Source organism: Sinohyriopsis cumingii, chromosome 8, assembly GCF_028554795.1.
Source record: "Sinohyriopsis cumingii isolate HCF-2022 chromosome 8, ASM2855479v2, whole genome shotgun sequence".
Classification (NCBI taxonomy): domain Eukaryota; kingdom Metazoa; phylum Mollusca; class Bivalvia; order Unionida; family Unionidae; genus Sinohyriopsis; species Sinohyriopsis cumingii.
Window position 1 is genome coordinate 120728274 of NC_142968.1, and position 144179 is coordinate 120872452.

Sequence of the window (144179 nt, forward strand, 5' to 3'; positions counted from 1 at the left end):
TAGCTTATATGTTTAATTGTTTTTCTTGTTTTTAAACGTGGTGTGTGTGTGTGTGTGATTAGGATTTTAACGTAGCTTAACATTGTTTCAGTCATATCGCCACGATGTCTGCATTTGCCAGTTTATAGTTATGTCTAGCACTGAGGCATCATTCCGCAGACATATAACATCATGTCCCACCCAGGAACATTATCCTGACACCAGGATACAGCATTCTATGCTAATACATTTAGAAAACTCATGCAAATTATAACCAAACACCCATCATAGGTAAATTGTATGCATGGGATCATTTATCTATCACACAATTCCCTGATGAATACAAACTAAGCTAAGATCCTCTAAGTTCGATTCCCTAGCATTAGTTTAACGGAAAAGTTTCTCCGCCATCATTTGACCACAACTTTTGTATTCTAATATTTGCAACGTTCATTCATCGATTGTACGCAAGTCTGTGCTACTTTATCAGCTCCTCTGCCATAGTTTGAGATAATAGTAGCCATTTTGATTTCTGGCTCCTCTTCACTTCACTGTATGCCACATGTTGCGACTTGGGTATTTCTAGTAGCGATACATGTTCTTGATTTGCTGTATTTTCTTTCTCGTCTATTTTCTTTACACTTGTTTGCATTTTCTGCTACTTTTAAAAATATCACGACTCTTAAGTTTGTATGGTATATTATCCTTACGAAATTTCAAAAAGACACATCTCATTGAAATAATTGCTTCCATAGGAAAAAAAACCCACTATTGTAAAATATCACTAGAGTGAATTGGTGATATAGCCTCCTAAAATCATTCTGCAAAAACGTAATGGAAAGTTCTCACAGAATACTACATCCAATTATGCATGTGATGTATTTCGCAATAAAACTGAAATTTCCACGAGTCACCCATGTTACGATTGCTTGTGTATTAGTTTTAATGTTTGTAAAGTGACTAGTGGACAGGTAAAGAAAAATGCGTCGTAAAGGTCTCGTAGACCACCTTATGATGGGATGGGGTGGGGTGCTCCCAGTATTATCTTTAATTATTTCAGAAGACAAATTCATTTAAAATGTCAAATTCCAATTCAATAGCAGGAGGCAAATGACTTGCAACAAGCACATCACATACAAAAATACGAACTTATTTTACTATATAAGAAATTAATTCTAACAGTATGAAATATATTTTTTGTATCTAAACATAAAGAACATTTCCATACAATTATGAGATGCTTTATTTCCACAGATATCAAACTAGAAACTACATTTGTATATAGTACAGATAAGATGATTGAGTGTAAGGTACTTCACTGATAAAACATCAGTCTCCTTTGGTAGCAAATATAAAAATAAAATATATTGAATACAAATAATGTTTCTACCGCTACCAGTAACCAGCTCAATTTGTTTTTATTATTACTGCTACAATACATTACCAAACTTACCTGATACATTTGGATATGAAATGAATGTAGTAGTTAAAAAGATTAGTACAAATTTTTACATGTATCTTCTACAGATGTGATTGTTTTCTGTTAGAATAGTACCCCCCCCCCCCACATATTTTTTAAACACTTTAAAAGTTCTTAAGGCTGCTCACAGCTCAGGCTGTTGTAGCATCTATCGCCCCCCACCCCCTCCAACCCCCATATTTATTTTCATTTGTCTGTGATCTTATCGTTATTTTATCCTGTTTAAAATATAAGTTAATATTGTCATGACACAAAAAATATCAGCACAAAACAACTATGCAATAAAGCAAAATAAATAATTAAAAACTATATACAGTCCTGTGTTTAGCTTTTGAAAGGAAATATTGAAGAAAAATTAATATTTCATGGAAACCGGCTTTCATAAAAACAATATTGTTAGATGAATTAGTCTAAAACAACAATTACCATTCACGTAGGCATTTATAAGGAACAAACACCTGGATTGTCTAGTCTTGAAGTTAAACAAGTACCAGTGTGTTACTTTGTGGAGATCATTTGATGTACCTGCTGTTGATGAGTGGTCAGTAAGCAATGAAATTGTTGTTCCCAAGTCGTATAGACACGAAATTCATAGTCTAGCTGGTCAGGTTGGTGTCAGTGAGACTTATCACAAGATCCTCAATCATTTTTATTTGCCGAAAAAAAAAATTGATGTTTATAAGTACCATAGATCTTGTTACACTTGTCAAATGGTTGGAAATACCAATCAGAAGATATCTTTGGCACATCTGCAACCTATTCCTGCATTTGACCATTACACAAGCCATTTAGCATAAAAATTTACTGTCGGTTCCGTACCTAATACCAAATCAAGCAACCAATACTTGTTGACCATAATGTGTGCGTCCTCAAGATTTATATAGGCTATTCCTTTGGTAAATATTAAAGCAAAGACTGTTCTAATAGTTTAGGTAATGTTTTTTAACAGTTGTTTGTCTCCCCAAATCTGTACAGCAATTTTATGTTAGATCATTTCCAACAACTTATGTATGAATTAGACATCCAACAGTTTAATCTGTCTGCCTATCACCCTGAAAGTCATAGGGCTAACACAAGACTGCTAGCAAACACTCTCAAATACCCAGGATATATGTATACAATTATAATGAATCAAACCTTAAAAAGACTTGATCAGTAAATTCCTGCGTTGTGTAATCATGTTGGTAATTATCACCAAATGAAAGACCCCATGGTTACCCCAAAACAGCAAAAGACTGTCCCAAAACACCACTAACTACCCAGGATACATGTAGGCAATTAAACACAATCAAACCAAATAAAAAGACAGTGATCAATAAAATTCTATCCTGTATAATCATCAAGCAAGTACAGTAGAGTTTTTTCTCATGTTGATAACTTGCTGAAGGAAAGATCCTAAGAATGCCCCAAAACACGTTTTCCGACCCAGGATACATGTATACAATTACAATAACTTAATGAAATATGTAGTTTTGATGCTCTCTCTCTCTCTCTCTCTCATCAAAGATAATTCACTAAACTACTTTTATATTGCAAAGAGCACCACACTTAAAAAGTCGGCATCATGAGTCACCACATTCATATTTCAAAAATTCTTTTAAAGTTTATATTACAATGTGACAATGAGCAGCTGAATAATTAGAACCTTAGGGTGCTATGTTTATATCTTTTAATTCTTGAATCAATTTATTATTTTTAATTGGTTTGATAATGATAAGAATTACAATAAATAAAAGTAAAATCTCCTGTAACATAATGTCCTTTGTCTCTAATTATTTTCAGTTTTAGAGACACAAATTTTAAAGGATGCAAACCGGTTTTAAGGCTGTTGTTATATATAAATACATTCAAAGGTTAGAGGTGGAGGTTATGTACATTAAAAATGCAAATTAAGTATTGAAAAATAATTGTACACTAAATCTAGTACTTCTAATCGCAAGTAAACAGTGTTATCACGAAACAAACTTGATTTTCCACAATTTGATTATTTCGGCTTTTGTGACAAAATATCTTAAAAAATGAAGATTGTGATAAGAATAAGAAAACCTTTAAGAATTAAATTCTTTTAAATGTCATTTTACCTACAAACTTTTTTATGTGCTGTTGATGTTGCTATGAAGCATATTATTTTCGTCTGAGTTTATGTACAATAGTATTATAGGAAAGGATGAACGTCTGTGAGGTGCGTCAAAATGGGTGACGTACAATACAATAGGTACAACCAGGGTTCGTCTGATGAAAGCTCGTTAAGAAGTGTTAAGAGGGAATATATATTCGTCGTTTCTGATCCTTAATTTGCAAAAGTAACTGATGTTTCCAAATGTAATGATACATATCACTAAGAAGTAGATTTCTTAAACGGTGAAAGTAAATACTTAAGTGCGTCAAAACTGGGGCTGAAGAAGATGGACCACACTGCTGTAATTTTATGCGTCTTTCTTTTCGTAAGGTGCTGTAAATCACTTAGATCTCTGAGAAAGCAAGTGGTTTTAGAGAAGGATTAAAACTTCGTTGCTAACGTACACCTTAAAAAAGGAACTAAAAGAAGTACAATATTTATCGACATAAAATGAATGCTGTAAAGCTCCGTGGGGAGCAATAATTATTTCTGGTGAAGGAAACACTTTAGAAATTTAGAGCGCCGTCTTTTTTCATAATGTCATGCTAATCTTTAGTATGCCATCATGACACCAAATGGCGACACATGTTGGAAAATAAAGACGATACTGATAAAATTTAGTATTTACATTGTTTTAAGGCCACATCTGTATGGGAACAGCAGTTGGAATGATGCAGTTGTAATGTGGCAAGTTTCTAAACAGAATACAATGACGCAGAAGAAAAGTAGATCTAAGCACTTGCAAGCAGACATTTACAGCTAGCGTCAATGAAGAATAGCACATTCATGACTAGAATTATGAATGTAGCACTTGCAAGCAGCCATTGACAATAATGCAAAAGGAAAGTAACACTTGCAAACTGCCACGTTTAATGAAGATTAAATTGCTTGTAGGGCGAAATGGAACAATGACCGAGCTTATCCAAGACGGTGTATTTGACAGAACCTTCCCGCTACTTCCAGAAGATTCACGACAAAACCAAATACATGAAACGCGTGGACGTCCTTCGTGAGGACTTGATCCCGGTCAATTACGAAGAAGAATTGGACTTTGTAGAAGCCGACGAATTTGGAAATGTCATCATTGCGGCTTACGTGACAGCCCATGCTCGCTTAAAATTGTACGAAGCGTTACACCAATTAGGAGATCGTGTCCTTTATTTTGACACGGACAGTTGCATCTAAATCGATCGCTTGGGTCACCGACACCCTGAGGTCGAAGGAGACCGTTTAGGAGCCTAGACGGACGAGCACCCCAACGACAAGATTCTAAGTGTAAAGTGAAAGAATTGACTCTCAATTATCGCACCAGTCAGGTGGTGAACTTTGGGGTTTTGAAAGAAGTCTTGCAGTCTGGAAAGAATCAAGATTTCCAAGTGACCACCTACCAAGCTCACAAGATTGTACGTTGAGCCAAACACCAGATCATCAATCGACCTTAGTAAAAAGTGCATCAAGTCGTGTATTAGAAACGAGTGCGACTTCCCAACCACTTCACTTTACCGTACGGACACACTGGTATAAAACAATTTGGTTCCAAGACAATAGCCACCAACACTTAAGATGACTTCGAGTCAGCAAGAATTGAATGAGAGGCTCAAGTCCAATGAGAAACTCGAGTGCGATGCTGTGTGTAACGATCACATCACCAACGAATTACGACGTCTTAGTTGTTTATTTGCTAACGCCATGGAAAACTATGTGCAATCAGTGCAACTTCCAGACTACAAGACTTTACCTTATGGACACTTTGATATCAACCAGAATTAAAAGGTTCGACTTCCAGGAACGACACTTCATTGCGAGAGCAAGCGCCGAAAAAGATGAATCACTCTACGCAGATGAAAAAAGAGAAGGAACAAACATCGCTGGCTTCTTTCACCATCACCATATCGTCACAGCAAAGTGCGTCCAAGAACGGAAAGGATTCAGTAGCCCTAAAGGAGTATTTTAGCATCCAAATGACTCAGATAGCGATTTTGAGAAAATTTAGGACGACAACTTACTCCTACACAGTGCAATTTAAAGACGCCGCGTGTGACATTCCACCCGAGGAATCAGCAGGTTTCATTACGGACTTATTTGACTCACTGTTAGAGGAGCTCAAACGACAGTACCAAGTCAATGATCGTGGTTGTTTGAGCCTATCTATGTATCACGACAGTTTGAACTCTCCTGTATGTCTCAGGTTTAGTACACCTGCAGAATTAACTTCTTCCAAACTTTTGAGGGCAATTGAAGACGTGCAGACGATGAGAGGAAAATTTGACATCACCGATGGAAAAGTGACTATTCATATTGCATACGTTGTACCTACATGGGAAGAAGACAATGACTGCACTTGATCTGCTTACCGATAAATGTACCTAGCACGATGAACATAACAGAAGAATGACGAATGAAAGGGAGTTCGTGATGAAAAAAATCTACACTGGGACACAAGTGGTAGCTGGCCAGATTTTAAACAACGTGTGTGACGGATACAGAGAGAAACATGAACTTTGTCCTATCTGATAGTTTTTTCTTGCTTTAGCTATTTCTTAAAAATGGTGCGTGAAAGAAAATGTCATTTTTTATGAAATGTAAATACATTGTATATGAGGTGTTTTTTAAGGCATGAACTTTAATTTTAAAAAGTAGCTTACTAGATCCAAGAACTGAATAACTTCTAAATAGGTTTGTTTCATGTCCAAATGACTATATATTATATGGATAATCCTTAGACCATAGCACAGGTCAGAGAACCCATGTATATACTTAAATATTTTGTACCCAAACAATAGACTTTTCTTATTGGAGTCTCTATTCTATCTGTGAGTCTTTCTTTGGAACATCTCTCTCTTATTTTCTGTATGTTTCCGTCTTCTTTGTTTGCACGTGTACTTGTTTGTTTCTGTATGTCTATGTTTGTCCCTATGAACCTTTGTCCCTATAAATGCATTTCACCCTATAAACCCCATGACGTTATCCATGTTCAATTTCCATTGACCCCAAAGTGCAAACTTCCTATTTGAACTTTATTGTCCCATTGTCCGTAAGTGGCCATGTATGCCCATGTTAAAGTCCCACTGTTATCAATTTTTATATACCCATTTTTTTAACTTTAAGGTCCCATTGTCGCTAAAGTGGCCCTTTATTCCAATGTTAAAGTCCCATTGTCGCCAAAGTGCCGGCCCTGTATTCCCCATGTTAATGTCCCATTGTAGCCAATTTTGATATACCCATTTTAAACATTAAGGTCTCATTCTTTTACACTCCAGTAGGAAACATCATTTCATAATCTATTAACCACATTACATTCCTAACCAAATGCAGTGATCATTTAGATGAACCATTGATAGGATACATTTTTCAGCATTATAAGCATGTGATTCATGCAAAATGAATTAACTTTATATAAATATATGCAAAGCACGATAATTAAAAACGGTAATATTTCTAATGTTATATTTTTGTTCCTTCAAACACTTTAGAATATAGATTGGAGCAATGGGCACTAGTGAACTGTACATGTTTGCCAATATCGAGTTCAAAAGAAATTTAAAAAAGGGTAACAAACTTTATTACTGTGAGAAATAATTGATAATTGGTAAAAATTATTGATCTAGCATTCTCCCATGAATTCATTTTAGGCTGAATATTCTGCACAATGACTTTATAACTTTAATGACACTCTATTGAAGGGCTAGAACATTTATATTAATACCGCGCATTGCTTCAAATTTTCAAACCAAACAAAACTCTCAAATAGTAGGTATGTGTATCACTATAATTGACTATAATACAATATCAGTTCTTGTCCGTCTAAGTCTGTAATTCTACTCCCCAAAGTCGGATCTGAATGACGAGTGACGTATAGATTTACGTAGTACCTGCAAGGATCATAGGGTGTGGAGAAAATAAGAGAACTAGGGTATTGGAGTCTCGTAATTATTGTATTTCCAAACAAAGAAGTCCGCACGCTCCAGATAGCATGAACAGCGAGGATCTATTTAGAGCTACATACTATAGCCTACATGTTAAGGAGTTTTACATTGACCCCAATACATGCTAAATGTACTGGCACTGGAAAAGACATTGTGGCATATTCTCATATATTTATACAAGGCATGCACATCGTTCCCATTGCAACATAAACAGAAAAAGACGTGGACTCAAACCTGTTCGCTGAACCAGTTGTCACGTAGAGAAATAGCTAACAGTTACTTGGTTCCATTCTCAAAAGTGATAGGAAAGGACAATACAATAAGCTAGCCAGAATCGTAAAGCATGTTTGAAGAGTTAATATACAGTGTCAACGTAGCTTCAGCTTTTCTTTTCTTCTTGGTTTTTCTGTTGGTTTATTACATAACCAAATTACCAACTGGCATTCCGCCATTCCCAAAGCCCGTTTTCCCGATATTTGGTAATATTCTTTCGCTTGTTAACAAGGATGTTCTTGAATATTTTCAGAAACTTCGGATCGAACATGGAGATATATATAGTTTATATATGGGCAGGAAGCTGATTATCGTAATCAATGGATACAGTGCCATTAAGGAAGCTCTTGTTCAAAATGGTCGCTTTTTTCAGACAGACCAAGAAACTTCGTGTCAGAGATGCTGACCGAAAAGAGAGGAATAATAGTCACTTCTGGAGCATTGTGGAAGGAGCACCGACGTTTTGCTGTGAATGCGTTGCAGGAATTCGGATTTGGGCGCTCGTCATTCGAACAGAATATACTTGAGGAAGCTCAAGAATTGGTAAAACTTTTCGAAGAACAAAATGGCCATCCTTTCCAAACTAAAGGCATAGTAAATACATGCGTTGCCAATGTTATCTCCCAGATAGTATTTGGTAAAAGATTCAAGCATACAGACGCCATTTTCAGAGATTTTTTGGATAACGTGGATCAGGCAATGACACTTCTTGGCAATGCAAGTGTTCTCGTGAATTGTTTTCCTCTACTTGATTATTTGCCTGGAGATCCTTTAAAAATGAGGCGTCTAAAGGAGAATTCAAAGCAAACATACAGGTGGTTTGAAAGTATGATTCAAGAACATAAAACCATTTTCGAGGATGGGTCTGCGCGTGACTTCATTGACCTCTATATCTCCGAGGCTGGCAGAAGAGAACAAGAGGGCGAAGTTTCCACTTTTACTGACTTGCAGTTATGCATGTCGATTGGAGATTTATTCGCTGCCGGGAGCGAAACTACGGCGACGAGTATAAGATGGATATTACTACATTTTATTCATTTTCCAGAGATTCAGAAGAAGTGCTTCGAGGAGATAGATAAAGTGGTTGGTAGAGAAAGATTGCCCAGATTAAAAGATAAAGAATATCTCTCATACTTGGAGGCCACCATCTTGGAAACATTGAGGGTCTATCCCGTGGTTCCCCTTGCAGTACCCCACGCCGTATCGAAAGAAATCCTGTTTCGGGGATACCGTATTCCTGTAGGAACAACAATCCTCATAAATCTTCATTCAGTACTCCACGATTCTTCAACCTTTAAAGATCCAGACGTTTTCCGACCAGAAAGGTATTTAGATGCAGATGGTCACATATCAAAGCCAAAGGAGCATATTCCGTTCTCCATCGGAAGGCGTGTGTGCCTCGGTGAAGGTGTAGCTCGTATGGAGTTATTTCTCTTTCTTGCCACACTCACTCAAAGGTTCGAATTTCTTCCGGTAGAGGGCGAGCCGCTTCCAGAACGGAAGGGAATTCTGGGAATGACCTACTCTCCAGTGCCTTTCTTAATCAGAGTTGTGAGACGAAGCTAATAGCATGCGTCAACTTGAGGAGTAAACAATCGAGTAAAATGGTAAAAATATTCCATTCCTTTTCGTTTTCACATATTTCATCTGTATAGATGATACTACTACCATGAAGTCATCGAGTACATGTGACTCTTGTCTTTGAAATTATTTTTGATCAGTAAAATTTTCATTTCTTAGAGTGAGACCTTAAGTCCTGCTTATTTTATGCCATTCATAGCTGAAATGTTCAAAACATGTTTTGAGATACAGTATCGCTCATGCTTGTGTTTGACCATATAATTCAAACACATTTATTTATGATGGTTCGACACAGACTAATTTGACGGTTCGTATTTTGCTGTCATATCATTGGTTTGGGAAAGTTATTTTAGGATATTCGTTTTTTATAAAATAAAGGCAGTTCTGAGACTAATCTCAGGCAGTTTGAGTCTGGTAGATTACATGCAACAGCGAAACACAAAGGGGCGTTATGGAAACATCCGTTCTCCTCGCTCATCCAGGATTCATAAGTTTGAACTTGAAACGGTAGAATATTTACTTTTTAAAATTTTATTTTATTTTATTTTATTTTATTTTATTTTATTTATTTTTTATTATTATAATTCGATCTTTTTTGATGTGATGTAAGCGATCTATTGATGTTACAATACTGACTGAAGCTGCTTTAATTAAAAGTCTGTCCTTAACAAAATCCTATACAATGTATCGAAATGTGCAAGAAAACTTCATGACACGGTCATTTGGTGAATTTTGCAATCATGCTATAAAATGAAATATCAGTCGCAACTGTACGTGCATTTCTAAGACCGTACACTCATGGTATATTTTAGGTAATGGAAATGCTCGTGGATTTGGTATTTATATTTAATTTTCATTCTATAGGAAAGCATTACATGTACTTATGTACAGGTAAAACTAGATTTCATTTCGTTTTGTTGTACCGAAAACCTGGTGATTCTTGCATATATTTTAAGTCTAGGTACAAGCTTAACAAGAATTTTGCAGTCGGACTATTTTGATTGCATTTATTTATAACTAAAGAAATTCTTCGTTGTAAATCTGGTTAACAAGGATATAGCACAGCCATATACAAATGCCAATCAATTAGACTTTCCAAACATTCATTAAAGAGAAAACTTTGAATGTCCTTGATACTCGTAACAAGCAGTTTGCTGGAGCACGGTTTTAGTCGTCAGAATTCGATTTTATACCGGAAACACAGCCTGAATGTGAATATATTCTCTAAAGGATATATTGCTAATTATGAGGAACTTTATTATTATTATTATTATTACTATTATGCAGTGCTGAGTAACACGTACTTACTGTGAGAGATACACGAGCAACTGGACGTAGCCAACTAAGTGGGGAGGTTCGACCCAGAATTCCAGTACAAGAAAGATTTGCTTTAACTTATGTTAGGACTGCAGTTCTCTTTTGGTTTCGGTGCGAGAGGACTTATTGCGTCCACCTTAGTCACTTAATGTTCCTTCTTTTTCTTCTCATCAACCCCCGCATTTCTCCTCCCTCTGATTGCACTGTGTAGTTCACACAGTAGTCATTGTGGTGGATGAAGTTCATGCAATAGTCATATTAACTAAAATCACATCGGATTCTGAACATGGATGCAAAAATTATTTAGCCGTTAACAGTCGGAATTCTGTGGAAAAAAAAAGATATTTTGTCATTTATCCTTTTTATCGATTTATGAAAATTGAATTTGATAAACTCCATCTTTGCGATATCGTTACGATCAGAGTGAGGTTGTGACACCTGGATTATATATCAATCTGTTAGCAAATTATCAGAATAGAGATACAATGCTTTCCATGAAAATTGTACGGTGTTCACGTGGTTTTATCTTAGCAGTATCGTTTGTCTGTCAAATACATTACCTGGTCACATTAACATTAGTGATATCTCTCTCTTCTTCCTCCGAAACTAGCCCTCACTGAAAGACAACAAAACGTCCTTCTGTGTGTGTATATATACAATTACATGTCTACTCGCTAGGTGGCTACCGTTTTACCCGTATGTAACCAGCATTTAGTTTTGCTTAAGGCTTCAAACTTGGACCTTCATGAATCGAATTTGTTCTGTATTTAAATCAACCATCCACTTTTTATTTCAGTGGCAAATTTAGTCTAAACGATTTATATGTTGCATGCAACATTGTGTGAATTCAAGTGAATTCATTCGAATTGATGCAGTTATCGAACCGTGATTGCCACGTATGATTTCGGCCAGTAGCATACAATTTATTTGCATTTAAACGTCATTTCTATAAATTGATTGCATTTCTATAAGGGGTAGATTACCAGTTCCACAACTTACATTAAGCCCCAAGTGCAAGCCTTGCTAAGAGTTCAGGACATCAGCCGCAGAGATGGCGACGTTCCTGTAAGCAGCACTACAAAATATATTCCGTAGGTTTGGTTTTTGCTTCAGGACATGAACAACCTAACTTCCTTCATTATGTGACGTATAATCAATGCAGAGAAATTCGATTATTTCCTTCTCAATATTGTGTACATCTTGGGATGGAATGAGCGTTCCATATATATCATCTTGGCATTTTTTTCCCAAGAGAGAGTTTTTTCAGGCATTGGAGAAGGCATCAAACAAGAGGTTTATTTTCAAGCATGGGAGAAGGCATTAAACAAGACGTTTATGCTGGGCCTTTAATAAACGTTATGCTAATGGTATGTCCCGTTCAGGACGTACACTGCGGTGAAGGCGGCATTTCTGGACTACATGCTATACAAGCATGTTGTATAGCTTTGGTTTACGATATGAACAACCTTATTTCTCTCATTCTTCGTTCAGGATGGATAATCACTTTATATATGGAACTCTTAGCCCATATCAACTTGTAGCCTTCCACACAAACGCATTGCACGTATCAGATACAATTCATCCACACCCACACTGCTAAGTCTCGAAACGCGAAGATATAAGATGCAATTTGATTGGTTGATTAAATTAGCGATTATGGTAATAATATAGGTTACCACAACATGTCCCCAAAGCGGTTGCTGTCAGATCTTCGCTGGGCTCACATTGGGAGCTTCGCTCCACAGACCTCTCACAGACTTCTTTACATATCCCCCTCCCCACACAATATTTACAAAAGTTCACCCCTGTATTGTGATTTTTTTTACTGTATGTACTGAATGAGTTATATAAAGATTGCATAGCATTTCGACAACTGCAAGAAGTGCAAGTAAACATGTAAGCTTTACGCGGTGTTAAGTACAGAAGTACCTGTAACCACAATAGTCTGACGTTTTATTAATAAAGTACGGCGAAATCTCTGACGACATGAAATCATCTTATCGATTATATAAATGAACACTAGACGGTAGTAGCCCATTCTACCAGTTTCTACCCTGCAGTAAATATGCGTTAGGGTCTAATAATTGTAGCGAACACGGCGCAGAATATGTGTTATTTTTTATTCTAGGAAAATTAATATCAATAGATTAGTTGAATGATAATTATCAGTTTCTTAAAAGCTCACTGACCAACAGTTGTCTTGCAGTAGGTACTCTTGCAGCTGTCTGCATAGTAGCCTTACAAAATTTAATTTTATATTAATCAGATTTAATGCCTACTGACAAGTGAACTGGAAATACATGCCAACACTCATGCACAATCTCACACTGCAATCCAGTTTAATTTAGGGCGCTTTCTCTGTTCTCAGTCTTTTCAGCATTTGTTTTTATCATGAGTAGTTAATTGTCACAATAACTGAGTCACGTATCATGAGTAGTTAATTGTCACAATAACTGATTCACATATCATGAGTAGTTAATTGTCACCATAACTGAGTCACATATCATGAGAGGGAGCAAGAGAGTGGGCACAAGCATTGTCCATTTTAACTATACAATGGCAGAATGTTGTTTTTTTTCAAGGTAAATCTAGCGACTGGGACTGAGATTGTAATCTGATATTTTAGAATAGTATTGTTGTGTTTGTTTTATTCATCATGTTGCAGATTAATTTTGTGCATGGATTTTGAAGAATATTTTCTTTACTGGTGCATTGGTACTGAAACTTTTTATTTAACTACTGTATTTATCGTCTAGAAAAAGACATTTGTTTTTTTATACTGAAAATTCAATTCATCATGCTGAGTAGGGGTTATGCAATAAACGTGACATACTGACAATTTGATAAATTTAGGTCTATTATTGGAAATTCTGTTTTTGTACATACAGAAAAAAACTAAATTAAAATGTGACATACATAAAAATCTAAATAATTGTTTTTAATGTTTTCATGCAACTATTCACATCCACAAATGCCTGCATGGTATCCACTGTGATTAACTGTTTTACTACAGTATTCATTAAGCAATGATACAAGATCCACATTTAAATGGATGGCAATAATTTGAAAATATTCCATTAAATATTACTTACTGCAGAGTGAAGTACCCTTCAATGTTATCCATTGATGTTTTACTACTAAGCAGACTTCATTGATTTTCATGCATATGTGAATAACCCATAGTTTTATCATAGTTTGTGTTTTGTTGTATAAACATTTTCTTTATGCAATAAAAGTTTTATTTAACTTTGCCTTTTTCATAAGCCAGATCAAATTCTCAAATAATGTGTCCGAAGTTAAATCATTGTCTCTGATTTGTCTTATTTTTCATTACTTTCAGACATACTTAATTTGCAAAAGTGCATTTCGTAAAGAACGGTGTCGAGTTATTCCAAATTAAATTATAGGGTTCAGTAACAAACGATATTTCAATGGCCATGATGTTATATTATTCAAAGTATCTTTTCTATAGTGATACAAATAAAACTGTCTGAAACCACCTGTTTCTATTAACAACTTACAAAGAAGAAGTATGGACTGATATATGTAACTTTAAACACACGAACTTAAAATTGTACAATATATCACCAAACCTTACATGTTTGGGACTAGCTTTATTTTGGGTTGGGTTACATTAATTTAGTTATGTTTTGACTTGGGTACATATTGACTTGAGCAAGTTTTACTTCCCTTCCATATCTTTATGGGTTTTTTGGTACTATTTATAAATTCACAGACAGTATTATTCCATTTACTTGAGTTCTGATTTACGTTTGATTTAATGTAAAATCTAAACTAAACACTCTGCACTCATGTCAGTGAATAAAGATATACTAAATGTTTCTTTGAATTTAACCTTTTTAGTGGTGTGCAATCTTTATAGGCAATATCTGTAGTAACATAACCACCATTGTTATTTCTCTCAACTGTTAATGGTTTAGTTAGGGTTGTCTTGTACATTATTGACACAAAAAACAACTTAGAAGAGAATTCGTTGTCTTACAAGGCAGTGCATGCTCATATGATCATGGTATATGTTCACTGAGCAGTGCTGGTGTAGGTTGTGGAAAGTTCAGCATATGTGAACCTGACATGTTCTGTGTTCCTCTTTATTAAAGCTCTCTTTCATTATAACACTGTCCATACCAGCCATGGAATATACTGCCTTATCTTCTCATACTGAAGAATATGACACACATAAGTTTACTACAATATAATAAAATAGGGTACATGACAGTATGTGCCATATAACAGGAAATACATTATAATGGAGCTCTGTACTAAGCAGTGTTTCCCTTTACCTTCATTTATGCATCATAACCCCCAAAATGTTTAATCTGAGCCCCGGTTATGACACCATGGACACTTTTGACACTGTGGATGCTGATCCAGCCTGATTTGATGGTAGGATTTGAACCCATATATTTTAAGTCACAAGTCTGGCATGCTGACCAATGTGCATTTGTGGCTTCTACCTCTATTATCTGTCTTTTAGCTTTTATGACATTTAATTGAGTACATTGGCCTGTTCGTCATAGCTGAGCTTCAGAAAGAATAAGGGTTAGAAATTATACAAGTCAGATGGTGCATATTGTTATAATAACTGAAATTATCCATAATAAACTGGTACATTTCAATCTGCTTTATGTAATAAACTTCTTTGTTGTACAATTTCAGCTAAATTTTAATTAGGCTCCATTATATTTTTACAAATTACCAGATGAGTTCTTCATTACTCTATATGTGTTTGTAATGTAAATATTTTCCTATGTCACACTATGCAATAACAATAATATGAAATATTATAGCATCATAACATTTCCTTGAATTCATTAATATACTTTGTTCAGAACCTAACACTTGTGTACTTTGTTAGTTGGCAATTTGCATATACCATATTTTTAATCTTGTGAGCATTTTTGACTCACATTATGTGTAGGTCATAGGTAGTCATGTTCCTGTTGTACATTACCATCATCTGGGACATCCTTGTCTCGTTCCAATGTGAGTTGAATAACTTCGACTCTCAGAATGGTTTAAAAAAATTATATGTTGTACAATTAATGGAAATAGGGAACTAGACTGCTTACTATAAGTAAATTTTTCATTCGTCATCTGCCTTCGCTCTCTCTATCATCATCGGAAAATCATACATGAATCATTTTGTTCTCTCTTGCAATGTCATTCATTGTAATGTATCGTATTACGAATTGATTTTATCCGTCGCAATTGTCTATTTTCTCTCTCTTGTCTATTCTCTCTCTCTCTCTCTCTCTCACACACACACACACACACAGACACACACACATAATCATCATCATTGGTTAATCAGTGGTATAAAGTATCAGCTATTCTCCTTTCCTACTGTTGTTTTCATTCAATCATTATCATCATAATAACTAATATATCTCATACAAGTATCATGTTGTCTTGTCCACTATTATTTTCTTTTATGAAAACATATCAGTACAAACAACAAATAATCGTAGCAGGTGGCAACCTTTAGAAAATCGATGAACATTTCGTTCAATCTACCGGGTCCAGCATCCGTTTTTAATATTTGAATTGTGATGACGTCATCAACAATTATTTCTGCTATCCGAAATTTAACTACATATTTCTGTTCTGGAAATTTATATAAAATTATAAAATGATACAATCTGAAATAAAAAGCAAGCTAAACATTTTATCTTGTTAAATTACTTTCATAATGTTATTCAGCCCGCGGTAGAATGGGCTACTTCCGTCTAATGGATTTTATATGTGAGGGCTTTTGACTGCAGTGGGGAAAATAAAGGTTAATTCGCCAGACTGGATTAATGAAATGGTCGTCTGAGAGTTATGCATTGGTATGTCACTGTCTTTTGAATGTATATGTGTAGTTTTCCAGTCTCCTTGCGATTCTGAAGCGATAAAAGACACGTGAGAAAAGTCGAATGGAGCGGAGGGTTGTGATCGCCGTTCCACTCATTGTGTTCATTTATACAACCGATAAGGTGATTTCATATTGTCAGAGATTTAGCCGTACTTTATTGATAAAACGTCAGACTCCTGTGCTGCAACCACCTTATATAAATACCGCATATCATATCCACTGTTACAAACGTTCTAATAATTAAAGTTCTAAACAAACTTTTATCGAAATCCTAATTAAATCCAATGATCAAATTGTTGATCTGGCCGTGGTGGCCCGTATAATGCTGGTGTGGCAACAGTCTTTTGTTGGATCACAAAACTTCAGTCCAAACATTAAATCCTTATTTGAAACTTCAGTATACTTTCAAGTTTCTATTTCCAAGAATATTATTTTTGATGAGACTTTTGTATTTCTAGAGCAGAATCACTTTAAATTAATTAATTTGAAGAAAGAAAGAAAAAACAATCCAACAGAAATGTATTACTGTACACAACACAATACCTTAGATACTGCCAACATTTTAAAGAACGAATGTATAATTTTTCCAATCACAAGATTATTTAGTCTTCCACCTGACCTCAGGTCACAATTAACATTTCTAAAAATTCCTTAACTAATGGAAAAATAACCTTCTAGAACGTTTACAGGTAGACCCCGCAATTCATATGGAATTTCTAAAGTTCACGATTCAAATTAGATAAACATATTCACTGCAAACCCAAAATCAATAATACAGTCAGGTAAAAAACGAACTTGATTATTTTACAAGGTCAGGTCCAACATACAATGTCACATTATCCATAGCATGTAATGAAGTTTTAAAAATACTAACAAACTATGTAAATTAAATATACGTAACAATTCATACCATCCTTTCCTACACCAGTCACTAAAAGGGAATCAAATGTCGATGCGTTTTATTTTCCAGTAATGGTCACTGTAACAGTATTAGAAAGGTCAGAGGAAACAGGGATCCAAATCCAAAGATATGTTCTTCACGAAGCCGCAGGACTCTCAGTATATCCAAACGCGAACGAAGTTTCTTACTGGAATCTGTTCTTTGAAAATATGACAATATTGATTTCATCAGCATCGTATCGCAGTCTCCACTTAGCTGTAATGTCCCGATGAACAGTTTATCTGGTGAATTTTCATCCGACAGTGACCTATTGCAGAAAAATAAGAATAATTTTACACTGAAGATACAAATAAAACCAAACCAATGATTTTTGTAGAAAGCATGCATGTGAGATTTTGAATGAGGCAATCAGGTTAATTCCTTATACAACTGGTGGCTTTTATAGTGAACCAACACTGCCACAACCCCTCTTTTAGCTGCCTTGTTAAAGGAAAATATTCAAAATAGCTTTGTGCTGTAAAAAAAAATGAATGCAAACATTCATTTTTTTGCAGCACAAAGCTATTTTGAATATTTTCCTGTGACAAGGCAGCTAAAATAATCAGCATGTGCCTTATGCATGAATTAAGTTCACTAGTACTTAAATAAATTAGCATACTCGATTTTTAGATATTTACCTTTGTAGCAGACATACGTAAAAACGTAAGCCATGTCTGCTGTTCACTTGCAGCCCAAGCTACGCATTTAATCTCCAGTGCTAGTCTAACTATGACAGACAGTCACCAAACAAGCCAACTCATTTTCAAGCCTAACTCAAAGTAAATCTAAACCACATTACATGTTTAGCTTTTGTGTGAATTTATAAATCCTAGGTTTATGATAATTAAGTTCATGCCTTCTACCTTAAAAATTAGGGTGGATTCAAAATACGAAGCTATCCAGTGAGACCTAAAGTCGTACAGGTTTCGAAGCAGAATACGCATGTCATTAATTAATGAGGATAGCAGCGTCGTGTCATTAGCCAGTGGAACACATGGGATACTTAAGGTACCAACCTGTATTCAAGCTTGAATAAGAAACTGAACAAACTCTTAAGCACTTTGCCTGATATATTTTCTGTGAAGCCAAACGATGGTTTTAACATCTTGAAATAAAGCACCAATTAATCTCCACGCTTTTCATTTCATTCCAAGAAAGCAAAGTTTGAAGTTAAGCTGATCATGCTATATTGTAGTGTGTGTTTGTGTGTAATTTTGGGTTTATAAAGTAGCTTTAACAGTTTTTCAGTCATATTGCTACTATGTCTGCAATGTGGCAGTTTATATTAATGTCTAGCAGTGAGGAATCGTGCCTCAGACATGTAACATAACGTCCTACCCAATCGTATTATCCGGACACCAGGTCGAACAGTCCTAACACTAGCCTCTTAAGGCTGAACGCCTTGCTAGGCAGCTGTTAGTATCATTTTTATAAAAACAATTTGTATGGCTTGGCCGCGATTCGAACCGGCGACGTCGCGCATCCAGTCCGAACGCTCTATCCACCTGGGCCACATTAACAACTCAGTAACTTGGAAAAGCTGTGGAACTGGATGCAGGGAAGTTCTGTGGAACACTAAAACTAAATTAAGAAAGGCCAAAGATAAAATATCTGGACGGAGACATAAATCGGAAACCTCATCATTTTATTCGTGACGCGTGGCGTCAGCATTTTGAATTCCGTAGAAATGACAGACTTGGTAATCGTTTCATCTCATATTTTGCCGATAAAATTAGGAATACTGTGAAACCTATTTGAGATCAAGATATTGAAGACGAAACGGACAGCCGATTATGCGTTAACATTATGCAAAATGAAATGAAGAGGTTGTGAGAAAGTTGAAGAAAAATGAATCATACGACCATAATAAAATACACAGAACATGTCATCAATCGATTAGTTCCACTGAGTGCCACATATATAATGGCATCGTCTACTTGGAGACGTATCCTAACTAGCTTATATGTTTAATCGTTTTTCTTGTTTTTAAACGTGGTGTGTGTGTGTGATTTGGATTTTAACGTAGCTTAACAATGTTTCAGTCATATCGCCACGATGTCTGTATTTGCCAGTTTATAGTTATGTCTAGCATTGAGGCATCATTCCGCAGACATATAACATCATGTCCCACCCAGGCACATTATCCTGACACCAGGATACAGCATTCTATGCGAATACATTTAGAAAACTCATGCAAATTATAACCAAACACCCATCGTAGGTAAACTGTATGCATGGGATCATTTATCTATCACACAATTCCCTGATGAATACAAACTAAGCTAAGATCCTCTAAGTTCGATTCCCTGGCATTAGTTTAACGGAAAAGTTTCTCCACCATCATTTGACCACAGCTTTAGTATTCTAATATTTACAACGTTCATTCATCGATTGTACGCAAGTCTGTGCTACTTTATCAGCTCCTCTGCCATAGTTTGAGATAATAGTAGCCATTTTGATTTCTGACTCCTCTTCACTTCACTGTATGCCACATGTTGCGACTTGGGTATTTCTAGTAGCGATACATGTTCTTGATTTACTGTATTTTCTTTCTCGTATATTTTCTTTACACTTGTTTGCATTTTCTGCTACTTTTAAAAATATCACGACTCTTAAGTTTGTATGGTATATTATCCTTACGAAATTTCAAAAAGACACATGTCATTGAAATAATTGCTTCCATAGGAAAAAAAACCCACTATTGTAAAATATCACTAGAGTGAATTGGTGATATAGCCTCCTAAAATCATTCTGCAAAAACGTAATGGAAAGTTCTCACAGAATACTACATCCAATTATGCATGTGATGTATTTCGCAATAAAACTGAAATTTCCACGAGTCACCCATGTTACGATTGCTTGTGTATTAGTTTTAATGTTTGTAAAGTGACTAGTGGACAGGTAAAGAAAAATGCGTCGTAAAGGTCTCGTAGACCACCTTATGATGGGATGGGGTGGGGTGCTCCCAGTATTATCTTTAATTATTTCAGAAGACAAATTCATTTAAAATGTCAAATTCCAATTCAATAGCAGGAGGCAAATGACTTGCAACAAGCACATCACATACAAAAATACGAACTTATTTTACTATATAAGAAATTAATTCTAACAGTATGAAATATATTTTTTGTATCTAAACATAAAGAACATTTCCATACAATTATGAGATGCTTTATTTCCACAGATATCAAACTAGAAACTACATTTGTATATAGTACAGATAAGATGATTGAGTGTAAGGTACTTCACTGATAAAACATCAGTCTCCTTTGGTAGCAAATATAAAAATAAAATATATTGAATACAAATAATGTTTCTACCGCTACCAGTAACCAGCTCAATTTGTTTTTATTATTACTGCTACAATACATTACCAAACTTCCCTGATACATTTGGATATGAAATGAATGTAGTAGTTAAAAAGATTAGTACAAATTTTTACATGTATCTTCTACAGATGTGATTGTTTTCTGTTAGAAGAGTACCCGCCCCACATATTTTTTTAAACACTTTAAAAGTTCTTAAGGCTGCTCACAGCTCAGGCTGTTGTAGCATCTATCGCCCCCCACCCCTCCGCTCCAACCCCCATATTTATCTTCATTTGTCTGTGATCTTATCGTTATTTTATTCTGTTTAAAATATAAGTTAATATTGTCATGACACAAAAAATATCAGCACAAAACAACTATGCAATAAAGCAAAATAAATAATTAAAAACTATATACAGTCCTGTGTTTAGCTTTTGAATGGAAATATTGAAGAAAAATTAATATTTCATGGAAACCGGCTTTCATAAAAACAATATTGTTAGATGAATTAGTCTAAAACAACAATTACCATTCACGTAGGCATTTATAAGGAACAAACACCTGGATTGTCTAGTCTTGAAGTTAAACAAGTACCAGTGTGTTACTTTGTGGAGATCATTTGATGTACCTGCTGTTGATGAGTGGTCAGTAAGCAATGAAATTGTTGTTCCCAAGTCGTATAGACACGAAATTCATAGTCTAGCTGGTCAGGTTGGTGTCAGTGAGACTTATCACACGATCCTCAATCATTTTTATTTGCCCAAAAAAAAAAATTGATGTTTATAAGTACCATAGATCTTGTTACACTTGTCAAATGGTTGGAAATACCAATCAGAAGATATCTTTGGCACATCTGCAACCTATTCCTGCATTTGACCATTACACAAGCCATTTAGCATAAAAATTTACTGTCGGTTCCGTACCTAATACCAAATCAAGCAACCAATACTTGTTGACCATAATGTGTGCGTCCTCAAGATTTATATAGGCTATTCCTTTGGTAAATATTAAAGCAAAGACTGTTCTAATAGTTTAGGTAATGTTTTTTAACAGTTGTTTGTCTCCCCAAATCTGTACAGCAATTTTATGTTAGATCATTTCCAACAACTTATGTATGAATTAGACATCCAACAGTTTAATCTGTCTGCCTATCACCCTGAAAGTCATAGGGCTAACACAAGACTGCTAGCAAACACTCTCAAATACCCAGGATATATGTATACAATTATAATGAATCAAACCTTAAAAAGACTTGATCAGTAAATTCCTGCGTTGTGTAATCATGTTGGTAATTATCACCAAATGAAAGACCCCATGGTTACCCCAAAACAGCAAAAGACTGTCCCAAAACACCACTAACTACCCAGGATACATGTAGGCAATTAAACACAATCAAACCAAATAAAAAGACAGTGATCAATAAAATTCTATCCTGTATAATCATCAAGCAAGTACAGTAGAGTTTTTTCTCATGTTGATAACTTGCTGAAGGAAAGATCCTAAGAATGCCCCAAAACACGTTTTCCGACCCAGGATACATGTATACAATTACAATAACTTAATGAAATATGTAGTTTTGATGCTCTCTCTCTCTCTCTCTCTCTCTCATCAAAGATAATTCACTAAACTACTTTTATATTGCAAAGAGCACCACACTTAAAAAGTCGGCATCATGAATCACCACATTCATATTTCAAAAATTCTTTTAAAGTTTATATTACAATGTGACAATGAGCAGCTGAATAATTAGAACCTTAGGGTGCTATGTTTATATCTTTTAATTCTTGAATCAATTTATTATTTTTAATTGGTTTGATAATGATAAGAATTACAATAAATAAAAGTAAAATCTCCTGTAACATAATGTCCTTTGTCTCTAATTATTTTCAGTTTTAGAGACACAAATTTTAAAGGATGCAAACCGGTTTTAAGGCTGTTGTTATATATAAATACATTCAAAGGTTAGAGGTGGAGGTTATGTACATTAAAAATGCAAATTAAGTATTGAAAAATAATTGTACACTAAATCTAGTACTTCTAATCGCAAGTAAACAGTGTTATCACGAAACAAACTTGATTTTCCACAATTTGATTATTTCGGCTTTTGTGACAAAATATCTTAAAAAATGAAGATTGTGATAAGAATAAGAAAACCTTTAAGAATTAAATTCTTTTAAATGTCATTTTACCTACAAACTTTTTTATGTGCTGTTGATGTTGCTATGAAGCATATTATTTTCGTCTGAGTTTATGTACAATAGTATTATAGGAAAGGATGAACGTCTGTGAGGTGCGTCAAAATGGGTGACGTACAATACAATAGGTACAACCAGGGTTCGTCTGATGAAAGCTCGTTAAGAAGTGTTAAGAGGGAATATATATTCGTCGTTTCTGATCCTTAATTTGCAAAAGTAACTGATGTTTCCAAATGTAATGATACATATCACTAAGAAGTAGATTTCTTAAACGGTGAAAGTAAATACTTAAGTGCGTCAAAACTGGGGCTGAAGAAGATGGACCACACTGCTGTAATTTTATGCGTCTTTCTTTTCGTAAGGTGCTGTAAATCACTTAGATCTCTGAGAAAGCAAGTGGTTTTAGAGAAGGATTAAAACTTCGTTGCTAACGTACACCTTAAAAAAGGAACTAAAAGAAGTACAATATTTATCGACATAAAATGAATGCTGTAAAGCTCCGTGGGGAGCAATAATTATTTCTGGTGAAGGAAACACTTTAGAAATTTAGAGCGCCGTCTTTTTTCATAATGTCATGCTAATCTTTAGTATGCCATCATGACACCAAATGGCGACACATGTTGGAAAATAAAGACGATACTGATAAAATTTAGTATTTACATTGTTTTAAGGCCACATCTGTATGGGAACAGCAGTTGGAATGATGCAGTTGTAATGTGGCAAGTTTCTAAACAGAATACAATGACGCAGAAGAAAAGTAGATCTAAGCACTTGCAAGCAGACATTTACAGCTAGCGTCAATGAAGAATAGCACATTCATGACTAGAATTATGAATGTAGCACTTGCAAGCAGCCATTGACAATAATGCAAAAGGAAAGTAACACTTGCAAACTGCCACGTTTAATGAAGATTAAATTGCTTGTAGGGCGAAATGGAACAATGACCGAGCTTATCCAAGACGGTGTATTTGACAGAACCTTCCCGCTACTTCCAGAAGATTCACGACAAAACCAAATACATGAAACGCGTGGACGTCCTTCGTGAGGACTTGATCCCGGTCAATTACGAAGAAGAATTGGACTTTGTAGAAGCCGACGAATTTGGAAATGTCATCATTGCGGCTTACGTGACAGCCCATGCTCGCTTAAAATTGTACGAAGCGTTACACCAATTAGGAGATCGTGTCCTTTATTTTGACACGGACAGTTGCATCTAAATCGATCGCTTGGGTCACCGACACCCTGAGGTCGAAGGAGACCGTTTAGGAGCCTAGACGGACGAGCACCCCAACGACAAGATTCTAAGTGTAAAGTGAAAGAATTGACTCTCAATTATCGCACCAGCCAGGTGGTGAACTTTGGGGTTTTGAAAGAAGTCTTGCAGTCTGGAAAGAATCAAGATTTCCAAGTGACCACCTACCAAGCTCACAAGATTGTACGTTGAGCCAAACACCAGATCATCAATCGACCTTAGTAAAAAGTGCATCAAGTCGTGTATTAGAAACGAGTGCGACTTCCCAACCACTTCACTTTACCGTACGGACACACTGGTATAAAACAATTTGGTTCCAAGACAATAGCCACCAACACTTAAGATGACTTCGAGTCAGCAAGAATTGAATGAGAGGCTCAAGTCCAATGAGAAACTCGAGTGCGATGCTGTGTGTAACGATCACATCACCAACGAATTACGACGTCTTAGTTGTTTATTTGCTAACGCCATGGAAAACTATGTGCAATCAGTGCAACTTCCAGACTACAAGACTTTACCTTATGGACACTTTGATATCAACCAGAATTAAAAGGTTCGACTTCCAGGAACGACACTTCATTGCGAGAGCAAGCGCCGAAAAAGATGAATCACTCTACGCAGATGAAAAAAGAGAAGGAACAAACATCGCTGGCTTCTTTCACCATCACCATATCGTCACAGCAAAGTGCGTCCAAGAACGGAAAGGATTCAGTAGCCCTAAAGGAGTATTTTAGCATCCAAATGACTCAGATAGCGATTTTGAGAAAATTTAGGACGACAACTTACTCCTACACAGTGCAATTTAAAGACGCCGCGTGTGACATTCCACCCGAGGAATCAGCAGGTTTCATTACGGACTTATTTGACTCACTGTTAGAGGAGCTCAAACGACAGTACCAAGTCAATGATCGTGGTTGTTTGAGCCTATCTATGTATCACGACAGTTTGAACTCTCCTGTATGTCGCAGGTTTAGTACACCTGCAGAATTAACTTCTTCCAAACTTTTGAGGGCAATTGAAGACGTGCAGACGATGAGAGGAAAATTTGACATCACCGATGGAAAAGTGACTATTCATATTGCATACGTTGTACCTACATGGGAAGAAGACAATGACTGCACTTGATCTGCTTACCGATAAATGTACCTAGCACGATGAACATAACAGAAGAATGACGAATGAAAGGGAGTTCGTGATGAAAAAAATCTACACTGGGACACAAGTGGTAGCTGGCCAGATTTTAAACAACGTGTGTGACGGATACAGAGAGAAACATGAACTTTGTCCTATCTGATAGTTTTTTCTTGCTTTAGCTATTTCTTAAAAATGGTGCGTGAAAGAAAGTGTCATTTTTTATGAAATGTAAATACATTGTATATGAGGTGTTTTTTAAGGCATGAACTTTAATTTTAAAAAGTAGCTTACTAGATCCAAGAACTGAATAACTTCTAAATAGGTTTGTTTCATGTCCAAATGACTATATATTATATGGATAATCCTTAGACCATAGCACAGGTCAGAGAACCCATGTATATACTTAAATATTTTGTACCCAAACAATAGACTTTTCTTATTGGAGTCTCTATTCTATCTGTGAGTCTTTCTTTGGAACATCTCTCTCTTATTTTCTGTATGTTTCCGTCTTCTTTGTTTGCACGTGTACTTGTTTGTTTCTGTATGTCTATGTTTGTCCCTATGAACCTTTGTCCCTATAAATGCATTTCACCCTATAAACCCCATGACGTTATCCATGTTCAATTTCCATTGACCCCAAAGTGCAAACTTCCTATTTGAACTTTATTGTCCCATTGTCCGTAAGTGGCCATGTATGCCCATGTTAAAGTCCCACTGTTATCAATTTTTATATACCCATTTTTTTAACTTTAAGGTCCCATTGTCGCTAAAGTGGCCCTTTATTCCAATGTTAAAGTCCCATTGTCGCCAAAGTGCCGGCCCTGTATTCCCCATGTTAATGTCCCATTGTAGCCAATTTTGATATACCCATTTTAAACATTAAGGTCTCATTCTTTTACACTCCAGTAGGAAACATCATTTCATAATCTATTAACCACATTACATTCCTAACCAAATGCAGTGATCATTTAGATGAACCATTGATAGGATACATTTTTCAGCATTATAAGCATGTGATTCATGCAAAATGAATTAACTTTATATAAATATATGCAAAGCACGATAATTAAAAACGGTAATATTTCTAATGTTATATTTTTGTTCCTTCAAACACTTTAGAATATAGATTGGAGCAATGGGCACTAGTGAACTGTACATGTTTGCCAATATCGAGTTCAAAAGAAATTTAAAAAAGGGTAACAAACTTTATTACTGTGAGAAATAATTGATAATTGGTAAAAATTATTGATCTAGCATTCTCCCATGAATTCATTTTAGGCTGAATATTCTGCACAATGACTTTATAACTTTAATGACACTCTATTGAAGGGCTAGAACATTTATATTAATACCGCGCATTGCTTCAAATTTTCAAACCAAACAAAACTCTCAAATAGTAGGTATGTGTATCACTATAATTGACTATAATACAATATCAGTTCTTGTCCGTCTAAGTCTGTAATTCTACTCCCCAAAGTCGGATCTGAATGACGAGTGACGTATAGATTTACGTAGTACCTGCAAGGATCATAGGGTGTGGAGAAAATAAGAGAACTAGGGTATTGGAGTCTCGTAATTATTGTATTTCCAAACAAAGAAGTCCGCACGCTCAAGATAGCGTGAACAGCGAGGATCTATTTAGAGCTACATACTATAGCCTACATGTTAAGGAGTTTTACATTGACCCCAATACATACTAAATGTACTGCACTGGAAAAGACATTGTGGCATATTCTCATATATTTATACAAGGCATGCACATCGTTCCCAGTGCAACATAAACAGGAAAAGACGTGGATTCAAACCTGTTCGCTGAAGCCGTTGTTACGTAGAGAAATAGCTAACAGTTACTTGGTTCCATTCTCAAAAGTGATAGGAAAGGACAATACAATAAGCTAGCCAGAATCGTAAAGCATGTTTGAAGAGTTAATATACAGTGTCAACGTAGCTTCAGCTTTTCTTTTCTTCTTGGTTTTTCTGTTGGTTTATTACATAACCAAATTACCAACTGGCATTCCGCCATTCCCAAAGCCCATGTTCCCTATATTTGGTAATATTCTTTCGCTCGTTAACAAGGATGTTCTTGAGTATTTTCAGAAACTTCGGAACGAATATGGAGATATATATAGTTTCTATACGGGCAGGCAGCTGATTATCGTAATCAGTGGATACAGTGCCATTAAGGAAGCTCTTGTTCAAAATGGTCGCTTTTTTTCAGACAGACCAAGAAACTTCCTGTCAGAGATGCTGAACAAAAATAGTGGAATAATAGTCACTTCTGGAGCATTGTGGAAGGAGCACCGACGCTTTGCTGTGAATGCGTTGCAAGAGTTCGGATTTGGGCGCTCGTCATTCGAACAGAATATACTTGAGGAAGCTCAAGAATTGGTAAAACTTTTCGAAGAACAAAATGGCCATCCTTTCCAAACTAAAGGCATAGTAAATACATGCGTTGCCAATGTTATCTCCCAGATAATATTTGGAAAAAGATTCAAGCATACAGAAGCCACCTTCAGAAATTATTTGGATAAACTAAATCAAGCAGTGACACATCTTGGCAATGCTAGTGTTCTGGTGAATTGTTTTCCTCTACTTCAGTATTTGCCTGGAGATCCTTTAAAAATGAGGTATCTGAAAGAGAATTCAAAGCAAACAAACAGGTGGTTTGAAAGTATGATTCAAGAACATAAGAACACTTTCGAGGATGGGTCTGCGCGTGACTTCATTGACCTCTATATCTCCGAGGCTCGCAGAAGAGAACAAGGCGGCGAAGTTTCCACTTTTACTCACTTGCAGTTATGCATGTTGATTGGAGATTTATTCGGTGCGGGGAGCGAAACAACGGCGACGAGTATAAGATGGATATTACTACATTTTATCCATTTTCCAGCGATTCAGAAGAAGTGCTTCGAGGAGATAGATAAAGTGGTTGGTAGAGAAAGATTGCCCAGATTAAAAGATAATGAACATCTCTTATACTTAGAGGCTACCATCTTGGAAACATTGAGAGTCTATCCCGTGGCTCCCCTTGCAGTACCCCACGCCGTATCGAAAGAAATCCTTTTTCGGGGATATCGTATTCCTGTAGGGACAACAATCCTCATAAATCTTCATTCAGTACTCCACGATTCTTCAACCTTTACAGATCCAGACGTTTTCCGACCAGAAAGGTATCTAGATGCAGATGGTCACATAAGAAAGCCTGAGGAGCATATTCCGTTCTCCATCGGAAGGCGTGTGTGCCTCGGAGAAAGTGTGGCTCGTATGGAATTATTTCTCTTTCTTGCCACACTCATTCAAAGGTTCGAATTTCTTCCGGTAGAGGGCGAGCCGCTTCCAGAACGGAAGGGAATTCTGGGAATAACCTACTCTCCAGTGCCTTTCTTCATCAGAGCTATGCGACGAAGCTAATGACATGCGTAAACGTGAGGGGTAAACATTCGAGTAAAATGGTGAAATATTCCATTCCTTTTTCGTTTTCACATATTTCGTCTGTATAGACAATACTAACATGAAGTCATTGAATATATGTGACTCGTGTCTTTTAAATTATGTTTGATTATTGACCTTAAGTTCTGTTTATTTTATTTCATGTTTCAGTGGTTACATTTTCAAGATCTGTTTGGAGATTTAGTTTTGCTTATGTTTGTTTTTGTCAATATAATTCAAATATATTTTATTTATAATGGTTCGACACAGACTGATTAGATAGCTCATATTTTACTGTCTCATCTTTAAATTTTATTTTCATAGGTTTGGGAGAGTTCATTTGGTATATTCGTTCTTTTAAAAACAAACAAAGGCAGTTCTGAGACTACTCTCAGGTATTTTGAGTTTTCTGGTACATACATGCAACAGAGAAACACAAAGGGACATTATTAAAATATCGTTTCTCCTCGCTCGTCCAGGATTCATAAGTTGAAATTTGAAATAGTCGATTACTTACTTCGTTAAATTTATTTCATTTATTTATTTATTAACATAATTCGATTTTTTATGGGATGTAAGCGATCTATTTGATGTTACAATACTGGCTGAAATTGCTTTAACTAAAAGTGTGTCCGTTAAAAAATCTTGTAAAATGTATCGAAATACGCTAGAAAATTTCATGAGACGGACATTTGCCGAATTTTGCAATCATGCTGAAAAATGAAATATCAGTCGCAACAGCACGTGCATCTCCATGACCGTACGCTCATGGTATGTTTTAGGTAGTGGAAATGCGCGTGGAGTTGGGATTGATATTTCATTTTCATGCTATAGGAAAGCATTACAAGTATGTATGTACAGATAAACCTAGGTTTTATTTCGTTTTATTGTAGCGAAGATCTGGTGATTCTTGCATATATTTCAAGCCTAGGTACAAGCTTAACAACAATTTTGCAGTTTGACTATTTTGACTGCATTTATTGATAACTACAGAAATTCTTCGTTGTAAAACTGGTGAACAAGGATATAGCACAGCAATATAGAAGTGCCAATCAATTCGACTTTCAGATTCATGAAAGAGAAAACGTTGAAGGTCCAAGATACTCGAATGAAGCAGTTTCAGTTTGCTGGAGTACGGTTTTGTTGGTGGGAGTTCGATTTTATACCGGAAAAACAGACTGAATGTGAATATTTTTTTCTATAGGATATATTGCTTGTTATGAATGAATTTATTATTATTATTGTTATTATTATCATTATTATTATTATTATTATTATTAAGCACAAAAAATTGAGGACAATTGTTTGGTGTTTTCCCTCTAATTTTTCGAAGTTAACTTTCGGATATTCTGTTCTAGAAAATATTTCTACCATTCGTAAGTTTGTTCCTAAACATTATATTTTCTTTGCTTCTTAAATTCTTCATCCTACAGACATCGTAGCGATATGACTAAAATTTGAAACACACACACACACACACACATACACACACACACACACACACACACATTTCTTAAATTTATGCTCAGAACTTGAAATTGTGTAGATTGTATACATACGTCATAACAATGCAATGTTGCAGTTATGCAATTGTATTTTTATAATTAAAATTATTGTAGTTGTCAACCCATTTCGCATTTTATTGCATAGTGTTTCATCTACCATCCTCTTTTAAGTCAGTGTTCAGTAACATGTACTTACTGTGAGAGATATAGGAACAACTGGACGAAGCCAACTAAGTGGGGAGGCTCAACCCAGAATTCCAGTGCAAGAAAGATTCGCTTTAGCTTATGTTAGGACTGCAGTTCTTTTTTTGTTTCCTCTGGTGTGGGAGGACTTATTGCGTCCACCATATTTGCTTCATGTTCCTTCTTTTTCTTCTCATCAACATTCGCATCTCTCCTCCCTCTGATTGCACTGTGTAGTACACACAGTAGCCAGAGTGGTGGATGAAGTTCCTGCAGTAGTCATAGTAACTAAAATCACATCGGATTCTGAATCATTTCATACGGATGCAAAAGCTAATTAGCCTTTAGCAATCAGAATTCTGTGGGGAAAAAAAGATAATTTGTTATTCGTCCTTTTTATCGATTTACGAAAACTGTATTTGAAACACTCCACTTTTGCAATAGCTTTACGACCAGAGTGAGGTTGTGTTACCTGGATATATATATCAATCTGTTAGCAAATATTAAAAATTATCTAAACAGAGACACAATGCTTTCCATGAACATGGAATGGTGTTCATGTGATTTTATCGTAGCAGTATCGTTTGTCTCTGTCAAATACATTACCTGATCACATTAGCGTTAGTGATATATCTCTCTGCTTCCTCTAAAATTAGTCCTCACTTGAAGACAATAAAACGTTCTACATGTCAACTCCTTTTTCTACTCGCTAGGTGGCTACCGTTATTCCCGTACGTAACCAGCATTTAGTTTCGCTTAAGGCTTCAAATATGGATCTTCATGAATTGAATTTATTCTGTATTTAAATTTAACCATCCTCTTTTTTATTTCAGTGGTATTGTAAGTCAGAGCGTGTTATTTGTTGCATGCAACAATTTGTGGATTCAGGTGAATTGATTCGAATTGTTTCAGTTATCGAACCGTGATTGTTACGTATGACTTTGGCCAGTAAGATACAATTTTTTTGCATTTAAACGTCATTTCAATAAATTGATTGCATTTCTATAGGGGGTAGTTCACCATTTCCACAAGTTACATTAGGCCCCAAGTGCAAGCCTTGCTAAGAGTTCAGGACATCAGCCACAGATGTTCCTGTAAGCAACACTACAAAAATATTCTGTAAGTTTGGTTTTTGCCTCACGATATGAACAACCTAACTTCCATCATTATGTAGCGGATAATCAATGCAGATAAATCCGATTATTACTTCTCAATATTTTGTTCATCTTGGTATGGAACACTCCGTATATATTATCTTGGCATCTTCCTCCCAAACGAGAGCATTTTTAAGCATGGGAGAAGGCATCAAACAAGACATTTACGCTGGGCTTTTAATAAGACGTTATACTAATGTTATGTCCCGTTCATGACGTACACTGCGGTGAATTCATTTCTGGACGAAATGCTATAACAGCATGACGTATAGCTTTGGTTTACGACATGAACAACCTTATTTCTCTCATTCTTCGCTCAGGATGCATAATCACTTTGTATATGGAACTCTCAGCCCTTATCAACTTGTAGTCTTCCCCCCAAACGCATCGCAAGTATCAGATACAATGTTGATATGGGAAAGAAGTTTATTACATCTCCTCGGCCTACTCAATTCGGTGAAGGGCTTATTACAATGCCAGTTTATCTTGTTGGGATTCACTCTTACTAATGTACTTAGGACGGTTAATGACATGTAGATGATTCATAAGAAGGAAGTTCATATAAACCTCTTGGAAATGAAAGCCATTCATTTATACATTCCACGCTTACGTGTAAAATATCCTCGGAAACACGATTTTGATAATGTCGGATATATCGGTGGTTTTTGACGTACATTTGCAAAAGAATGCTAACAATGACCAGAACTTTGCCGCACGGTATATGAATATCTTCATGGGCAATCGCGATATCAGATAATATTCATGTCCGATACATTGATGCACGGTTCATTGTCCTGGCCTTCTCGTTATCAAGGAGAAGATATATGATTCATACAAAGTTGTTCTTCTATGAACTTTCTGTCGGGCTTGTGCCATATGGGCTGTCCAATACTTTTCTTTCGTTCACGTCTCCAGAAACATAGACCGTCTAATACTCTTTCAATCGGTTGGGACGTAGTTTGGGCATACATCTTCCCTCCAGTAATTTTAATTATGACGATAATTAATAAATGATGAGCAAGACTGGAAATAGTTTTAATTGCGCCTGTAAATTTAAACATCTTTGATCAACGATTTTTTCAATTTAGGGACAGACACATCCAGAACACTCAGGGACTAGGTACAAGTAAATAAAATTTCTGCTCACGAAAATACGAGCGTTTTGGTATGAGACTGGTTCGAGACATAAATGATAAGCCGAGTGAGCTGACTGGCACGCCATGTCTACCTTCTCAAGGTCTCATTTGCGTGACTTGGTCTCGCTAATGAAAGAACTCGATCTCACTGGGCTAGTGGTACCTGCGCTGACAGTAACCACGGTCCATCATCAAGAAGAACTGACTGGAAACGCTAAAAATATATTAACTTATCGCTAATCATTGCCTCATCAACAGATGCTTTGCAAGCTGCTTGGAACTATTCGTGGATTTTCGGAAACTCCTGCCTCCCTAATAATGCAATTAAGGGCAGGTTCGCCCCGCAATGATGCAATACATGGGCGTTTTCACATCCGAATAATTTGAAGTACTTATTCACTTGGCGAAGGTGAAAACTGTGTTATTGATTCTTCATCCAGTCATAAAGTTTATGACTTAATTTTGCAACCCCGGTCGTACGATGCACCTAAATAACCTTGTAAACGTATTTTTGAAATGCTTTTCTTCAATAAATTTACCTTTTCAAAGTATATTGCTTAAATAAAAGTAACTGAACTTGGATTTTACTATTAAAATCGTGGTGCGTGTCCTGGTAAATAAAAGAAGACAGTTACTGCATCATCTGATTATCAATAACGTATAAAACATTATTTAATTACTTGTTTACCAGTGTTGGAAACTTTGTACACATGCGACATCACAAGGGTGTACATTTTATGTATTGCAGTAATTATGGCGAGATATTTTATGTATACAGAAAAATTTAATACGTGTAGCCCGCGGTCTCTGCGCACTAGTCGTCAATGTGACATGCAGCCTCGACATTCAAGTTGTCAATGGGAGATGCAGACTCGACATTCAATTCGTCAATATGCCATGCAGACTCTGCGTTCTTGTCGTCCCAGAGTAACATCTAACGAGTTATAGGCCTCTTGATGGCAATCCCAATGTTCAAGGATATCCTAAGGCACCGACTTTTTAATTATACAATTGGGGTAGGGGCAAAATTTCCTGAAAAAGTATTATTTTCCTAGTTCAATAAAAAGAACTGATTATTTCCATTGCATTAGCTGGAAAATATATTATCTTAAGGTTAAAGAAAACATATATTATAGTTCGAAAGATCTATGGCACCCAACCAACAAATTGAGATTGGTCAGCCCACTTAATATACTCCGTCCTTACATGTCAAAAAGCATAATAAGGGACTGAACAGTTAAAGTTCCAGATCGGAGAAGTTGGGCTTGACTATTTGTTCCGAAATAATTCTCCGCCGAACTGAAGAAAATATTCTTGTTGTGGTTAATACTAATAATAATAATGTTCTGGTGACACATGAATTAGCCAATGGAAATGCAGCTTTCAAAAATCTGAGAGTGAATCAGATCGTTCGGTACACATTCATCCTCTTCATTCAAATGTCCTTGGACCCTGGTCTCCCATGATGTTTCGTGTGCGAAGCATCATGGGAGGCCAGGGTTCCAGGCTATTCATCCACACTGCTAAGTCTAATCAAGCTAGGTACACATGCATGTCTCCAAAAAGTGTCTATTTTTAGCGAGTTTATTATAAACATTATAACAAGTGTTACGCGTTTAGGCTCGAATAAACAGTCGCACAAGAAAGAGTGAAAACAACAAGCTTTGAAATAATTAACAAATTATTTATGTCCCTGGAAAAATACTGTAAAAATGAAGAGAAGAAAAAAGAGCTTACGGTTTTAAGAATCAAATCAAAAAATAATCCAAGAATAATCCACGAATAAAATTTCAGAAGTCCTAATATTGAAATATTCGAATGAATTCAAGTTCGAGTCCATAAGAAGAGTCCATGGTGGAAGGCGATGACGTATGGTGAATCCTGTACTGTGTTGAAGTCTAATGTTCTTTGTAGAAACACAAGAAATAATCAGGTTATTCAATTACTGAAATGTCTTTGTTCAAGAATTTGGTATGAAAATTCAAAATATTTCCACAGAAACAAATTAATGTTTAAGAATCCAAATAATTCGAATAAACATTAAAATTTAATTTCCAAAATGACACGACACAAGAAACACCTTTATGTCCCAATGTTTCGGAGCCAAATTGAGATATCCCCCATCTCTCTCTCTCTCTCTCTCTCTCTCTCTCTCTCTCTCACATATTTACCAACCCGCTTTAAAACAAAAGTTTTCATCCAAACAAACTTGTACACATTCATGGCTCCAATAAGTTCCTATTTTTTAGCGAGTTGATTATAAACATTATAAACAAGGAGGTCATACCAGAGAGAGAGAGAGAGAGAGAGAGAGAGAGAGAGAGAGAGAGAGAGAGAGAATAAAGGGAAAAAGCAGCAAATAAGAGAAGGATCTATATAATACTCTGATGTGAGATTCAATGCAAGTGTTATAGTGTGTGGATATGACCCTGTGGGCCTGGTAATCGATACGACACATTCATGCAGCTATGAATAAACCAAGACACATAGGATCAAGAACTGGTACTGATGGAAACCTGCATGCTAGTACCTACATGTACACCAGGTTTACACTCACCTGCTTCCTAACTGCGATATATTGCAAGCGAGAAAGCTGAGTGGGAGTTAAAAACCGGAAGGATGCTTTCGACTATTTTAACACTTTGATATATGTATTTATTACTCTGGAAACGCTTCAAATGCAGGGGATTCAGGGGATTTTGTTCGAAGGGCTCACATTGTAAGCTTCGCTCCACAGACCTCTCGCAAACTTCTTTACGGATCCCCCTCCCCACACACCATTTTAAAAAATTCGCCCCTATATTGTGACGTCTTTATTGTATGTACCGAGTTATATAAAGATTGCACAGCATTTCCACAACTGCAAAGGTTCAAGTAAACATGTAAGCTTGACGCGGTGTTAAGTACAGAAGTACCTATAACCAATTTCTATAAATACTCGATAGCGTATCCACTGTTACACAGGCAGGAAGAAGTGTATATCAAGCGGTAAGATGATTTTGTGTTAAGTACGGGATTACCTCTCATTTACTGGGTTCCATTTTCATGTGACGAGATCATTGCGCCTCAGAATGTGAACAAGGGATCATATGCGTATAAAGGACATAACTGTTTAACCATAATCGTCCATCATGTTTTAGAAGATCTATCAAAACGTGTCAATGTAACCACGGTGCTCGAATGTTTCCAGAAACTTCGGAACCAGTATGGTATTACGATATGTGGTCTTACAATAAGTAATAGAAAAGAGTGAGAAGCAACAGGCTTGGAAAATTAAAAAATAATTTATTTCCCTAGAATGCAAAGTGAAAATGTAGAAAAAAGGAACTTACGGTATTGTGAACTAAATCTTAGATAATCCTAGAATTACAGACACAATTCCTAATAGTTAAAGTTCTAAATAAACTTTAGTCGAAATCCAAATTAAATCCAACGATGAAGGCGTTCATATCCCCGTGGTGGCCTGTATACTTCTGGTTTGACAACATTCTTTTGTTGGATAAAAAATAATACAATCCAAGAATTAAATCTTATTTTTGAAGAGACCTTTGTATTTCCAGAGATGAATCACTTTGAATTCAATAATTTGAAGAAATAAATTCCAACCCAAATGTATTACTAGACACAACATAATATCTTTGATTCTACAAAGATTTTAAAGAACGAATGTATATTTGTTTCCAGTCACAAGATTATTTAGTCTTCCATCTGTCCTCAGGTCACAATTGAGATTTTCTAAAAAAATCCTAACCTAATGAAAAATAACTTTCTGGAAGATTATAATGTTTACCAGATAAAATCTTAATTATAATTAGAAGTCTGTTACTAAAATTATAATATAAAATGTATAATAAACAACAGGTTGACCTGGCAATTCATAGGGAATTTCAAAAGTTCGAGATCAGATTGAGATCAACATATTTACTCCAAACCCAAAATCGATAATACAGGTCAGATAAAAAGTAATTTTGATTTCTTTTCAAGGTCAAGTCCAACATACAATGTCACATTATCAATAGCATCCAATGAAAGACAAAAATAAATACAAACACTTACTAACAAACCTTGTAAATTAAATATGCATAACAATTCATAACATATTTTCCTATGCCAGGATTCCAAGTATCTCCGAACGCAAACGAAGTTTCTTGCTGGAATCTTTATTTCAAAATATAACAACATTGATTTTATCAGCATCGTATCGCAGTCTCCACTTAGCTGCAAAGTCGTACAGGTTTCGAAGCAGAATACCATGCCATCAAATGATGAGGATAGCAGCATCGTGTCGTTAGCTAGTAGAACCCATGGTATTCTTAGGGTACCAACAAGTTTTCCAAATGTTGTTGACTCCAATAAAGATATTATATCATTTATCATGACTAAGAATAACCACGCTGAAAGCATTCTTCGTTGACCTACCGCTTACTGAACATGGTTTCGAACTTTGCCCGTGAAGCTAAACGAGGGTCTTAACATCTCGAAATAAAGTACTAATCAATCTCCACACTTTTTATTTCATTCCGAACGAGGAAAGCTTGTAGTTAAGTTCTTCATGCCATATTGTGTGTGTGTCTGTGTGTGTGTGTGTGTGTGTGTGTTTGATGTAGATTTCAATGTAGCTTTAACAATGTTTCAGTCATATCGCTACTATGTCTGCAGTGTGCCAGTTGATAGTGATTTATAGCACTGAGGCATCATGCCGCGTAACATTATGTCCAACCCTATCATATTAACATGCACTTTTGTGCGCAAGCCTCAATAATGTAACTAACCAACCATTAACCTGACACCAGTCCGACCAAGTCACAGCACTGATCTCTTAATGCGGAGCGCCTTGCGAGGCAGCTGCTTGTGCTGTTTTAATGTATTTGGCATGACTAGTCTGAAGTTCGAACCCGCGACGTTCGCATCCCAGCGGACGCTCTAGCCACCTTGTACACTTGAGCGGTCAGATGTGGAAAGAGAGATAGGCTTGAACTTAATAGCTATATAAACATCTTGCTACTTTCTTATAATCATCTAACGAGGCATTCCTTGAAGGAACCACACACAGGACACGATTAATTTACAAGCGTGCATAATAGGTTCAACTGGAATAATTCTGTCGTTTCCGACGTTTTGCATGGGACAGACGGGCAGCGACTTTTGATAGAAAATTGCAACTCCACCAGTGACGGAATGATGTTTTCTTTCCTTCAGATGCATCTGAATTAATTTAAGTATCGCGCTATTACAGTAAATCCTCTATGTATACTCTCTAGTAAGTGAAATTGTTTTGGAGGTGGCCAATACTCATTGCATACAATATTCAAACCTTGGCGTAAGAAAAAAAAAGGATAGAGCAAGCGGCGACATAATGCCCTTCGCATTGTCTGTGAAATCATTTTGAAAACTCATGCAAATTATAACAAAACACTCTATCATAGATAAATTGCCTACACGGGATCATTTATGTATCACGGAATTCCCTAGTGAATACAAACTTGGCCAAAATCCCTGTCTCAATGTTCTGCCGAATAGCTATTCCCAAGCATTAGTTCCAACCTAAGACGTTTCTCTGCTATCATTTGACCACATTTGTTTATTCTAATATTCGCAACGATCGCTCTTCGATTGTACGCATGTCTTTATTACTTTATCACCTCCTCTGGACCATAATCCGCCTTAATTCGAGATAAAAGAAGCCATTTTGTTTTCGGGCTCCACCTCCTCACTACACTGTATGCCATAACGCCGATTTCCTACCCTGACAGGTTTGGATTCAGTTATTTGTAAGATTGATGTTGCATGTTATGATTTGGGTATTTCTATTAGTGATAAACGTTCTTGATTTGCTGTATTTTCTTTCTTGTGTGTCTTCTTTTAACTTGTTATGCCATTTCTGCTGCTCGTGTCACGCTTTTTGCTGATGTGCTTGGGGTCATTGCTGTCTGAAATTGTGATACTTTCTGAACTACCATTCTCAGCTGTGTGATGTCTGACGTTGGTTTGCCGGTATTTCTATAACCTATTGATCTGTCAAAATTCCGTTACGGGACTGTTGATTGTCGATTACATTTTTATTCGGTAGTCTATATGTGTGCACTTGGCGTATTATGATGAATGCAAGAAGAACTGGCCATATTTGCGTACGAGCAAGACAGCTGTATACAATTTTTAACTTGGAACTGAATTCAACGGGAGAGTATCATTTATAATTGCCTGTACTTTTGTAGCTTTTGCATATAGGTCTGCTTCCGACCACACTTCCGATGTTCTTGTTTTGTACATGCAAGAATCGAATCGTTTTATTTTCTCGCCCTTATTTTGTTTCATTTCGTTTAAATGACCGATATCTTTTTCTAGCTGTCGTCTTTTCTTCCATAATATGTTTGTGCAATCAACGTTTAGTTCATCCTTTTCAAATTGTTTTTGATCAATAACTTTGTTTTTCGTATGGCAGTGTTGCAATATTTTGTTTCAGTTATCTCATCGATTCAATGTCCTTAGAATGATCCCTATTACTTGGTTGTCCGATTTCTTGCAGATTCTTTATACGGCCCAGACTGTCTGATCAACTCTGCTTCTTTATTACCATACATTCAAAACCATCACCTTACGGGTGGTACCAGTTTCTTACAGATTCTTTAGATAGCTCAGACTGTCGGATATACCCTGATTTTTTTTTCGGGGTGGGTGGGTGGTTTTTTAAAATACCATATCTATACATTCAAATTCTCACTTTACTAGTTATTCTGTAATCTTTTAGAAAATGAAGTTATATATATATATATATATATATATATATATATATATATATATATATATATATATATATTTATATATCGTTTACTTGTTTTTCTTCACTGGAGACTATCAATCTTTGGAATAAAATAAAAGTGTAAACAGGCAAATTTTCAGGGCGGATATAATTCTATCTACTTAATGACATGGATTTTGGTATAACATGAAAATGTTCCTTCTGACAATTACCTTGTATCACTGTATAAAATACCATAAACTTAGTTTCGTAAGAAGTTGGATCAAAAACGCTTCAGGTATGACCAGTTAACATTTATCTGTTAAATGGAGACCCGTCACTTGGATTTCGGCTGCAATAAGTCTTCATTGTTGTAAGTAAACCATTGGATATATATCCTAAAATAGTCGATGTACTCTGTGAAAATCATGCCTTCAAGCCCGTTGATGTCGAGAATAAGACTTCAGAAATTCCAATTTCATATCAACAATAGTTTGTGGTTAATATTGTTATTGTTGTTGTTCGATTAAAACAATTTAGTGTTTACTGTACAAACTAATAACATGATTGAGCCATATGGTACAACAACATTAGGGTTTTCTCCGTACAAAAACTACACATAAAAAGCAACAACATTGATTCTATTACAAAAGCAAAAGTAATACTTCGTGCATCTATTCCAGTGATGAGACAACGACATAAAACAGAATGAACAATATTAGTAAAGTAGGTGTTAATCATTTATTGAATCGTTTTGTCTGCCATTAGAATGTCATATACTGAACAAGTTACAGGTTTATATTACAATTAATATCACATTTGGAACATTGCCTTTAACGAATATGATAGAAGTTCCACCATGCTTGGAAATTAGTTACGATTCCCACATTTCCCCTAGATGAGTTGCAACTACAATATCTTCTGGGTAAAAAGGTTGCCAGCAGGAGTAATCGACAAAGAAAAGGTACTGAAACTTGCAACGTATGCAGATGAGGAACACTTTATTGATTGGTATACTGTAAGAATTTGTATTCTAATATTCAATTTCTTTTTTACTTATTTATTGATTTTATTCAAATGATTTATTATTATATCATGCAATCTTCTATGGAAGGAAATAAAGATGATGATGCAAAATGAATTAACTAATATAACTATATGCATAGCAAGAAAAACGTCTATATTTCTGATTTTTTTTTGTTCCTTCAAACACTTTAGAATATAGATTGGAGCAATGGGCACTAGATAATTTTACATTTTGCCATATTCAAGTTCGAAAGAAATTATTAACAATGTTAACAAACTTTATTACTGTGAGAAATAATTTATAATTGGTAAAAATTAATGATATAGCAATCGCCCATGAATTCATTTTTAGGGTGAATATTCTACACAAAGACTTCATAATCTGAATGACACTCGTTTGAAAGGCAAGACCATTTATATTGATATTGCGCGTAGCTTTAAAGTTTTCAAACCAAAGAAAACTCACATAGTGTCTTTGTATATCACTATCATTGACTGTGATACATTTTAGCAGTATCAGCTCTTGTTCACCTATGTCTGTAATCCTAATACCCAAAGTCGGATCTGAATGACGAGTCACGTATCGATTTACGTAGTGCCTGAACCCTTTCAGACAGACCGATAAATTTCCTTTCAGAGACACTGGCCGAAGATAGCGGAATAAGGTGTGGAAAACGTGAAAACTAGAATATTGGAGTCTCGTAATTACTTTATCACCAAATAAAGAAGTAAGCACGATCCAGTTAACATGAACAGTGAGTATACTTACAGCTAAATACTATAGCCGCCTACTTGATTAGCAGTTTTACATTGGCCCAAATACATACTAAGTGTACTGTACTGGAAACGACTGCGGCATATCGATTTACACAAGGCGCACACTTCGTTCCCAGTGCAACATAAGCAGGAAAAGACGTGGAGTCAAACCTGTACGCTGAACTCATTGCTACGTACAGAAATACCTATATCTTGCAGGGTTTCATTCTTATGAGATAGGACCACTTGGAAAGGATAATACAATAAGCTAACCAGAATCGTACATCATGTTTGAAGAGTTAATATACAGTGTCAATGTAACTACAGCTTTTGTTTTATTCTTGGTCTTTCTGTTGGTTTATTACATAAACAAAGTACCAACTGGCATTCCACCATTCCCAAAGCCCGTTTTCCCGATATTTGGTAACATTCTGTCTCTTGCAAACAAGGATGTACTTGCATATTTTCGGAAACTTCGGAACGAATATGGAGACATATATAGTTTCTATATGGGCAGTCAACTGATGATCGTAATCAATGGATATAGCGCTATCAAGGAAGCTCTTGTTCAAAATGGTCGCTTTTTTTCAGACAGACCGATAAATTTCCTTTCAGAGACACTGGGCGAAGATAGCGGAATTATATTCACTTCTGGAGAAAAGTGGAAGGAGCACCGCCGATTTGCCATTAACGCTTTACAGGAGTTCGGATTTGGGCGCTCGTCATTCGAACAGAACATACTTGAGGAAGCTCAAGAATTGGTAAAAATCTTCGAAGAACAAAATGGCCATCCTTTCCAAACTAAAGGCATAATAAATACATGCGTTGCCAATGTTATCTCCCAGATCGTATTTGGAAAAAGATTCAAGCATACAGACGCCAACTTTAGAGATTTTCTGGATAAAATGGATCTAGCGGCGACACTTCTTGGCAATGCTAGTGTTTTGGTGAATTGTTTTCCTTTCCTTCAATATTTTCCTGGGGATCCTTTAAAAATGAGACTTATGAAAGAAAACTCAGAAATATGTAAGAGGTGGTATGAAAGTATGGTTCAAGAACATATGAACACTTACAAGAAAGGGACTGCGCGTGACTTCATCGACCTCTATATATCGGAGGCTAATGAAAGAGAAGAAACAGACGAACTTTCCACTTTCACAGACTTGCAACTATACATGTCGATAAGGGATTTATTCGGTGCTGGAAGTGAAACCACAGCGACGAGTATAAGATGGATTTTATTACAGTTTCTTTATTTACCAGAGATTCAAAATAAGTGTTTCAAGGAGATAGATCAAGTAGTTGGTAGAGAAAGATTGCCCCAATTAAAAGATAAAGAACATCTCTCATACTTGGAGGCCACAATCATGGAAATATTGAGAATCTATCCAGTGGCTCCACTTGCAGTGCCTCACGCCGTATCGAAGGAAATCCTCTTTCGTGGATACCGCATTCCCCAAGGAACAACAGTCCTTGTAAATCTTGATTCTGTACTACGCGACCCTTCAACTTTTAAAGATCCCGACGTTTTCCGACCAGAAAGGTATTTAGATGCAGATGGCCACATAACAAAGCCTGAGGAACATATTCCATTCTCCATCGGAAGGCGTGTGTGCCTCGGAGAAAGTGTAGCTCGCATGGAGTTATTTCTCTTTCTTGCCACACTAATTCAGAAGTTCGAATTTTTTCCGGTAGAGGGCGAGCCACTTCCGGAACGGAAGGGAATTCTGGGAATAACCTACTCCCCGGTACCCTTCCTGATCAGAGCTGTGCGACGATACGAACCGCGTGGGTCGACTTGAAGAGTTATCAGTAGAGTAGAATGTTAGTATATTCTTTTTCTTTTCTTGTTTTGTGTGTTTGCTTTATACATGATTCTCACGTGAAGACTTTGAGGAAATGTTTCTTTTCTTTACTGGGTGTGGCAACATTTAGCTATTCTTCGGTGTGGAGACTATACGAAGCAATGAAATGTTCGGAAAAGCAATGATGATTTTATGTCATTCATGAAGTGAGTTGGGCAGAATTGCAGCTGTTAATGCTGACTAAAACGGGACATTACCCAAATGAACACAATTAAACGTGTCTTCATTCACCATCTCTATGTCATTGTTCAGGTTTGTCATTTTCATGTCATTCATTTTCCGTGTGAGTAAGTTTTAAATCTAAAAATCTTAAATCTAAATGATCTAAATAATTCTACACCGCTTGCTGCCTATGTTGTTTTTCTCTCATGGACATTTACTTGTGGTCATACCATGAACATAACAATAATATCTCGGTTGTATCCGAACGGCGTCGGGTCGATTTTAATTAAAGAACAGTAATGTAGAATTTATTTTCTAAAAATATAAAACAACATATAGGGAGTCGAAACAAAACTGTAGGAACCGTCTAAAATAATGCGATTGGTATGTGAATCGGTGAATTTCCAACTGGTAGCACTGTTTATTCATTTTGATAGTGTATTAACAAAAATTAAAAAACTTCTTGGGACACGTCCCCTGTATAAATAAATGCATATGTCGCGAAATTAAAATGTCTTAAACATCGAATAAAACTTCCTGAAGTTAAAACTATTTGAATATTGATATGTCCAGTAGTTGCAAGTCACCTATGTGTCAGATATTCATGTCCCGATGTTCAATAATAGCAAGTCATCTGGGTGTCAGATAGTCGTGTCCGGATGTGTAGTAGGAAGTCACGCAGGTGTCGGTTATTCATGTCCGGATGTTCAATCGTGGCAAATCATCTTGGTGTTGTGGTAATATAGGGTTCTCATATTATGTTGCTTAATATGATCTGACAGTTACGGGTGACATAAGGTCAGCTCCAGGCTTCAAACTCAGTTGTAACTCTATGATAACATTAGCGCGAGAAACTAGTGTGCTTGTGTTTTCACTGTTTTGCTCAGTTGTAATCTAGCCATTAAAGTAGTTAGACCAAACTTTTCTTTTGAGTTATTTAGCAAACATAACATGGTGTCAGAAATGAAAATGTTGGAATAAGTTGGATTTATATTATTAAGAAATATATCTCCATAATGATACTGAAATTTGGAAACACACTTTTTGTGTTGATTATGACATCATGGAAAACCTCATTCAGCCACATGAAATGGACTTTAATTCCATCATCTAGCAGAAACTTGGAGGGGGTGGAAGCAGACTATGCAGTTTTACTTAGATGTTGCGCTTGCAGATAAGAAGACAAAGAAAAATTCAGTGCTTTTCTATACATTATTGGTCAGGATGGTAGAGACATTTACAACATATTTACATTTGAGGCAAATGAAGCTGAAAAAACTGATCCACTTATCAAGAAGTTAGAGGATTAATCCAATCTCATGCAGAACATTATGCTAGAAAGGCAAATATTCAATACAAGAATCCAACAAAAGAATGAAACCATTGACCAGTATATAACCTAACTTAAATTGATTGCCAAGAACGGGGAAAAAAATCTACAGGATGAAGTGATTAGAGATAGAATTGTCTATGGGACTAATTCACTGGCTGTCTGCAGAACAGACGAAGAATCCAAAACGCAGATTCAAAATATGCAAAACGAAGTAACTGCATCAGATAGTCATGGTGTGAAGATAAAGAAATAAAGAAAAGAAATTGGCACAAACAAAAGAAAGCGGAATAGATATACATGAAATCAGACTCCAGATTTTTCAACTGTGGTAAATGTGGCAAATTACATGCAAAATGTAGGCTTCTAGCCTAAGGAAAAACTTGCTTCAGGTGTAGAAAACATCATTTTCTCAAATGCTGCAAGATAAAACGGGTTCATGGTATGCAAGAATACTCAAGTGAAGAGGATGAAGCATCGTTTATAGGAACTGTGATAAAGGCAAATACTGACTCTTCATGGCACTGAAGTCAAATTTAAAATTGATACTGGTTCGCAAGTAAACATCATTCCAAATCAAATTTTTGTGGCACTGAATACTGACAATGTTGACGTAAATCCAAACAAGACCTGTCTCACAAGCTACTCTTTTGACAAGCTAATTGTCATAAGCAAATGCAAATTAAATTGCAGGAATCAAAAACTTGATTTTTATATTATAAAGACAAACCAACCGCATATTCTTGGGTTCAACGATTGCAATTAATGCAAGTTGTTTGCAATGTTCACATGAATAAGGACAACCATATCGAGAAAGAATTTCCCAGTGTGTTCAAAGGTCTAGGATGCTTGAAAATCAAAAATATCACATCGCAATTGACAAAACCTCAATCTGCCGCACCGTCTATACTTCAAGAATGCTTTTAAGACTGCAGAAGTTCACGTTTTGACGTAACTTATTGTCCAGGAAAAGAGTTAATTGTAGGAGATACAATGTCCAGAGCATGCTGAAGACAAACACGTCTGAGATGAACATAGATAGTGAAATTGAGTGCTATGTGCACATGGTCATGTCAAATATACAGATTGCAAACACACAATTAGAAGCAATAAAAAATGGAATTACATTTGATAATAAGATGACAAAATTTACGAGAAATGAATCAGAAGAGATGGTGAAATGATAAACATCTCCTACCCTTTGAAATCAGAAATTTCTGGCACTGCAGAGATGAACTTTCAGAAATGGGCGGATTAATTCGTAAAGGAGAGAAGATTGTAATACCAGATTCTCTTCAGGATGAAATACTAAACGAGTTGCACAAAAATCATATGGTCATCGATAAGAAAAAGCAAAGAGCAAGAGGCATTATTTATTGGCCAGGCATGAATACACAAATTGCAGACACAGCATCGAATTGTTCTAGGAATAAAGAAAGTCAAATTAAAAAGAACCATTGTTGTCTACACAACCTACTGCACGAAGAGAAATGGTTGGGACAGATTTATTTATGTGGAATAATTACAACTATGTCTTGATAATAGAAAATTGTTCCAGCTATTTTGAATTTGCCAATTTAAAAATGCACGAGCAAGCACTGTCATCACACACACACAAAGTCACTTTTTGCAAGACCAGGAATACTGCGAGAAGTAAGAGTGGGAGTGATAATCCAGTCCAGTCTTTCTTTGAAATGGGCAGTGCACTCTGTAGAATTCACTCTCAATCCAGTCCGTGTTTGAAATGAGCAGTGCACTATGTAGAATTCACTCTCAGTCCAGTCCATGTTTGAAATGGGCAGTGTACTCTATAGAATTTACACTCCGTCCAGTCTGTTTAAAATGGGCAGTGTACTCTGTAGAATTCACTCTCATTCCAGTCCGTGTTTGAAATGGGCAGTATACTCTGTAGAATTCACTCTCATTCCAGTCCATGTTTGAAATGGGCAGTGTACTCCGTAGAATTCACTCACATTCCAGTCCGTGTTTGAAATGGGCAGACTCTGTAGAATTCACTCTCAGTCCAGTCTGTCGTTGAAATGGGCAGTGTACTCTTCAGAATACACTCCCAGTCCAGTCTATCTTTGAAATGGTCAGTGTGCTCTATAGAATTTACTCTCAGTCCAGTCTTTCTTTGAATTGAACAGTGTACTCTATAGAATTCACTCTCAGTCCAGTCCGTGTTTGAAATGGGCAGTGTACTCTGACGAATTTACTCTCAGTCCAGACTATCTTTCAAATGGGTTGTGTACTCTGTAGAATTTACTCTCAGTCCAGATCTTTGAAATTGGAAGTGTACTCTGTAGAATTCACTCTCAGTCCAGTCTATCTTTGAAATGGGCAGTGTGCCAAGTAGAATTCACTCTCAGTTCAGTCTATTTTAAAAATGGGCAGTATACACGGTAGAATTTACTCTCAGCTCAGTCTTTCTTTGAAATGGGCAGTGTAATCTGTAGAATTCACTCTCAGTCCAGTCTTTCTTTGAAATGGGCAGTGTACTCTATAGAATTTACTCTCAGTCCAGTCCGTGTTTGAAATGGGCAGTGTACTCTGAAGAATTTGCTCTCAGTCCAGTCTTTCTTTGAAATGGGCAGTGTACTCTGTAGAATTCACCCTCAGTCCAGTCTTTCTTTGAAATGGGCAGTGTAATATGTAGAATTTACTCTTAGTCCAGTCGTACTTTGAAATGGGCAGTGTACTCTGTAGAATTCACACACAGTCCAGTCTTTCTTTGAAATGGGCAGTGTAATATGTAGAATTTACTCTCAGTCCAGTCTTTCGTTGTAATGGGCAGTGTACTCTATAGAATTCACTCCCAGTCCAGTCAGTGTTTGAAATGGGCAGTGTACTCTGAAGAATTTACTCTCAGTCCAGTCTTTCTTTGAAATTTGCAGTGTACTCTGTAGAATTCACCCTCAGTCCAGTCTTTCTTTGAAATGGGCAGCGTACCCTGTAGAATTTACTCTCAGTCCAGTCTACCCTTCAAATGGGCAGTGTACACTGTAGAATTTACTCTCAGTCCAGACTATCTTTGAAATTGGCAGTGTACTCCGTAGAATTCACTCTCAATCCAGTCTTTCTTTGAAATGGGCAGTGTACTCTGTAGAATTCACTCTCAGTCCAGTCTATCTTTAAAATGGGCAGTGTACTCTGTAGAATTCACTCTCAGTCCAGTTTATCTTTGAAATGGGCAGTGTATTCTAAAGAATTTACACTCGGCACAGTCTTTCTTTGAAATGAGCAGTGTACTCTGTAGAATTCACTATCAGTCAAGTATGTCTTTGAATGGGCACTGTACACTGTAGAATTCACTCTCAGTGCAGTCGATCTTTGAAATGGGCAGTGTACTCTGTAGAATTAACGCTCAGTCCAGTCTATCTTGGAAATTGGGAGTGTACTCTATATAATTCACGCTCAGTCCAGTATATCTTTGAAATGGACAGTGTGCTCCGTGAAACACATACTCAGTCCAGTTTATATCGAGAACTATTGGTGAAATACTTACTGTAAGAAAAGAGAGTATTATATCTTCATGCTTTCTCCGTTAACTTTACATTGTTAGAATCGTGTAGCATGGGTCCATATTGGTTTCATAATGTGCAACACGTGTGTCTAAAAATATAATAGTTTATTGGAAAACACTTTGTAAACAATGTACATGTTTACCTTTTGGTTTATTAGATTTGTTTCTGAATGAACTAAACAAGCTGTTTCGTCCATTTTGAAAGAAGAGATGATAAAGTTAACAACGTGGACGAGTTCACTCAGTCAGAAATGAAACTTTCAAATAAGCACACGAATGACCGTGATATTCGCAATGTCAACAACAAACGTGAGAGACGCAGTAATTGAAAATAGCGTTCTTATAACTTAAGCTGTATTTAGGAGAAATATACGTAACTTTTCTCAAACAGAATGGCTCAGACTATGACCGGTGTTCTCTAGGGTCTATAGAAATTGCACAGAAAAGCACGCTGATCACAAGGGCTATCGCATATCTATGAGAGATATACCATTTTACGAGTCAGTCAAAACACTAAATTCGAGACAAATTGCAGTTGAAAGTTTTTGGTAGCAACCTAAGAGCCTGTGAGGCAATAAGCCTAAACGACGAAATCGTATTATTTCCCTTGGCTAAATGGAGTGTCACACAACAGCTGCTTTGCAATTTTTTCCATATTACTATTTTGATACAATATCAGGCTGTCGAAAGATTACAGTGTATGAAACAGGTCATATATGGGGCACCTCCAACAGCAAGCATGCAAGTGACAGGGCATACACATATGTCTTCTTTAGCTGGTGATAAGAATGGTAAGAAATATACTTACATTGATGCATCCTGAATTTCCTCAAAATGTACTTTCTTAGTTCTGCGAATCCGAATGACATGACCCATATCATGGAAAACTTGATACACACTGAAACTGTAAAGTAATTTCGGCCACATTTGCAACTGAAATCACTTTCTACTTCCTTCACTGAATTGACCCCAAAAAATCCAGTCCATCACAACAAAAAGCAGAACTGAGTTGGATCAACAGAAAAACAATTCATCTATTCCAGACCAAATGGAAAAGTGAACATGTTAGAAAAAAAAACTACTTTAGGGACAAGGGGAATTGAACATGGGATTTTTTTATTTTTTTTAAAATTTTATAAAGGGTAGGCAATTGAAAAGTCATTCTCTTTTCGAGAAATATGGCTGGCATAGAAAATGGCCTTTGGGTTTATGTTAATATTAATATTAACATAGACGGCATCTGTCACATCTTCTTCTTCTTCTTAAACTCCTTCTAACTGCAGGTCCATACACAAGTACCCTCTTGAGGCATCCTTGTCTTTCTATGTAAACTCTTCTCATCCATAGACTAGTATCTGTCCTATCAACAACAGTCCACTTGGACCGGACATACATGAGCATGTCCGTCCTAAACATCATGGAAGACACAAGGGTGGATGATTCAATTGTGGTCCACATCGTGAGGCGACGAGAACAGGTGAATCAATGCAGTGAACTGCGCTTATTTATAGGTAGAGGAAGGATTGAAACGGATTGAGTTCATTCACCAATCCGAACACGCGTTACAAAATTCAGTCAGTCCGCATCCAATCCGAAGAGAGCAGTTTGTGACGTCATGTGGTCTATATAGATTCGCTAGCGCCTGTGTGCTGTGAATCTATGCAACAGTGATTCAACATGACGGAAACTCAGAAAACGATCCATTGGGGTGCACCAGCAGTGGAGACCGCCCAAGGGAACCCGGACTTACTTTCAGAAGAGGTACATTGGGATTTTGTTGATTTTCTTACCTCGCAAGAATTTGTTCCGGAACCTTCGTCTCATTCTTCATTACCGCAAGTGGAGAATTTTAGACAGAGACAGAAAGAAGAATTGGAGAAATTTATGCAACGACAAAAGGAAGCGGAACAAGCTTTTCTCCTACAGCAACAGCAACAGCAACAAGAAGAGGTAAGAAAAAAACAACAAGAAGAAGTAGCAGCAAAGAAACAAGAGGGTGAAAATCAAACGGCTACGGTACTGTTGGACATTTTAGCGGAGTTAAGAAGTCTGAAACAAATGTATCAGACTTCTTTATCACGACCGAAGAGAATACGACCTTCCCGAGCTAAACACGCCAACCCTGTGACTAAGCCTATCGTACCACCCTTAGTGATTTCAACCCAATCATCATCATCAGAAGTAGGCCTCGGCCGTGGCAAAGGTTTAAGGCAGTTAAAGTTGATTGCTTAAACTCACCCCTACACCAAAAAAAAGGCCCTTTTCAGGGGCAACCACTTCTCTCGAAAAGAGATAGCCTTTCAATTTGCCAATAACTCAAAAATCAACAAAAAAACCCCATTTTACTCTTATAGTACATGTCTGTGTATGATTGCGTGAGTGTAGCTTCTAATTTTAAAATCAAAACTCAAAGACACTTACCTTATATAATTAATGCATTCTTTTCTCCATAGTTACAATCCAATTCACAATTCACAACAGAACATTTTATAAATTACGTTCACTTCTTCTGTTTCTTTTTTTACTCTCTCTTTTTTTTAATTTCTTCACCGTCACAGTCTTTTCCTCCTCTTCCTCCTCACTTTCTTCCCTTCTTCTTTTCTTCTCCTGTTTCTTTTTCTTCACCTGGCTGCTTTCTTCCTCTGAAGAATCTCTCTCTTCTTCTGAAGAATCCCTCTTTTCTTCCGACTCCTCTTGTTTCTTTTTTGGGCAATCTGGAGACCAATGTCCTTTTTCTTGACAATAATAACAGGCATCTTGACTTTTGTCTTTTCTAGCCCCGGTTTTTGTTCTTTTTTGACGGTCTGGACACTCTGAAGACCAATGTCCTTTCTTCTGACAGATATAGCAAGTATCTTGACTTTTATCTCGAAAGGAAGGAGAGTAGTCCGTCGGCTGGTCTGAAGAGAATTTTCTAATGACCCCTCGCAAAGCTCTGATGAAACGTTCCATCTGGGTAGTCTCTTCCATCATTGTGCTCGGTTTGAGAGTGAAATGAATAGTGAAAGGACAAGACACACACCCTTTTTATATACGCTGGTTTGTCATGACTATAAATTAGTCTATGGTGTTTAAACTTGAGTCATTTGACGTTTTGCACTCAAGATGAAACGATCCTATTCATTCGAGAAGAAAGAAGAAGAAGAAAGTAAGAGGCAGAAACGTGATCTATCGCCTCGTACCAGAGCTGAAGTCTTGGCACAAATTCATGCCAGTGATTTTGAAGAGGACATGAGTGAACCAGAATCCGAACCCTCTAAACAAAGTTCACCACCCTTAGTTAACCCTGAAAAGTACTATTCCATTCGAGAGACGGAAAAGCGCTCCTCTAGAAAATTTAGAACCACGGCTTACACCTACACAGTGAAGTTTAAAGATTTCAAGTCCGACGTACCATTGGAGAAAGCAGTAGGGTTTATCACCGAGATGTGGGATTCTTTGCTCACCGCACTCAAGCGGCAATGTCAACCCAAAGAAGGCGATCGCTTGATGCTATCCATAGATCACGACAGCTTGAAATCCCCTGTTTGGATCGAGTTTAGCAGACCCGCAGAACTGACCTCTTCCAAAGTCATGGACAAGATTCAACACGTACAACAATCTAATGACCAGTTTGACATTACCGATGGTAAAGCCAAAATGAAAATGGCCCACGTCTGTCCTCCTCAAGGGACCGGACAACGCAATAAGGTGTTATTGGTGAACGACCTTCGCAGCACCAAAAAGAGTCTCGTCCAAATTAACAACCCTCAAGACCAGATGTGCTTAGCCCGAGCCATCGTGGTGGGACAAACCCATGCCAACAAGAACGACACGGCAGAATGGAAAAGAACCTGGAAAACTATTCAACAATCGGACCAAGCCAAACAACGAAACGAAGCAGAACTCCTGTTGAAACAAGCTGGCCTGTCCAAAGACACACCCTGTGGCATTCCTGAAATACAAAAATTGCAAGATGTCCAAGCTCCACGCTACACCTTGAAAGTGCACCCTCAAGAAGTGCGTGGGCCTCTGTTGTTTCGAGGGAAAGACTTTAAGGACGGAAAATACATTCATGTCTATTATCACGAAGACCATTTCGATACCATTACCACTATCACTGGATTCCTGGGATACAGTTATTACTGTGAGAAATGTGACTATGCCTATAACAATCGAGAGCAACACAAACATTGCGGATGGAAATGCCCAGGATCTTTGGCCTCTCCACCCTGTCTGAGCGAAGGACAAGAAAGAGTACATTGTCCTGCTTGTCTGCGCACGTTTGTCAGCCCTGCCTGTTACCAACAACATCTGAAGACGCAAGGTTCACAGCAGAAATGTGCTTGTCAACTGCTGAGACTGTGCCCTACGTGTCGACAAGGCCTACGTACCAATAATGCCAAGGCACACGTATGTTCAGGAAAGAAAAAATGTCACATTTGTCACCACATCGTGGACTTGAAACACGAATGCTACGTGCAAAAATACCAACCCCCACCAGAGAAAGAGGACGGTCACAAGAAGAAAGGCAATTTCATCTTTTTCGATTTCGAATGCATGCAAGAGACTGGCATTCACATTCCTAATTTCTGCGTGGCTCATCGAGCGTGCGAGAAGTGCATTCAAGAACCTATCTTTAGTCATTGCCCTCACTGCAGCAAGATTCCCGGAGGGCGTGAAAAAAATCTTTCGAGGACCGAACACGTTAGCCGATTTTGCCCAATGGGTCTTAGATCCCATCGACAAGACGTGGAGCCAAGAGGACATCGAACGTTACGGAGATTGTCATCGTCATGCCACAGTGATGGCTCACAATTTCTCCGGATACGATGGACAGTTTCTTCTCAGATACTATACGGAACAAGGCACCGAACGTCCTAAAGTCACTTTGAACGGAGCCAAAATCATTTTCATGCAAGTGGGACAAGTGCAGTTTAAAGATTCGATGACCTATTTGGCCATGCCTTTGAGTCGAATGCCTAAAACGTTTGGAATGACAGAAATGGCTAAAGGGTACTTTTCACACTTTTTCAATACGGAAGCCAATCAACACGCCGTTCTACCCCATTTACCTGAGGCTCACTATTACGACCCCGACAACATGCGTACCGAACAACGAGAAGCTTTCTACGCTTGGTACCAGACTCACGCCTCCGACCCTTTCGACTTTCAGGAAGAAATGCTAAAGTATTGTCGTTCCGACGTGGACATTTTACGGCGTTGCTGTGGAAAATTTCGAGAACTGTTCATGGAACACGGAGGGGTCGATCCTTTGAAAGAAGCTTGCACCATTGCCAAAGCGTGTTCCTTAGTGTATCGACAACGATTCATGCCTGAAAACACCATGGCTGTCATCAGTCCTCAAACGACCCACTATGTCAAACGTCAATACTCGGTCAAAGCCCTACGTTGGTTACATTACTTGTGCGACAAGGAAGACAAAAGGATTCAGCATGCCCGCAACGGAGGAGGCGAAAAGACCATCGGAACGTATTCGGTCGATGGCTGGGACTTAGAAAACCCCAAGATCGTGTACGAGTTTAACGGTTGCTTATTTCACGGATGTCCCGTCTGTTACCCTGATCGTAGCACTAAAAATCAGTTTTTACAACGAACCATGGAAGACTTGTACCAGGCCACTTGTCAGCGACGCCTAAAGTAAGAACAGCAAGGATACCAAGTGGTGGAAATGTGGGAACACGAGTACGATCACCGTATGAAAACCGATCCCGAGTTTAAACGTGGCGTGGAAAGTTACAAGCTGATGGACCCCCTAAACCCGAGGGATAGTTTGTACGGAGGAAACACCAATGCCACCTGTTTGCTGTACCAAGCCGACGAAGAGAAAGGAGAAGAAATCAAATACTTGGACGTGTGTTCGTTGTATCCTTACGTGTGCAAATATTGTCCCTTTCCTGCAGGGCACCCACAATTGTTCACGGGACACATCGACCTGAAAAACATTCGACAATACGAAGGCTTGATCAAGTGTAAAGTTTTGCCTCCCACGAACCTATACCATCCCGTCTTACCTCACCATTGTCAAGGCAAACTGATGTTTCCATTGTGCCGTACTTGTGCCGAAACGTGCAACCAAGACCAACCTTGTCAGCACACCCAGGAATTACGGGCCTTGACGGGAACCTGGGTCAGCGTAGAATTGTTCAAAGCTCTGGACATGGGATACCAACTGTTAGAAGTGTACGAAATTTGCCACTTTCCCAAGACACAACAATACCACAAGGGTGACCCCAGTCAGAAAGGCATTTACGCCGACTACGTGGATGCCTTTTTGAAACTGAAGCAAGAAGCCAGCGGCTATCCGTCCTGGTGCCACACTCCTGAAGACCAAATACAATTCAAAGAGAAATACTATGAACAAGAAGGCATCTCTTTAGACCACATCGAGAAAAACGAAGGCAGGCGGTCGTTTGCCAAAGTGATGTTAAATTGCTTGTGGGGTAAAATGGCACAACGACCGTGTTTACCCAAGACGGAATATTTGACAGAACCTTCCCGCTACGTCCAGATGATTCACGACAAAACCAAATACATGAAACACGTGGACGTCGTTCGAGAGGATTTGATCTTGGTCAATTACGAAGAAGATATGGACTTTGTACAAGACGACCCCTTTGGAAATGTCATCATTGCGGCTTACGTGACAGCTCATGCTCGCTTAAAATTGTACGAAGCTTTAGAACTGTTAGGGGAACGTGTCCTGTACTTTGACACGGACAGTTGCATTTACATCCATCACCCGAGTCAACAGCACCCTGACATCGAAGGAGACCGTTTAGGAGCCTGGACAGACGAACATCCCGACGACAAGATTCTAAGTTTCGTCAGTGGCGGTCCCAAAAATTACGGCTACGAATACCGGGACAAACAAGGAGAATTGCACACGACGTGTAAAGTGAAAGGATTGACTCTGAATTATCGTACCAGTCGTGTGGTGAACTTTGGGGTATTGAAAGAAGCCTTGCAATCGGGAGATGATGCAAACTTTAAAGTGACCACCTATCAACCGAACAAAATTGTACGTTTACCCACTCACCACATCGTCAGTCGACCCTTGGAAAAAGTCTATCAAATCGTGTACCAGAAGCGAGTGCGACTTCCCAATCATTTCACCTTACCGTATGGACACGTCGGTATTGGCCTGTATATAAAAAGGAACCCTAGGGAAGATCGATAGTTCATTGAGACTACCAAGACCGAGCGAACAAGATGAATACTTTCAGAGAGACACAAAACAAGTTTAGACAGGCACAATTCAAGTGTGGGGCTTCTGAAGTGGAATACGATTGTGAGCCTTGCGACTTTTCAACCTGTGTTAGTGACGGTGCCAGAAGAACCCGTCACCCAGGACGGGACTGTCGTGGACAGGCCTGAAAGACCCTTTCGGGAGGACACTTGTGTGACCTTACCCCTACTATAGAACTGGTTAGAACATTACCCAAAACATGTTGTACAGACACTTGTGTTTATTCCACGTTAATGGTTATCATGTTCCTTTTATCCTTATACTTAAGCCTTTGACTTTTATGTATTTTTGTCTTTCGTATTCATGTTTGAAACATTCAATAAACGTGTTCTGAAAAAAAGTATATAAACTCTTGTCTTGTTTGTTTTCGTGTCACAAGTGACATTTCTCACACTATGGCTACCTCTGCTGTCTCTGCTCCCTCTTCCTCCACTGTCAAAGTCATCGACGAACACTTAGATCGTGCCAGTTGGGAGGCTTTGTATCTTCGCCATCCCTTTAACATGCTCATTTCTGGACCTAGCGGTTCAGGCAAAACCGAATTCGTCAAACGATTGATCGAACATAAACATCATTTGATCGATCGACCACCTCAGCGGATCGTGTGGTGTTACAAAGAGTGGCAATCGGCGTACAGCCTCTTGCGAGAAAGTCAAGGCGATTCCATCGTGTTTGTGGAAGGCATTCCTAAAGAAGACGACGGCATCGTCTCTGACTCCCGTCAAACCCATTTGGTCATTTTCGACGACATGTTAGGAGAAGACGAAGAAGAAATTAAACTGTGGTTCACGCGCAAAGGGCATCACCGTAATGCCAGTGTCGTTTACATCACCCAAAATTTGTTTCAACAAAGTAAAGCCCATCGCACCATCAGTCTCAATGCGCATTACGTGGTCTTGTTTAAAAGCCCTCGAGATAAATCGCAAGTGCAAGTCTTAGCCAAACAGTTAGGAACGCCTTGGCTGACTCAGGCGTACGACGATGCCACTCAAACGCCACACGCCTATTTACTCGTCGATTTGAAACCTACGACCCCCGAGGATTTGCGATTTCGTACCCACTTGTTTCACCACTGGTGCCAAGACGGAGGGCCTGTCCTGTACACGTCTCCGTCCTCGACTTCATTTCACTCCACATCAAAGAATCTATAAAAACCTCAGACCCTTTTTCGTCTGTCTCACTCACAGTGCGAACATGACGTCCCTTCAGTCGCATCTTCCCGTCAAATTGATTCGTGCCTTGTATGGCATCAGTCGAGAAAAAAATCCACAAATACGAGCTCGTGTCTTAGAAGCTAGTCTCAAAGAAGTCTTACGATGGTTCACGGTGACGGCACGTCAAATACTCCAAGGAATCATTCAGATTCCTCATCAAACCAACCGCGTTTTCGATCGAAACAAAGTCGCTTTGGTCCAACTGGCAGATCCCCGCATCGACACTCAAACCAAAAAACAAATCATTTTGAAACCTGGAGGGAGTGGTACTCTAGGAGGGGTCATCATTCGCTCACTCTTAAGATGGGATCCTAATGCCCCCAAAGTTATCCCCAAGAAAAAAGTCCAACGAAGCCACAAGAAGAAAAAGAAAAACACCAGGTCCCCAAGAAGAACTTCTCCAGTGGCGGGACCCTCCTCTTACCAGACACCACCCCGGGAAAAGAAAAGAATACGAAAATGGAATGAAAAAATTGAAAAAGAAGAAGAAAATGAGAAGAGGAAGAAAGAAGAGGAGGAGGAAGAGAAGAAAGAAGAGGAGGAGAAAAAAAAAGAAGAAAAAGAGTGTAGGTGAGAAAATAAGAAGTTGGTGGAGAAAAAGAAGAAATTAGAAGCAGAAGAAGAAGAAGAAGAAACCAAAGGCCCTTTTCAGGTCCAGCCATATTTCTCGAAAAGAGAATGACTTTTCAATTGCCTACCCCTTTATAAAAAATTTTTTTAAAAAAAAAAATCCCATGTTCAATTCCCCTTGTCCCTAAAGTAGTTTTTTTTTCTAACATGTTCAATTCCCCTTTGTCCCTAGACAAACCCACACTTTATTCCCATGTTCAATTCCCCTTGTCCCTAGACAGACCCAAACTCTATTCCCCATGTTCAATTGCCTTTGTCCCTAGAATCGATATTTTTTTTTCCATTGTTCGAATGCCTTTGACGCTAATCTCAATATTTCCTTTTTTTTCCTTTCTCCAATGTTAAATTCCATTGACGCTAATCTTACCCAGGGTTTTTTGCCCATGTTAAATTTCCACTGACGCTAATCTCGCCCAGGGTGGTTAATGTTAAATTTCCATTGACGCTAATCTCGCCCAGGTGGTGTTTTTACTGCTAATTCCCATTGACGCTAATCTCACCCCTTTCACTACTAACCTGTATGCCCTGTGACTAATGAAGGCAAACTGTATGAATTGGGATTAATATAGGCAAACTGTCTGCATTGGGATTAACGAAGTAGTGAAGGCATCCTGTATGCCTTGGGACAAATGAAGGCAGCCTGTCTACCTTTGGATTCATGAATGCAACCTATCTGTCTTAAGGCTAATGGAGGCTACCTCTCTGCCTTGGGACTAATGAAGGCAACCTGCCTGCATTGGCACTAATGATGGAGGGAGTGGTGTTTCTTTATGTTTTGGAACGTGTCTCATGATGATGCTACGACTAGAAAGGTGCTGGACGTTTAAAAGAGCGTGGTTTATATTTTTTAAAAATGACTTATTTTTAGGGATAATTTTACCCTTTCTGTCTTTTATTTTTTCCATTTTTGGGGGATACCCAGATTTACTTCCACTGAATAGTCATAATTAGGTCATTGTGCCACTAAACCGCATACATGCATACACGAACGCACGCACACACACAAGCACGCACACACACACACGCATACATACATACATACATACATACATACATACATACATACATACATAATTAGCATTGCTTGTTAATTAGTAATTTTTATATTTTTTTTATTTCCTTAAATGTTATTGTATATATGTTGGGCTTAACCTTGTCCAAAATCAAGTTTATTTTTTACTTGACCCGAATTGTTGATTTTATTTTTAAATCTGGAAACCACTAATACATGGCTAAAATATTTTCTCTGTTGGTTTAATATTGGAAAAATTATTAGGAGTAAACTTGTTTATTTGGGTCTGTGTCGAGGTTATTGTGATTCTCCTGGCGTACCTGACATCTTTCAAGTTCTATATTACAATTTTATTAGCTGACCTTGTAATTATAACTAACATTATATCTTGTAAACATTTAGAACCTTCCATGTTTAAATTTTCTATTAAATAACAGTGTTTAATTAGAAAATGCTAATTGTGACCTGAGGTAAACTGGAGTAGTATACAATCGTGTTACTAGAAAAATTATTCATTTGTGCTTTAAGTTCGAGTAGAATCAATTCTACTATTATTGTGTCCAGTAGCTCGTTTGGACTGAAATTTATTTCTTCAAAATATTCAATTAAAACAAATTTCTATGGAAATTCTGAGTGCTCACAAAAATGAGATTCTTGAACAGAGACATTCACTAGGATTTATAGTGAATTCAAACCTGAAATTATATTACTGTGTTTCAGCAAAAGACTGTTGGTACAACACCACAGACACATCAACACTTTAAGCGTTGGATTAAATGGATTTCCATTAGAGTTTATGCAAACTTTTATTATTAATAATTGTGTCTGTAATTTTAGGCTTATTTTGGGACTTAATTCGCAATACCGCAAGTTGTCTTTCTTCATTTTCATTTTGTATTTTAGGGAAATAAATTATTTGTTGAACTGTACAAAGGTTGTTGCTTCTGACTCTTTTGTATTACTTATTTTACGACAATACATACGTACATACATGCATACATACATACATACATACATACATACATACATACATTAGTGCAATATCCTCTATGCCATGTGCATGTTGACCAAAACATGGATTATGGAGGGGAATTAGAATATTTTAGTGAACGGTTTATTACGTATGCGCAACAGTCTTTCGTCTAAATTGTTAGATATGATGATGAGCTGTGTTTTTCAACACTTTGATGGCAAGTACGTTCTTCGTTGGGTGTGATGCAACGAGTACGCAATCAGCCTTGATATTTCCGACGCGTACCGCCATGTTCCAATTCAGAAGACATCACGCAAACGTATTAGATTCACATACAGGTGGGTAGCGTACTATTTCCACAACTTCACTTTAGGCTCCAGTCTAACCTAAGAGTTCAGCACGTCAGCCTCAGAGATAGCTACGTTCCTGGACGACGCGCCACAATGGTGCTGAGATGAGTGTTCACGACATGAACAACCTTACTTCCTTCATTATTTGGTGGAAAATCAACTGAGCGAAGTCGGTCCAAATTCCTTCTCAATATGTTGTCCTTTTATGTATTGAACCCTCATTATATATCAGCATGGCTTCTTCCTCCCAAAGACATAAAGAATATCTTTCATGCATCGGAGAAGGTATCGACCAAGACCTTTACGTTGGGCCATTAGTAAGACCTAATATTAGATCATATCCTATTCAAGACGTCCACCGCGGAGAAGGCGGCATTCCTACGAACCATTAAGTTTGGTTTTGGTTTACGACATGAACAACCTTATTTCACTCATTCGTGGTTCAGGACAGATAATCAGTGTGGGCAAGCTGAACCTTATTCCTATTGAACATTATATCAATATAGATATACATGGAACTCGTAACACATATTAAATTGGAGTCTTCCTCCCAAACGCATCGAACGTATATCTTACAACATCAAACAAGTCTTTGCTTAGGTAAGGAATTTAATTGCAGCTCTTCGGCCTAGCTGATTGGAAAACATGCATGTAAATAATGTCTTGATACTGTCGGACAAGTCGGTAACGTTTTACATACCTTTGCAAAAAGAGGCGAACAAAACAAGAATTTTGCCTGGAAGTTCAATATCCATGCCTACTCATTATCAAGGAGAGGACATCTGATTCATCCAGAGTTGTTCCTCCATGAACTTTCTGTCGGGTATGGGCCCTATGGAGCTCTCCGATACATTACCATTTCTTCACTTCCCCAGGAGCATGGACCATCGATGCTCTTTAAATCAGCTGGGAAGTAATGTGTGCATACACATTCCCTAGATTAATTTTGATTATGAAGATAATTAAATAATGAGCTCTGACTGCTCCACTGAAATCAAAGTTCTTGGATCAACGATCTTTTCAATTTAACAACAGACACATCCAGACAAGTCAAAGCGAACTCCATTCCTCTTAAGCAGTTGAGATCGCAAGTATTCCATCAATGCCCCACAAAACTATATTATTCCTGGTTCCTTTCATTGATACCCTGATCGACAAGGAGTTTTGAGCTTCAATCCTGGAGAAGATCACCACAGCTTAAGGACACAGTTCTACGATCTCAGACACTTTCAGACTTCATGGAAGAGACGATATTGGGCGGAATAAGAAAATCTCCGACTTTGCTGTTTAATTTCGACATGGGCTTTGACATGGCCAAACTCGTCTAAGTTTGAACCACGGCAGCAGCTATCATACAAGACGTGCAACAAGATTGGCCTACTTACAATATTCTTGTATCTGAACTACATGAGGTTATGTTCAGATTGTTCAATTGTTTAACTGTACAGACACAACATAGTTTCCTTATTAAGAACTGGTACACATTAATAGTCAAATAACAAATAACTATTTGCTCCCTCTCCTTGATCGATCTGCCGAGAGACGCTGCAGGACGTGATTTCACATACTACCTGAGATGCAAGGACAACATCATCTGTAGAATATTATTCCTACCTCTGAGGGCAAGAAAGGCAAGAAATAACCCATTATGCGTTGGCCGCTTGGCTAAAGGGACTTATTAAGTCAGCGTATTCTGAACACTCACGGACTGGGTACAATTAATGAACATTTCTGCTCACGAAACAAGAGCGTTGTTCATGAGACTGGCGTTGAACCTAACGTCCCATTTTGAGACATAACCAAGACGCCCAGTCTACCTTCGTTATCTCTCATTTGCATGACACGGTCTCCCTAATTAAAGAACAAAATATCCCTGTGCTAGTGGTACCAGCACAGACGGTAACCACGGCCAATTCATACATTCTCAACCTTATACCCATCCAGGTTTCTTTCGTTTCATTCGCCTGCAAAACTGTTGATGGTGAGACAATATTTTTTATAGGTTTTGCTCATTTATTTTGCTAATTTAATTTCATTTTCGAAATTTAGTCTAATGCATAGCAACTATTTTTACCGATCATTAATAATAAATGTAATGTTTAATAATGGGAGATACTCATGTACACGAAGTTCAGTGCAATACAATTCTTTAATACATTCTAATACAAATACCAGTGGAGGAAATGACAGGAAATGCTAAAAAGATAATTAACTTAACACTAATCATTGCCCCTATCAACAGATTGCATTTTGAACTTTTCGTAGATTTTCGGAAACCACCGCCTCTGCAATGATACAGTATTGGGGAGGTTCGCCCCACCATCATGTAATACATGGGCGTTTTGACATCCGGGTAATTTGAAGCAATTTATCATTTGGCTGAGGTGAAAACTGGGTTTTTGATTCTTAATCCGGTCATAAAGTTTAGGACTTAATTTTGCAACCCCGGTCGTACGATACACCAACATAACGTTGTAAAGGTATTTTTGAAAGGTTTTGTTTAATAAATTTAAATCTTCAAGGGTGATTAATTAAGTAAAAGTAGCTGAACTTGGATTTTTCGTTTATAATTGTGGTGCATATTCTGGTAAAAATAACAAGCCATTTACTGCATCCTCGTAAGGGAGAAAACACACAATGGCTCTCAACGTCATTATAAACCCGCTATAAAACATTATTTGGTTACTTGTTTACCAGTGTTGGAAACTTTGTATACCAATGACATCAGAAGGGCGCACATTTTTTGTATTGTAAGAATTATGGAAAGATATGTTATCTATACAGAATAATTTAACACGTGTAGCTCGCAGACTCGGTGTTCTAGTCGTCTTTGTGCCATGCAGAATCGGCGTTCTAGTCGTCCCAGCGTCACATCTAACGAGTTATATGCTTCTTGATCAGCATCCCAATGCTCAAGGAAATCCTATGGTACCCACTTTTTAATTATACAATGGGGGTAGAGGGCACATGCTTGACAATTATTCTTTTCCGATTTCAAGAAAATTACTGATTATTTCGATTGTATTAGCTGAAAAATATATTATTTTGAGGTGAAAGAAAACAAATAATCTGGTTCGAAAGAAGATCCATGGAACCACAAAAACTTTAGATTGGTCAGCCCACTAAGTATGCTCCACCATTACAAGCTATAAGGCATTAAGGGACTGAACAGTTAATTTTCTAGATGGCGGAGGGGCTGGAATTTTTTGCGAAATAATTTTCCGCCTCTTAATAAACTGAAGAAAATATTCTTATTGTGGTTAATAATAATAATAATAATAATAATAATAATAATAAATATGTTATTATTATTATTATTATTATTATTTGAAAAACTAAATAATATTGAGGTAAAAGAACAAAAATGTTGGAAGAAAATCCTGTGCTTACCCCAACCCCAGTGGAAAATTAAACAAGAACGTGTATAAATAGTGTACTTTATTATGCATATGACTAACTCTTGAATCCTTGTCTCAAGTTACCTGAATATTTATCAACCCGCTTTAATACAAAAGTTTCCTTGTGGGCCTGGTAATCGATACGACACATTAATGCGGCTATGAATAAACAAAGCCACATATGATCAAGAACTGGTACTAATAGAAACCTACATGCTACTACCTACATGTACACCAGGTTTACATTCATCCGCTTCTAAACTACGAGAAGGCCATGTGAGATTTAAAAAAAAAAAAAAACCAGAAGGTTCCTTTCGACTTTTTTTTAGCTCTTAGATCGTTACACGTGTGTCCTGGAAACGCTTAAAATGCAGGGGATTTCATTCTCTGGACACACACTGTGGGCTTCGTCACACAGTCACCGATCTATCGCCAACGTCTTTACGAATCCCCCTCCACACAAAATATTTACAAAAATTCGCCCCTGTATTGTGACGTCTTTATTGTATGTACTCGCCGACTTAAAGAAAAAGATTGCATAGCATTTCTCACTACTGCAAAGGTGGGTAGAAATGTAAGTAAATATGTAAGCTTGACGCGGTGTTAAGTACATAAGTACCTGTAACCGACATCTATGAATAATGTATAGGGCATTCACTGTTACATAGGCAGCAAGAAGTGTACATAAAGCGGTAAGATGATTTTGTGTTCAGTAGGGAATTACCTATCATTTACCAGGTTCCATTTTCATGTGACAATACCATAGTGCCCCAAGCTATGAACGGGGGCATCATATGCGTATAAAGTACAATAATGTTATTCAGAATTTTCCATCGTGTTGGAAGATTTATTACAAAGTGACAACATAAACCACGGTGCAGGTATTCTTATGTTTGCTTCTGTTTTGTACACTACGTAACCAAATGGCCTACCGATATTCTACGATACCCAACACATGCGATTTTTTGGTAATCTTCTTTCCATTCTTAACGAGGATGTTCTCGAGTGTTTCCAGAAACTTTGGAACCAGTATGGTATTACGACTCTGTTGTCCTAAAATAAGTAATAGAAAAGAATGAGAAACGACTGGCTTGTTAAAATTCAACAAATAATTTATTTCCTTAGAATACAAAGTCAAAATGTAAAAAACAGAAACTTACGGTTTTGCGAGTTAAATCTCAAATAATCCTAGAATTATAGATACAAGTCCTAATAATTAAAGTTCTGAATAATCTTATGTGGAAATCCAAATTAAATCCAACGCTGAAGGTGTTAATGTGCCCTTGGTGGCCCGTATAATGCTGATGTGCCAACAGTCTTTTGTTGGATCACAACAATACAATCAAAGAATTAAATCCTTATTTGAAATTTCAGTGTAAATTCAAGTCTTTACAAAAACGTTATTTTAGAGCCCTTTCTATTTCCAGCGAAGAAGCACTTGAATTAAATAATTTGCAGAAATAAATTCCAGCCCAAATGTATTATTGAACACAACATAATACAATCAATTCTTCCAAGATTTTAGAGCATGAATGAATAATTTTCCAGTGAACAAGATGTTTAGTCTTCTACCTGACTTTACCTAATGGAAAATAACCTTCTCCAAGTTTCATAATGTTTACAAGATAAAATCTTAGTTAAAATTAGAAGTATGTTGCTAAAATTATAATATATAACCTGTATAGTAAACAAGAGATAGACCTTGCAATTCACCGGGAATTTCCAAAGTTCAAGAATCAGATTGAGATAAACAAAACCAAAATCAATAATTCAGGTCAGATAAAAAAATGAACTTGATTTTTTACAAGGTCAAGTACAACATACAATGTCACATTATCAGTAGCATATAATGAACTAAAAAATAAATAATAAACTTACTAACTAACAATGTAAACTAACTATACATAACAAGTCATACCATCCTTTCTTATGTCAGTCCCTGAAAGGGAATAAAATGCAGACCTGCCCTTATTCACCAGCAGTTGTCATCACAACAACATTAGAAAAGGTCCGAGGAAAGAGTAACCCAAGCATATGTCCTTGACGAAACCGTAGGATTCCGAGTATCTCCGAAGGCGAACGAAGCTTCTTGCTAGAATCTTTTCCTTGACAATACAACAACATTGATTTCATCAGCACTGTGTCACCGTCGCCACTTAGTTGCAAAGTCGTACAGGTTTCGAAGCAGAATACCCGTGTCATTAATTGATGAGGATAGCAGCGCCGTGTCATTAGCCAGTGGAACACTTACTTAAGGTACCAACCTGTATTACAAATTTTGTTGACTCCAATAAAGATATTACATTGTTTTCCATGACTAAGAAAAGCCAGGCTGAAAGCGTTCTTCCTTGACTTACCACAGGCTGAGCATGATTTCGAGCTTTGGCCGTTAAGCGAAACGAGGACCTTAACATCTCGATAGAAGAAAAAAAACCTACTAATCCATCCTCACTTTTCATTTCATTTCCAAAGACCAAAGCTTGTAGATAAGTCCATCATGCCATATTTAAATGAGTGTGTGTGTGTGTGTGTCTGTGTGTGTGTGTGTGTGTGAGTTTCCACTTTTAATGTAGCTTTAACAATGTTTCAGTCATATCACTACTACGTCTGCATTGTGGCAGTTCATAGTGATGTCTAGCACTGGGGCATATAGATGATAAAAACGTTTTTTTCGCTTTTTATTTTACCTCGAAAAACGCGCTTTTTTACGTTTTTTATTTTTTTTTGCGTTTTTTATATGACTTCATTCACACGAAAAAGCAAAACCGTATGCAGTGCAAGAGAGTGCGAGATGTAGTGTTTGTGCATGCAAATCTTCGCCTAAAGGAAAAGCTGGACAATATAAATTATATGGAGGAAACCAAAGAGTGGTCAGATCAGTCAGATGGTGATAACGACATTGAGTGAAAAAATTTTCAATGTTATCTGGACTACGGTTTAAAACTTTTGACATTTTTTCATATTTGTATCACTGAAACTTTAAAACTGGTATGTAGCGTGTAAATGAGTAAAATATTGATTTCTGTGTTGCCTAAAAACTACTGGAACGTTTTTTTTCGTTTTTTATTTATTGAGAAAAAAAATGCGTTTTTTTACGTTTTTTATTTTAATTTTAACGTTTATAACATCTATGCTGGGGCATTATGCCACACACATGTGGCATCATGTCTCATCCAGTCACAATTCCAGACACCAGGAAGATCAGTCATAACACCAATCTCATAATGCTAATTGCCTTGCGAGGCAGTTAGATGTACCATTTTTATTAGTCTTTTGAATGGCTCGACCGGGGTTCGAAACCTCGACCTTTCAAATCCAAGGCGGACGCTCTAACCACTTAGACCATCGGAGCGGTCATATTGTACTGAAGGCTTTCGCATTGTCCACGAATGCAGCAGAGAGTGTTTAGTGCCTTTCAAAATAGCTGGCTGTTTCATTTTTAATAATAATGTCCGCAGTAATGACACTACACTGCCGAAAGAAGTGGTTCAGAAAAGTAAAAACGATAAAGGTTATATGTTACATTCATTTCTTGAAACTAGGCATCTAATTTCCTCTAGTGGTAAACCCACCTCCAAAGTGCCAGAATGTACATTTTGCTTGTCTTTGATCGGGCACATTCTTATGACCTATTCAAAAATAGATTTAGTCAGTAGTGCCAATATTGAAGACAGTCATTGTCTAAATCCCAATACACAATGCATACAATTTTGCCTAACGGGTGGATATGTGTTGTATAGCCAAATATCACGTGAAGTACTAATGGGTTTAACGTTATATATTATTAACTTAGAAAAGCTGTCATTTTAATGTCCAGGACCAATCTTGTGGGGGAAACTGTATTTATAAAAGCTAAATTAGGCAACTGCGTATTGTATTTTACGCGCGATATATCACAGTATTACGATAGTTTGAAGCTATTGCATTGTAATTATCTTGTTGCACGAACAATAAGCAAGATGCAACGAGCGTTACATTTTTCAAATACTTTTGGCCTTACGTACAATGCACGTGGCAAACATCATGATGCCAGGTAATGGGACTGCAATACTGGTCTTCTTCCTGTCAACCCGGTCCTTGACCGATCGTCATATTACACACAAACATGTAACCGTATGGCTATCAAACTTTCGATATTGAAAGTACAGTTGTGGTTGGTATTGAAAATAGCAAAGAGAATTACAAAGCATTGCTGAAATAAATATTATGAAATGACTTATACTCTTGTTTACATTTTACTTTATTCATGTCAATTTTCACAGCATGTACATCGTTCAGTATTAATCCGCCAAAGGTTATATCTTCGGATATCATTAGTGTTTCGTTCTTAATACCCATTTACAGATAATGAAAAGTACTTGCCATTAGGTACTTATTATAAATAAACATTATATGCATGCATGCTTAGGGTTTATAATGAATTTAATTTCAAGTATGAGAACTATTTACTTTGTGGTACATGTTTCCAATAGTGTGCGAGAAGGCACTTCCCGCAGACCAAGAGTAAGAATGAAAAGCCAAATTTGAAGAAAACTACAAACTGATCAGGTAAGGCATATGAGCAGTTGCATACTTTACAAGATGGAATTCGTACAGTTCTAGTAGATGTAACCATTGTCACTAATCGCGAAGTATGACGCAATATGCATAATGACGATGAATATGACATGTGTATATCCATGAGCTTTCCACATTGGATTCTACGGTTTTTCGAAAATTCCGCGTATAGAGAAAGAATTGGCGCATGTGTGTAGAATTAGTTATGTACAATTTAGTTGTGATTTAGTTACATTTTCTGTATTCGTGATAACTAATTATTTATATTGTTTTGTGTATGATATCTGAACACTCGATAATTTAGTTTGTATCGTTGTACAGTGTAGTCATTTGCAAAGACATGGGCGATTTAGAAACCAAGATACAAGGAGGAAGTTAAATGTGGCTGGCAGTCTACAACACAGAAAATATTATACAAAAGTCTTAGATTTCGTACATTTTGTCTTCAACCCATTATTATGATACTAAGAAAGTGGTTAGAGATTTAAACTCAGGATTCAATAGTTAATAAAGTTTAGAGAACTCAATTACCAATTGTGGTACAACAGATCGTGCGGCATGTATAAAACGGCGCGAGTAGAGAATATGAACATTCCATATTCTTCATTTTGGGGAACATCGTAATGTTTGGGTTAGCTTTATGTCATTATTATTATTACCAGAATACATGCAGACTTTTGATATTGTCTTCGTCATAAAATGCTTCTTATGACTCGTACATTCCTTCGTAACAATTTTATTTATGAACAACCATCAAGGCTCCTCAGGACTAACTAGAATCCTTTCTATTTGCTATCACTATGTGCAGAAAAACAGATTATGTTCAATATCTCCAAGTTTTATTCAAAATCTTCCTCTCCTTGCCACGAAACGGATTATTGATAATTGTCAGCGACATTTCATTTTCACTAGATACATACTCCATATTGCTATACACTGCATCAAAATCTGTGGACATAAACGTATGGAATTCTTTTTATTTCTGTCAAAAGGTGCATTATACTTAACTGAATGAATCTGAACATAATTTGCAGCCATTTCTTCACAACCAGACTACCCACCTGTGCTGTATTGTGCCTTACCTTAAAGGTTTAAAACTAATGAAAACTCTCACAGTGCGTTAGTAGGCCTATATCGCTATTATTGGTTTTGAGACATTTTAACAAAATTAGCTCTTGTTGACCTAGGCATATAATCCTACCACCCACAAAGAGCGGATCTGAACGACGATTCACATATCGATTTACGTGGAGCTTGGAAGGGTACAAAATGTAGGAGGGATAAGAGAGGAAGAGTCCGGGAGCCACGTAAATACTGTATCTCCAAATAAAGAAGTATGCGTTCTCCAGATAGAATGAACATCGAGGATGTACTCACGGCTAAACGCTATAACCTACTTATTAAGCAAGTTTAAATACTTGACTGAACTACAGACTAAATGTACTGTACTGGAAACACGTGCGTTCAAAAATGTTTGCTGAACTCATTATTACGTCGACAAGTACCTAACAGTTACCGGCCACGTACCAAAGACTTATAAAAAAATTGTACTAAAAGCTGCCTCGCTAGGTACTAAGCATTAAGATGTTAGTGTTATGACTGATCGGCCTGGTGTCGGGATAATGTGATTGGGTGGGACATCATGCTACGTGTCTGCGGCATGATGCCCCAGTACAAGAGATCACAACAAACTGCCACATTGCAGACATCGTAGTATATGAATATAAGTATTTAAAAGCTACTCTAAAAATCTAGAGCACTCGCTCATTGACATGTATAGATAGTGTAATCAGATCGGTTTATTTTTTTATTATCACGCCATTACGATGATGAACCGAGCTCTATATGGCCAACGTGATTGCCTCGTAGCGGTCACATGAGTTTCATTTACCAATCATTGTTATAGCTTATAGCTGCGCACAATCAACTGAATTGTAATTAGCGTCGTTTACAACTGAACTGCAACGCAGAAGAAACAAAACTTTTAATTCTGGAAAAATGTATTGCAAAACTTAATTCCCGACTACACCCCCCCCCCAAACCTCCATAGGTAACAGAGTTCTGCTTGTGGATGTCACATTGCTACTAATGTTATTTATTTATTTATTTATTTAGTATTGGCTAGTATAGACCAATGTCGTATACACGAGCAGCTTCTATCTATCTATATGTGTGTGTGTGTGTTTCTGAATGAAATATATTCTAATATATAGTACAAGGATGAAATATTATATAATAATCCTGCACTATCTGTAACAATGGTGCCTACTTGTGTTGGGTATTTTCGGATATGTTGCTCCAGTACTGTCTTAAACCTTGCTTCCATATGCTGGATCGAATATATCTTGGGCCTTTGTCGCCCGTGTGTCAGACAAATACAGAATTCTTTCATAACGTTTGAATATATGTATATTACATAGTCCCAAGACCTAATTTTCAAGGCGATTCTTGAAGACGTTTCCACCCCTAAAGGACACAGTGAGAACGACGTATAGCTACAGTGTACGTGGCTATACGGGTAAGTTTTACGCTTGTGTAATGTTACCTGAAAATTCATGAAACCCAACGTAGTGCCATATTTTCCATCGTGGGTTCGATCACCGGCTGAGTCATACCAAAGACTTACAAAAATGGTACTAACAGTTGCCTCGCTTGGCGCTCAGCATTAAGAGGTTAGTGTTAGGACTGGTCGGCCTGGTGTCATGATAATGTGACTGGGTGGAACATCATGCTACATGTCTGCGGCATGATGACCCAGTGCTAGACATCACTATAAACTGTCACACTGCAGACATCGTAGCGATATGACTAAAAAATTGTTAAAGCTACGTTAAAAATCCAAATCACATCACATCCATCTTATGCACATTCTTTACCTCTACGAATATGCTGTCTTTGTTCTCTCACAAGTGTTTTGAATTCGTGTACTCGAACAACGCCACCAGTGCAAGGTAAAAGTAAGAATTAGGGCTGTCATGGATGCCAAGGCGATCCCGCAGTGGGGTTCTGGTGATATGGGAACCGTGGAGGGCAGTGATTAAATAAGCTAAATAATTAGGAAGAATTAGTAAATTTTCACACATCTTTTATCTTGATGTCAAAACTAAGACTGTTTTAGCATTATTTTAACCAGTCACATGATCCGTAGTTTTCACTGATTTGTGAAACATTTAAGCAACTTATACTCTTCTCTACATTAAGTCTCTGTAATCCCAATCCATAAGGTAAACACGAAGAATGAAACAATACAAACGAGTTTTATGAGTCGCTAACACGGCTCTTAGTAACAGAAGAATTGGTTTGTGCTAATTAATCGATACGTCACTCTTTTGTAACTAGTTATGTCAATATTCATGCCCACATGGAATGAATAGAGAAGATACGACTAAGGTTAAATGCCAACAATACTGACCCAAATGCATAGCAACTACACTGTTACGCACAAGACTTCATGCCATATATGCACCTACTTCGGTAAGGACTGTACGTCGTCTTCAGCGCTACATAAGCAGGAAAAGAAGTGCAAACAAACTTAGTGTATCAATCACTGTACTTATGAGTTACTGTGTTTCATTTTTATATGAGAGTACCACGTGGCCTTAAAAGTGACAGGAACGGATACTAGCACAAGCTAGCCAGAATCGTACATCATGTCTGAGGATTTTTTATACAGTGTCAACGTAACTACAGCGTTTCTTTTCTTCTTGGTTTTTCTGTCGGTATATTACATAACCAAATTACCAACTGATATTCCACCATTCCCAAAACCCGTGCTCCCGATATTTGGTAACCTTCTTTCTCTTGTTAACAAGGATGTTCTCGAGTGTCTACGGAAACTTCGGAACGAATATGGAGACATATATAGTTTCTATATGGGCAGTCAACTGATGATCGTAATCAATGGCTATAGCGCTATCAAGGAAGCTCTTGTTCAAAATGGTCGCTTTTTTTCAGACAGGCCAAGAAACTTCCTGTCAGAGACGCTGAACGAAAACAGTGGAATTATATTCATTTCTGGAGAAAAGTGGAAGGAGCACCGCCGATTTGCTGTGAACGCGTTGCAGGAGTTTGGTTTTGGGCGCTCGTCATTCGAACAGAATATATTGGAGGAAGCTCATGAATTGTTAAATATCTTTGAAGAACAAAATGGCCAACCATTCCAACCTAAGGGCATAGTAAATACATGCGTTTCCAACATTATCTCACAGATAGCATTTGGAAAAAGATTCAAGCATACAGACGCCAATTTTAGAGAATTTCTGGATAAAATGGATCAAGCAGGAACACTTCTTGGTAATGCAAGTGTTCTGGTGAATTGTTTTCCTTTACTTCAGTATCTGCCTGGGGATCCTTTAAAAATGAGATACGTTAAAGAAATCTCAACAGAATTTAAGAGGTGGTTTAAATGTATAATTGAAGATCATAAGAGCACTTTCGAGGAAGGGTTTGCGCGCGACTTCACTGACCTCTATATCTCCGAGGCTCGCAAAAGGAAACAAAAAGAGGGCGAACTTTCCACTTTTACTGACTTGCAATTATACATTTCGATCGGTAATTTGTTCGGTGCTGGGAGCGAAACAACGGCGACGAGTATAAGATGGATATTACTACATTTTCTTCACTTTCCAGAGATTCAGAAGAAGTGCTTCGAGGAGATAGATCAAGTAGTTGGAAGAGAAAGATTGCCCCAATTAATAGATAAAGAACATCTCTCATACTTGGAGGCCACCATAATGGAAACATTGAGGGTCTACCCCGTTGCTCCCCTTGCAGTGCCCCACGCCGTATCGAAAGAAATCCTATTTCGGGGATACCGTATTCCTGTAGGAACAACAATCCTTATAAACCTTGATTCTGTACTTCGGGATTCTTCAACCTTTAAAGATCCAAACATTTTCCGACCAGAAAGGTATTTAGATGCAGATGGTCACATAACAAAGCCTGAGGAACACATTCCATTCTCCATCGGAAGGCGTGTGTGCCTCGGAGAAAGTGTAGCTCGTATGGAGTTATTTCTTCTCCTAGCCGCACTAATTCAAAGGTTCGAATTTCTTCCGGTTGAGGGCGAGTCACTTCCGGAACGGAAAGGAATTCTGGGAATATCCTACTCTCCAGTGCCCTTCCTGACCAGAGCCGTGAGACGAAGCTAACTGCATGCGTCAACTTGAGGAGCAAGCAGTCAAATAGAATCGCGAAAATATTCCATTACTTTTCCATTTTCCATTTTTTTTCTGTAGAGATGATACGAAGATGACGGCAATAAATGTGAATCAAGCAAGCAGTTCGACTTTCGGATATTACCAATGCATACGCAGAAGTTTAAGAAGTCGAGAGAAAATCAAGGGTTATGAGTTAGGTCAATCATAAATAGACCAACCTTCCCTATTTACGTTGAAGTGTTCAATAATGTGTTTATTACCTGCCCTGTCAATATATCAGCCACGTCCTATGGCAAAATTTACAGCATCTCTCCTGAGACTCCATCCCCATGCCAGCTACATCACACAATTAAATCCCCGAATGATTTAAGGTCATTTATTGTTTGTTTTGCAGGATGGCAGCGGCTAAAGCTGTCAAATCTGGGATTAACAACATAAGAACACAACGCCAGATTCCAATGTCTCCATATGCAGTATTTATCCCCGGACGTTGGACGTGTGTTTGTGGCAATTATCTTCAAATGTTATGAGAAAAGATATTTGTGAATTTTACAGTCTTCGTTCTTGCAGTATAATGCAGTTTCCTTTTCTAAAAGTGGAACTTGCGATTGACATTCAGTAGATACTGCGTTTTTCAGAAATTTATTTTTCTTTGCGTGGCATTTACAGCTAGTTCTTAGGGATTACAATAAAGTTACTTTTTTTATTATTTTGTATTTAACGACATTTTTCAGCACATGATAGCTATACATGGCGGCCAGTATAACTGGTGGAGGAAGAACCCAGTAGGAACCTACGACCGAAGGGAAGCTACTGACAAACTTTCTCACATACCCACATTGGCCGAGCCCGAGACTCGCACCCACGCGTACATAAGATGACGGTGATCGGTAAAGGCGAGAGCTTAGACCATTCGGCCTTCCGGGACCCTAGAATAATATAAAGTATCAACAATAATTGCGATGTGTGCATACAATTTCGTACATACATGGTAATTCAAGTAAAATCTCAGGTCATGGTCGTACAATTATCATTATGCATTTGATTGGTTCCGACGCTCCGTGTTTCTGCACTTGTTGTTTACTTTTTACATCTAAATGAAGTAATTAGAGTTCACAATCTGTTGAACTGATTTTTTCGCAGCAAAATGATCCTGCAAGTGAATTTTTTTCGAGGTCGATATCATTGACTATCCCCAATGTAACATGGAGGTTTTCCTTATATTAGAGGTCTTGATATAATTGACTATTCCCAATGTGATATGTAGGTTTTTCTTATATTAGAGTTGTTGATATAACTGACTATTCCCAATGTGACATGGAGGTTTTTCTTATTTTAGAGGTTTTGATATAACTGACTATTCCAAATGTGACTTGGGTTTCTTTATATTAGAGGTTTTGATATAACTGACTATTCCCAATGTGACATGGAGGTTTTTCTTACATGAGAGGTGTTGATAAAATTGACTATTCCCTATGCAAATACAGTGTTTCTTAAGGGTCATTTTAATTAACACCAATTTTTTACGAACTGAAATTAACTTCTGGTTTCCAACCTTGTCAAAATCTTATTGTTTTTGTTATATATATTTTATTTCCTAATGTGGTTGTGTTTAGATATAAAAAGTTTACCAAAATGTTAAATGTTTATTTCGTGGTGGACTCTCTTTTATTGTGTAATTTCGTTTCGTGATACATCCGGCAATTCCGTGGCATTTTGTATATTCTGATTTCATTTATTTCTTTGGTTTTATATGACTTTTACATTGAAGTTAAGTCACAGGCTGATTTGACGGTTCGGACTTTACTGTATCAGTTTCAATTTTTGTTTCTCCAAAGGTTAGGTAGAGCTCTTTTACCATATTAATTTTATTTTTAAAACGGCCATTCCAAAACCAATCTAAGGCGATTTATTTATTTTGTTAAATTTTAGTAAAGTGTATATTATTTTAGTATTAATGGATTATAAAATAGCTTTTGCTGGGATCTATTGATGTAATGAGACGGAGACTTTGATTAACAGTCAGTACTAAAAATGGTCTTGTAAATGTATGGACATATGCAAGAAACCTGCTTTAGGAAAGCATTGTGTATATTTTTCTGCAGATAAATTAGTGTATTTTTTCATATTCTTGTAGCAATTACCTGGTGACTGACGCATACATTTCAAGTCTGAGTACAGGCTAAACAATTTTATTTGCATTCTCAGTATTTTGGTTGGATTTAATGAGTACTGCCGAAAATCCTTGTTTCAAAACTGGTAATCCAGGATAAAACTTAGCAATACATAACTGTCAATCAATTTGGCTTTGTAAATAGGTAATGAAAGAGAAAACATTGAAATCCAAAGGTGCTCAAGTCAAGTAAATCTGCTGGGGCAGTGTGTTGGTGGTCGGAATTCGCTTTTATGCCAGAATCTCAGTACAGTATGCATGTGTAGATTTCTCAAATGCATCTACTGAGATAAAAAGTGATTATTATTATTATTATTATTATTATTATTATTACAAACACCATGTTTTAGTTATTTTAGGTTAATTTGGGACATTATTTTCTAAACAATATTTATATCTTCTTCAATTTTGTTCCTAAATATAATATGATCTTTTTTCTTTTCTTAAATTTACGTTCAAAATTTGAAATTGTGTTAATTATATACATACTTTTATATATTTATGCACTGTATAATTCTTCCTAATTTCGAAATAAAGAATTTTATAGTCATCAACCCATTTCGTATTTCATTCCATTTTGTGTACTCTACTAGCCTCTTTCCGACTCATTAACGAATTATGATAGATACAGGGTCTGCAGAACATAGACAATTAAGTGTACTCGTTCAAACCAGAATTCCAATATAAAAAGCAGATCTTTAAGACTGCTATTCTGTTGTGTTTTTATTTCTTTTCTTCGATGTGAAGGCGCTAAATGTGGCCAGCCTTTGTAGCTTTAATTTTCTTCCTTTACTTCTTTCCCGTATCTTCTCTCTCTCTCTCTCTCTCAAAACGAAATAAGCCAGTGTACAACAAATGGATGGAGTTCATAAGGTAGTCAGAGTGAATAAAGTCACACCATGAAGTTCAAACAGGAGTCAGAGTGACTGAATCACACCATGAAGTTCATACAATAGTAAGAGTGACTGAATCACACCATGAAGTTCATACAATAGTCAGAGTGACTGAATCACACCATGAAGTTCATACATTAGTCAGAGTGACTGAATCACACCATGAAGTTCATACACTAGTCAGAGTGACTGAATCACACCATGAAGTTCATACAGTAGTCAGAGTGACTGGAATGGAAGTACTCATTGGAAATGTCAAGACTAATCACGTACTCCCCTAGAAGATGAAAGTACGTGCCATCATTATCTTGAAAAAGGGGGAGGGGGAATGGTTCATCCTGCTTAGATCGATCACCTGAAATTGGATTCTTAACCAGAAATGATCTAGAGTAGAAACCATGTGTATGCACATTTCACATTATCTCCACCGCTCTTTTCAAGCAAAGGTAAATTTTCTTCTGTAAAACATCGCCTGGTAGTTCCGTTATGTCCTTCCTCCACGGCCTTAAAGCGTTTGCACTTCTTGCACTTGGTTGCAGTCTAAGTAATGAATAAGAGAAACAAAACTATATATATATATATATATATATATATATATATATATATATATATATATATATATAATACATGTAAACCGTGTTGTCCCAACGACTTTACGACTTTTAAATGTAATAATTGATAGACACAACACCCTAAATATTTGATCAGTGAAACTGCATATTCCTCATCGAATTCACACTCGACAATAACGAAAGGTTCGACAATGGCCAAAAATATGACTAAATTCACCAGAATTCACAAAAATGGTGTATGGATCATATAATACATTTTGACTTACTATACCACTGAAATGAAAAAGTGGATGGTTGAATCACAATGCGGATAAACTGGATTCCTGGCAGTTCATCTTTACAGCGTTAAGGTAAACTGGAAACTGGTTACATATGGGTAGCTGTGGTAGCTGCGTTGAGGAAGACAGGGGAGATAACTTGTAAGGGATGTTTCTCATTGTTTATCACATAAAAAGACGTATTATAGTTTTTCAGTAAGGGTAGGGTTCGCAGGAAGCAAAATGAAATTCGAGCTGCTAATGTGATTAGGTAATGTATGAACTTCACGGTGTGATTTTCGTCACTCTGAATACTGTATGAACCTCATGGTGTGATATTAGACAACCTGACTACCGTATGAACTTTTGACATGGTGTGATTTTTGTCAACCTGAATACTGTATCAAATTCATGATGTGATTTTAGTCAACCTGGATACAACATGAACTTCATGGTGTGACTTTGGTCACTCTGGGTACTGTATGAAACTCATGATGTGATTTTAGTCAACCTGAATACTACATCAACTTCATGGTGTGACGTTAGTCAGACTTACAACTGTATAAACTTCATGGTGTGATTTTAGTCAACCTGACTACTGTGTGAACTTCTTTGTGTGATTTTAGTCAACATGACTAATGTATAAACTTTATGATGTAATTTTGGTAATTCTGAATACTGTTTGAACTTCATGGTGTGACTTTATTCAACCTGTCCACTGTATGAACTTCATGGTGTGACTTTATTCAACCTGTTTCCTGTATGAACTTCATGGTGTAAATTTTGTCACTCTGACTACTGTATGAACTTCACGGTGTACATTTTGTCACTCTGACATCTGTATGAACTTCATGGTGTGATTTTAGTCAACCTACCTATTGTATAAACTTTATGGTCTAAATTTGGTCATACTGACTACTGTATAAACTTTATGGTGTAAATTTGGTCATTCTGACTACTGTATGAACTTAATGGTGTGACTTAGTCACTCTGCCTACTGTATGAACTTCATGGTGTGATTTTGGTTATTATGACTACTTATGAACTTCATGATGTGATTTTGGTCACTCTGACTACTGGATGAACTTCATGGTGTGGTTTTAGTCAACCTGTCTACTGTATAAACTTTTTGATGTGATTGTAGTCAACGTGTCTACTGGTGGGATTTCGGTTACGCTGACTACTGTACGAATTTCATGGTGTGGTTCCACCTGTCTACTGTATGAACTTCATGGTGTGGTTCAACCTGTCTACTGATTGAACTTCATGGTGCGATTTTAGTCAACCTGTCTACTGTATGAACTTCATCGTATGATTTTGGTCACTCTGACTACTGTATGAACGTCATGGTGTTATTTTGGTCACTCTGACTACTGTATGAACGTCATGGTGTTATTTTGGTCACTCTGACTACTGTATGATCTTCATGGTGTGATTTTGGTCACTCTGACTCCTGTATGAACTTCATGGTGTGATTTTGGTCACTCTGACTACTGTATGATCTTCATGGTGTGATTTTGGTCACTCTGACTCCTGTATGAACTTCATGGTGTGATTCAGTCACTCTGACTATTGTATGAATTTCATGGTGTGACTTTAGTCACTCTGACTCCTGTTTGAACTTCATGGTGTGATTTTGGTCACTCTGACTACTGTATGAACTTCATGGTGTGATTTTGGTCACTCTGACTCCTGTTTGAACTTCATGGTGTGATTTTGGTCACTCTGACTCCTGTATGAACTTCATGGTGTGATTCAGTCACTCTGACTATTGTATGAATTTCATGGTGTGACTTTAGTCACTCTGACTCCTGTTTGAACTTCATGGTGTGATTTTGGTCACTCTGACTACTGTATGAACTTCATCGTGTGACTTTAGTCACCTGTCTGACTACCTTATGAACTCCATCCATTTGTTGTACACTGGCTTATTTCGTTTTGAGAGAGAGAGAGAGAGAGAGAGAGAGAGAGAGAGGGAGAGAGAGAGAAGATACGGGAAAGCAGTAAAGGAAGAACATCGCAGCTACAAAGGCTGGCCACATTTAGCCCCTTCACATCGAAGAAAAGAAATAAATACACAACAGAATAGCAGTCTTAAAGTGCATAATATTTATATATTTAAAGATCTGCTTTTTATATTGGAATTCTGGTTTGAACGAGTACACTTACTTGTCTGTGTTCTGCTGACCATGTTCTGACTTACGATTCATACATCATCACGCAAGTATTTTAACTTCGCATATTAAGGGGTAGTGTACCATTTCCACACCTTCACGTCTATCCCTAATCTAAGCCGTACTAAGAGTTCTTAATAGCTGCAGCTTAGATGGAGACGTCTCTAGACGACACACCAAAATAATGTTCGGTAAGTTTGAATGATGATTCACGACACGAATAACCTTACTTCCTTCATTATTTGGTGGATAATCAATTCAGAGAAATCAGACCTTATTTCTCAATATCTTGTCCATCTAAGTATGGAACCCTTGGTCTATACCAACTTGGCATCTTCCTCCCAAACGCGTTTAGAGTATCGTTCAGGCATGGGAGAAGGCATCAGTCAAGACGTTGACGTTGGACCTTTAAATAGACGTGAGACCAATGCGTATTCCATTTCAAGATGTCCTCAGCGAAGAGGGCGGCGATCCTGGGTGATATACTTAAAAACATTAACTATGGTTTTGGTTTATGAAATCAACATCCCTATTTCTAATCAAGGTAGAGAAGTCGGACCTTATCCCTATTCAACATTTTGTCCATCAATATTTGTGGAAATTTTCAAACATAATAACTTGGAATATTCCTCCCAAACGGTCCGAAAGTATAGCACATAGCATTCAACAAGACGTTACTTCGGCAAGGAAGTTATCACAGCGCTTCGGCATACTCAGTGTGGCAGTGGACCTCTTACAATGCCAGTTTATCTAGTTGGGGTTCACGCTTACTACTGGACATAAGACGGTTAGTGACACATGGATGCTTCAAGAGAAGGCAGCTCACATCAACCTCAACCTCTTGGAAATGAAATCATTCATTAATGCCTTCCACACCTGCGAGAAAAGTATCCATGGAAACATAGTCTTAATAATGTCGGTCAGATCGGTTATTGTGCAGTACCACTGTAAAAAGAGGCGCATAATCGCGAAATCTTTGCCTCGTTGTATAGCAATACCCTCATAACTACTCCCGATATCAAGTGATATTCAAGTCCGAGACATTCCTGGACGGCTCAATATCCTGACCTACTCATTATGAAGGAGAGGATATCTGATTCATACACAGTGGTCCGTCCATGCACCTTCAATCAGGTATGTGCCCTATGGGACGTCTGATACACTACTTTTACTCATGGCCCCAGATGCATGGACCGTCAATACTGTTTAAGTCAACTGGGAGGTAATATAGGCATACACCTTCCTGCATCAGTTTGACTATGAAGATATTAACAGACGAGGGGAACAGGCTGCGAATAGTTCTGATTGCTTCCCTATGATCAAACATCTTGGATCAACGATCTGCTCGAGTTAATGACAGACGCACCCAAACAAGTCAAAGCGATCTCCACTCTCCTCAAGAAATTGAGATCGCAACTATTCCATTCATGCCAGGCTCCATTCAGGGTTGTCTTGATCGAAAAGGAGTTTGAAGCTTATATCCTAGAGAAGATTGCAACGCTTTAGATCCTCCAAATTGAAAACATACGAGCGGATATTGTGTACTGTCAGTGGCTGATGTCACGTCCATGACGTCACACTAATCACAGCATCCATTCCCTGACGGCAAACGTCCTTATATTTCTGCATGAAGACAAAAAGTAGCCCCTATCACAACCCACGATCTCAGACACGTTGGGACTTCATAGAAGAGACGATGTCGGCCACAACAAGGAAATCCCGGACTTTGCGATCTAATTTCGACATGGGCTTTGACATGGTCAAACACGTCTAACTTTGAACCCATGTTCCCGACTGTACTGCAGCAGCTATCATGCAAGACATGTAAATGAAGTTAACAATAGCTTCAACAAGCAGAGTGAGTGAGCTATATACGATATCTGTATTCTGGTTCCTTTTTCCGATCTACATTTGGTTTCGTTCTGATATTTCAGTTGTTCAGTCATTCTAATGACACACAACCTAGTTTCATTCCTAAGACCTGGTTGCAATCACTGGTCAACTTAACGATCTGTTGAGAGAGGTAAAGTTGCCGTACATGCTCCATATACTACCTGAGATGAACGGACAATATCAGCATCAACTGCAAAAGCTATTCCTACCTCTGAAGGCAGGATGGCAAGATATACCAACATATGAAATGGCCGCTTGGCTAAAGGGGGTTATTAAATCAGCATACTCGGAACTCTCACAGGATCAGGTACAACTAATGAAGATTTCAATAAACGAAATAAGAGCGACTTTTATGAGCCTAGCATTGAACTAACTCCACAATTTGGGACATTGCCCAGTAAGCTCACTGGCACCCCCAGTCAACCTTCTCAAGCTCTCATTTTCGTGACATAGTCTCGCTAATGATAGAACTGAATCTGGTTGGGCTTATCGTACCTGCACACACACAGAGAGAGAGAGAGAGAGAGAGAGAGAACACGGCCATTCATGAAAGATGAACCTTATAACTAGCCATTAATTTTCTTCATTCCCTGGAATCGATTTGGAATCTTAGAATGGTGAGAGAATAGTTAGTTATCTCTCTTCCTCTCTCTCTCTCTCTCTCTCTCTCTCTCACACACACACACACACACACATATATATATATGTGTGTGTGTGTGAGTGTGTGTGTGTGTGTGTGACCCGGGACTTGCGTCGTGTGCTAATGTGCGTGGTTGTTGTGAGTGAGCGAACGAGTGAGCGATCGATCGCGGTGCATGATTCCCGTGCGTCACGTGTATGAAAACCACCTCTCCGTGATACTAATTAAAGGCTAGGGAATTACTACTCGAGACGAGAGAGAGAGAGTCATACAACACCTCGAGCAGTGCGGAGATTTGTCTTTCACGCAAGTGAACGACAAAGGCATTGAATACGTTAATATATTTCGAGAAAGCAATACTCTTCCAGTCTGGTAAGGCATTGTTTTTATTTTTGTGATAAAATTATAAATGCCGGTGGGTGGGTTATATAATGTGTATTGTATTTGTTATATTATGTATTATGTTCGTCTTGTATTCTAAGTATGTGTTTTGTATTGTTTTAGGTGTTTTTTTTATTGTACTTCATACCAACTGTCATAAAACCCACAATCGACAACAAGAGTACTTATTTCTTTGCGAGTGGAGTGAGAACTCATATATATATATATATATATATATATATATATATATATATATATATATATATATATATATATATATATATATATGGGTGTGTGTATGTATGTATATATGGGTGTATGTATGTATATATGTATAAACATTGTTCTCGTCTTTCATGAACAACTGGATCGGGCGAGAGCAGAGAGTAATCCCTAATGTTTACAAGATCAAGTAAATATGATCGGAAAATCATAATTTACAAAAACAATTGCTTTCTCCAAATATGAGTAACAGAGAGGAAATGTTAAAATAGCAAAAACTGATTTAGGCAGGATATATGTACAAATTTAAGATTACTTGACTTTCTTTCTACTAAAAAACTCACACATCAAAAAATAAATCATATATATATATATATATATATATATATATATATATATATATATATATATATATATATATATATATACAAAATACACATATTTCTTAAGTCTACATTGTCTTTTTATCTCCTGAGCATGCGTAGACTATGGGCATATCTAACTAAATAGTAGAGTCTCGTTTATCATGTATAGTTTTAACGTAGTTTGTATTTGTATACTCCTTGGGCAAAGACACGTGACTCTTGTTGCTTCGGCACGAAATATTCTCTAATGTATTTATGAGCTTTTAATCACCAAGTAACCAAAGAACCAACAGCTCAACCAGCTTATTTTTAAATTTAAGCTGTTAGCACTAAACTACATTAAAAGACTGAAACATATACATGATCTTGCGTAAACTGACGTGTCGCACACTGATACAAGCTAGCATCTAAAACTTGGTAAATGGTATGAAGACTGACATTAATTATTATAATTAGGTCATGATAAGACAGGCGAGTGATGTCATTTTTAAATGAAAACAAAACTTTAACAATGATAGAGACTGAAATAACCGTACTCTTTATGCCTACACCTGTCATGATACTGACTGGCTTATTAGGGGCTGATATTGCTATTGATTAAAAGCTGCAAAAATCTGCAGACAGTTTTGTCTGCCTGTGTACATTTTATACACTTACCTGTATTTCTCGCAGCTGTTGAGCAACCGTCGACTAAATGATTATTTTGGCGATATGTATATGATATTACCGGATATAAAAGCCTATGTTTGGCGACATATAAACCCTCTGTCCTGTTGCCATTTTGAATTTCGTGCTCTATACGGCTATTACGAAATGTCAGTAAGTGTCTATAATGTACGCAGGTCTATTCCTTAAAGTTTTTACAAAATTACACATTTTAGTCAACAGGCGATATTAGACCAATATATTGCACAACAGTGTCAACATGGAATTGGGAGGGGGACTGACTACCTTTATGCATGTGGTACATTTTGTATCTTCATATGATGACAAAATGAGTCTGTCTCTGGTGTAGCTTAGTGGAAAAATGTGAACAACTTAATAGCAATTGGATGAGGTTGCTTACCGCGGCATGCAATGAAATTCACAGACCCGAAGCATATAAATATCTGCTCAATACGCCAACATGAAGATAGGGTTATCATATCGGAACCTTGGCTAGCGAAAATGGTCATTCTAGGGAATTGGTACATTTTAGCTTCGATGCTTATAACAATAATGATGCTGCAGGATGGGGTCAGATGAACTGTTTTATGGTGAAAGGTACATACAAAGGACTAGGTACACTTTTGACAACAATCAGCCCGATGTCAGGATCCAGCCATCATCCGTGATACTCGACTAGGCCTCAGAAAAAGACCATAGCGGGCACCGACGGTAATGCCTCGGAAAAAGAATGTGTATCAAGAGACGGTTCAAGTCCCTAGGGTTGTCTCCCACCCCCACGTCTGTTGTTCTGTGTCTGGGAGCCAGATGGACGAGGAGGAGGAGGCTCATTTTGAGGTTGCATATTGGACTGAGGCTGCGTCCGCTTGAAGAACGTAGCAGAAGGCCCTTGAGGGCTACTCACATTGACACCCTTCCTGACCGATTGCGATGGGTCAGGAGTGGACGTGAAGGATCTATGTTGATGATCCAACAAGTCCTGAGATGCCACAGAAGAAATAAGGCATCCAAACGGGCTCTCGGATTCAAGCGCAGCAGCCCTAAGAATGTCTTTACTGGGATCAAGAAGTACCTTAGAAAAGTCCAAAGCAAAATCACGGCGGATGTGAAGAAGTCGCGCCGACAAAGCCATAGAAACAGAAAGATCATGCCGATATGACTTGGACTCAGCTTCCAACACGCGTTAAAGGGCGGCTAGGTTCAAGGATGCTTCCCTCAGCAAACTAAAAGAAGCAGCTGAGAAGATATCGGTATGAGAAGCTTTGGTGACAAGTAGTCGGACCTTCTGTTCCATGGGAACCGCTCCGGTGGCCTAGTGGTTAGAGCGTCCGCCTCGGATGCGGGAGGTCGTGGATTTGATCCCCGGCCGAGTCATACCAAAGACTTACAAAAATGGTACTAACAGCTGCCTCGCTTGGCGCTCAGCATTAAGAGGTCAGTGTTAGGACTGGTCGGCCCGGTGTCAGGATAATGTGACGGTGGGATATCATGCTACATGTCTGCGGCATGATGCCCCAGTGCTAGACATCACTACAAACTGCCACACTGCAGACATCGTAGCGATATGACTGAAAAATTGTTAAAGCTACGTTAAAAATCAAAATCACATCACATCACTGTTCCATGGGTTCAATGTCTTTAACCGAAAGGAGTGCCCAGACTCGATTTGAAATACCCACCTTGGCCACACCTGCATCAAGTTGTGGAGGTTTCCTGGGCCACTTTGGGGAATGTACCCAATAGCTGGCAGAAGAGACCAAGGATCGCAATGTTGAACGGTCTAGCCTCAACGCTGTCGATTAATATTTTGGTCTGTCGAAAATCTCTCAGCAAGCCCGTCAGTCGTAGAAGAATGAGGAAGGAGGAGGAGGTCTGGATGAGACTGAACCCCCAGGATATTTTCCAGACTAGAATGGATTTTTTTTACTGTGCGTTTTGGGCACAAGTCATGCGGTAGAGGCGATTTACGTCATGTATTGCCTTGTATTGCCTACGGGTGTACACGGAGTAACAGCAAGTCCCTGGAGGAACCGAAACTGGAGGGAAAAGGTTACCACATAAATATTTGGGAATACAAAAACGAACGGGTAAAGTAACGTAACACCATTATATATAATTATTGCAGAGACCAGGTGGCAATTGCACTTAGAAAACACTTCAGCAGGCATATTTTCTCTGGTGTTTAGCACACGTCTGATCACATCAATGTCCTTGAAAAAGATGGGTTAGCTGTTTAGTTTGCACATAACACAGCAGAGACAAACGAGCTGCAAGAGGAACTGCATCATACTGACAATTCTTCTCTCTAAGGGAAGAAGTATGCATATCAAACGGAAGGTACTATTTTTTGACACGAAAAAGAAAGCTAAACAATAGCTGCTATTAAATTCGTAATGTCAGACCAAAATAACCCCTCCTTAACACAAACTCTCGTTGTTCTGCGTGAAGCACCTAATAAAAATACACATACAAGCACACTCATTTTGTTTGTTTGATAATAATGCACCTAAATAATGTTTTGCTTCTCAAATGCGCTTAAACCATGTTGCTATTTCCATCCTGTGCCGATCGTAAAAGTTCTGCCTGATGTCAAGCAATCAATACAACAATAAGCAAACGTGTTTCAAGTTTGATGTTTCGAATTCAGAAAGCGAATATGATTATTAACAAGATATGCAGTGGTAGATATGTTGTCATAAGTTGTTCAGTGAATAACTGGATGACGGCAGGGTGAACTTTCCAATAATTTCATTGTATTCCAATATCCAAACAAGTGAGAGAGTGTATCATCACGCACACCGTTTGGATTGGACAGGGTGCGACTTTTTCTGTGTCGAGTCATTCGTGGCCTAATAAGAGAAACCTGTTTATGAAGAACAAGTTAATTCTTACAAAGTCAGGTCATGAACAGAGTATGTAAGAAACACAGCACTAGGGTCCCATTGATGGAAGTTTCCAACTTCTTATTGGCTCCCTTTAACACACTGAACTAGTTTTGGAAAGTTGACGTATTCGTTACCGATGTGTTATATTTTACAAGCATAAAATACTCCAAATGTTATCGTATTTATCTGTATATACTTTCGTACCCATTTTAACTAAGGTTTGCAAACAGTGGAGTGAGGGGTAGGAGAGAAAATGAACAGCTGGGGAGGCGCGATAATGCATGTTAGATTTTAGAGGTATATGAAGAGTAACTCAGTTCATAGCCAGTTTTAGTCGTTTACTACGAATGTTACTCCTTTTTTGTTATTTCATAATATATCTCTTTTTTTCTGTAGAAGAGAACGATTCATTTCTCTCTCTCTCTCTCTCTCTCGTATCCACGAATGATTGCCTATACCTAAATACTATTTTTAAAATGTTTAGAAGGATTTGTAGACAGATTTAATTGCTTGCAATTGATATCCGTATCATAGTATATAGTTTTATTATGAGTTATTAGGGTTTCTGACATTTATATATTAAATTCTTTAATTCAGTGTCTGCCTTGCACTACAGTACGTGTACACTACCTTATAGGAATCCCATTCATATGTCAAGGCCCATAACTAGGTCAAGTAAACATATATGTCGGTCAAGTACGCCACATTTTAATTCGAATGGAGGTTACGAAGCGTGACGTAACGATACATGAATGCTCTTGTCCTGTTCGAATTATCATGCACACCCTAGTTGTTGTTTGGTTCAGCAGTTTGAGAAAGTCATAAAATGACCGCTAAAGATATCTTAAAATAGTACAGTTGTTCCAGAATCTTGTAATGATTTGTGATTTGTGATTTTGAATTTTTTTAACGTAGCTTTAAAAAAATTTCAGTCATATCGCTACGATATCTGCAGTGTGGCATTATAATGAAAGTGTGAGAAAGATGTTTGGGCTTGTAAATCTTTTTGTCATATTAAGACATCAGCAATACTCATTAATAAATAGTGCTCTTTCACACTGATATAAAATTACTCGCCGGTCATTATTTCGCCATTGTACAATAACGTGATGACCTGATCTCCATCACCAGTATAAAGTATGTTCCCAAAATCACTGAACATTGTGTGCTTTTAAAGGGTGAAAGAGCAATGCGCTCTCTCATTCATAAGTTTCGTTATCATCAGATATGAGATCCCAGCTTGAGTAAAATCAACTTCATCCAAAACCACACCCCGAACCCAAACACAGGGTAATCAGAGTTTCCTCTCACACGTCCCACCCCATTTTATGTATTTTTTATATAAATGTTAAAATATCTAAAATTGGGTTTGAAAGGTCAGAAAAAACTCAGACTAAAGCAAAAGGATATCGCAAAAGTATAGCTGTCAATGAGGTGTCACAATGTGCTCATGATTACATGTAGGACTGGTCTATCTCAGTCAGAAAGGGATGAAGCTTAACTGAACTCCAATCTGGTAACTGAAATCCAAACTAAAGAATATTGCCTATTACATTTGATATTTTCTTAAACAAAGACGCACGCAGAAACTTTTCCGGGGCGAGGGGGTGGGGGTGGGTAACTATGTAGTGGTCAGCCTTTAAGTTTTACAGATGTAGGCAAAAACATATTTATACGTCGGGGGCAGGGATGGGGTGGCAAGTGCTACTTGCACGTATGTGCGGGCGCCCCTATTCTTAAATCTGTAAAGCAGTAGTTACTAATTCTTTTAAAGTTTGAGCGGAATGGATGCGCACTTCCATGGACTTTCACAGATATCTGTTTATCCATTAATTATTTGTCCATCTTACCTGTTGCAAATGGTACAGTCCTATATTGTGAGATTGCTGACGAGCTATAGTTGGCTAGTGTATATGTATGAGGCGCCGTAGCGGACAAAAGCTGGTCCAGTGAGAAAGTTGCAGTTGAAATTTCTATGTCGTATGTTGAGAAATCCAATATTACGTGTTGGATCAGATTGCATGTCCTTAAAGTTTCATTTTCTAGGTTGAGATTTTAGATTTAATATGTTGAATTTATACAGTGGTGGTTTAAAGTTATATATCCTATGTCGACGTTTTACAGTGTATATTTTGAATTACAACGCGGTGGTTGAAATTTCAATATCAAATGACAAGAATCTCTAATTCACACGTTGTATCCAATTATTTGCGATGAAAGTTCCATTTCATATAGAGTGTTAAGATGTATCATTTGTGTATTCAGATTATGCACTTACGGCTTGAAACTTACCATTCGTGGTTAACGGGGCCCCGCGTGGCCGAGTGGTCTAAAGCGCTTTCCGTTACGGATCACTGCCATCTCACCTCTGTCTGCGCCGGTTCGAGTCTCGGATTCAGCCAATGTGGGTATGTGAGAAAGCTTGCCAGTAGCTTCTCGTGGGTCGGTGGTTCTTTCCGGGTTTTCCCGGGTTCTTCCTCCACCATTAATACTGGCCGCCATGTATAGCCTATCGTGTGCTGAAAAATGGCGTTAAACCCGACAATAACAATAACCATTCGTGGTTCGAGAATTACTAAGAACTTCTTCGCTAGAGGTCGCTCTGCATATAACAACCGCGTTACTTTTAAATATGGAAGATTCCTGGTGATTGATTTTGATGAGCAACAATAGGATGATCTGAATATCGTGGAGTTCCTGGAACGGAGGTTTGAGGACCATGCAAGGTTAATTGTAATCATCGTTGGAATAATGCACGAGAGCAACACTCAGGTTATTATTATTATTGTATAAATTTGGTGCTGTATGTGTGCATGTATTTAAAATTTACAAGATTTTTATGAACAACACTGATAAGGCCTTCTTCATCGGTAAATCTGAGACCAAAAATGTGTTTCCTGTTGCACTGGTTTCAAAATAAGGGTAGGTAGGTAGATTGTTTGTATGTATGTTTGTATGTCCCCAAATTTGTATCTATGATTTCTGGGGCGACTTCTTCAGACACAATGGGGCAACTTCTCCAACCACCATAGGGCGACTTCTCCTGGGATGAGTTCTCCACTATTCCGAGTTTTGTATATGATGTTCAACGAAATTGCATGCACTTTACAAAAAAGTGATGTTGATTGTTTGTTAATGTAAACTTTAAAAACATGTTGACATTTTTGAGGAAATTGTGCTATATTATATTTGGATCCTTATTGGCTATAGCTTTAAATTTGAAAACAATCACTAGATGGCACTTGTCCAAAATTAATCAGAAATTCCCATTTGCCACACTAACGTAGAGCCCACAATAATACAGCATTGGAATATACTATAGTCTACATCCCCGTTTGTTTGTACCCCTCCTACCGATTTCAGAGAAGAGAACGTTTAGTGTGATAAAAAGTGCACAGAACTAAGTCAATTGAATCATTGATTTATAATTTCTAACCTGACTGAGACCAGAATGGCACTAATGCTGGCATCCCATGCACCATTTCATGCTTAACAGACTTTCCATACTAACACGGCGCCATATTGCGTACACTATAGGCTAGTTCATTTCCATCAGACAACATAATGACGTAGTTCATCCTGTTCGGCAACTGCAGAATAATTGCGTAAATTACATAACGTTGAGAGATTGGAATTATATCCCTCTGCAAACATGAACATAGAAATTAAACCGCTTGTTAAATCCACATGAAAAGCAAATTTGTAGTTGTCATTGTTTTCCTTTGCTTGATTCGACGTTGTAAATATCTGAAGCAGACGACTTATGTTATGTACATCTGTGGTCATGATACACCCCTTTGCTGAAAATGGACTTGTCCAGAAACTGGAAATGGATCCGAGCATGTCCATCTATTACACTGAAAACTTCCGTTAAGCATGAAACGCGCATAACATCACGGTGTTAGGGCCACTCTATTCAGAATCAGCTAGAAATTATAAATCAATGAATGAATTGACTGCGTTCCTTGCATTTTTTATCACATTAAAGGTTTCCATTATTTAAATCGGTAGGGGCGTACAAACAAACGGGTTTGTATTATCAGACTAGGCTAAACTAGATGCACAAATTAATTTCTGGAAATTTTAAACAAAAATATTTTTTTTCCCTGTGGGAAAATTATATCAGGGCTCGAATTTAACACAAATTTCTTTGTAGCCAGAAGGAATAGCATACTGAGAAATTTACTAGTCCTGCCAAATCTTTTCTAGTCCTGGCCATAAAACAACGTCACACACTTGTATTGAGATTAACAACAATTTTATTTCATAAATAGCATTATAATATGAAATGCAAACGTACGGGAGTGTAAATCCTGCTTCAAATCATCAATCAGTCAAAGCAGCAGGGGAGGCGAACAGACCACCTTTTAGAAGCGTCCAAATACCGAAAGAAGCCTTCCTAAAAAAGGGATTAATAACCTTAAAAATCAAAATAACTAACTACAATGAGGGTTTTCTCCAAGAGTCTCTCTCTAAGAGTCCCTCTTCGGGGTTAGTCCACGCTACACGCTATTTCTCTGACTGAAAACTCTTCGCGAGCAAGTACATTACAAAAACGAACCAACTTGAGGTCGCGCCTCCCCTGCTGCTGTAATTAAATCATTATTTGTTATATCAAATAATGGTTCATCCAGAATCTCACACAGCTAGGTTAGCCCGAGAGCGACTGGAAGCAGTTAAGAAATTTATTCCTGTTCGTGATTCTTTTAGAGAAAATCTACAAGCTCGACAAGAAGCACAAGTTGAATTCGCAGAAGGTGCGGAACAGTTATTTAAACCAGTCACAAAAGTTACTGAAAGAGTTGCAACAGCTACTGAAGGTCTTCTTCCATTAGTCAAACAAACCGCTGAATAAACTAAAAACATAGGGCGAGAACCAAGAAAACAAAAACGATTTTACGAGAACTTCCAGCTGAGATAGCTTGTTGTTGGGGTTGGAGCTGTGATTATACAAGATCAGCAGGTCCTACAATGATGTTTGCGAAAGACAACAAGATGTTGTTGTTGACCCTGTTGCGGATGAGGATGTTGTCGTTGACCCTGATGCGGAGAAAAAAGAACAAAAAAAAGAAAATTGGTTTTCTGGAAAAATTTACTGAAGGTGGTTTAAAAGGAATAAAACGGTTTATGTTAAAAACTAATGATGATATAATGAATTTTGGTGCGTTTGCTTCTGGAAGTTATAAATCAAGATACAATTTTTTAAAACCTGAGTATGTTAAAAATGTAAGTCGTGATATATGGGTTAATTGGGTGTATAAAGTAAATCGGGGTATTAATCGGATATCTAAACAGGACGATATTTATGCCGCTTTTTTATACGGAGTATCATTGCATAATAAAATACAACAGGAACAAGAAGAACAGAAACAGAAAGAATAAAAACAACAAAAAGAACAGAAACATAAAGAACGAGAACAGCGAAAAGAACAGAAACAAAAAAGCAAGATCCTTCTTATCAACTTCCTCCGCCTCTGCAACAAACAGAAGAAGAAGAATTTTACGATCCAGAAGATCCTCCTGGTGCTACTGGTAGTGGTTTGGGAAGTGGTTTTGTTTGTTCTGATAATATCCTCGATGACGTACAACGGTTAGAAGTTCTCATAGGAGGAAAACGAGCTGGTAATAACTCACCAGAAATAATTAATGAAACAGCTGATATTTGTCAACGATTATTTCGCAGCGTCATTATGGATATTAATGTTTACCGAGAACTTATTGATGAACTCGTTGATGATTAGTTGTCATCATGATTAGATAAATGGTGATAAAATAAGATGATCATACACAATAATCATTATGGACCTGTAATGGTCAGAGCAGTAAACTCACGATTACCAATCTACAGAACAATTTACGGAGATGGACTTGGTGATGTTGTTCAGGGATTATTTACAAGGATAACTCCAAAAGTAGCACCTGTTGCAAAAAGAATATCGATGAAAGCTATTGATATTGTTCGTGAAAAAGCTCCTGGTGCAATCGTAAATGTTGATGGTAAGGCGCTCTCGGCATTCAAAGAAAGACAAGCACGATTAATACGACGAAACTCACAACCAGTAAAACTGGCAAGCACTGGAGTTATGCCTGCAAATGTCAGTAAAATGATAAATCAAGCTGCACATCAGAGACTGGCAGCGCAAGCAAACCAAGGACTCGGTGAATCAGGGGACAATATTTCAAGTTTGATATCAGGAAATGGAATTTCCGGTAGCGGAATTTTTCGAAGGTAATAATCCACGTGTTAGACGAAAATAATTATAATAAGATGTTCAATCGTATATCCGACACAGCATTTGACATGGAAGAACCTGTCCATAAAGATGAGTCCGTGCGTGATTATCAATTTTATTCTTATGACGCACGATTACCAGATCAACGTGGAAGAATTGAATTACAAGTTCATGATACAAGTAGATACTTTCTACCCTCTAAGGCTTTTATTGAGGTTGAAGGTGAAATTGTAAGATCAGATAATAATAATCCATTTGCAGATGGAGTACAAATTGGTTTTGTCAACAACGGCATCATGGCACTATTTGATAGCGCTAGTTATATGATTATGGAAAAAATATCGAGACAATTCAGAAAGATGTTGATGTTGCTACAACAATAATAGGATTGACAAGATACTCTGATGATTATACAAGATCAGCAGGTCCTACAATGATGTTTGCGAAAGACAATAATGATGCCCCCGACGACAATCAGTATGATATAAGACGGCCAAGAAATTTTGCAGGAAACGCTGACGCTCATGTGGCGCGGGTGGTTCATGGTTCTAATCCAAATTTCAACTTAGGATCTGCAACACGCCAAGCAATGTTGGAAGGACCTCGTAGAAATTTTTCATGCGCGATTCCACTATCACATATCTTTGGATTTTGAAGAAATATTAGAAAAGTTATCTTTGGAGCTAAACACACGGTTGCTTTTGTGAGAAAGGTTGCCGACAACAATGCTATCTGGAGACCTGCTGGTGATGATGGTAAAGTAGTACTAACAAAACTGTCGTTGTGGATGCCGGCAATTACTCCAACGATCGCAGAAGAATAGCGACTATTATCTTTTATGGATACAGGTGGTAAGTCCATGTTGTCATGGTTGACAACAACTACAGATAGTTTTCAAACTGATATTAACGGTCAATTTACATGGCATATAGCATCACAGCAAAATGTTTCTGCACCGCGACGTATATTTGTTGCTTTTCAGAATCATGATCGAGTAAACTCACAAACTCACTCCCATATGATATTTGACAGACTGGGTATTACCGAAGTTTCTTTGCAAATAAACGGAGAACAACAACCAACAGAAAATATACTACTAAATTATGAACCAAATCGTATAGCACGTGTGTACTATCGGTTAATGATGTTTCTTGGACGTGATCAAAATGTAGATACCGGTTTACAGATTTCACAACATGATTTTAAAACTAGGTATCCGATCTATTACTTTTCCCTGGAGCATCTTGATTTATCAAAACAATCTGTCGTTGATATACACTTCAGAGCCAGCGTGAATACAGGTGGTGGTGTCGAATACAGAGGAATCGCGGTTATACTTAGTGACAAAGCGATGTTACTTGAAGGTGGTAGTGGTCGAATGAGAGTCGTTGATGCACCAGTGGAAAATCTTTAATCGTGTTATTTAAAAATACGAGTATTATCATAAGATGTCATACAGTCATGTTAGTGTTAGTCTGACTCCTGGTCAGATTAAAAAACTTCAATCAAATTCATCAAAGAACTGCGGAACAAAAATGTCACTAAAACAAGATCAGATTTCTAGTGGTGGTCCAAATAAACTATCACTAACCAAGAATCAGATTAAACATTTCAATAAAGCACTAAAATCGAAAACTGGAGTTCAATTTCGTCTTTCTCCGAGTGCTATTAAAGATATGGCCAAAACAGGTGACATTTTTCCACTTCTCGACGCCATTCCAGCGTTAATTGCCGTAGCCGCGCCTGACGTAGCGAAGGCAGCTGCGTTAGGTGCTGTTGGAACCGCTGCTGGAATGGCATTAAAGAAAGCAAGAGGAAAAGGATTGAAAAAAGAGGGAGTGGTCTAAGATTACCAGGATCTCATCGAGGAAGAGGTCTGAGGTTTCCAGGAACACTTCGTTAATTATTCTAGCATCAAATTTTGATTTACTTGATGCTGCTAAACCACTAAAAATAAAAAAAAACTTCACAGGTGTTTTCATGCGAGATCAATTGCCACAACGACCAAACAGCGTTGAAACGGGTATTATTAATCATGACTCGAATTCAGGACCCGGTACTCATTGGGTATCATACGCAATTGATCCACGTGGAATCGTTTATTTCGATTCGTACGGGTTAGCTCCACCGCGTAAGTTTATCAAGTATGTCGCGCCACTTCACGTAGCGGTTTGGAATTCAACATTACCAACACAAACAATGACAGATTCGCCAATATGCGGCCGTGAAGTGATTAATGTACTTAACGCTATATCAAAATCATCCAAACCATCACATCAAGTCGTACATGATTAAACAGATTTTAGATCCTATAATGGTTGATATTTACGGAAGATTTTCCTCTACAAGTAAGAAAAAAGATGACATTGATTTGTCGAAGTACACGACTAAAGATGAACTTGCTAATATCATTAGTCTAACCGGAATTGACCGAGATGAAGTTGTTGTTTTTCAGGATAAATGCGGTAAATTAGTCACAAGTAACATCAAATGGAATGATATAGTTCGACGAGTACTCGGTGCGGACGCAGATAACATTCCAGTGTTTACCGATGGCGGTAGAATCAGAGATTCAAGTATGTCGTTTGCAACCATCAGAGGTGAAGTTGCAAGAAGCGTTGCTAATCGTTTGAAAAACACCGGCGACACAATGACGGGCGAACTCAGCATGAACGGGAATAAGAGAATAGTTTTGAGAGATCCAACATCCGACGAAGACGCGGAAACAAAAAGATACGTTGACGTTAACTACAACACCGTAGATGGTAAACTACGTTGCGGACCGAGTATGATGTTCACGTAAGCGCGTTTACAAATCTCCGTAGACATTTTAGAAAACTTAATGAAGTCGCAGATGAATTCTTTGATAATCCGTTGACCGCTGACGCAAAACTATCATAAAAACATTGGATACGATTAAAAATACACTGGAAGATGTCGTAAGTGGAATTCCTGAGATCGTTAACAAAATTAGTCTGAATTCCACCCGGAGTAACTCCCGGGCATATTACCAACTTGGTGTACACAGTGTCATCCGGGTTCGCAACATGGTCAAAACAAAATAGTACTATCAAACATACCACAACAGTTACTGGCGTGTACAGGCTGTCTGTGTTTAGTGCTGCAAAATTGGAGATTTTCACAACGTATCCATGGCGGCATTCAACTGATAAGTTCTCTGGAGTTGTATCTATTATATTAAATAGCGGGAACGAAGAAATATTTATTCTGGAAGCAGCTGATAAGAAATTAACCGCAACATCTTACTGGTGGTGTCTGGAATTTGTTGCTGAAACACCTCCCATAATTAATTAATCATGGCGGTTATTTAAATCAATATGGTTACTGTATAAAACTATAATGAGTACCCCAATCGACGATGCATCGCAACATTACAGGTACAATCAAAAACGTGAATGGCAAATAGAATTAAAAGATACTGTCGAATAATACACGGCAAAAATAAAAAAAAAATATCGTAGACGGGTAGTTATCGTCAACGTAATCGTTTGTTCAGTATCCGCTGTTGTTGCGTCCACCGGCGTGTTATTATAAACAATGACAATGATGGCACCAGTAGTCGTAACAATCTGTATTTCAGCTACAACAACAATTGCAGGTGTTCTCAATATCATTGCAAAAAATATGCACCTGCACGAATGAAAAATTATCCGATTATATGATAAAGTTACACACAGCGACGGTTACATACTCCAAATTATCTTCGTTGTTATCATCAAGTCTTAGTGATGGAATAATTTCTGATTTTGAGTTTTCAGAAATGATTAAAATATACAACTGCGCTGGTATTAAAGGTACAAGTATATTTAATAATGACAACGTCAGTGGAGCTGCTCCAACAGATCGTGACAAACACAACTCCGTTGAAAACCACGATGATCTCAGTAAGTTCGTCTAGTCCTAAATTTAACGTCAACTTTCCAACTGCGATTCCAGTAAAAGAAATCGCACTAGCACAATTACGAGTATATTACAGCTGGCCAAACATCAGCTCAAAATCATTTGGTGGATTACCAGCAAATAATTCGCTTGTGTTTGCGAATAAAAACAAACCAGATGGAACTCCCGATTGGCAGGTTGTGGGGATACCCACTGGCAGTTATGAGATTGAACAAATAAATGATGAATTACAACGCAGAATAAAATCAATAACCGGAAGAGAAGCAAACATATCAATTAACGTTCATGAACCAACTTTATCTTCTGCAATTGAAATACACTCACAAGATTACGTCGTTGATATATATCAATCGTCGAGAAGATCCGTACTAGGTTGGCCTGATGTTCCACCAGGATATGAAAAACCATCAGAACCAAAGTTAGATGATTTTACAACAAATGAAAAGAAATTTATAACAGATCCAGGATATCGAAATTTGTATCCATGGACTGGGACGGATACTCATATTCTTCGTGATGGTAAAAGATTTCTTATAACACCGTTTTCTATCATTGATTATGATAGTAAAACTTCCACTAAAATTGTTGATGAAAGAAATTTCAGATCACTGGCTGATGAAATTAAAACTGAATACATAAATACATTCACGACATTAGTGCAGTTATTTAAAAATTATATCCTGGAGTATCCTAATAATGATCTAAAAAGGAAAATCATTGAAACAATGCAACATTTAAATCAAATTGTGTCAGACCTTAAATAATCTAATCAAGTTATTGTTGAGGTAATAAATGCTAGTACTGATATTGATACAAGAGAAAAGATAAGTACCAGGCAACCATATATTGATCATTATAAAATAACTGAAGCAGATTTATTAAATTTTATATTACCAGGATTTACCACCGACGAACTAAAAAAATCACTCAACGTTATTATCAACGAAAACTTAACCAAAATACTCGATGCGTGGAGAAAAATAAATCCTCCAACAGGTATTCTCAGACGTGACAATGATCCATACGGAGGTGGGCGCCATTTTCACCAGGAATCGTTAATATAACTTCAACAATTGCGGTTAATCTCGTTTGTGATGTAATAGAAGGCAGCTATCAAAAAGATCTTGGAAAGTCAAATCAGGCTCAAGAAGGATATATTTTATATACGTTTACTCCGGAAGTATCTCTTGGGAGTTTGATCGTGCAAGAGCCAACCAATCCTGTTTATCTACGGTGTCATAACAATATGTTATCACGAATAAATTTTAAACTCACCGATCACTTTGGACGCTTAATTGACCTGCGTGGGGAGGAATTACTTGTAAATCTGTATGTAAGATCGTAGATCTTTAATCGTAGATCTCTGATCGTAGACCTTTGATCGCAGATCATTATCGTGAAAATTAATCTTCGTTTTCTGAAATATTTTTTTTCTTATTTTATTCTGAAATATTTTTAAATTTTTTTTTGGAATTTTCTTCGACAATCCGATATTTTTAGTCAAATTTGCCATTTTTTTTCGGTTATTTTAGTCGATTTTGTCAAAGAAAATTCATCAAATTACAGTTTTTCGTTGGGTCAAACCTCACGCGGTTCTCTAATTGATTTATCGATAAATCGTTAAAAATCAGTAAAATTAGCTCAAAACGGAGGGTTTCATGCGATTTTTGATAACTTTTCTGGTGATTTTCGAAAAAAGGGAGGATTTTTAAGCGTGGTTATCATTTTCATGGGACCCTTTAGGCCTGTGTGTCTTTCACAGGGTCCTTTTTTGAGACTTTTTTATAGCCTTCTCGGCACCGCATGACCGTTTCTTTTTGGCCTACGTTCTTTCTGAATGTCCTTGTGGGGTACCCTTCAGTGTGATTTAGAGTTTACATCATGCTACGGTTTTTTTTTTTTGGGGGGGGATCACATTTTTCTTTCATAAACACATCTCCAGCGAATTTTGTAAGCGAAACGAAATGTTAGAATATTCAGAAGATTGTCTATGCCTTTCATTCATGTACACCTACACCCAGGAAAAACCCCGAGGCGAGTGAAAAACGCACTCACCACGTCGCTTGCGTGGTGAGAGATGTACATGAATGTTTTCGGGCTGGCGCCCCCACTTATATAGGAAAAATCCTATTATCGGTATCGTCGGCAATATGCCCGCTACGAGATTCGAACCACTGACCCCAGAACGAGAATCAGCCACGCTACCCTGTGCCATGTTCTAATCTACTGGAATATGTTTAAGAAATTATTATATAGTTAACCGTTAAATTTACACCAGAGTTAACAGTTAAACACTTCTCAGTTGGATCGCAAAATACAACTGAATTTTTAGTTCTAAACACACAAAATTCAGATCTGAACGTATTTTCTACCTAACAAATAATATTTTAAGAAATACTTGTATCTGTAACAGATCTAATAATAACTTAGTTTATTGTACAATGTAACCGCAGTTATTTCTCTGTTTGTAAGTTAGAAACCATGAATATCCTTCTACTAATTTGAACTATTATACAATTAAGTTACATCATTGATATTAATTACGACGTATATGGTTAATTAATTAATTACGACGACAAAATGAATCACGATCTACGGAGAAAGATATGTTACAGAGTTATCTATCTTTTTTAAGGTCGAAAAAGAAGTAGTATGCAAATGTGAATTTCTGACCAAACAAATAATAAATAGTAAATATAGTCGAGGTAATCACTTGCTAAAGATATCTTAGCTTGACAGTTATCTCTCTTAATGATATTGGAAAATGATTTTCTGTTTATATTTCTTAGAGAGAGCAGATTTGGTTATATTTTCCGCGACAAATTGTACCGAACGCTGGCAGATATCAAAATATTTGGCAGAAGCATTCATTGTTTGAAAAATTCTGTCTTCACCAGTCTCTAAATTTGTAGACTTAACCGCCCTCCTTGCAACTGTTTCATATTTACCAGTCCCACCACATACAGAGTTCTGACTTTGCGTGACAACTCTCAGATTGGATAAAGAATTGTTCTGAGGGTTTGTGTCAATATGATCGATCACAAGACCAACTTTGATCACCCCAAAGAAACACTCGTATACGAATCGGTGACAGAGATAATTTTTCTTCCTGTCAACACCAAACATTAGATAACAAAACCAAATGGTCTTTTCAACCTACAATTTGAGATTACACCATCACGATTTGCTTCGTATTTCGTTATTATACGATGTAGGACAAATTCTTTTTGCTCCATTTATATAATATAATTTGTTTAAATCATAATTTTTCTGAGAACTTAGTTAGATAATCCTCTACACGCTTTATAACTCTGTTACTGTCATTATTTTTTTATCATAATATCTTTTTAGTTCCCTATATCGCTTACCACCACATTGTACACACAACTATATTTTTCCTCTAACTCCGACACCACAGCGCAGACACGGTATTTGTCCTAAGTTTCCATTACGAACGCGCTGCAAATAAATCCCACAGAATTCTTTTACGCAGGATTTACTACAACCTATCATAAGCCAACTGCATTTATCTCTTGTTTGAGACATTGTATATATAATATTTTAATTTAAATATTTGTCTTAAATATAATATGAACGAATTCGAGAGATTATCCAGAATCAAGCCTTGGAAAATAAAAGTTTAATCTCGACAGATTATCTCCTGACTTGCCAATAAAGGATCTAGTTGATCCAAAAAATAAAAGTTTGATTAATAAAATTCACGACGCCAACAAAGAATTTCACACAGATGGTGCATCTCACGTATGGTCAACGTTCAAGATTATACGCAACACCAAAGGTGTCGACGAAGTCAAGGACTCTGGCGTGAACGATAAACGAGCGGCAACTATCATTAATTATCTCGACAATCGAAAATATTTCTTCAGAGTAAAATTTGTTGTACTTGCAGAAACAGATAATTGGATTATCCGTGACAAATATGATCCTGTCTATCATAATAAAATAATTTCCATACTGAGCAAAAATTCCAAACCAGGAATGTTGACTGGTATTGAAAAACCATATTATGAGCGAGCGTATCCTGTAACAGCAGTCATTTATGGAATCTATCCGATAAATGAAAAACCCAGCGTTGATAACCTAAAACCGATGAAATTTTCAAAAATAAATTGTGTAGCCGAACGAGTAACGGAACATTTTACCGTTTCGACTCGTGGAAACAGTCTAACGGATAAAAGACGTAAAATAATAAACAAGTGGGCTGAATCGGTCAAAGATACCGGGGTGTCTATCAAAGATGTCGCTGAGTTAGGAAAAAAACTAAAATTCACAATAACTGTAAAAACGATAACCGGAGAGATTTTGTATGAATTAAAATATAAATCAAAAGGAGCTTCGATTGAAAGTATTGATCATAATGCGCATGCGTGGACTAATGCAGTAACAATGTTTCCACGAAATCGAACTGTTAAATTTTACCGCGGAGATATGTTCGATTTTATTAACGAAATAAGAAAAAACGATCCTGTGTCAGTATGGTTATTTCAGAGTTCTGAAAACGACGATGAATTGATTAGATCAGATGGAAGTATTTGCATCGAAGAAAAAAGTAAGTTTGATTAGTTGTACGACCTAATGTCGTTATTTATCGAACAGATTTTCTTCACACAAAATTGAAAATCTTGCACGGCGATATACTGATGATACTGACGAGTTTCTGAGCAACTGTTTTACTCTTCCGTCTGTTGCGGCTCATTTTGCTAGAGAGAAAAATTCGTGGAAACCAAGTCGGTTTGATTTTCTCAATGATATAATATTGAGTTGTGTCGAATACGGACACGGTGGATTATGGAATAGTAAATACGATCACAGAGATGTTATTTCGGTTGATATGGTTGCATGTTATCCTGGAAGTTTTCCTAGAATAGGAGAATGTTCTGTATACTTTAAAAGATTTGGACATCCGACGCACGAGATGACCAGAGTATCAATAAATGGACCATTACCGGAGTTTGACTGAACTGGATTCGCTTGTATCGAGTCATTCGAGTTTGCTAACGATCTCCATATGATTTGTTATACTTGGTTTGGAAAACATTTTTCAGAAAAAATGTGGACACCAATAGTACTGTTACGGCATATGCTCGATTGTAAAATATTAATATCGTTGATTGAAAGTGAAGCAATTATATCATATCGGAAACAAACCGAAGTTTGGTTACCACAACAAAAGAAATATTCTGATGATGAAAATCCTGATAAAACCGATTATGATAATAAAATTACAAAAGATCTTGGTAGAAAAATAATTGGCAAGTTCACCCAAGGAGGATCATATGATCATAGACGACATTGTACACGATTATGGACGATGTTGAGTTAGATTTTATAATCGTTGATACAACGAAAAGAAATACGTTTATAAGTCGAGAAATAGCTTTCTTGCCAAATGGAACTAAATTAGGTACAATTGTGAGTTATATGGACGGTGAGTCACCGCAGTTTACTCATTTAAGATCATCAATGCTAGCGTACGTCTCGATAAATCTATTATCGATGATAAACAGAATTTCGTGGGGTTCGTGGAGAATAAAAAAAGAAAATATACTCGATTATTCCGAATTAGCAGATGTTAAAGTTAAAGAAATTTATTGTAAAAAAACATCAAACACTACAATTATCATCTGCACCATCGGTGTACGATCCAATAACTAGAAATAAAACAGTTTATCTAAACGGACCGGGTAGGTCCGGTAAAACAACTCGAGCGATCGAACTATTTCAGAAGTCAGATATGATAGTTTTAACTCCTACACATAAACTCGCAAGAGAAATGAAACAACGAGGAGAACAATCGTGTACTTATCACAGCTTTTTTTTCGATACAAGGGTGACGCATGGACTCCTGATCGAATGGGCGAGAAATACATTCCAAAGATCATCATTTGGGATGAGATATGCACGGTGCCGTTAGAAACATTAAAAATATTTCTTGATTGGTTATTAACAAGAAATACTGCTGTAATAATGTGCGGTGATCAATGTCAACCACCACCGTTTGTTGGATTATCTCCGCACGATTGGCTGAGAAATTTTGTGGATTATTACGAAGAAGTAATTGATGATCAAAGATCTCTCGATGTAGAATTAAGAGAATTAAAAAAATTAATCAGACTACAACCGAATAAAGTTCAGTGTGAAGTAATGCGTAAAATAATTTCAGAAACCCCTATTAACAATTTTTGGAATTTGTGGAGGCCAAATGATTTGATAGTTGCAAGTAGAAAGATAGTTCGTGATACATTTCAACAACGGTTATATGTGTTACATAAAGAAAAGTTTTCAGAACTACCGGTTCCGCTGTGTTATCGACCAGCAGATACACGACGGCATTGATATACCAGGATAGATCAAGAAACAAAATCTTGTGTTAAATGATATTGTTTTAGTTGATGTCAGTGTTGTTGAAGACGCGCTAAAAACAAATAAATCTCCGTGGACGCTAGGATACGCGATGACAATTCACTCATCGCAGGGATTAACTATTTCTGAGTCTCGAGTTTGGATCGTCGATGATCGTATCGAATTGTCAAATTTAGTTTATCTCGCAGTGTCTAGAGTCAGAAGAATATCTCAGCTGCGGAGAATTGTCATGGACGTGCTAGTGATCAATGATGTTATTGACAATGATATAATAAGAAAAAAACTAGCCAGTTATAAGCAAAGTGACAAATAAAAAAGACTTTGATCTCGACGTTGAATTGATCAAAGCGCTGAAACAACAACAGAATAATCATTGTGCGAGTTGTAATTGTATAATGTTGTGGCAGTACTCGAGTAATAATCCAAGACAATTTACCGTAGATAGAAAAGATAACTGTCGCGGTCATGCACGTGAAAATACCATGTTGACCTGTCTTGAGTGTAATCGGCGTAGAGGTGCTAGCTAAGTGATCGCGGTGGTAATTGAGTGTCCTCTGGAATTATTTGTAATTGTTCACGTGTAAATCCACGTTGAGGAGCAGTTGAATCCAGTCTGTAAATTGCGGGTCTACCAGTAAATCTTGTTTGTTAGATATCTTGTGAGTCGTGATGCTACAGACAGGATCAGTCGCTCTTTTTTTTACCACCTTCAAGTTCACCGGGTTCATATAAATATCTTACAGTAACATTACCCAGTATTGGCTGCGCTGAAAAATCACGCCGTTGTATGGGTATGTGTTGTTTTGTAATTGCATTAATGGGTTTCATGTTGGTTGTTCGAGTTATTTCATTATTTAGCGCAGCTATCACACTTGGTAATCTTGCAACCCATTCACGAGATCTCTTGTCTTGAATGAATTCCTTCGCGTATTGATATCCAAATAACCGCTCAACAAGTGTTCGATTAAATTGCTCAACAATTGCCTGATCACGGTGAATTGCAGTATGACTTCGTCTGATGGTGACGTTATGTTGCTTCATCAACGACGATACTGGACCAAGAAATTCTTTGCCAGGATCAACCTGTAACAGCTGTGGCCATTGCAAGGGTCCACGTTGACAAATTCGTTTAAACGCAGAAGCTACTTCAGCAGCTGTCTTCGTCAACAACAGTTCTGCCTCTTTATATCTACTTGCAACATCAACGACAGTTAACGCATATTTGTATGTTTTGCGGCGTATAGTATCATGTGGTAAAAATAAAATATCAGCCTGATGAACTTCATTAGGAACGCCGACATCAAAATATGCATACTGTATTGTTTTAGAAGGTGGTAGAATGTTTGACTTTTGCTGCTTCAGCAAGTTTACTAATCGCTGCGTTACCTTTCCAGTATCCTCTTGGAGAATAATAAATCGATTCCATTATTTCAATAATCAGTTGATTAATTACCAGCACGGGGAGTTCCACTTCCAAGCACTAATTTAACTTTCATTGCAGATCTTACTAACCAATTAGCTAATTTTTCCTTGAAAGATTTATTCATAAGGGAATTTAACGCACGAATTAATTTTACGTCTGCGATATGTCTCTGCTGTAGATCCTTACTTTTATAAGCTACATCATGGGCATGACACGCTTTATCAATTTCATTTATCGGATACTCACCTGGTTTTGGTTGATCTTGATTATCAAGTCTAATATCACGTCGGGTTCCAGGGCCACAGTAATTATATCCTGGAAGGTGTTTTTCTCCTGGGTACTTAGCACACTGAGTTCCTGGTAACTTTGTTAATTTTGCGGCAATATCACCTCCTCGTTTGTTTTTTTTTTAACATTATTTGGTTTTGACTGCGCAGGAATGAATTTAAATTTCTTTGTACCACACGGCGTACACTTACCTGTAATCGCTGATCTGTTATTTTTTGTTGTAATAGTTGTTAGATCACCAGTTGGGATACCCGTCCTGCATTTCACACAATACAGACCCATAGTTGTTTTATATATAACATGGATATAATTGATTTCTCAGCGACGCGAAAGCAAGAGCCAATTAAACATCATCCAGCGCTACCGAATTCCATCAGAATGATTATAATAGGTCCATCTGGATCGGGTAAGACGCAATTGCTACTTAATTTAATAATGAGATGGATAAAGTGGGATAAGTTATATTTGGTAGCCCCATCAGTTGATGATCAACGATGCTATGATGTAGTGAAGGATTTTAATACCAACGCAAGATTGTTGGATGATTGCGGTGATAATGTCATTGAAATTATAACCGATATTGATGAAACACCGAGTGTTGATGATTTAGATGGAATAATTAATAATTTAGTTGTATACGATGATGTGATGCTGGACAAACAATTAAATCCAGCTAGGATATTTTCTCGAGGAATTATACAAATACAGATGTGATTTATGTTACTCAGCGATACACACAAATACCAAAAGTGATCAGAGATAACTGTAATATTTTAGTTGTGTTTAATAGAGTCGATACGCATACGTTGCGAAATATTCATCAGACTTGGTGTGGCGGTGACATGGATATAATTAAATTTAAAAACTTCTTTTCACGAGCACAGTCAATCCCACACGGATTTATAACAATACACTTACATGATCCCAGAACAAGATATCGTGTGAGTCTTGATAAAATATTTGGTTAATAGCAGCAGGGGAGGCGCGACCTCAGGTTGGTTCGCTTTTGTAATGTACTTGCTCGCGAAGAGTTTTCAATCAGAGAAATAGCGTGGACTCACCCCCAAGAGGGACTCTTAGAAAGAGACTCTTGGAGAAAATCCTCAGTGTAGTTAGTTATTTTGATTTTAAAGGTTATTAATCCCTATTTTTAGGAAGTCTTATTTCGGTATTTGGACGCTTCTAACAAGGGGTCTGTTCGCCTCCCCTGCTGCTGTCTATTCACATTTTTTGTTTCTCAAGATAATCTAGATCCAATTCCAGAAAGGGATCCAGGTGTCCTTTCTTGTCCTCCACCTGCACTCGGGGTCCATATGGGGCTTATTCTGGTATCCCTAAAACATTGCAGTGCAGTGGTGATCACCTTCATGATCACTTCTGCCGTCTCTACATTATCAATTGTCTGCAACGATGATTTAATCTTTCCTCCTTTGCAAAGTCTTAAATATACAATTTCCTCCTCCTGAATTGAACTGTCAGTACAACCGTCACACACCACTGCAAGAAACCTTGCTTCTTTCACACCTTTGACAAATTTCTGCCTTTCACTTTCAGCCATGTAGTGAGTAAATGTAACAACCTGTTTATCATTCCTGTAAGTCTCTCCGACATCAACTACTTTCATGTCATTCAGCTGACACATCCATACAAAATCAATGAAGGGTCTTCTGTTCTTTATGATAGAATGTGCATTTCTAAACAAATTAACGCGCCGGTCAAACACATTCCGATTTAAACTATCGGACTATCATCCTCTTGTCAAATAGTTTACATGGTTCTGCGAATGTAAACAGCCACATGTGGATAAAATGTCTGTATTTCTTAATAATTTTCAGGCATTCAGAATAGATTGAGACGCAAAGAATTTATAAGGACGGCCTTATTTTCGTCTTCAATATAATTGTTGCAAAAATAATTATTTTAATGTTAAATTTATTCAATTGTTTAATAATATCAGGTCAAGGGAGATATACTTTACTAATCAACTGTTGTTCATCGATGTATGGGCAGATTTCATAGATATATGATGGCAAAAACTTTGGAGTGGAGGTGGCTCAAAATAACCTAGAAAGACGATTTCATTTTCATGCTTCCGAGAAATCGTACATATATTGACGATATAGATCTTGAATCAGCAATCGTAATAGCGGTCATTTCGTATAGTTTTAATGTATGTCAAGTTGCCAAGTTTCAGACAATTTTGTTTGGTGGAAAATTCAACAATTTATATGTCTTAACAAGCACTTTTACTGTGTAGTCTAATTAATGATAATATTAAAATACATTGGTGATATGCAAATATATTGGTTGAAAAAACGCACACATTCCACACACAAATAGTTTTCGTGTACGTTGAATTAGGATTCTCTCTCTCTCTCTCTCTCTCTCTCTCTCTCTCTCATCTGTTAAACAATGATTTTTGACAATATAGTATCCTTTACAAATCCGTAAATGAGTTACGCGGTTAAGATACAGAAACAGTAAAGCACTTATAATAAAACGAACAGTACTGAACATTGTTGCCAACTCGGGTCAAACAATAGACGTAGCAGATAAAGCAAAAATGCAAATTATTAATGGTGTTGGTATAGCGGATAGACCTCGGAAAGACGCAGATATTTTGATCCAAAGCTTGGGTATGCAAGACAAAATGAGGTGAAACGGCAGTCGACACAACTATTAAGAGTTTACACGGGAACATAATGATTTCAAAATCAGTATATATATATATATATATATATATATATATATATATATATATATATATATATATATATATATATATATATATATATATATATATTTATATATATATATATATATATATATATACATACATACATACATATTTATATATATATACATACATACATACATATTTATATATATATATATATATATATATATATATATATATATATATATATATATATATATATATATATATATATATATATATATATATATATATATAATCCAATATGTACGTTAGCATTTGTGTTGTTTAAGTCAGAAGTTTCCCAAAAAAATTAATAAATAAGAAACAGTTGGTGATGAAAAGCTGTGGGACCAGTTGCACATGCAAAAATGAACATTTAACACAAGGTGATAAAAATCTGTGGGACTAGTTACACATACAAGAATAAAGATAAGTAGTGTATGGGGACAATATTGCGACAATGGGAAATATATTACACACCCTCTTTGGGACGATCTAACGACAAGACTTTTCAGATCGCCCTGGGACGATATAGCGATAAGGGGGAATTGAACATGGGGAATATTGGGACTGTATAGCGACAAGGGAAAGTGAGTTTGTTGTATAGGGATAATAGAAATGGAACAGGTGTAGTGACGTCACGGTACTGGATATAACAATGCAGCAAGGGGCTGACCTGAATACGCGCTACTCTAGGGAGAGACAAATACAAGAGAGATACAAACATAGTAATAGACATATATAGCACATACAACACATAGACATAGATTGATACCGTAGGGAAAATGGGAACATATAAAGAAAAACACCCTGGGGGCGTATAGGGACAAGGGAAATTTAATATGGGAAAATTTAACACGGGTGGGATTATAGCGGGAGAAGGGAGCTTAGCATAGGTTGGGATTGTATAGGGAAAAGGGGAATCGAACATAGGGAATGTATAGCGAAAATGGATTAGGTCTGTCTAGGGATAAGGGGAATTGAGCAATGGACTATATAGGGACAAGGTGACCTTGAACATGGATAGGCCTGTCTAGGGACAATGGGGAAATTGCATAGGGCCTGTCTAGGGACAAGGATGGTTGAGGGCCAAACACAACAGCGATAGAGACAGACAAACACTAATACAAGCCTGAGATTTATATATAAATCATTACCTAGACCTGAAATTATGTTGGCGGTGTTCATAAATTTGCATAATTGTAATGATGCTATAAATAGCTATAATCTAATGAAAAGACCAACGCCAATAATGGATGTGACTTGACAAAAAGTAACGTTAAAATGACGACATTTTCCCAGAATTTAGACTAAAATGGATAAATCTAGTAATTATTTATAATCTCATCTTGTAGGAATGTCCTATGAACTAACCTAGTATATATTTATAGCTATAACCTGTTGAAATTCCTATGAAATCCCACTATCTATTTATAGCTACAACCTGTGAAAATTTCTATGAAAAACCCACTATCTCTTTAGAGTCTCAACTAGTGTGACGATCGTGGATAAACACCAATGTATCTATTTATAGCTATAACCTGTTGAAATTCCTATGAAATCCACTATCTATTTATAGCTACAACTTGTGAAAATCCCTTTGGAAAAACCCGCTATTTATTTCTAGCCTCAACTTGTGTGACGTTCCTGTTTAAACAACCTAGTATCGATTTATATCTACAATCTGCTGAAAAACCCTAGTCTATAGTTGTAGTCTCAAAATATTCATCGTCATGATGATGTGACATACATGGGTGAGTGCGTACGGGAAATCATCTACGATGCGAGGGTAGATGACTCAACGTTAATCCACATTTTGTGATGAGAACAGGTGAAGGGAATGAAGTGAACGGGGTTATTTATAGTGGAAAACAGGATCGAAACGGATTAAACTCTTTCACCAACCCTAACACGCGTTACAAAATTCAGTCACAGTGTGGAGGCTGTCTTCCAATCCGAAGAGAGCTGCCTGTGATGTATCATTCCCTATATAGATGCGCTAGCGTCTGTACGCAGTGAATCAATGCGACAAAGTTTTCAAACATGACGGAAACTAAGGAGACGATGAATTGGGATGCACCGGCCGTGGAGACAAGAAGCGATGGTATAGAAGCGGCAAGCAAAGTCAATACAGTCTTACTTCCAGAAGAGACCGATTTTAATTGGGATTTAGTGGATTTTCTCTCTTCTTCGCAAGAATTTGTTCCGGTACCAGCACCTTCGCCACCTTCTCCTTCTTTACCACACGTCCAGTCTTTTAAACAGAGACAGAAAGAAGAATTGGAGAAATTTTTACAACAGCAGAAAGAAGCAGAACAAGCTTTTCTCCTTCAAAAGCAACAGCAACAGCGAGAAGAACAGGCACAACGAAGGAAACGACAGGAAGAAAGAAGCAGAAGCAGCAGAGGAGAAACAAGATCTAGAAAAGAACGCGGACAGTGAAAGTCAAACGATGACGCTATTCTTAGACATTTTAGCAGAGTTAAGGAGTTTGAAACAAATGTATCAGACTTCTTTAATACGACCCAAGAGAAAAAGACCTTCCCGAGCCAACCAACCCAACCCTGTTACTACACCTGAGATATCAGCCCCAGTGATTTCTAGCAAATCCTCATCAACAGGAGGGAGTCCAGAATTACACCTTGGCCGTTGCAAAGGCTTAAGGCAGTTACAGCTGATTACGTCCCGTTCCTGAGTTTGTTTCTTTTAATAAAAACAAACACCGAACGGTCCTTTTCAGGGCCACCCACTTCTCTCGAAAAGAGATAGTATTCATTTTGCCACATCAGTTAAAACTCAAAATCTTTGTTTTGCCCCATGATGAACGTGTGTGTGAGTGAGTGCGTGAATGTAGGTTCTTATTATGATTATAAAAATCGAAATAAAGCGACACTTACGTTTTCTGTCTGGTCTATACTGTTGCAAACTTTACAATCCAATTCACAACAAAACACTTTAAAAAGTTCATAGACTTCTTTGTCTTTTTGTTCACTCTCTCTCTGTCTTTTGAATTTCTTCACACCCACAGGTTTTTCCTCCTCTTCTACCTTACGTTCTCCTCGTCTTTTTTTTATTTTTTCTCTCTTTCTGAACGCGACAGGGTTTTTCCTTTTGAGAGGGTACCGCATCTTTTGTTTCCTGTTCCGAACCCCTCTTTTCCTTTTGCTCTTGTTGTTTCTTAGGGCAGACTGAAGACCAATGTCCTTTCTCTTGACAATGATAACAAGTATCTTGACTTCTGTTTCTTCTGACACCTGTCTTGCTTTTTTGACGGTCTGGACATTCCGTAGCCTAATGCCCTTTCTTCTCACAGATATAGGAAGTGTCTTGACTTTTATCTCAAAAGGAAGGGGAGTAGTCCGTCGGCTTATCTAAAGATAACTTTCGTATCACACCTCGCAGAGGTCTGCTCAGAAGTTCGATCTATGTGGGCTCTTCCGTCGTTCTGGTCGGTTTGATAGTGAAATGAATACAGGGAGGGAAGACACTGACCCTTTATATAGCGAAGACACTAGTCTGACATGGATATAGGGACTCATAACGTTTCAAATGACGTCATTGGACTTTTTGCAGTCAAGATGAAATGATCGCATCATTTCATGGAGAAAGGAGACGAAAGCAAGAGGCAGAAACGTGATTTATTGTCTCGCACAGTAGCTGAAGTTTTGGGTCAAATTCATAACAGCGATTTTGAAGATGATATGAGTGAGACCGAATACAGACGCAGAGAGTCTACACCCAACCAAAGTCCGCCAGTATCACCCGAAAAGTACTACCACAATCGAGAGACGGAAAAGCGCTTCTCAAGAAAATTGAGAACTACGGCTTATATGTACACGGTGAAGTTTAAAGATTTCAAGCCCGAAGTACCGTTGGAGAAAGAAGAGGGGTTCATAACTGAGGTGTTTTGATTCTTTGGTAACCACACTGAAACGACAATGTCAAGCCAAAGAAGACGATCGCTTGAGACTTTCCATTCATCACGACAGTTTTTATCGTGTTTAGCAGCCAGGCAGAACTGACACCTTCCAAAGTCATCGGCAAGACTCAACACGTGCAACAATCCAACAAGTTTCACATCACCAATGGAAAAGCGACACTGGTTATGACCCACGTGTTTCTTCACAAAGGGACCGGAGAACGCAGAAAAGTTTTAAATGTGAACGACCTTCGTTCATCATGCGTAGCCTCGTCCAAATTAACAACCCTCAATACCAGATTTGTTTAGCCAGGGCCATCGCGGTGGGATGAATGTATGCCGACAGGAACGACACGGCAGAATCGAAAAGAGCCTGGAAAACAATTCAACGATCGGACCGAGCAAAAGAACGAAGAGAAGCACAACTCCTGTTGAAGCAAGTGGGGATATTCAAAGACACACCCTGTGTCAATCCGGAAATGCAAAAATTGCAAGACATCTTGGTTCGACGCACATCCTGGAAAGTACACCCTCAAGAAGCGCGCGGACCTCTGTTGTTTCGAGGCAAAGATTTCAAAGACGGAAAATACATTAACGTCTATCAGTATCACTGGATTCCTGGGATACGGTTATTATTATGAGAAATGTGAATATGGCTATAACAATCGGGAGCAACACAAGCATTGCGGATCAAAATGCTGAGGATGTTTGGCCTCTCAACCCTGTCTTGACGAAGGACAAGATCGAGTTCATTGACCAGCTTGTCAGCGAACTTTTGTCAGCCCTACCTGTTACCAACAACATCTGAAGACGCAAGGTTCACAGCAGAAAAGTGCTTGTCAACTGCTGAGATTGTGCCCTACTTGTCGACAAGGTATACGTATCAAAAGTGCCAAGGGACACGTTTGTCGAGGAAGGAAACGATGTCAGCTTTGTTACCAAATCATGGACTTGGAAAACGAATGCTTCATTCAAACATGCCATTTCAAACATCATGAGGAAGACGATGACCAGATGAAGAAGGAAATTTCATCTTTTTCGATTTCGAATGCATGCAAGAGACTGGCATTCACATTCCTAATTTCTCCGTGGCTCACCGAGCATGCGAGAAGTGCATCCAAAAACCTATCTGTAATCATTGCCCTCACTGCAGCAAGATTCCTGGAGGACGTAAAAAATCTTTCCGGGACCTAACACTCTAGCCGATTTTGACTGATGGATCTTAGACCCCATCAACGAGACGTGGACCCAAGAGGACATCAATCATTACGGAGATTGTCATCGCCATGCCACGGCAATGGCTCACATTTTCTCGGGATACGATGGACAGTTTTTCCTCAGATACTGTACGGGACAAAATACCGAACATCAGAAAGTGACTGCGAACGGAGCCAAAATCATTTCAATGCAAGTGGGAGAAATGCAGTTTAAAAATTCGGTGAGTTACTTGGCCATGCTTCGAGTCAAATGCCTAATATATTTGGAATGAAAGGAATGGCCAAAGGCTATTTACCGCACTTTTTCAATACCGAAGCCAATCAACACACCGTTCTACCCCATTTGACTGAGGCTCACTACCACGACCTCGACAACATGCATACCAAACAACGAGAAGCTTTCTAAGCTTGGTACCACACTCACGCCTCTGACCCCTTCAACTTTCAGGCAGAAATGCTAAAGGATTTTCGTTCTGAGGTGGACATTTTACGGCGTTGCTGTGGAAAATTTCGAGAATTATTCCTGGAAGACGGCGGGATCGATCCTTTGAAAGAATCCGGCACAATCACCGATGCGTGTTCCTTTGTATATTGCCAACGATTCATGCCCGAAAACACCCTGGCTGTCATCAGCCATCAAACGACCAACTTTGCCAAACGTCGATACTCGGTCAAAGCCATATGCTGGTTACATTAATTGTGCGACAAGGAAGACAAATGGATTCAACATGCCCGAAACGGAGGAGGTGAAAAGACCATCGGACCATTTCTGTGGATTGCTGGGACTTAGAAAACCCCAAGATCGTGTACGAGTTGAACGGGTGGTTCTTTCACGGATGTCCCTTCTGCTACCCTCATCGTGACACTAAAAATCAGTTTTTACCACGTACTATGTACTAACGTACTATGGTACGAGGCAACCTGTCAGCTACGCTTAAAGTTAGAACAACAAGGTTCCCAAGTGGTGGAAATGTTGGAAAACGAGTACGATGACCGTTTGAAAACATATCCCAAGTTTAAACGTATCGTGGAAAGTTACAAGCTGGTGGACCCTCTGAATCCGCGGGATAGTTTGTACGGAGGACGGACCAATGCCACCTGTTTTCTGTACCACGCTTACAAGGAGAAAAGAGAAGAAATCAAATACTTGGACGTGTGTTCGCTGTATCCTTGTCACAGAATTAGGCAAAGAAATAACTTGGTTTTGTCTTAAAACAATTCGACTATTTCTCGTTGTACATGCGTACAACGTTATCTAGGGTGAATGTGTTTTCCCAGGTAAGCGACTGTATTAACATGTACCTAGCCACAGAGATTACTTGTGACAGGTATCATGACTAACATGATATGCACGGGTATTCTACCCTGACTTGTACTCACTCTCCTATGGATTTAGGTAAGACCAATTTCTAAAAACCACACTAGTCGTTTTTGGATCACGTCAAGGAGTATACACTCTCCATTGTTCTCCAGCCATAGGGGTAAGTGTTAAATTTACATTTTTATTTGATATGCGAAGCTTATTCGGTTTGTAATGTCTTATCGTGCAATAATGTGCTTATTACAACGCAGATTTAAAGTATTATCATATATCTAGAGATTATACAGAAACTATCATTATGTCCAATTTGATTTTATTGTAGCTGATTCTGACTGTGTTCGTAGCTGACTGTGTTTGTAGCTGACTGTTATGGTAGCTGACTGTTATGGTAGCTGACCGTGTTTGTAGCTGTGATTGTGTCTATGAAATGTGATTGTCAATGTGACTGTGAATATGACTAGAGCGGTCTGAAGTGTCCGAAGCCGTCTAAAGTTGCTTAGAGCTATCTGGAGTTTCCAGAACAATTAATGCTACGTGCTGTCGATACGTATGTATGTATGTACGTATGTCTGTGCCACGGACGTAGACGTAGCAAAAATTGAAAAAGTGCTGTATGCTGTCTGTACGTGTAACGTATGACTGTATTCGTGGTGGATTCATAAAGGGTGCAAGCGGTCGATAAGAGTGTGGACAGACCCAAGGAATCGTGCGACTGTACAAGGGGTCTAGCAGCATACGTTTGGATCAATTGTTGTTAAATTGCATTTTTTTGTTTATATTCATAAGATTATTTTGAATCTTAGTAGTGTTAAGATTATTTTGAATCATGGTTGTGTTAAGATTTTTTTGAATCTTAGTTGTGTTAAGATTATTTTGAATCTTAATAGAATTTATGTTCGAGATTATGTGAATCTCTTATTGTGTAAAATACTGTTTGAGGTGTATGTGCAGTCCATGAGGGTTTTTGGATCTGTACTTCATTTTGATTTAATATTTTTGTGTTTATTTTCGATGTGTGAATGTTGTGTAGAGTGATTTGAGTAAACTGTATGTTGAGAGCGTGAGAGAATCATTGTATTTTTACATCATATATTTATCTTTATTAATTCATTCATAAATTTCCATCTTTCTCACATTGTGTTTGTCTTGTTCGTTTAGTCCAAAAACCCACTCGGTTGCAATTCTGCGACAATCCTTATGTGTACAAATATTGTCACTTTCCCGCAGGGCACCAGCAATTGCTGACCTGGACAACATTAGACAATACGAAGGATTGACTAAATGCAAAGTGTTGCCTCCCACGGATTTGAACCATCCCGTTTTACCTCACCAGTGCCAAGGAAAAATGATGTTTCCCTTGTGCCGAAACGTGCAACCAAGACCGACATTGTCAGGACACCCAGGAAGAACGCGCCTTGACGGGAATGTGGTTCAGCGTGGAATTGTTTAAAGCTCTGGTCCTGAGATACCAATTGTTAGAAGTGTACGAAATTTGCCACTTTCCCAAAACACAAAAATACCACAAGGGAGACGAAACTCAGAAAGGCATTTTCGCAGACTACGTGGATGCCTTTTAGAAATTGTAACAAGAAGCCAGCGGCTATTCTTCGTGGTGCCACACTCCCGAAGACCAAAAGAAATTCAAAGAGAAATACTGGGAGCAGGAAGTCATCGCCTTAGACCACGTGGAGAAAAATGAAGGAAGGCGATAGTTTGCCAAAGTGATGCTAAATTGCTTGTGGAGCAAAATGGCACAACGACCAATTTTACTCAAGACGGAGCATTTGACAGAACCTTCCCTCTTCTTCGAGATGATTCATATCAAAACTAAATACATGAAACAAGTGGACGTCCTTCGTGAGGACTTGATCTTAGTCAACTACGAAGAAGAACTGGACTTTGTAGAAGCCAACGAATTTGGAAATGTCGTCATTGCGGCTTACGTGACAGCTCATGCTCCTTTAAGATTGTACAAAGCTTTAGAACTGTTAGGAGATCGCTTCCTGTACTTTGACACGGACAGTTGCATCTACATCAATCGCCCGGGTCAACGCCACCCTGACATCGAAGGAGACCGTTTAGGAGCCTCGACGGACGAGCAACCGACGACAAGATTCTAAGTCTTGCTAGTGTATGTCTTAAATTACGGCTACGAATACCGAGACCCACAAGGAGAAGTGCACACCGAGTACACAGTGAAAGGATTCACTTTCAACTATCTCACCAGTCGAGTAGAGAACTTTGGCGTACTGAAAGAAGCCTTGCAGTCTGGACAGGATGAAAACTTTAAAGTAACTACCTACGAACCGCACAAGATTGTATGTTTACCCGCACCCCAAATCGTCAGTCGACCTTTGGAAAAAGTGGCTCAAATCGTGTACCAGAAGCGAGTACGGCTTCCCAACCACTTCACTTTACCGTACGGACACGTCGATATTGACCAGCATATAAAGGAGAAACCGTCCAATGTAATTTAAAAGTAGTGTGCAATAAAATGGCATTATTTTATGAAATGTAAATGTAAATGTTGTATATGAAGTGATTTTTTTCTTTAAGATCTGAATGGTAATTTTTAAAAATTCTTTTCTAGGACCAAGAATTGCGTTTTTAAAACAAATATTGGATATATCTAAATGAGTTTTTAGTCGTTTTGGGCACTGCCCGGTTAGCTTCCTTGGAATTAACATGGACTGGATTGGAGTGAAAGTTCCATTACGTGATAGGAATGTAACTAGTAATATTAAAAGCTTACCAAGAGAAATACAAGATCATACCTACAAGTTTCATTACAAGTCAAGGGGAGAGGAGACGTCCAAGCTAGTGAATAAAGATGATCTTGGCCAAGAGTTGCATAGGATAAAGGTAGATCAAGTGAACGAAGATATTCGATTCATATTTAATAGAACTTTCTATTGGATCCTGAGCTGATCAAGAACAGATTTGACATCTCAACAAGAGCATGATATTCTCTCCAGGTATCCTGTTGAATTTACTGGAGAAGTTTGTATTATGTTCTTTGTAGATTTACTTCAACGTGCGCGTAATGAAGTAGAAGCAGAATGAGACTGAGTATTTGTTTTGTGAAGAAGATGAGGAAGTAGAAGTTAGAATTTGAGGTTAATTCAGTAATTGTATCAGAGTTTAACAGTGTCGTTTGTGATGTGAAGTTGAGTGAATCTAAAGGGTTTTAATCTGAAAGGTGGAAGAGAAAAGACACGAATGTTTATGGCTTTACATGTGGCTAAAAGTTGTATATGGATAGTAAATATGTACAGACCTTTCACGGATAAATGTGAGGAATATAGGAATGATACATATGATTTGTATAAGGACTCTGAAGTATGGAGAGATCATGGTGTAAATGGGATTTGGTAGTTTATAAAATTAAACGTGTTGAGTAATGAGAAATGTGTAAAGTACTTTGCATTGGGATATACAGATGAATATGTACATAAGTTGTAAATATGTTTATTACATGTCCAATTGTTATGTATTAAATGGATAATGCTTAGAACAAAGCACAGGTCGTAGAGTTCGTGTATGTAATTGAATTTTTGTACCCATACAATATTATTTTCTTTTTGGAGTCACTACTCTCTCTGTGAGTCTTTCTTTGAAATATCTCTGTCTTTTTATGTGTCTTTCTATCTTCTGTTACTTGGAAGCTGACATCCCTTCGATTCAAAACCTACCACGAAAGAGAAAGGTTGCAAGAAAAATAAAAGACAGTTGGTGTCATCAAGTGTGCTAGAGACGGTACTGTGGCATTAAGACACGTACGTACCCCAGAAAACCACGCTACTCGACTACGATGTCTCATTCTCTCTGTCACTTTTATTTTGTCGTTGACCACGATGTCGAATAACCCTAATTTCTATCGCGTCCGCGCTTGAACTAAAAAAAGCGAGGCAGTCTCCAGTCTGACCATTTATTGTTGACTCATCCTCCACTGAAGATGTGTTCAAGACCAGCCAAGCTGAACGAAGCTTATGTGAGTTTACATCGTGTCAGGCAAAGCATGATACACAGACCTGAAGAGATAGTGAATGTCAGAATGTTGAAAGTGACCGAAGACCTGATAGAAGAGCTATTCAGAGAAGAAAGAAGAATGGACAGAGAAGTACAGACTTAAGAAGTAAAGAGAGCAAAGAGAACAGCAGCAACAGCAGCAGCAAGAACCAGACAGATGATTTGTCGGCTGCCGTGTAGACACGAAAGAATTCTCCTCTTTCCGAAGAAGCAGACCCTATCCTGTGGGAAAGCCTGCTGCCAGACGGGGACGCAGTCTTAGAGGAAAAAGGATTGCCATAACACCCCGTCCACAAAAACAGCCCTTTTCAGGGCTACCCCAATACTCTAGAAAAGAGACACCAGTTCAATTGTTGATCATATTATTTTTTGTGTCTATAAGCACTTCGTTTTTTTATGCAAAAAATAGAAGTGCGTCTATCAAGACTTCTTTTCCCTTCTTGTCAAATAATCAGTGTGTTTTTAATTCTAGTTGTGATTGTACGTAAAAAGTGAGCGAGTATTTCTTTTAGGTCCGCCCTTTCTATGTTTTTTGGTAATGATATGGGTCTTGCAAGTTTTGGTATCAGGGGTATGTTTCCTTCACGTCCGTGCTTGACACTTATACGTACGCCAGGCGCCTCCTGGATGAGCTGGCCATGGAGACAATCCAGAAAAGTGCCAGGCTTGAAGAACAGAAGGAGAAGAAAAAGAATAAGAGGGGAAGGAAAAGAAAGAAATCATCCTGACTTACCTGATGCTAAGACAGGACTGTGAAGTCAAGACGATGGTGAGGACATCTCCAAAGAGACAAGCACCACAGCCACTACCAGCACAGAAACCTGTGGTCCAGCGAATAGAGAACTGGGACCAAGAACTGGAGAGGCAGAGGTTAGAGCGGGTGTGGAATAGGAGAAGGTGGGAAGTCTTTACTATCCCTCAAAGTGAAAACTGGGATGATGAGGCCACTCAAGCTGCCTTTGCGCTCCCAAGAACAACTGTGAATTTGGAGCAAGATTGGAGCCGCCGTTGTATCTGTGGTTCCCGGCTTGGAAGATATCACCATTAACCGGGTGCATCTGAAGTTCAAAAAATAAAACACCAGCCCTTCTCAGGGCTAACCAAAACTCTAGAAAAGAGACTATTCAAGTTGCCAATTTGTGTGAGTGTGGAGTAGTGTTACTATAAGAACGAACTCCTTTACTGATATTTGCGTGTGAGTGTGTGTTTGTGTTTGCGTGGGTTCACGTAAGTTTGTGCGTTTGAGTGTGTGCGTGTGTGTATGGGTCGGGTACGTTTGTGTGGATAGTATATTTGGGGTTTGTATGCGTGCACGTACGTTTGTGTAGATAGTAGAGTGTGTGTTTGTATGCGGGCGTGTACATTTGTGTGGACAGAATATTTGAGTTTCTTGATAGTAAATATTGGGATATTTTTTATAGTAGATATTAGGTTTAATTTCCCCTTCCCTTCTGTGTGGAAAGTGTATTATGGCTTTGTTTTTTCTTCTTCCATGTGTGTATGTGCGTGTGTGTGTATTTGTGTGTATGTGTGCGCGCGTATGTTTGTGTGTGTATGTATTGGTCTTTGTTTGTCTCTAAAATCATCCCTTTATCAGTATTAAATACATTTCACCTACCTATCTACCCACAGTAGCGCGTTTTCAGGACAGCCACTTGCAACAATGTTGCCATTATTCCCTTAGTTTTCAGTAACGTGACGTCATTGAAGCTGGAAATTTTGAGACTATAAATATAGACTTGGGTTTATCAACAGGTTGTAGATATAATCGATACTAGGGTTTTTAAACAGGAACGTCACACAAGTTGAGGCTAGAAATAGATAGTGGGTTTTTCCAAAGGAATTTTCCACAAGTTGTAGCTATAAATAGATAGTGGGATTTCATAGGAATTTCAACAGGTTATAGCTATAAATAGATACTAGGTTAGTTCATAGGTCTTTCCTACAAGATGAGATTATAAATAGTTACTAGATTTATCCATTTTAGACTACATTCTGGGTTTATTTCGTCATTTTAGCGTTACTATTATTCACATCAATTTTGGCTTTGGTCATTTCATTAATTATAGCTATTTATAGCATCGTTGCAATTATGCAAATTTACGAACACCGCCAACATGATTTCAGGTCTAGGTAATGCTTTATATTCAAATCTCAAGCTTGTATTAGTATATGACTGTCTCTGTCTCTGTTGTGTTTGGCCATCTTCCATCCTTGTCCCTAGACAGGCCCTATACTATTTCCCCATTGTCCCTAGACAGGCCTATCCATGTTCAAGGTCCCCTTGTCCCTAGATAATCCCATGCTCAATTACCCTTGCCCCTAGACAGTCCTAATCCATTGTCGCCATCATTCCCTATGTTCGATTCCCCTTTTCCCTATACAGTCTCAACCTATGTTAAACATTCCCTTGTCCCGCTATAGTCCCACCCATGTCAAACTTCCCCATATTAAATTCCCCTTGTCCCTATACGTTCCCGGGGTGTTTTCCTTATATGTTCTCATTTGCCCTACGGTATCAGTCTATGTCTGTGTTGTATGTGTTATATATGTCTATATCTCTCCTGTATTTGTCTCTCCCTAGAGTAGCGTGTATTAAGGTCAGCCCCTTGCTACATCGTTACCTTTGTTCAGTACCGTGACGTCACCACACCTGTTCCATTCCTATTATCCCTACACAACAAACTCACTTTCCCTTGTCGCTATACAGTCCTAATATTCCCCATGTTCAATTCCCCTTGTCTCTATATCGTCCCAGGGTGATCTGAAACGTCTTGTCGCTAGATCGTCCCAGAGAGGGTCTGTAATGTATTTTTCCATTGTCCCTATATCATCCCCATACATTACTAACATATAACACCAAATGGGTGATAACATGGTGTGTGATTTGTTGCAGATACAAGAATAAACTTTTGACACCAAATGGATGAAAAAAGGTGGGACTAGTGGCACATATAAGAATGAACATTTAACACCAAAGGGGTGATACTAGAGCTAAACATAAATCGAAATTGAACAGCGAATTAATGATATGTATTCAATGTAACTGTTATGCTGATTACATAGATTGATATTTGTCCATACATCGACGAAATCTAGTTAATTTAATTAGCAATGTCTGTACGCTCCCTCTGTACTTTGAATGATTTGAAAATTATTAATAAACACAAACATTTTATCTTCACGTGGTGGGCATGGGCGCCCACACATAGTGGCACTTGCCCCTCTCCCGACTTTACCTCAAAACATATTTTGGTCTCCATCCGTAAAACATTATGGCTGACCACTACATATTTGCCCCCACCCATTCCGAAAATATTTCTGGTGGGGAGGAATCTGGTCCCACTACCCTTGAAAAAAAATACTAAAATTCGCAGAACCGTGTAGCTTATTTGACAAGGAGATGATCGGTATCATCACTTGGGAGTTTTTGGTGCAAATTTCTTAACTTAAGGCTATGGTGTGACTTTTTCAGCTATTATTGTTTACTATTTATAGATATGGATATATTTGTGAACTAGGTGTTTTGGGTTTGTGTTGTTCTTGAAATTGATGTCAGGCATGTACACCTTCCATAGTTGCTCTGCAGTATGTTGATAGTGAAATACCAATAGTCGGCTAGGAAGAAGAGCTAGCCTCCCATAGCAGTAGACACGTGGGTTCAAGGCAACTAGAGTTTCTCAAAAACGGCTTGGATGACAACTATTCTGAATTGCATCAGGCTATTTAGTAGACAATGGTTTTCAAAATTTTCATCCAGGGAAAGGGCTTGCGTTTGCACTGTGAGCACCACATGCTGTCAAAAATGGCCTTTGGATGTGAAAAATGCATGTATAAAATAGGGTTTGGGGTGCATAAACCTCTTCTGCTGTGAACTGCCATTGACTTCTCTGGTCAAGTGAATACTATTCTTATGCTTTGTTTTAATATAGGTATCTAAAATATGAACCTTTTTGACCTCACTTGTGTATTTGATTTTTGTATGATTTTTTATACTAGGTCGCTGATTGCTACATTAAATTTGTACATAAAAACTGGACCCTGCACCCTAAGGACGAAAGCAGCGAATATAAAGTTAGCACATCATATAAGGACGAAAGCACCGCATATAAAGAAGTTCGCACATCATATAAGTACAAAAGCACGTCTTATAAAGAGGTTTCCACATCGTATAAGGACAAAAGTACCGCATATAAAGAAGTTTGCACATCATATAAGGACAAAAGCATATCATATAAAGAGGTTTCCACATCATATAATAAAAATTATCATCTTAAGACAGCTCTGGCGTTCCGTTCACATAGGATCAAGAACTAGTCCTAATTGAAACATACATGCTACTACCTAGTACTAATATTAGTACCCTTACTCCTACCTCGTGGACAGGGTACTAACATGAGCATATACGTATCAATGGAGCAAGCCGGATGTGATTCACACCCGGCGCTTGTTTAGCCTAATAATAACACTTTAAACATATTCCTTGCATATAATCCAATAGATTGAGTAGTCCTCTTATTTAATACCGGAAGTATCGAAAATCATTGTAGAAATAGTTGCAAAATCTCGTTTACCTTTTTTAGCCGATATTTTCGTTTAGATCGTCCGCCATATTAGTTCAAATAATGATTACTTCCGTTCTCAGCCTCGTTTGTTTGTGTGCCATATAAGGATATTGACGCCTTATTTGGAAACATACACAAATCGTAGTAAAAATTTGGCGCCGTTTGGGTCAGAAATTCTGCGCATTAAAAGTAAATACGATAAATCGACAACTATGAAATTCTACCAAGAAGCGATTATTCGCCACTTGATTGATAATAATATAGTGTAGAATATCCAAATATGATCTGGCAAGCCTTACGTAGAAAAGGGGTAACGGCGAGAGTCTCGCGTTATCTGTCATGGCGGACAGGATGAGGTTAATGTAACCATGCCAATTTATTTTATCGTGTAAGGGCTTAGTAAATTCAAAATAAGCCAAACTTCTTTCACAACATGATTATACTTATGTAGTAGATTTCTACACTGCTTTTCTGACTTTAGTGATGATTATTTTTGCTCCATTACATGATATGGGATCAGTTCGTAGCCTCAACTACAACAAAGTTGAGGCTACGACATCGTAGCTAGCTGGTATCACGGTACCAATTGTTTTTCCATATACCTCAATGCTAATGTTTTGTGAAATAAATATACTTTCTGTCCTACTTGGGCATGCATGTCACACGCTGTCATATAGAACAATGCTAGATTGTCAATTTGACAATGACATAACCAGGTACTCCATTGCATTTAAGAGAGATAACTCTACTGGAACTAGACAGGGGTAAGAGTTATCTAGTCACAACAAGCACATTTTCAGTCATGTGTACCATATTTTAAAAAAATCATAAAAAATACAAAATATGATCTAGATAGAAATTAACACAAACTCACATGTTGCCAAGAGGCTCAACTTTTTTTTAAGCCAAACAGAAAGTACAAGTCTTACATAATGCACCAATCACAGCTAGTTTTGTTCTTTAATTCTGAATACAATGTTCCATACACCTTAAGCTCCGCCCACCTGGACTTGCGCAATTGGTACCGTTATACCTATAGCAAACCTTAATTTTTCCAATAATCTGTGAAATAGTTCGGGACTGTATAAGTAACAAATATACTTAGTCTCACTTGTGAAAAACAATTTGATGAGGTACTAACCTATGTCTTATATGAATGTGTATAGAAATGTCATTGAGCTGTTTGAACTATTGTTTTCATACTTTTGCTTCACCATCAAAATCATCTTTTGAAATAAAATGAATTCTTTCAACTATGAGTTGTATCTTATTCATATCAGCAATTATTGAACTTCACATAGGTGATATGGGATAAATCACATTATATCATATTATGTAATAACTAGGTCAAAGGTCAATGTACCAAATAGTATGCACCTGTCCTACTTCAAAATGTACAATTCACCTAAAAGAAAGGAATTTATATTTGTTTGGTAGGTGCAGAACTTAACATCAGAGACAGGTGGACATGACCCAATCTTATTATAAAGTATAAGCTTTGACCACTTTACACTATCTACAGATACAAGAGGTCACTAACCACCAGTCCTCACACAAAGGTCCACCTACCCATCCTCTTTGTAACACAAATAGTAAGCTTTCCTCCTTTGTAATGTGAATAAAATTGTTTCAATAAGCCAGTCAGTCACCAAATATAGTAAATCGCAGCTTCTAAGTGGTTATGTTTGGATTGGGAGGTGAAATTAGGGGAATAAAATACAGAAAAATGCCAAATATAAACACTAAGTATAGCACATCAAATGGAGTTAAAAACAGGAGGAAAGTGTTTATCTAAAAGGGAGAGGTAGCTTATGATAAAGGAATTAAAGGTGGCAAAATCAGCAATGCGAAAAATGAGAAGTGAAAGTTTGATGACCTTACCTTGGACAAATATATGGGGCAGGGCCCAACAGGTCCAAGGACAGCCCAAAGGCAACTGTGCTATAACATCCCTTACAGGACCCAAATTTCAAGTGAAGTTGTGTTCATTTCCATCTAATATAAAAGGGTGAATAATTTAGATAATATAGATACATATAAAGTATATTTCTTCTACATAAGAATTTAATAATAATTGTCATAAGATAGAGAGAAACTTATCTCAGAGCCAAGCAGAACATGCCTTATCAGTTTTTAAACTTGTAAACTTTACTGTGAGAAATTATCAAATTGCTTCTACTTACATTTGCATCAAGATTGAGGGCTAATATAATACTTCACAAATCTTCTCTTTATTTTCATAATCAGTCACTGAAAATGTGAGATTTTATTTCCTTGAAATGTTATGACTGGTGTAAGGGAGATAACTGAATGATATACATAAGGTGTGGTAACCTTGAATACATTATCCATGTAATATAGATGAGTTCATCAACAACCTGTATTAACTTCATTGCAATTAAATTATCTCAAAATACATTACTGACAAAGTGAGAACCTAACATTTAGACTCTTATGTTTAGTGGAGACCTCAAGAGTCATGTAATTTTAATTTCTAAGATGACGCAGCTCTTTCATATCACATAGTTCATATTTTCTACAATGCCGGCATGTAGAGTGCAGCCTTCCATAACCATGCAGATATCATCTCATGCCAATTTGGATTCTTGCGATGGGATGCAAAGTTTCAAGAACAGTGTGGATTTGAATGGAATGAATACGCACTGTGTGACTAAAATGGTTATCATTCTGTAATGTTGGACCAAACATGGAAATTCCACAGGAGCAGCTTGACAGAAAGAAATAGGATTAATTGAAAGTCAATAGTAGATTATAATTGGGCTTATACAAGTGCCAATGGGAAATGCTGACTTAAGGAAACTGTTCTTGTTTGTTGGTATTCACTGCTACTTCAACAAAAGGGAATGCAAGAGAACTGAACTAACTACATGAACAATTTCAAAGCAGGAGAGTGTAAAAAAAAAAGGGACAATTAGAGCAGGACAATTCAAATCAAAATGGGAAGGAATACCAAATCCTTAATAAATTACCTAAAAATTACTCATGCCAGAACATCCCACATGGTACAAGTGATCTATCTACAAGTGAATGTTCTCTATCCTGGTTTATGGCATGCCTTACAAGAACAAGATAGTTGTTTTTGTACACATGATTTTTCATCTTTTGCAGGTACAATAGCCAATATTTGGCCAAAATCAACTATATTATGTTTACATAACTTATTTTGTTGCATGCATTCCAATCTAGGAGGTAACAGCACATACATAAAGGCATCAGGTAACACAAGTCTATATCTATCATAGCTATAGTTATCAAAAGTCCCCATCCAAAGCCATCTTGTGCTATTTTCTAAAGATTTCATACATTTTTTTCTTAAAGAACTTTCAATATTTGACCAAAAGTGTTCAGCATACATTTGTTTTCCTACATCAAACTAGTATAGTTCATAAATGCCGCCCACATGTATGCGTTTCTATGGAAACACTGTGAGGCTATTCTTTCCTTTAGGTATCACGGTACCAATTGTTTTTCCATATACCTCAATGCTAATGTTTTGTGAAATAAATATACTTTCTGTCCTACTTGGGCATGCATGTCACACGCTGTCATATAGAACAATGCTAGATTGTCAATTTGACAATGACATAACCAGGTACTCCATTGCATTTAAGAGAGATAACTCTACTGGAACTAGACAGGGGTAAGAGTTATCTAGTCACAACAAGCACATTTTCAGTCATGTGTACCATATTTTAAAAAAATCATAAAAAATACAAAATATGATCTAGATAGAAATTAACACAAACTCACATGTTGCCAAGAGGCTCAACTTTTTTTTAAGCCAAACAGAAAGTACAAGTCTTACATAATGCACCAATCACAGCTAGTTTTGTTCTTTAATTCTGAATACAATGTTCCATACACCTTAAGCTCCGCCCACCTGGACTTGCGCAATTGGTACCGTTATACCTATAGCAAACCTTAATTTTTCCAATAATCTGTGAAATAGTTCGGGACTGTATAAGTAACAAATATACTTAGTCTCACTTGTGAAAAACAATTTGATGAGGTACTAACCTATGTCTTATATGAATGTGTATAGAAATGTCATTGAGCTGTTTGAACTATTGTTTTCATACTTTTGCTTCACCATCAAAATCATCTTTTGAAATAAAATGAATTCTTTCAACTATGAGTTGTATCTTATTCATATCAGCAATTATTGAACTTCACATAGGTGATATGGGATAAATCACATTATATCATATTATGTAATAACTAGGTCAAAGGTCAATGTACCAAATAGTATGCACCTGTCCTACTTCAAAATGTACAATTCACCTAAAAGAAAGGAATTTATATTTGTTTGGTAGGTGCAGAACTTAACATCAGAGACAGGTGGACATGACCCAATCTTATTATAAAGTATAAGCTTTGACCACTTTACACTATCTACAGATACAAGAGGTCACTAACCACCAGTCCTCACACAAAGGTCCACCTACCCATCCTCTTTGTAACACAAATAGTAAGCTTTCCTCCTTTGTAATGTGAATAAAATTGTTTCAATAAGCCAGTCAGTCACCAAATATAGTAAATCGCAGCTTCTAAGTGGTTATGTTTGGATTGGGAGGTGAAATTAGGGGAATAAAATACAGAAAAATGCCAAATATAAACACTAAGTATAGCACATCAAATGGAGTTAAAAACAGGAGGAAAGTGTTTATCTAAAAGGGAGAGGTAGCTTATGATAAAGGAATTAAAGGTGGCAAAATCAGCAATGCGAAAAATGAGAAGTGAAAGTTTGATGACCTTACCTTGGACAAATATATGGGGCAGGGCCCAACAGGTCCAAGGACAGCCCAAAGGCAACTGTGCTATAACATCCCTTACAGGACCCAAATTTCAAGTGAAGTTGTGTTCATTTCCATCTAATATAAAAGGGTGAATAATTTAGATAATATAGATACATATAAAGTATATTTCTTCTACATAAGAATTTAATAATAATTGTCATAAGATAGAGAGAAACTTATCTCAGAGCCAAGCAGAACATGCCTTATCAGTTTTTAAACTTGTAAACTTTACTGTGAGAAATTATCAAATTGCTTCTACTTACATTTGCATCAAGATTGAGGGCTAATATAATACTTCACAAATCTTCTCTTTATTTTCATAATCAGTCACTGAAAATGTGAGATTTTATTTCCTTGAAATGTTATGACTGGTGTAAGGGAGATAACTGAATGATATACATAAGGTGTGGTAACCTTGAATACATTATCCATGTAATATAGATGAGTTCATCAACAACCTGTATTAACTTCATTGCAATTAAATTATCTCAAAATACATTACTGACAAAGTGAGAACCTAACATTTAGACTCTTATGTTTAGTGGAGACCTCAAGAGTCATGTAATTTTAATTTCTAAGATGACGCAGCTCTTTCATATCACATAGTTCATATTTTCTACAATGCCGGCATGTAGAGTGCAGCCTTCCATAACCATGCAGATATCATCTCATGCCAATTTGGATTCTTGCGATGGGATGCAAAGTTTCAAGAACAGTGTGGATTTGAATGGAATGAATACGCACTGTGTGACTAAAATGGTTATCATTCTGTAATGTTGGACCAAACATGGAAATTCCACAGGAGCAGCTTGACAGAAAGAAATAGGATTAATTGAAAGTCAATAGTAGATTATAATTGGGCTTATACAAGTGCCAATGGGAAATGCTGACTTAAGGAAACTGTTCTTGTTTGTTGGTATTCACTGCTACTTCAACAAAAGGGAATGCAAGAGAACTGAACTAACTACATGAACAATTTCAAAGCAGGAGAGTGTAAAAAAAAAAGGGACAATTAGAGCAGGACAATTCAAATCAAAATGGGAAGGAATACCAAATCCTTAATAAATTACCTAAAAATTACTCATGCCAGAACATCCCACATGGTACAAGTGATCTATCTACAAGTGAATGTTCTCTATCCTGGTTTATGGCATGCCTTACAAGAACAAGATAGTTGTTTTTGTACACATGATTTTTCATCTTTTGCAGGTACAATAGCCAATATTTGGCCAAAATCAACTATATTATGTTTACATAACTTATTTTGTTGCATGCATTCCAATCTAGGAGGTAACAGCACATACATAAAGGCATCAGGTAACACAAGTCTATATCTATCATAGCTATAGTTATCAAAAGTCCCCATCCAAAGCCATCTTGTGCTATTTTCTAAAGATTTCATACATTTTTTTCTTAAAGAACTTTCAATATTTGACCAAAAGTGTTCAGCATACATTTGTTTTCCTACATCAAACTAGTATAGTTCATAAATGCCGCCCACATGTATGCGTTTCTATGGAAACACTGTGAGGCTATTCTTTCCTTTAGGTATCACGGTACCAATTGTTTTTCCATATACCTCAATGCTAATGTTTTGTGAAATAAATATACTTTCTGTCCTACTTGGGCATGCATGTCACACGCTGTCATATAGAACAATGCTAGATTGTCAATTTGACAATGACATAACCAGGTACTCCATTGCATTTAAGAGAGATAACTCTACTGGAACTAGACAGGGGTAAGAGTTATCTAGTCACAACAAGCACATTTTCAGTCATGTGTACCATATTTTAAAAAAATCATAAAAAATACAAAATATGATCTAGATAGAAATTAACACAAACTCACATGTTGCCAAGAGGCTCAACTTTTTTTTAAGCCAAACAGAAAGTACAAGTCTTACATAATGCACCAATCACAGCTAGTTTTGTTCTTTAATTCTGAATACAATGTTCCATACACCTTAAGCTCCGCCCAACTGGACTTGCGCAATTGGTACCGTTATACCAGCTACTACCTACATGTACACCAGGTTTACACTCACCTACTTCCTAACTGCGATATATTGCAAGCGAGAAAGCTGGGTGGGAGTGAAAATCCGGAAGGTTGCTTTCGACTATTTTAACACTTTTATAGTTATATGTATGCTCTGGAAACGCTTAAAATGCAGGGGATTCAGGGAATTTTGTTCGCTGGGCACACATTGGGAGCTTCGCTCCACAGACCTCTCGCAAACTTCTTTACGGATCCCCTTTCCCACACAATATTTACCAAAATTCGCCCCTGTATTGTGACGTTTTTATTGTATGTACTGAGTTAGTTCAAGCAAACATGTAAGCTAGACGCGGTGTTAAGTACAGAAGTACCTGTAACCAACTTCTATAAATACTCCATAGCGTATCCACTGTTACAGGAAGACGTGTATATAAAGCGTTAAGTTGATTTTATGTTAAGTACGGGATTACCTCTCATTTACTGGCTTCCATTTTCATGTGACGAGATCATTGCGCCTCAAAATGTGAACAAGTGATTATATGCGTATAGAGAACATAATTGTTACCATAATCGTCCACCATCACGTTTTTGAAAAATCTATGAAAAAGTGTCAATGTAACCTCGCTGCTGGTATTTTTCTGTTTGCTTTTGTTTATTTACTACATAACCAAATGGCCTTCCGATATTCCACCATACCCATTTTGGTAACCTTTTTTTTTGGTTAACAAGGATGTACTGAGTGTTTCCAGAAACTTCGGAACGAGTATGGTATTACGATCTGTGGTCTTACAATAAGTAATAGAAAAGAGTGAGAAGCAACAGACTTGGTAAAAAATTAAAAAATAATTTATTTCCCTAGAACACAAAGTGAAAATGTACCAAAAGGAACGTACGGTATTGTGAATTAAATCTCAGATAATCCTAGAATTACAGACACAAGTCTTAATAATTAAAGTTCCAAACCAACTTTTGTCGAAATCCTAATGAAATCCAACGATAAGACCTTTGTATTTCCAGAGCAGAATCACTTTAAATTAATTAATTTGAAAAAATACATTCCAGCCCAAATATCTTACTGGACACGACATAATACCTTTAATTCTGCCAAGATTTTAATGAACGAATGTATAATTTTTCCAGTCACAAGATTATTGATCCTCGACCTGACCTCAGGTCACAATTAACAATTCTAATATTTCTTACCTAATAGAAAAAAATCTTCTAGAAGGTTTATAATGTTTACAAGATAAAATCTTGGTTATAATTAAAATTCTGTTACTAAAATTATAACATAAAATGTATAATAAACAACAGGTAGACCCGTCAATTCATAGTGAATTTCTAAAGTTCACGATTCAAATTGAGACAAACATATTTACTACAAACCCAAAATCAATAATACAGGTCAGGTAAAAGAGGAACTTGATTATTTTACAAGGTCAAGTCCAACATACAATGTTTCATTATCGATAGCATATAATGAAGTGAAAAAAAAATACTAACAAACTTTGTAAATTAAATGTACATAACAATTCATACCATCCTTTCCTATGCCAGTTCCTAAAAGGGATTAAAATGTTGATCTGCCTTTTAATCACCAGCAATGGTCACTGTAACAGTATTAGAAAGGTCCGAGGAAAGAGAAATCCAAGCAAATGTTCTTCACGAAACCCTAGGATTCCGAGTATCTCCGAACGCGAACGAAGTTTCTTGCTGGAATCTGTTCTTTGAAAGTATGACAATATTGATTTCATCAGCAACGTATCACAGTCTCCACTTAGTTGGAATGTCTCACTGGACACTTTATCTGGTGAATTTTCATGCGACAATGACCTATTGCAGAAAAATGAGAATAATTTTACACTGAAGATACAAATAAAAACAAACTAGTGATTTTTGTAGAAATCATGCATGTGAGATTTTGACTGTGGCAATCTTGTTAATTCCTTATACAACTGGTGGTTTTTATACTGAATCAACACTGCCATCAACCCCTCTTTTTTACATTCATTTTTTACAGCAAAGAGCTATTTTCAATATTTTCCTGTGACAAGGCAGCTAAAAGAATCAGTATGTGCCTTATGCATCAATAAAGTTCACTAGTACTATAACAAATTAGCATACTTTTCATCCCCCCTCTACCATCTCGATTTTTCGATATTTACCTCTGTAGCAGACATACGTAAAAACGTAAGCCAAGTCGGCTGTTCATTTGCAGCCCAAGTTATGCATTTGATCTCCAGTGCTAGTTTAACTATGACAGGTAGTCACCAAATAAGCCAATCCATTTTCAAGCCTAACTCAAAATAAATCTAAACCACATTACAGATTTAGCTTCTGTGTGAATTTATAAATGCTAGTCTTATGATAATTAGGTTCATGTCTTCTACCTTAAAAATTATGGAGGATTCAACATACTAAAATATCCAGTGAGACCTAAAGTCGAACAGGTTTCAAAGCAGAATACCCAGGTCATTATTTGTGTCTGTGTGTGACTTGAATTTTTAACGTAGCTTTAACAATTTTGCAGACATATCGCTACGATGTCTGCAAAGTGACAGTTTATAGTGATATGTAGCACTGGGGCATCATGCCGCAGACATGTAGCATGATGTCCCACCCAGTCACATTATCCTGACACCAGGCCGAGTAGTCCTAACACTGACCTCTTAATGCTGAGCGCCAAGCGAGGCAGCTGTTAGTACCAATTTTCTAACCACTAGGCCACCGGAACGGTTCCATTAATTGATGAGGTTAGCAGCGTCGTGCCATTAGCCAGTGAAGCACATGGGATACTTAAGGTACCAACCTGTATTCGATATTTTTGTTGACTCCAGTAAAGATATTACATCATTTATCAAGAGTAAGAAAAGCCAGGATGAAAGCGTTCTTCCTTGACCTACCACTTGCTGAGCATGGTTTCGAACTTTGGCCGTGAAACGAAACGATGGCCTTAACATCTTCAAATAAAGTACTAATTAATCTCCACACTTTTCATTTCATTCCAAAAAAGCAAAGCTTGAAGTTAAGTCGATCATGCTATATTGTAGTGTGTGTGTGTGTGTGTGTGTGTGTGTGTGTGTGTGTGTCATTTTGGGTTTTAAAAGCAGCTTTAACAGTTTTTCAGTCATATTGCTACTATGTCTGCAGTGTGGCAGTTCATATTAATGTCTAGCACTGGGGCATGCCTCAGACATGTAACATCATGTCCTACCCAGTTGCATTATCCGGACACCAGGCCAGTCCTAGCACTAATCTCATAATGCTGAGTGCCGTGCGAGGCAGCTGCTAGTATCATTTTTATATGTTTTTTGGTATGGCTTTGCCGCGATTCGAACAGGCGACATCCCGCATCCAGTCCGGACGCTCTATCCACCTAGGCCACATTAACAATTCAGTAAGTTAGGAAATCTGTGGAATTGGATGTAGGGAAGTTCTATGGGACAGTAAAACTAAATAAGAAAGACCAAAGATAAAATATCTGGACGGAGACATAAATCAGAAACCTCATCATTTGTTTCGTGACGCGTGGCGTCAGCATTTTGAATTCCGAAGAATTGACACACTTGGCAATCGTTTCATTTCATATTTTGCCGATAAAATTAGGAATACTGTGAAGTCTATTGGAGGTCAAGATATTGAAGACGAAACGGACAGCCAATCGTGCGTTAACATAATGCAAAATGAAATGAAGAGGCTGTGATATAGCTGAAGAAAAATGAATCATATGACCATAATAAAATACACACAGAACATGTCATCTATGCTCATTAATCGATTAGTTCCATTGGGTGCCACATATATAATCGCATCGTCTCCTTGGAAATGTATCCTAACTATATTATATATTTAATCGTTATTCTTGCTTTTAAACGTGATGTGTGTGTTTGTGTGTGTGTGTGTGTGTGTGTGTGTGATTTGGATTTTAGCGTAGCTTAACAATGTTTCAGTCATATCGCCACGATGTCTACAGTGTGCCAGTTTATAGTGATGTCTAGCACTGAGGCGTCATGCCACAGACAAGTAACATCATGTCCCACCCAGTCACATTATCCTGACACCAGGATACAGCATTATATGCGAATACATTTAGAAAACTCATGCAAATTATAACCAAACATCCATCATAGGTAACTTTTATACATGGGATCACTTATTTATCACACAATTCCCTGGTGAATACAAACTAAGCCAAGATCCTCTAAGTTCGATTCCCAAGCATTAGTTCCCACATAAAAAGTTTCTCCACCATCATTTGACCACAGCTTTAGTATTCTAATGTTTGCAACGTTCATTCATCGATTGTACGCATGTCAGTATTACTTTATCAGCTCCTCTGGACCGTAGGCTGCCTTAGTTTGAGATAATAGAAGCCATTTTTATTTCGGGCTCCTCTTCACTACACTGTATGCCACATGTTGCTACTTGGGTATTTCTAGTAGCGATACCTGTTCTTGATCTCCTGTATTTTCTTTCTCGTATATTTTCTTTTCACTTTTTTTGCCTTTTCTGCTACTTTTAAAAATATCACTCCTCTTACTTTTGTATGGTATATTTTCCTTACTAAATTTCAAAAACACACATCTCATTGAAATAATTACTCCCATAGGAAAAAATCCCCACTATTGTAAAATATCACAAGAATGAATTGGAGATACAGCAGCCTAAAATCATTCTGTCAAAAACGGAATGTAAAGTTCTCACAGAATCGTACATCCAAACATGCATTGATGTATTTCGCAATAAGACTGAAATTTCCACGAGTCACTCATGGTACGATTGTTTGTGCATTAGTTTTATTGTTTGTAAAGTGATTAGTGGACAGGTACAGAAAACACGTCTGATCTTCTCGCTCTGCGAATAACAACTGAAACCGATTTGAAGCTAAGGCGGTGGAAAATATCAATTAGCCAATGAAGACACTTACAATGAGTGACTCATTGTTTGGTTCTAAATTTAAGGCAGGTAGTGTAGTGGTCAGGTGCAGAAAAACACGTCTGATAATGTCACTGTGCGAAGAGCGACTGCAGGAAATTTAAAGCAAAGGTGTAAATGGCTGCTTGCAAGTGCTACTTTCATAATTCTATTCAAGTATATTGTATTCTAGTCATTAATGCAAGCTGTAAATGGCTGCTTGCAAGTGCTTAGATCTACTTTCCTTCTGCGTCAGTGTATCTTGCGTTTTGCCAAACGCTGAATTCATTCCGCAGTTTGTCGTATGGCAAATGCTACGTCAGTTATTACAAGTTTTAATATTCTATTTATAAACTTGCTATATCACAAGCTGCGCAGATTGCACCTTCGAAAATCATGATTATAATGCAACATCAATCATGTTGCAAATTAGCATCATGGAAGTTAGGATAACATAATGCCTCATTACGACAACAGATGGCGCTGTGACACGTCAATTTCTTACAATGCGATTACTCCCCTGACCCTAGCAACAAGAGGTTATACCATTTTACGGCATGTTTGGGCGGCTTATTTAAAATATCGTCACAGTCAGCTAATTTCTCAGAGTATTAACATTCGGAAGAGAGATGGCTTGCAAGAAGCACAAAACAAATTAAATGCATCAAATTGTATACAATTAGATGCATTTAAACAATGTTATATTTCCACGGACCCTATCCACCCCATTTTAATTTGGACATTTTGTGGGTGTAATTTACCGCTACCGCACGGTGGCAGAATAGGGTAGCCGCTTACAAACAAGCTTTATGGTCCTAATTTGTTTATATATTCTCATTTACAATTCAATTCAATTTAGAGCATGATTATTATTTTAGAGTGCAGTGCAAATTCTGCTTTTTATATCAGTAAAGACTTCATAAGGTTTGAGCAAATTGCAGATAACTGCACCTCAAGGCCTTGCTTTCTCTTTCTTGTTTATTCACGAGAGAGAGAGAGAGAGTATATCACAGAGATGAAGATTCTGTATATTCTCTCATCCCTATGAAATTAATTTGTACTGGTAATATGTAGTTTACAGTGGCAGTGTAAATTATAGATATATATATATATATATATATATATATATATATATATATATATATATATATATATATATATATATATATATAAGGTAAATATTCAAATTATACAAAATTCTTATATATGTATGGTATGGATAATTATGCAATAGCCAGCAAGTATTGTCACTAGTTGTCTGTGACAAGTATGTCATATCTCCAATTTCATTTTAAATTTCCAATTCGAATACAATAGCAAGAGGCAAAGGACTTGCAACAAGGACATCACACACAAAGCATATACTGTAGCATAGTTATATGCTACAAAAATATGAACTTATTTCATTTATAAGAAAATAAATTCTAACAGTATGAAATATAATTTCTATATCTAAACATAAAGAACACTTCTATACAATTATGAGATGCTTTATTTCCACATATATCAAACTGGAAACTACATTTTTTATTATTTAAAATCGTATTCATCCACAAATTAAGCGATATTTATAGTACAGATAAGATGATTGATTGCAAGGTACTTCACTGATAAAACATCAGACTCCTTCGGTAGAAATTACAAAAACTTAAATGAATTGAATACAAATAATGTTGCTACCGCTACCAGTAACTACTGCTACAATACATTACCAGCACATTGCAACTATGCAATAAAGCAAAATAAATAAATAAAAACTATATACAGTCCTGTGTTTAGCTTTTAAAAGGAAATATTGAAGAAAAATAAATATTTCATGGAAACCGGCATTCATAAAAACAATATTGTTAGATGAATCAGTCTAAAACAAAAATTACCATTCAGGTAGGCATTTATAAGGAACAAATACCTGGATTGTCTTGTCTTAAAGCCAAAGAAGTACCAGTTTGTTACTTTGTGGAGATCATCTGATATACCTGCTGTTGATGAGTGGTCAGTGAGCAATCAAATTGTTGTTCATAAGTCGCATAGACAGGAAATTCATAGTCTAGCTGGTCAGTTTGGAGTCAGTAAGACTTATCCCAAGATCCTGAATCATTTTTATTTGCCGAAAATTAAAATTGATGTTTATAAGTCCTATAGATCTTGTTACACTTGTCAAATGGTAGGAAATCCCAATAAGAAGATATCTAAGGCACATCTGAAACCTATTTCTGCTTTTGACCATTTCACAAGCCATTTACCAGAAAAATGGTAGACTGTCGGTTCCGTACCTAATACCAAGTCAAGCAACCAATAATTGTTGACCATAATGTGTGCGTCCTCAAGATTTATATAGGGTATTCCTTTGATAAATATAAAAGCAAAGACTGTTCTAAAAGTTTATGCAATGTTTTTTAACAGTTGTTTGCCTCCCCAAATCTGTCCAGCGATTTTGTTTTGATTATTTCCAACAAATTATGCATGAATTAGACATCCAACAGTTTAATTTTTCTGCCTATCACCCGTAAAGTCATGGGGCTAACACTAGACTGTCCGAAAACACTCTCACCTACCCAGAATACATGTCTATAATTGTATTGAAGGTAACAAAGGTATGTTTTCCTTCACGTCCGCGTAACGTAAAGTTTCAATCCCTTTGCAAGACAAACTTGGTACCTTTTGTAGAGCTTGAATAAGAAAACTGAACAAACTTAAGCACTTTGCTATATATATTTTCTTTCGCAGCAACAGACTAAACAGCATAAATACCGTTACAACAATAAACAATCGTACATCTTCTATAAAAAAAGAAATATATCAAAATATAGAATTAACAGAATTTAACACAGGCAATGACATGTGTAGAAATGCCTCTCATTTGAGAAGGTATTTTGATGTAATCTGCCATGCACCAACAATTTGAAAAAAATGTATAAACAGAGAGAAACCTTAATTCAAAATTTTTTTTTCTTGAAAAATTTGTCTTTAGGGAACATACCTAAGCACTAATAATAGGTGGAACAGGGAAATACACATAAAAGCTTTGATATTTCTGATTCCTACAGTTCTTAACCAGCTATACATGCTGGGACAGGTCCGTGGGATATCTATAAATAAAGAAGTACAGATTCTGGTCACGTTGCAAGTGTGTGCCTGTTTTAGAAAATGGTACAAATTGAACAAATATCTTTCTGTGACACTTATGAAATGAAGAGTTTGTGCAAGTGTCAGAAGTTAAAATCACATAACGTTTGTACGGCTTGTAAACACTTCCACTTTAGAAAATGTGAAGTATCGCAAGCTATTATCACAATCAGAAGTGGAACATAGGGGCTTGACAGTTGTTGTTTAGACACCTCCGCTCAACTTCACAACTTACTTGCTCTCTCTCATACTTTGGTCTTAGAATAGATCACCTTCATAGGTGCAGCAACAGTGGTAAGAGCAGGAGTAGTCGTCGTCGCTACTGTCGAGAAAGGATAGTTATTTTAAAAATGGGTTTAGTATTTTTTTTTTTAAATATCAAATGAAGAAAAACCTGTGTTAAATCAGGGTTGGCAGACATCGTGGTCAACGACAAAGTCGAAGTGACAGAAAGAAGGAGACATCGTTGCCGAGTAGCGTGGTTTTCTGGAGTACGTACGTGTCCTAACGGCACAGAACCGTCTCTAGCTCTCTTGATGACACCAACTGTCTGGTTTTTTTTTCTTGCAACTTTTTCTTTCGTGGTAGGGTTTGAATCTAAGGGTCATCAAGATGCATGAGGTGTTTAAGACGCACCGTTGGCGTTCGCATAAGTCAGCCATGATTCATATCTGTTTGACTTACACTTGCCCTTGTGAAATATACCAAGTCATTGTCACAACAAGAGTTAGAGAACGTATATGTAGAAAGAACGAACTTGGTTAAATCATTTCTGAATCAGCAATCGAGATGAAACGATCGCACGATTTCAGTGAGAGAGAAGAAGAGCGGGAGAGACAGCGACATGACGTATGGCCGTATGGCCTCACACACGAAAAGAAGTGTTCGCTCAAATCGAAGACATGAGAGAAAATGAACCAACACCTTCCACGCCTGTGAACAGATCGAGTGAGCCTACGTCAGACCAAAAGTCACCAATATCACCCGAAAATTATTACCACATTCGAGAGACGGAAAAGCGCTCATCTAGAAAATTTAGAACCACGGCCTACACGTACACGGTGAAGATTAAAGATTTCAAGTCCGACGTACCTCTGGAGAAAGCTCAAGAGTTCATCACTGATGTATGGAATTCTTTGTTAGCCACACTGAAACGACAATGTCAAGCCAAAGAAGACGATCGCTTACGACTTTCCATGAATACGACAGTCTGAAGTCCCCCGTTTGGATCGAGTTTAGCAGCCCATCAGAATTAACACCTTCCTAAGTCATCGACAACATTCAACACGTGCAGCAGTCCCACTACAAGTTTCACATCAACGATGCAAAAGCGACACTGTTCATGACCCACGTGTCTCCTTCCAAAGGGACTGCACTCATAAAGGTGTTATTGGTGGACGACCTTCGCAGCACCAAACAAAGCCTCGTCCAAATTAACAACCCTCAAGACAAAATGTGTTTAGCCCATGCCATCGTCGTAGGACGAACGTATGCCGACAAGAACGGCTCGGCAGAATGGAAAAGAGCCTAGAAAACTATTCAAAGATAGGACCGAGCCAAACAATGAAGAGAAGCAGAACTCCTGTTACAGCAAGCGGGCATATCCAAAGACACTCCCTGTGACATTCTTGCGATGCAAAAATTGCAAGACGTCTTGGCTCCAAGCTACACCTTCAAAGTGCACCTTCAAGAAGTGCGTGGACCTCTGTTGTTTCGACGCAAACATTTCAAAGACGGAAAATACATTCACGTCTATCATCATGATGAGCATTTCGATGCCCTTACCAGTATCACTAGATTCCTGGGATACAGATATTATTGAGAGAAATGTAACTATGGCTAAAACAATCCAGAGCAACACAAGCATTGTGGATTGAAATGCACAAGATGTTTTGCCTCTAAACCCTGCCTTGACGAAAGACAAGAACGAGTGTATTGCATTGCTTGTCAGCGCACTTTTGTCAGCCCTGACTGTTACCAACAACATCTGAAGACGCAAGGTTCACAGCGGAAATGTGCTTGTCAACTCCTGAGATTATACCCTACTTGTGGACAAGGCATACGTACCAATAGTGCAAAGGCTCACGTTTGTCAAGGAAAGAAACGATGTCACATTTGTCGACAAATAGTGTACTTGGAACAAGAATGCTTCATTCAAAAATACCATTCCCAACAAGAGGAGAAAGATGACAAGAAGAAAGGCAATTTCATCTTTTCCGATGTCGAATGCATGCAAGAGACTGGCATCAACATTCCTAATTTCTGCCTGGCTCATCGAGCGTGCGAGAAGTGAATCCACGAGCCTATGTTTAGCCAATGCCCTCATTACATCAAGATTCCTGGAGGACGTGAAAAAATCTTTCGAGGACCTAACACGCTAGCCGATTTCGCCCAATCGATCTTAGACCACATCGACGAGACGTGGAGCCAAGAGGGCATCGAGCGTTACGGAGATTGCCATCGCAATACCACGGTGATGGCTCACAATTTCTCGGGATACGATCGACAGTTTCTTCTCAGATACTATACGGTAAGGTACCGAACGTCCGAAACTGACTTCGAACGGAGCCGAAATCATCTATATGCAAGTGAGACAAGTACGATTAATAGATTCGTAGAGTTACTTGGCCATGCCTCTGAGCCGAATGACTAAAACGTTTGGAATGACAGAAATAGCCAAAGGCTATTTACCGCACTTTTTCAATACCGAAGCAATCAACATGCCGTTCTACCCCATTTGCATGATGCTCACTACTACGACCCCGACAACATGCGTACCGAACAACGAGAAGCTTTCTACGCTTGTTACCACACTCACGCCTCTGACCCCTTCGATTTTCATGAAGAAATGTTAAGGTATTGTCGTTCTGAGGTGGACATTTTTCGGCGTTGCTGTAGAAAATTTCGAGAATTATTCATGGAGCACGGAGGGATGGATCCTTTGAAAGAAACCTGCACCATTGCCAAAGCGTGTTCCTTAGTGTACCGCCAACGATTCATGCCCGAAAAAACCCTGGCTGTCATCTGTCCTCAAACAACGAACTTTGTCAAACGTCAATAGTCAGTCAAAGCCCTACGCTGGCTACATTACTTGTGCGACAAGGAAGATAAATGGATCCAACACGCCCGAAACGGAGGAGGCGAAAAGACCATCGGATCGTATTCGGTGGATGGCTTGGACTTTAACGGTTGCTTATTTCACGGATGTCCCATCTGTTACCCATAACGGGACACTAAAAATCAGTTTCTACAACGTACCATGAAGACTTGAACCAGGCCACTTGTTAGAACAGCAAGGATACCAAGTGGTGGAAATGTGGGAACACGAGTACAATCACCGTTTGAAAACCGATCCCGAGTTTAAACGTATCGTGGAAAGTTACCAGCTGGTGGACCCTCTGAACCCGCGGAATAGTTTGTACGTAGGATGGACGAATGCCGCCTGTTTGCATACCAAGCCGACGAGGAGAAAGGAGAAGAAATCAAATACTTGGACGTGCGTTTGCTGTATCCTTACGTGTGCTAATATTGCCCCTTTCCCGCAAGGGCACCCCCAACACTTCGACGTGAAAATATTCGACAATACGAAGGGATTGATTAAATGTAAATTTTTGCCTCCCATGGACTTGTACCATCCCGTTTTGCCTCACCATTGCCAAGGAAAAATGATGTTTCCCTTGTGCCGTACTTGTTCCGAAACGTGCAACCAAGACCAGCCTTGTCATCACACCCAGGAAGAACGCACCTTGACGGGAACGTCGGTCAGCGCAGAATTGTTTCAAGCTCTTGACCTGAGATATCAATTGTTAGAAGTGTACGAAATTTACCACTTTCCGAAGACAGAAAATACCACAAGGGTTACAAGACTCAGAAAAGCATTTTCGCAGACTACGTGGATGCTCTTTTAAAACTGAAACAAGAAGCTAGCGGCTATTCTTCCTGGTGCCGCACTCCCGAAGACCAAAAGGAATACAAAGAGAAATACTGGGACCAGGAAGGCATCACTTTAGACCACGTGGAGAAAAACGAAGGAAGGCGATCGTTTGCCAAAGTGATGTTGAATTGATTGTGGGGCGAAATGGCACAACGACCGTGTTTATCCAAGACGGAGTATTTGACAGAACCTTCCCACTACTTCCAGATGATTCACGACAAAACCAAATACATGAAACACATGGACGTCCTTCGTGAGGACTTGATCCTGGTCAATTACGAAGAAGAATTGGACTTTGTAGAAGCCGACGAATTTGGAATTGTCATCATTGCGGCTTATGTGACAGCCCATGCTCGCTTAAAATTGTACGAAGCGTTACACCAGTCAGGAGATTGTGTGCTGTATTTTGACACGGACATCTGCATCTAAATCGATCGCTTGGATCACCGACACGCTGACATCGAAGGGGACCGTTTAGGAGCCTGGACGGACGAGCACCCCAACGACAAGATTCTAAGTTTTGCTAGTGGCGGTCCCAAGCATTACGGCAAAGAATGCCGGTACCAAGAAGGAGAAGTACACACCGAGTGTAAAGTGAAAGAATTGACTCTCAATTATCGCACCAGTCAAGTGGTGAACTTTGGGGTATCGAAAGAAGTCTTGCAGTCTTGAAAGGATCAAGATTTTAAAGTGACCACCTACCAAGCTCACAAGATTGTACGTTGAGCCACACACCAGATCGTCAGTCGTCCTTTGGAAAAAGTGTATAAAATCGTGTATCAGAAACGAATGCGACTTCCCAACCTCTTCACTTTACCGTACAGACACATTGGTATAAAAACTTGGTTCCAAGACGAAAGCCTCCAACACGAAAGATGACTTCGAATCAGCAAGAATCGAGTGTGAGACTCAAGTCCAATGAGAAACTCGAGTGCGATGCTGTGCCTCACGATCACATCACCAATGAAGTGCCACGTCTTAGTTGTTTATTTACTAAAGCCATGGAAAACTATGTGCAACCAGTGCAATTTCCAGACTACAAGACTTTACCTTATGGACACGCTGAATCACCCAGCATAAAAATGGGACGACTTCCAAGAACGACACTTCATTGCGGGAACAAGCGCCGAGAAAGATGAATCACTCTACGCAGATGAAAAAAGAGAAGGAACAAACATCATTGGCCTCTTTTACCACCACCATACCGTCACAGCAAAGTGCGTCCAAGAAGGGAAAGGATTCAATAGACCTAAAGGAGTATTTCAGCATCCAAATGACTCAGACAGCTATTTCGAGAAAATTTAGGACGACAACTTAAACCTACACAGTGCAATTTAAAGACTTCGCGTCTGACATTTCACCCGAGGAAGCAGCAAGATTCATTACGGACTTATTTGACTCTCTGTTAGAGGAACTCAAACGTCAGTACCAAGTCAAAGATCGAGGTTGTTTGAGCCTATCTATGTATCACGACAGTTTGAACTCTCCTGTATGTCTCGGGTTTAGTACAACTGCAGAATTAACTTCTTCCAAACTTTTGAGGATTATTGAAGACGTGCAGACGATGAGAGAAAAATTTGACATCACCGATGGAAAAGTGACTATTCATATGGCATACATTGTACCTACATGGGAAGAAGACAATGACTGCACTTGATATGCTTTCCGATAAATGTACCTAGCATGATGGACATAACAGCAGATTTACGAATGAAAGGGAGTACGTGATGGAAAACATCTACGCTGCGACACAAGTGGTAGCTGGCCAGATTTTAAACAACGTGTGTGACGCATATAGAGAGAAACATGAACTTTGTCCTATTTGATCGTTTGTTTCTTGTTTAACTATTTCTTAAAAATGAATATCTAATGTATCGTGAAAAAATGGCATTCTTTTATGAAATGTAAATACGTTGTATATCAGGTGTTTTTTTTAAGGCATGAACTTTAAGTTTGAAAAGTAGTTTACTAGAACCAAGAACTAAATAACTTGTAAATAGGTTTGATCCATGTCCAAATGATTATGTATTAAATGGATAGTGCTTAGACCATAGCACAGGCCAGAGAGCCCATGTATATATTTGAATAAATGTTTTGTACCCATACAATAGAGATCTCTTATTGGAGTCTCTATTCCATCTGTGAATCTTCTCTTCTTTTCTGTGTGTTTCCGTCTTCTTTGTTTGGATGTGTATTTGTTTATTTCTGTATGTCTATGTTTGTCCCTATTAACCTTTGTCCCTATAAAAGCATTTCACCCTATAAACCCCATGACGTTACCCATGTTCAATTCCCATTGACTCCAGGGGCCATTCCCATGTTAAATTCCCATTGTTGCCAAAGTGCGAATCTCCTATTTTAGCGTTAAGGTCCCATTGTCGCTAAAGTGGCCCTGTATTCCCATGTTAAAATCCCATTGTCATCAGTTTTGATATACCCATTTTTTTAACATTAAAGTTTCGTTGTCGCAAAAGTGGCCCTGTATTCCAATGTTAAAATCCCATTGTCGCCAAAGTACCGGCCCTGTATTCCCCATGTTAAAGACCGATTGTCGCTAAATTTGATATGCCCATTTTAAACATTAAGGTCCCATTCTTGCTAAAGTGACACCATATACTATTTTCGTATATCTACACCCTAGTAGGAAACATCAATTCATAACCTATTAACCACATTACATTCCTAAACAAATGCAGTGATAATTTAGATGGACCATTGATATTATACATTGTTCAGCTTTATAACTATGTGATTCATGTAAAATGAATTAACTGATAAAATATATGCAAAAGCACGATACTGAAAAACGCCTAAATTTCTAATTTCTTTTTTGTTCCTTCAAACACTTTGGAATATAGATTTGAGCAATGGGCACTAGTGAATTGTACATTTTTGCCAATATCGAGTTCGAAAGAAATTTATAAAAATGTTAACAAACTTTATTACTGTGAGAAATAATGTATAATTGGTAAAAATTATTGATCTAGCATTCTCTCCATGAATTCATTTTAGGCTGTATATTCTGCACAATGACTTTATAACTTGAATGACACTCTTTTGAAAGCAAGAACATTTATATTAATACCGCGCATTGCCTTAAAGTTTACAAACCAAACAAAACTCTCTCATAGTATGTGTGTATATCACTATAATTGACGTGATACAATATCAGCTCTTGTCCGTGTAAGTCTGTAATCCTACTCCCCAAAGTCGGATCTGAATGACGAGTCACGTAGTACCTGCAAGGGTCATAACGTGTGGAGAAAATAAAAGAACTAGGGTATTGGAGTCTCGTAATTATTGTATTTCCAAACAAAGAAGTCCGCACGCTCAAGATAGCATGAACAGCGAGGATCTATTTAGAGCTACATACTATAGCCTACATGTTAAGGAGTTTTACATTGACCCTAATACATACTAAATGCACTGCACTGGAAAAGACCTTGCGGCATATCTCATATATTTACACAAGGCATACACATCGTTCGCAGTGCAACATAAACAGGAAAAGACGTGGATTC

General features: G+C 37.6%; 1 protein-coding gene and 3 pseudogenes across 1 annotated transcript; all 4 read left to right on the forward strand.

Moving 5' to 3' along the window:
• Nucleotides 1-8514: 8514 nt before the first annotated feature.
• LOC149794522 (cytochrome P450 2U1 pseudogene) lies at nt 8515-17895 on the forward strand (annotated as a pseudogene).
• A 9126-nt stretch (nt 17896-27021) lies between these two features.
• LOC149794523 (cytochrome P450 2U1 pseudogene) lies at nt 27022-30434 on the forward strand (annotated as a pseudogene).
• A 10771-nt stretch (nt 30435-41205) lies between these two features.
• LOC149794524 (cytochrome P450 2B19-like) lies at nt 41206-73209 on the forward strand. The gene is made up of 2 exons (XM_089969126.1): nt 41206-43106; nt 71383-73209. The coding sequence occupies exons 1-2, from the start codon at nt 41595-41597 to the stop codon at nt 72718-72720; spliced, it is 2850 nt and encodes a 949-aa protein (XP_089825252.1). The 5' UTR covers nt 41206-41594; the 3' UTR covers nt 72721-73209.
• A 70734-nt stretch (nt 73210-143943) lies between these two features.
• The window catches only part of LOC149794525 (cytochrome P450 2U1 pseudogene), a 2268-nt pseudogene continuing 2032 nt past the window's right edge, over nt 143944-144179 (forward strand).

What these genes read in the sequence shown, in the direction of transcription:
- LOC149794524 (XM_089969126.1), top strand. Translation starts at nt 41,595, where the DNA reads ATGTTTGAAGAGTTAATATACAGTGTCAATGTAACTACAGCTTTTGTT. An exon ending in ACGAACCGCGTGGGTCGACT is followed by an intron (nt 43,107 to 71,382) that starts TGAAGAGTTATC and finishes CTTGTTAACAAG; the next exon opens with GATGTTCTCGAGTGTCTACG.